Source organism: Sceloporus occidentalis, unplaced genomic scaffold (assembly GCF_023333645.1).
Source record: "Sceloporus occidentalis isolate IW3139 unplaced genomic scaffold, rSceOcc1.0.p SCAF_1, whole genome shotgun sequence".
Lineage (NCBI taxonomy): Eukaryota > Metazoa > Chordata > Lepidosauria > Squamata > Phrynosomatidae > Sceloporus > Sceloporus occidentalis.
The window spans coordinates 79986069-80130247 of NW_028316981.1; the positions used below are offsets into that span (position 1 = coordinate 79986069).

The 144179-nt window shown below is 41.7% G+C and overlaps 1 protein-coding gene across 2 annotated transcripts; it reads right to left on the reverse strand.

Annotated features, from left to right (window-relative positions):
• Positions 1-2939: 2939 nt before the first annotated feature.
• NSD1 (nuclear receptor binding SET domain protein 1) lies at positions 2940-114840 on the reverse strand. 2 transcript variants are annotated; one of them, XM_089527198.1, is made up of 24 exons: positions 114629-114840; positions 112922-113889; positions 73965-74100; positions 73395-73567; positions 66428-68060; positions 60294-60415; positions 54371-54710; positions 47774-47880; positions 44435-44510; positions 41244-41362; positions 38930-39073; positions 37311-37434; positions 36999-37199; positions 36646-36825; positions 34828-34984; positions 34290-34495; positions 29388-29500; positions 27989-28258; positions 16853-16969; positions 16578-16719; positions 15284-15390; positions 14549-14750; positions 10867-11058; positions 2941-7397 (listed from the first exon to the last, which is right to left on the reverse strand). In XM_089527198.1, exons 2-24 carry the CDS (start codon positions 113867-113869, stop codon positions 7324-7326), a joined length of 5883 nt encoding a protein of 1960 aa, XP_089383324.1. In that variant the 5' UTR covers positions 113870-113889; positions 114629-114840; the 3' UTR covers positions 2941-7323. The 2 variants fall into 2 exon arrangements, with proteins under 2 accessions (XP_089383317.1, XP_089383324.1); XM_089527191.1 differs by having other exon boundaries at positions 2940-11058.
• Between the last annotated feature and the right edge of the window lie 29339 nt (positions 114841-144179).

Consider the following 144179-nt stretch of genomic DNA (forward strand, 5'->3'; position numbering starts at 1 on the left):
TTTGCAATATTCTCCTGCTAATACCTCCAGTTCCCATAATCTTTGTTCCAGACTTTTGCATCTTTGACCTCAAGCAACCACAGAAGCTTCCTTCTTTTTGTCACAGGAGACTGCTAGCTCATTGCAGCTCACACAAAACTTTCTGAACATTTAACACCACAATTTGTGTGAGGCTAGGAAACACTGCAGTGCCACACATGATAAAAGGGCCCAGTTAAAACACAAGTCTGTAATCTTCCAATCCTCACTGATTTCATAATGTGGATATAGGGGTAACCACACTCCAATTTAACCATGGCTGGAAGAAGCAGTTTGTCACTCCCTTGAAAATGCTGAAAGAATGAGTTGGCTGGCAGTCCAGGCATGAGTGAGCTATAATACAAAAAGAAAAGGGGCACACTCTGGAAATGAGTGGAGCCACTGCTAGGTCCAATCTTTCCATGACCAGCACATCCTGGTTGTAGCCTGTGTTGTTTATAGAGCAGAATGAGCATTCGTAAAAACAACAACCATATTCCAGTGGTTCAATTCCTTTTTCTGCTAGCTACAAATGCATGTAAAGTATTTTTCAAAGCAAGTTTACTTAAGATCTGTGCAGACTGGTCATTAAGGCTGGCCTGGGGGCAGAGTCAGGGTGTGGTGTCCACATGACGCACGACCCAACCCCATGGTGGTGTGATTCTGCTCGCCACACCACATGGCGCGTGGCCTCACGGCGCTCCTCTAGTGCTGTTTAGATGACGTAGCACCAAAGGAGTGTTGGAAAGCTACAGTGCGGCAGCTACGGTGCCCTTTCCATGGCGCAAAAAAGGAACCACCTTTTGTTGCTGTTTTGCACCGCGGAAAGGCCAGATCAGAACCCCAGCATGGGGTTGCTGATCTGCCTCTAAAAGGGGTGGTCTGCACAGCCCCATAGATGTCAAATCCCACTTAGGTCAAAGGATTCCCTAATCAGTGCACTCAGGATTTCAGTCTCCAGTCCAATTCTCTTACCTGGCATAGTGAGGTAAGTGTACATAAGTACGCATGCAGTTGCTCTGCACCTCTGCCCTTTTTGCATATATTTATTAATTTTCAAAAAAATATAAAACAATTGTACATATATGTATTTTGTCTTTAAATCATACTGATTTTTTTATCATACATTGATAAACGTAAGACTAATAGAGACATTTTATGAGCCTAATACTTCCTGAAAATCTCCCTATGACTCCTGTTTAATCTTACAAATCTTACAAATTCATGTAAATCATGCACCACAGATCTCCTCTTTTAACCAGATCCTGTGACATTGGCAAAGCTAGTACTGGACATAAATGGTAACATCTGGCATCAGATGGAAAGCATACTCCAAAATGATGTTCTGTGCCAAAAAAATTGGCAACCCATGAGTAAGAGACCTTTAAAAAACCTCTTATTAACAGCCCTGCTCAGATCTTGCAAACTCAGAGCCGTGGCTTCCTTGACTTAATTAATCCATCTGTGATGCAGTCTAATAAGCATCATCATTTTTTCCAATGTGTCTTTCCCAACGACCCCTATTGACTTCCACTGTACTGGGCATTTTCATCTTTTCCAGTGATGCTTTTTAGCTATTGTCTTTTTGACATTCCACGGTCTCTAAAACTCTCCTCCAGGATCACATTTCAAATTAGTGGAGTCTCTTTGTTAGCTTTTTTCACTAGACAGCTTTTATCTCCATATGAAGACATCACAAACATTATGGCATGGGTGACTACGACTCATGTATATATATATATATATATATATATATATATATATATATATATATCAAATGCACCACCCCCCCAAAAAAAACCCCCTCAAACCTGCAACAGGATTTTAAAAATAGTTGAGACTTTGTTCAATGTTGGTGGAAGAGAAAGCCTCACCAGTGTACTTGTGCAGGATCACACACTATAGCTGATTACACTATGACCCCTACTTGTAAAATGAGGGCTTCAATACCCAGTGTCATTGGTGAGTGCTGAGAACATAAATTGTTTTGGTCTATTGCAAGAATAGTAGGCACCATATGATCCTGCCCATTTATTTGTCCACTTGCTTCATTTATATCCTGTCTTTCTTCTCCAAAGGAGGAATCCAAGGCAGCTTACAATTTATAACAAATACCATATAGATAAAGCACATACCAAAGAGTATTATTTAAAAATAAAGCTATGAATAATATTAAAAACAATTTGTGTCCCCAGTTACTGTCAAACTCCAATTCCCTTTGGTCCCAGCCAACATAACCTAAGTTCTCAATCAGATGAGTTTTAGTCTCCAACGTGACCAAACGTCTCAGATGAGTTTTAGTCCAGCTCCTCAAGGGTCATCATATGAGGAGTGAGAGCTTCTGCCTGCCTCATCTTCTGTTGGTACCCTTTCTCCAACTGCCTTAACAGGTGAGCCCAACTGAAATAAAGTGGCTGGTGAGAAACAACCACCATGAAGCAAGTGGCAAGCAAGTGGCTCAGAAAGTTTAGCTCACCTCACCCATCTCACTCAAAGTGCGTGCCCCATTTTTTGTTCTGTGTGGTAAAACACAAGCAGAAAGCAAACAATGAATCTTCATTGTGGATGCTGCATTTACATTTAAACATCTAACTTTGGTTCTGATTTTAGAGACCAAGGCCCCATACAGACAGGCCAAAATAAAGCTGCTTTGGGTCACTTTGGAGGTATGCTGTTTAAATGATGCATGCTTCCTAAGAGGCCAAAGGCTGGACCAAAGCTGCACTCCAATATTTAGAACTGGACCATGGCTTTAGTGTGGTTTGCGGACTCTTAGGACGCATGCATCATTTAAACAGCATACCTCCAAAGTGACCCGAAGCAGCTTTCTTTTGGCCTGTCTTTATGGGGCCCAAGATATACGACAAGGGGACTGCTCATGGAGTTCATTTGCCATGCATAAAGGGTTTATGAAATTTGATTTCAGAAAGGCACTAAAGAGGTCCCCCTACACAAAGGCATGAAAATCCATCTCTTGCAAGACAGCCTATGGCAGACACCCAAATCTGGATTCAACACAGTGAATTTAAGGCCTCTATTTTACTTTGTACCAACTATAGAGCTTCCTGCTCATTTTTCCCCAGTTGAAATACTAATAGGAACATGGCCTGCCCTGATTCAATGAGACAACAGACACAGTTAAGAGTAAAGTTAAACTTTACTTTACAGTAATTGCTTTCTTTTATATACAAAGAATTACAGTACATATTCTGGGAACACTTGGGTAGGGCAACCTTTTTTCCATTACCAAACCAGTTTCACATACACAGTTAAATGTGTAAAGGGAACAAAAAAAAAGTAATCCAAGATCCAGAACTCTTCCTCTTCTATCAATGTGGATATTGTAAACATTTCCCCTGCTGCTCACACAGTACATACTCTGTTGATTTTTTTTTTCTTTATCCATGCAGAAACACAGCAATTAGGCACTGGAGAGTCATTGCCAACAGGAATTTTGTCTAGGCCTTTTTGTGCAACAGCTCTACTCAGTCACAACCCTCACTGAAAAACTCTAGATCAGCAACCAGTACGCTTGAGAAGGATGAATGGATATAGATCACTTAGAGAAATGTAAGCTTCCTCTTCTAATGCTCCTTAGCACTGGGTCAGTGCTAATGTCCTCACCTGCCCCCTCTCCCTTTCATGTTGTATTTTCCATTCTAAAGGAGTGAGAAATGTTCTCCAATTCAAGCCCTTCTCCTAACATTCTGAAAACACACTGAGGGAGATCACTACCTTCCTACAGAGGTGCTCTTCTCCAAAGTATTATAGACTTCACAAATTTAAAAGCATCACACCATACAATATTTTGGTGAAATGTGATATACTTTTCAGACATACTCCTCTAGTCATCTCCTTTCTTTTTGCTTAAATGGGAGCAGGGCAGGCCCAAGATACTTTGCTGCCTGAGGTAGAGCAACAAATGGCATCCCACATACACCCAAGTCAAGGTGCACAGCATCCAAAGCCAGCCAAGTTGTTCTGGCACATGAGGCAGAAAACCCTGGCAGTAAAAAAATAACAACAAAACAAGCCTAATAATAGTAATAATAATAAACAACTACTCATTTCAGTGAGAAACTGAATCTGCTGCCCCCTGACATCTGTTCACTTTGTCCAATGGCAGGACTGGCCCTGAGCAAGGAGACTGTTCTTTGTGATGCTGCTCAAGAAGTGGTCAAGAGAACCAGAAGGGAGCACAACTGCCTTCCCTCCACAGAGTGCTTGTACAAATGCCAGCTTTTATTTGTTAGAACCATAGGCACTTCCAAGATTCTGCTCAGTGCAACTAGATAACCCCTATGTGTAAGCAAGCACAGGCCATAAAAGAGAATGGTGGCTTAGGTATGTATATGTGAGCACATGCTTTCTAAGAGTGCAATGGAAACTCCCTTCCTTTCTGAAAATGATTGGAAATTTAAGAGATGAAAGTAGGGCCACTATTAAATGAATTTAGTCTTTTTTCTATTTATTTCTGTAGTTAAAAAGTGAACTCTGAAATTCTTGAAATGGGAAACTATGCTAAGACAATGTGATGCAACAATCTGTAAAATGTTATTGTATGCAACCAGCATCGCCACGGAATTGCATCTTACAGACAAGGAAGTCATCAACACTGTGGCTGACATCCTGTTGGTGAATTATTACTTTTTTGGTCATTGCAGAGGTTAGAATTCACTACTGACTACACAACAAGGCTTTGCTCCCCCTCCACCTTTTCTCAGTTGCAACTTCCTGCATTTCCTGGTTGGTGAAGAGCAGTTGGAACAGTAAACAGGTGCTCAAATGGTCTTCCATAGTTAGACACAGGACAATTACATCATATGCAGGGACTTCCAGAGGTCCCTAAAGAATTCTATGCCTGTGTGTCCTGCTACAGAAAAATAGCTGGTTGCTTGTATGCTCCCCTCCCCCCTGACAGGAAATGGCTGATTTTCAGGGGTGGGATGCAGCTGAGAAATGGTGGCTTTGTGGGTTGGTCAAGAGATCAACATATCATTAGCGATATCTCCTGATGTAGGATCACCATCAAAAATATGTCATATACTCAACAGCTTGGTACTAAATTCTTATTAGTAATGTTTGTTAGTAGCTTACAGATTAGCCCCCAAACTTCTGGCTCACCTCAAGAGTTCATGGACATTACCTGGCTCTGTTACACCCAGGGCTACTTATCTTCCATAAGTCTGTGCGCATACTGTAAAATGTAGAATGTGGCTCTGGACACAGCATTCAATATTCTGAGTTTCTCAATGTTCAGTTGTTGTTTTTACGTTCATAGGATTGCAAGACGGAGGAGCACCTCCTGGTTGAATTTTAGATGTTCAGGGTTAAAGAGAGCTACTGAGCCAAACTTTCAAGAGTTGCAAATTCCTCTTCCCTTTCCATAATTAATGGAACAAGAGAAACAGGATAAGTTACAAAATCAGCAGATCTGTGCAAAACTATTTATTTGCATGATTCTCAGGTCACACAATCCAGCTATTCTTACCAGAGAATCTGGCCTATCTTGGCATAGACTTCCATGGTCAGAAAGAACAAAGCTCTATACGGTACCACTCTAGGAGTGGAGCACCCCATTTTCTGCTCAAAATACAGAAACGTATGTATGAAAATATTTGCACACAAGAAGTTTATCAGTGCAATCACAATCCTAGCAAAGTACCATATAAGCAATAACAGCATATACCAAAATGCCAAAACCACATCCAAGGCAAAACCAAATTGTATTACTGGTAGCCCAGCTCTTAGCTATGACCATTCTAATTCAGGCTAGAGAAAAAGCAAACAACAGAAACACATTCTCTTCAAATTCTATCTATGCCATGTTTCTACCCCACGTTCCTGTGGCTAGCCAATGACACTCAGGAGCACAAGAGTACTACAGTCCTCAGATTCTGCTTGGCCAACAGTCCTCCTGATGACACAGGAGTTCTGCCACATGTAAGCAAACAACCCTTCTCATTTCCCAAAGGAAACAATTTCTGGCTTGTGCTGACCAAAGTTCAAGGGGTGTCTTCTTTTTCTCTGCAACACTTCTTGCCTTTGTCCGTTGTAGTTTTCCTTGGTTACCTTAATGAACTAGACATTTCCTTCTGTACTTGGCAAGATGATTTCTGTCTTAAAGTTGTGGAAAAGGATGGGATGGGGAAAGTCTAGGCCAGATACAGCCCCCCTCTGGGCTTCTCATAAGGGCTGCGACTACAATGTTTTAATGTACACAGTCCTTACATAAATGTCTGTGATCTTTTCTGCTTCAGATGCTTAGTCAGATCTAGGGGCATCTTATTCCCATGAAGTAAGTCCTTCAGGGAGTGAGTAGTAGGCTATAAAATTCAACCTGTATAGAGGCTCTCAAGGGAAAATATAAGGATACAGCAAGTTGCCAAGCAATCTGTCTGAAATGTCATGCAAATAAAAAAAAAAAAACTAAACTTACTTCAAACAGGATTTTCTAGCCCAAGATTCAGAATGTGCTGCACCATGAATCCCCTCATTAGTGTTGCATACTTGCTCCCTAGAACCTGCTCTTCTGAGAAGTCATTCAAAATGAAAATTCTTTGTTTTAAAGATTTAAAAGCCTCCACCAAAAATATTCACAGTTTATTATTTTTCCATGAAACAAATAGCTAGTTAAAACACGACATTGCAAGAACAGAGTTCGACAAAGCAGTGCAGGAATCTTTCTTGTTACAGGTACAGCTTGCTGAGGGAGGCTGGCACAAAGGAAGTCCTAAACACACAATCTACATGACAAAGTCCAGCTCATGGGAAGGCCTAAATATGTAAAATTTAGAGCTTTCCCCCCCACACGAGTAATACTTAATATGCTGAGCCTCATGACTGGGTTGGCTGGCTTGCTTAAAAAGATGGGGTTTTTTCCCATTTAAAAATGTTTTAGTAAAATGCCCTTGGCTTAGTGTTTCTGTTTCAATCATTCAGAAGAATTGTCCTGTTTCCCTTTGTTCAGGAGTCACGCAGAAACAAAACATGTTTGCATTTCCCCATTTTCAGCAACGATTAGTGCTTGGCTTGCAGGTCTTCCAGGAAAACCAATGTTAAGCACTAAGATTCCATTCGCCACATGCTGTGCAAAGTCACTAGCTGCACTTGGAGAGGGTGAAATGGTTGAGAGGAGAAGATGAGATGCACAACTGTGTAGGGAATGCTGCGTAGTGCCGAGCAGGTACCGTCATTGTGGAAAGCCAACATCAGAAAAAGTAACAGATCAGAATCTGAAATGCCACTGTATGGTACAAACTGCAATACTGGTAAATTTCCTACAGAACCTGAGTTACCCCAGTGTTATCTGTTCCAAGGTGAGAGGATCTGAGTTGGGATAGGACTAGAACTCCTGCTCTGCGCAGAAACCTGGAAATCTAAAAAGGACAAAACGGGAGCTGGTAAAAAAATTAAGTTCTGCTTAAAGCTGCGTGAATCCAATTGCCCAGACAAGTAAGAACATAAAAGGAAGCAAACATTAGCCATGAGTGTGGATGGAGGTGATGGTAAAACTGCTTCCTGATATCCTAGTGTTGAACTGAAATAACCATGTGAAGTACCTGCATGGCGGGTTGCCTCTTTCCTACATCCAAGATCAGCAGAAACACAGGCTTAGATAGTAACTTTTCTGATCCCCAGCTACAGTACTACAGTGAACCATGCCAATCTTAATGTTTGTCTGAACATAACACTTCTGCCTGATCAAGTAACACTACATGTTTCCAACAGGTTTACCAACCTGGCGACCTACCAGGTATAGAATGCTGCACTGACTGAAAAATGGAGTTGTAGGAAAAGAACAGAGATTTCAACCAGATGCTGGAGCCCTTCACATTCCAGTGTGAGAACTATAACATTAACTATCACTGAAGAGACTCTTCAGTGTAGCCCACTTAAATTCAAGTCTCTTTCAGCATTATATATGTATGTATATTCATGTATGTATGTTATATGAGATATGTATTAAGCCAGAACCTAGTGAGGGTAAGATTAATAAGATTTTTTCCATCATGGGTTACATGAATTCTCAAATGGGCTACTGTTCTGTTCCACCTTCTGAATTAGGCTATATTTTAGTCTAGAGCTTGAAAGGGTTACCTTTTTGGACTGCAACAGTGGCCATGATAGTTGAGAGGTTCTGGAAATTGCACTCCAAAAGAGAAACATTTCCAAATTCTGCTTCAGCAGAGGAATACACCAAAGATGACCACAAACAATTCTAAGCATGTTTGCTGTGCAAGAGGGCAAAATCAGTTTCATTTGTCTGCAATAACTAATAATTATGGCTGCAGAGACAAAAGGATAGTGAACAGCCATGATGCACTGTAGAACCCAGAGGAGAGTTTTATTCATTTTTCTATTCTGCAGTTGCTCTCAGTGGTCAAAATTCTGTTGAAGTGGGAGCTCTGGCTACATTGCACTGAAGATGTTAATTCCCAAGCAAGCACACTGCTAGATGGTAAGTTTAAACTTCTTTTCACTAAACCTCCAACTTGTCAGATCTATGGGGGAACCTCAGGTGTTCCCAGTAGAGTGAACTGCTCTGCCTGGCAGAACTGACATCTCAACAAACTTCAAGTATTTTTCTTCTTCCAAAAAGCACCTGTATCTGATAAGCTTTGACCTGGCAGTATATCTTCAAGCAAAACATTCCTAAACAGAACTGTGAGGAAAGAAAATTAGGGAGAAAAAACAGTCAAATCCCTTCCTTTCACTTCTCCCAATAACAGGCATATGTAAGGTGCCAGTGCAAAATGGCTGACTAACATCTAGTGGGAACAGATGGAAGGAAACCTATTTTTTTTGGAACTATGGAGGGATACAGTCTAGGAAATACATTATTAATGCAAGCCTGTCACTCAGACATGCAGAATTAGTAACTTGATTATATCAATGGAATCAGAGATGATATCCACAGTGGATTCCTATATTTCAGCTTTATTGTTTGCAAAAGGAAGAAGGAATAGACCATCTACATTCTTGCTCCTTGGCTGGGTGTTACTGAGATTTGGTAAATGTACCTGTATATGTTTGATGGGATGCTGTTGAAGGTTAAGGATCTGGGGAGGTGGTTTTTTAAAAAAACAAAACAATAAACAAAAACAAAATACCCTTCCCCATACAATTAAAAAACAAAACGGAACAGAACAAATACGTTGACCCGTCTGGCCTCAAACTGGCTTCACTTAGGTTTTGACTCAGTAGGTTCGTGGCCAGGAGAGTCCTGGTTCAGTACTAGCACCACATTTTGTTCAGACAAAGGCAAAACGTCCTGCCCCACAGGTGTTTGTGCTTTCCCAGCGAGCCAAGAGATCTGCTCAAATGTCTGAATGTTTCTGGGCAGCCATGAAGCTTGTCCGGAAGGCAGTGGAGCTTCCCTTCCAGGCCAAGGGGGTTGTTCAAATGTGCACAATCTTTCTGTTGACCAAAATGTCTGCTCCGTGGAGGGTGCAGATGCCCCTTGGCCTGAACAAAGACTGTGCTCAGGAGACTGCAGTTTCTCAGCTGTCCAAAGTGATTGCTCCATGGATGGCAGCACTTTTGCACTAAGCCAAGGGGTCTTTTCATGGATTTGCAAGTTCTCTAAGGGGCAAGTTGTCTGTCCCATGTATGGAGAAAATTTCCCTGCAGGCCTACAAGACTGCTCCTCAGACACAGGTGTCCGTTCTTTCTGCTGAGTATTCTGCTCCAGTGTCCCAGAGCCTCTTTCTTTTGGTTGAGCATTCTGGTCAACAGGCCTTAGGGCCTTCTCTGAAAGCAAGGGTCTTGGATTTAATGGGGCAGGAAGCCTGTCAGACAGCTGAGACCTCAGGCATGTAGTAGTAGAATCCTTCTCTGATGGAACAGACCGAGCATCCATCGTAGTAGAAAGCCTGTTGGGTGTCTGAGGCCGAGTTCCCACAGAAGTGACTGACTTTTCTGTTGGTTTAGACCTCAGAGCTATGGGGGCAACTGGCTTGACCAGTAGCTGAGATTTGGGGCTCAGTGAAGTAAAATGTTTGCCTGAGCCCTGAGGTAGTGAGCCAACAGGAATGGCCCTATCCAGTGGCTGAGGCCTCAAAGACTCAGGTGCTACCACCTTGTCTAACATATGGACCTTTGGTATTTCTGTGGCAGCTGATTTGTCTAACATTGGTGATGTGGGTCTGTCTGCAGGGAGTGACACATCTGACCCCTCAGGCCCTGGGACTTCCACTGTACAATTTTTGTCTGTTGTCTGAGGTCCTGATGCCTCTGCAGCAGATGGCTCATCCTGAGATCCTGATGCCTCTCTGGTAGATGGATGTTCTGAGGGCTGTAATTCCTCAGTGGAGGCTAACTTTTCTGAGGACTGATGATTCTGGGCAACAGTGGAGGCTACTTTTTCAGACGGCTGTAACCTCAGGGCCACAGTGGAGGGTGATTTTTCTGAGGGGTGCAGCCTAAGGGCCAAAGCAGAGAGTGGCTTGTCTGATGACTGCAACCTAAGGGCAAGGGCTGAGGATAATTTGTCTGAGGGTTTTAACCTCAAGGCCAGAGTGGAGGACAATTTGTCTGAGGGCTTTAAACTCAGGGCCAGGGTGGAGGGTAGTTTGTCTGATGGCTGTAGCCTCAATGCCACTGTGGAGGGTGGTTTATCTGAGGACTGTAGCTTCACTGCGACAGAGGAAGGAGGCTTCTCTGAGGACTTTAGTCTCAGAGCCAAAGAAGAGGAAGGTGATTTATCTGAGGGTTGCAGCCTCAGGGCCACGGTCAGAGGTAACCTCTCTGATGGCTGTGATTTCGGGCCTGTAGCTGCAGGCTGCTGGTCTGATGGCTGAGTATTTTGACAGCCAGCTGTTGATTCTGTGGAAGGCGCATACTCACGAATCTCTCCCGGCTCTAGAGGGTTAGGTCCACAGGGATCATGTTCTGTGCATGACAGGCGTCCGTCCAATTTAGAGATGAACAGCATTCCTTCTCGATGTTGCTTGCAGAAAGATCTGGGACACATCTCACAGAATGAAGCTGCTTCTTTACTGCACACATCACACTGATGCCAAGGACACTCCCATTTCCCTGCAGAAAGGGAAAAAAAGACAACTTGAAAGAGGTTGGACAGGGCACTAAGATGCCCTTACTAAAGCAAAGCTGTTCAGGGAATATCTGCTAAATCATTCTCAAGTAAGTAGACATCTAGCTGTTAGTATAAAAGTGTTGGGTGTCTTCAAGTCATTTCTGACTTATGGTAATCCTAAAGTGACAATGTATAGGGTTTTCTGAGTCTGAGAATGTGTGACTTACCCACTGGGTTACTATGGCTGAATGGGAATTCAAACCTTGGTCACAGTCAAATGGTCAAACCACTATACCACGCTGGCTATGTGCAGTATTTATCTAAAACAACTTTGGTTCCAATCAGTTCTAATCCCTTCCAATAAACTTAGTTTTAGTTCAAGCTATGAAAATAGTGCAAATTCAGATTAAATTTTCAAACTCAGTTCATATATTCTAAACAATTTAATCTAACTTCTAAACAAAATAGTCTGTAATTTCCTTAGCATTTTGGCTTTTCCTGAGGTGTTAAAAACATAGTTTTTAATAGCTAATATTATATTGTGAAACAAAACTACAGTTCTGAACTAAGAAGGAGAAGTGTTTTATAAGGAGAAAACATTGTTCTGGAAAACATGGAATGGCCTTATTGTACTAACAAACAAAGCTGGGAATCTATATTTAGGGAAAAGGCAAGGATCCCTAAGCATATATAAGGGAAGGATCGCCAAAAGCACATGAGCAGAGCCTTGCAGGATAACATTTTGAGGCTCTGCATTAGGGATAGGCACACACCCATGGTTGGCAGACCAACTTCAGCCTTTCCAGGCTCCTCCTAGTAAACTGAACTGTTCCTCCAGCAGGTAACTGGAAATGACATTCCAGCTGGCTGCAGTGTCACTTCTGGCCACTTTTTGGCTGCTTCAGGTGCTGTTTTTGGCTGTTTCATGGTGAGACTGAAACATTATATAGGGTCAAAACAACACGCCCTTTCATTGTCTTTTTTGCCCTCCTCCTCTCCCCCAAATTGGTATGAGAAAACATTTCTTCAGTGTTTTTTTTTACAGGGTTCAGGATAGTTCAGCATTGGTTTCAAGGGCTGCGCTGGCCCACTTCAAGGGTTGCATGCATCCCACAGGCTACACAATATCAATGCCTTATCCAGATTAATTTTACACATGAATATCTGACCTCAAAAGGAATCAATTAGAATACTATGGCCTGGTACAGACTACTGGAAAGCGGCAGTCTGGGGCCGATTTTAGGGCTTGGGAATGCAGAATGTCTGCATGCTCCCAAGCCCTACCGCGCACCGCTGGCGCCATCATGGCGAGGCCCCGTCCACATGGGGACCGTCATGATAATGCAGGCATGGTGCAGCACCTAAACATTGCCACGTCGTGTATGTGACATCAGTATACACAAGTGCGCCAATGGTGCAACAATGGCGCCCAGCACGTGGACTAAAAAGAACCCGCGGGTTCTTTTTAGTCCTGATGGAGGCTGCACCGTTTGGGTGGTGCAGCCTCCTTGCAGCATAAATACAGGTGGCTACAGACCACCCTTTCAGGGTCATCTGTTGAGCCCCTAAGATTCAAAAAGCTATGAGAGATGGTCTAAGGGCGAAACTCCATTTTCCTTAATGTCATCTCTATCACCTTGAGGTAAACACTCAGAGATTCTCTTGTTCTCATTGGTTTCTTAATGCCATTGTTCATAATAATTAATTTCATAGGTTGACCTTTTCTGTCATCCTGGTTCATTCTAAAAGCACATACTTTCAATAGCAACTGTATATCCATACAACATAGTCACCTCGTATCCAAAGAGACACTTAGTGGGGAATTATAAAAACCTGGGTATTAGCTGGATGGGAAGCAGCATACCTCAAACCTTTACTATTTAGTCAAAAGGAAAAGTGTGAAGCCAAGGGCCCTTTACTTGTCCCATTTTCATCTTCCCTTGGGTCCCTTATCAGAAGAAAGTTGGAGTATAAATTCAATCACACTATTGTAGTGGCAGAATTTTCCTGTTATAATAGAAAGCTATAGAAAAATGGAGTTGCCTTTGTTAGTCAGAGAAACAGTTTTTTTAAAATGAGGCTTGGAAACTAGAGAAAATTAGAGAAAAGGCATGGTGAGTGCATTGTGACCTGGCACCAGCAGAACAAGACATAACATACACAGTTCAAGATAAGGAGACATTGCTGATGTTCAGAAGGAAGGCTGCTGAATTCCTGAAGGAGGGGTGAAAGGTGGAAACTGCAGTTTTAATATATGCATATATCTCTGTGTCTTGATTGTAAGAATTCTGTATGTTTAAATTGTAATTAGCCAATGAGATGTGATGAAGGAGCTTTTTTGTGTAATTGACTATAAAATTAGGCCATTTTGTCTTGTTCTGGGCCTCAGCTTTTGGAACTTGAATTCCTCTGAGTTCATGTTTCCTTTGTCGACAACTGGAAAATAAATTTATGGATTTTCAGATTACTACGTCCTCTGCTAATTCTTTGCTCTGCCAAACCTAAAACTTTGCGTCTCCTGAAATTTCTATCAATCCATAAATAAAGGCATTTCTTTCCAAAGTTAGGCCCTGTTCAGACCGGCCATTAAGACCGACATAGGGGAGGAGTTAGGGTGACGCATCCCCATGACGACTGCTACGACTCTGTCCAGGGCGTCATGATGCTGCATGCCGCTCCACATAGCGTGCTGTGTCATGGGGCTCCTCCAGCGCTGCATCCATATGATACAGCACCAAAAGAGTACTGCCAACCCGCAACAATGCAGTTATGGTGCCCTTTCCTGGGTGCAAAAAGGAACAGCTTTTTTCAGCTCCTTTTTGCACCCTGTAAAGGCCAATTGAGGTTGTGGCATGTGGTTGTGAAGCCCTGATCTGGCTGAAAAATGGGCGGCTCCATGCCGCCCCTTTGGGGCTGTTTGAACAGCCCCTAAATTGTGAAGAGAGAGGCTACATTTCTAGAAGGTCATCCCAAGGTTTAAGCAACAAGCCAAAATATAGCTAGGTGGAAAAAATATCTAACAAAAACAATAAAGATTAAAGATAGTGATGGGTGGGTTGACATGTATGTGACAGAATGTACTTCTACTTTTAAAAGAGGAGCCCTGGTGGCACAGTGGTTAAATGCCTGTACTGCAGCCACTCACTCACAAACCATAAGGTTGCGAGTTCAATACCAGCAAAAGGGCTCAAGCTCAACTCAGGCTTGCATCCTTCTGAGGTCGCTAAAATGAGCACCCAGATTGTTGGGAGCAATTAGCTTACACTTTGTTTTGCGGACTTGTAGTCTGCAGTCTTGGTCCTTCGTGGACGACAAGCGGGGAGGGATAAAATGGTGCATACATCCAAGGCATGCGTGCAGTGCCATATGCAGAAGTGCACGGACATTATAACAAATGGCAACTTGAACATTTGCATTTTTCCGGATGGGGGGGATGTGTGTGTCCAGACTGGATCCCCTGCGAATCAGTAGGGACGTCTGTATATTACTGACCTGCAGGTCGCCTGGTCAAATTGAGACAGTCAGCATGATACACTTTGGGACAGCCTGGTCTCTTGCAGGAAACCAGCTGTCCTCCATCCCCACAGCTGAAACATTCATCTTCTCGCTCCTTCATGATTCCTGCTTGTGACTTGCGTTTCCCATATCGTCTCCTGAACTTCTTAGATTTATCTTCTGATGCAGGGGGCTGATTCTGGAGAGAAATCAATTACAATGAATAACTGTTTGGAGGGAAACACTCCCCATACCTCTCTTTGAACAACATTTTTAATTGACCTAAGGAAGTACCATGAGGACAATGGATAATGGCCACCTCAATTCCTTGAGGGTAGAAAGCAGCCAAATCCTGACTAAGCCAATGTATTTAGATTTTATTTTCCTATTGTGAACAAACCTAAAAAGGGAGAGGTCTCCTCTGCTATGAATTGCACTTCTATTGCTGATCTAACAAAACTAGATTTGTGTTGGCTTACAGGAGGCATTAAGGTATAACAACATCTGACCTGAGCAGATGTGAACCCTTTCTTCCAGTTTTTGCATTTCCACTGGTTTAAAGAATCAGGCTAGGCAATATCTTAAAAGGGTGATACTTTTATCAACAGCAGCAACTTCCCCAGCATCAGTGATAAAAGATGGGTGCACTAAACTGAAAAACCTCCAGTATCATAAAGAAATATGTGAGGACACTGCAGCTAAAGGAAGAAATCCAAAGAGGGATTATTATACCTTTGGTCGTACACCAAGGAAGCCACTGCAATTTGGAGCACCACATTTGCAAACTGTCTTCCCATTCCCCAAACATTCCAGGTTATAGTTGAATGTTAGCTCGGTTCCTGGTAATCAGAGAAATCAATCAGACCCATCTGGATTGCAACAGACCTTTAAGCATGAAGTTCAGCTTTTAGTAAAGGAATTAAACATTTAAAACTAGCAAAAATTATTTAAAAGTATTGAGGGAAACTTGCTGCATTTATTTTCCATGGACTTGATATCCCATCTGAATCTACTCCTCAATGAAAGGCAAAGTGGTAACATTAATAAAATTAAAATAAGGGAAATTAAATTAAAACATAGCATAGATGGAGAACCCATTGACAGAAAGAAAGAGAAGCATTTAACCAGTTCAAAACCCTTAAAAAGCAACCCAGCTTAAAATACCAACAGCCTGTTAGAATAAAGCAGCCACTGACAGCCAGAGGAACAAGAGGAGACTAACTTAACTTCCCTTTGCAAGGAGATCCAGAGCCTGGGAATGGCCACTAGGAAAATCCTCTCTCATGTCCTCACCACATGTGTCTCCAATAGTAGTAAGACTGAGAAAATGGCCTCCCCCTGAAAACTTTAACATCCAGCAAGGCTCAGATGGAACAATATGGTCTTTCAGATAGCCTGGTTTCAGGAAATAACATTTTGAATTGTACCTGTTAACAGACAAAGAAGTTCTGTGCTCCCTGTAATCAGCTCTAGGCAACATTCTAGCTACAGCATTCTGGCCTTGCTGTTGTTTCTGAACACTTTTTAAAAGTAGCCCCATAAAACTCAGAGGCAGGCGAGCACCAATGGCTCATGACTTACTGTATTTTCATGACCTTGTTCTCTAAAGACCTCTTTGCAGAAGGTGAATTTCCAAACGCAGGATGACATTTCCTACACTGTCAATCTATAGTATAATTTTCCAAATGTGGCAAACACCATGTTGCTGAGGATTGAAGAAAGCTGCTGCCAGATACAGCTCCCTGCTTCATGTACAAACGTGGTAAGAACTCAGACATGCATTTGTCACATGTTTTGAAGTACATGAGGAATTAAGTCATGTTCATGTTAATAAATTACTCCTTCGCAAGAATCAATATCTTCTATGAATAGCTGTATTAGTGAATTTTGGATACATTACAGGCTTTTATACTTCTTCTCTTCAGTGTGCTTCTTACCAATGTCTGTTTACCAGGCTTCATCAACCAATATAACCTTCTATTACTTTCAAGCACATGAGAACAAAGCACCTAAGAGCACTACTTACCAGCCTTAATATTTGTAAGGGCAAAAAGGCCAACCCGGGTATCTCCATTCACTGACCACTTCTGTGTCTCACAGTTTGGCTGGCAGCAATGATTCATAAATCGAGCATAATTACCCTTTGGTCCAGCATCAATGATTCGATCCTAAAACCAAAGGAAAGAACTTCTTTTCAATTACAAGTAGACATTCACACACACATACACACACACACTCACATACACAAGAAACAACCATACCTCACTTGAGATACAGAAAACAGAAACCTTTTTCACATACCTTGTCTAAAGTTAGCATGTAAAAGTTAGTGATATCATGCTCTTGAGCATAGCGGATTCTGGCTCGGCATTCCTCCTCATCTATCAGTTCTCCCACATACTCATTCACAAATTCACCCTGAAAATGTGTGGATGGGAAGAGGTGAAACAAGTACTTTGAATACAAAGCTATCAGCACAAATAGTTTTGTGGGGAAGGAGGACAGAGAGAGCTACACCATAAAAATAAATATTATCATTCATAACTGAGAGATACATTTTTGATGAAAGCCAACAGCTTAAGTAGTCTCTGGAGAAAGAGTATGTGGACGCATTCGCTTAATTTTATGTGCAGAATTACTATTCAACGATAATTTAGTGATAAAATTATTGTCATTGTCTCAGATGAGTTATAATAATAATAATAATAATAATAAAAATTTACTTTTATACCGCTATTCCAGCGATCACAGCGGTGTACATCAAAGAGTAAGACAATTAAAACATCAGCGTGACAATAATACAAAGTTAACAATTAAGAACAGTAAAAACCAACAACACCCTATACAAATGGCTGTGTAGAATGGAATACACAAAAACATTGCCAAGGGGAAGAATGACCACAAGGCTCACGGGGGGGGGAAAGCCTGGCGGAACAAAAAAGTCTTCAAGTTCTTCTTGAAAGCATTGAGGGAGGTGGAAGTATGGAGCTCATTGGGGAGGGAGTTCCAGAGCTGAGGGGCTGAAATAGAGAAAGCCCTCTGAGCTGATACATATCGAGCGTCTGGAACTCTTAAAAGATGTCTTTCACCCGAACTGAGAGTGCAGGGCGGATTGTATGGGGAGAGGCGGTCCTCCAAGTACCCTGGGCCCAAGCCATTTAGGGCTTTATAGGTGATAACCAACACCTTGTATTCGGCCCGGAAGCGAATAGGCAGCCAATGGAGATCTTTTAGGACTGGTGTTATATGGCTGGCCCTGGAACATCCAGTAACCAGCCGAGCAGCCATATTCTGCACTAATTGAAGCTTCCGGGTTTGGTACAAGGGTTGCCCCATGTAAAGCACATTACAGAAATCTAATCGAGAGGTTACCAGAGCATGTACAACAGTTTCAAGGTCCCCCCGGCCAAGGAAGGGTCGCAGTTGGCGTATCAGCCGAAGCTGATAACAGGTGCTCGTGACCGCCACATCCACCTGAGCAGTAAGGTGAAGCCACGAGTCCAGAAGCACCCCCAAACTGCGAACAGAGTCCTTCACAGGGAGCGTGACCCCATTTAGGACAGGTGGAAAAATTTCCTTACCCGGGCCAGGAGAGCCAATCACCAGTACTTCTGTTTTCTCTGGATTCAGGCTGAGTCTGTTTTCCCTCATCCAGCCCATTACCGACTCCAAGCAAGCATTAAGAGGAGAGATGCCATCCCTAGTTACTGCATCAGTCGGAGACACAGAGAAAACTATTTGGGTGTCATCAGCGTACTGATAACACTGCGCCCCGTGTCTCCGGATGATCTCTCCCAGTGGCTTCATGTAAATGTTAAATAGCATAGGGGACAAAATCGCTCCCTGAGGGACCCCAGATGTCAGGGCCCTCCTATCGGAGCAACAGTCCCCCAGCTCCACCATCTGGAATCTGCCCGAGAGGTAGGAACGGAACCACTGCAAAGCAGAGCCCCCAATACCCAACTCCCTCAGGCGACCCAGGAGGACACCATGGTCGATGGTATCGAAGGCCGCTGAGATGTCCAAGAGCACTAACAGGGACACGCTCCCCCTGTCCATACCCAGACGGAGATCATCAACTAAGGCGACCATAGCAGTCTCAACTCCATAGCCCGCCTGGAAGCCAGTTTGAAATGGGTCCAGATAATCCGTCTCATCCAAGATCCCTTGAAGCTGAAAAGCAACTGCCCTCTCAATCACCTTCCCTAAAAATGGCAGCAGCGAGACAGGCTGATAATTGCTCCGAATTAGGGGGTCAAGGGAGGGCTTTTTCAACAAAGGTTTAACAATGGCCGTCTTCAAAGTTGATGGAAACTGCCCATCCTTGAAGGATGTATTAATAATAATACAGTGCAACATATTAGTCACAACCATTCCCCCTTGAGCTGTCAGCCATGAAGGACAGGGATGGAGAGAGCAAGTCGTCTTCCTAACACTTTGAAGAATCTTGTCCACATCCTCAGTACAGACAGACTCACAGTGATCCAGTTTAACCAAGTCCATGGAGGCTCTGGACACCTCTTCTCTAGATTCTGAACTAATAATGGAGTCGAGATCAACCCTTATCCGAGAGATTTTATCCGCGAAGAAGTTGTTAAACTCGTCACAGCAGGCTTTCGATGGTTCCAAAATAGGGTTCAGGGGAGGAGGGAGTTGAGTAAGCTCCCTCACTACCCTGAACAGCTCTGCCGGACGCGACTCCGCGGACGCGATACGCGCAGAAAAGAACGAGTTCTTCGCTGCAATTATCGCCACCCCGTAGTTCTTCAAAAGAGAGTCCAGGAGTGTCTTGTCGGCTAAGGCCTGATGTCTCCACCATTTGCGCTCTAGTTGTCGCAAAACCCGCTTCCTGGCCCGAAGATCTTCCGTATACCAAGGCCATTTTTGGAAGCAGGTCTGAGAGGACGCTTGGGAGCGATACTGTATATAGCCCTGGAGAGATCAATATCCCAGATGTTAGTCAGGGCATCAACAGAATCGCAGTCAGTTCCAACCATAAACCCCTCTAGGGCTTCTTGGAACCTTTTGGGTTCCATCAGCCTTCGAGGGTGGACCATCCGAATAGGTCTGCCACCCCCGGGAGGGATCCGGGTAGAAGCCTTGATATTAGCCTCGACCAGGAAATGGTCCGTCCATGACAAGGGAGAGACATTAGAAACCTCTGCCCACGGCGTCTCCATATCCATACAGAAGAAAACATCAAGTGTATTACCAGCTGAATGTGTAGGTCCTGAGACTAATTGGGACAGGCCCATGGCTGTCATGGTAGCCATGAACTCCCGAGCCGCACCAGTTGGATCACGACTGGTCTCGAAAGGGATGTTGAGTCCCCCAAGATTAAAAGTCTAGGGGACTCCAACACCAGTTCCGAGACCAGCCGTGTCAGCTCGGTCAGGGAGTCTGTTAGCACACGGGTGGCCGGTAGACCAACAAAATCCCCAAACTGTCCTTGTCCTTCAGGGTCAGGTAAATACACTCAATGTAATCTGTCTGACGTAAATGGTTCCTGGTCAAGGAAAGGGTGTTCTTATGGATCAAGGCAACACCCCCCCCCTCGCCTACCTAACCTGCACTGATCCTTAACTGAGTACCCAGCTGGGAGGGCCTGAGTCCACACTGCTTCGCTTTCAGGCCCAAGCCAGGTCTCAGTAATGCATGCCAGGTCACAACACTTTTCCTCCAACAAATCATACAAGATATGAATCTTGTTCTTTACAGACCTGGCATTGCACAGGAGCAGAGACAGGGTTTGTGGTACAGTTGGACTGACCCACAGATCTTTTTGGCTAGGAGAGAGGATGGAAGGAGGGATAGATATTACGCATCGATCCCGCCTTCCCTTCCGAAATGACTCCACTCTCCTAACGCTATATCTCCCCCTGCCCCATACTACTCTAATAGGAGCTCCATACAACACAGAACAATCCACCATCCCCTCGCCCAGCTGTCCACCATCCATGGCCCAATAATCCCCACAGAGCAATGTAACAAAGCTGCAGCAGAGGAAGACAACCCTACACGTCATTCCTCTGCTGCGCACACAGCAAATCAGGACCTGCCTCAAGCCCGCCTGCGATGGTGCGCAGGTGCGCAGGTGCGAACAAAGTCTGTTGGCTGCCAAGTCCCTGGACAAATGCGCAGCTGCGCAAGTTCTTCGCTACCCAAGAAGCAGCCCGGCAACAGCAGCAAACAACGGCGTCCCTCAGGGCCTTGGAGGGGGCAGGACGAGAAGGTTTACCCACAGGTAGGCTTTATGGCGTGCCCCTCTCACCGGCACGCCCCTCCCCACCTTCCCCTCAGGTGTTTCTGGTCCCTCGGTTAGCCGGAATGCTGCGAACAAAGTCCGTTGGCTGCCGAGTCCCTGGACAAATGCGCAGCTGCGCAAGTTCTTCGCTGCCCAAGGAGCAGCCCGGCAACAGCAGCAAACAACGGCGTCCAGTTAATTAGAGCACTTCTCTACAAAAGATTCAGCTGGTGCAGCATACAAGCAAAAGGGTGACACTCTCTATTTGAGGGGGCTGGGCAGTCTGTACCTATCACCAACTCTGCAATGGCTATACTAATGACTTATTTCCTCCCAAGCTCCAAGTTCTGGTCTTAATATTATCCGACAGTGTCCATTTGTTTCATCTGTATATTTGCTTAGAAGTACACTCAAAACCACAAGGTTGCGAGTTCAAGACCAGCAAAAGGGCCCAAGCTCGACTCAGGCTTGCATTCTTCCGAGGTTGCTAAAATGAGTACCCAGACTGTTGGGGGCAAATTAGCTTACTTGCTAATTAGCTTACTTGATGTTCACCGCTATGATCTTTGGAATAGCGGTATATAAATAAAACAAATTATTATTATTATTACACTCCAGCTTTTGAATATGTTTATTCGTACCATTTTATGAACTTATTTTAGCCGTAAGATCAGCATCACAGGCTATTGCTTTCTAGGTTTCCATTCAGAAGTTGGGTCCTGTGGGACACTTTCAGTGCTGGTCAATCATCTATAGAACTCCCTCCTCTAAGAAATCTAGCAAATCAAGCACCTGAGATATATAACTTAAATAAATAATAAAACTTTTATTTATATCCCGCTCTTCTACCATAAGGCAATCAGAGTGTCTTACAGTATAAAAACATCCGATACAAAACACAATATATCATAACCCCCTCTCTTAAAAAAGAATTAAACATATTACTATTAAAATCACTCTATTAAATAAACTGTTAAAACCAATAACAACAGACGAGTAGTGGCATAATATAAAATATGCAGCATATGTGGGGGTTCTTTCATGCTGCTGAAAGAGATCCATCTTAATAGCTTTTTTGAAGCTATCCAGTTTGGTGATTTGATGGATCTCATCTGGCAAATTGTTCCACAATCTGGGAGTGGTTGCGGAGAATGTCCTATGGGAGGTTGTAGCCAGTTTGGCCTTTTTTGGCTGCAATAAATTCCTCCCAGAGGACCTGAGAGTGTAGGGTGGATTATATGGAAGTAGGCGATCCTTTAGATAGGTTGGACCCAAGCCATGTAGGGCTTTAAAGGTGATAACCAACACCTTGTACTGTGCCTGGAAGCCAATAGGCAGCCAGTGGAGTGACTTTAAGATGGGTGTTATGTGGTCACTCTTAGATTTTCCGGTGACCAGCCTGGCTGCCATATTTTGAATGAATGAATGAATGAAGGTTTATTTATATACCGCCGTTCCAATGATCACGGCGGTTAACAATAATAACAAAAACAATAACAATACATTATATAACATAGGAACCCCCCAAGATAAAACCATACAACATCATAAAAGCCATCATTCATTCCTAACTTAAAACCAATAAAAACATCAATAAAACCCCCTAGCTAAAACACGATCAGACATCATTACAGGAGCAGATCACAATTCAAGACATGGTAGGGAAAGCTTGCCGAAACAAATGGGTCTTCAAATTCTTCTTAAAGGACTCAAGGGAGAGGGCTGAGCGGAGCTCGATAGGGAGAGAGTTCCAGTACTGCGGGGCAGCGACCGAAAAAGCCCTCTGCGCAGTTATTACAAATCTCGTCACAGGAACTCGCAGAAGTTGTCTCCCTCCTGACCTGAGAGTGCGGGGCGGATTATATGGGGAGAGGCGGTCCTCCAAGTACTCTGGGCCCAAGCCATTTAGGGCTTTATAGGTCGTGACCAACACCTTGTATTGCGCCCGGAAGCGAATAGGCAGCCAATGCAGATCTTTCAAGATAGATGTTATGTGGCTGACCCTGGAAGAACCAGTGACCAGCCTGGCTGCCATATTCTGAACCAACTGAAGCTTCCGGGTTTGGTACAAGGGTTGCCCCATGTAGAGCGCATTACAGAAATCAAGTCGAGAGGTTACCAGCGCATGTACCACTGTTTCAAGGCTCCCCCGGTCCAGGTAGGGTCGCAGCTGGCGTATCAGCCGAAGCTGGTAGCAGGTGCCCTTAACTGTCGCATCCACCTGAGGAGTCAAGTGAAGCGACGAGTCAAGAAGCACCCCCAAGCTGCGAACTGTGTCCTTCACGGGGAGCGTGACCCCGTTCAGGACAGGTGGACAAACCTCCTTCCCGGGACCAGGGGAACCTATCACTAGTACTTCCGTTTTGTACTAATTGAAGCTTCCGACCTAAGCACAAGGGTAGCCCCATGTAGAGTGCATTACAGAAATCAAGTTGTGAGGTTACCAGAGCATGTACTACAGTTTCAAGGTCCCTTACTTTCAGGAAAGGGCGCAGCTGGCCTATCAGCTGAAGCTGATAACAGGCACTGCTGACCGTTGCATTCACTTGATTTGTCATGTGAAGTGATGGATCTAGGAGCAACCCCCAGACTGCGAACACAGTCCTTTGAGGAGAGCATGACCCCATCCAGGACTGGAGGTTGCAACCCAATACCTGGTTTGGGGGCCCCTACTGTAAGTACCTCTGTTTTGTCTGGATTCAACTTGAGTTTGTTTTTCCTTATCCAATCCATTATTGCTTCAGGACACTGACTGAGAGGAGAAATACCATCTGTTGTCTGAGTTGCTGACCGGGACATGGAGAAATATATTTGGGTGTCATCAGCATACTGATAACACCCCGCCCCATGTCTACGGATGATTTCTCCTAGTGGCTTCATATATATACTCATCCCTCCATATTTGCGAATTTGATATTTGCGGATTTGATTATTCACGGATTTGATTAATATATTCTCTCTAGGAATATCTAGGTCCTCCAGTGCAACTCCTATGGTCAAGTTTAACTAAAAGTTGCACTGAAAGACCCAGAGATTCCTAGAGAGAATACTCTACTAGGAATTTGTAGCTCCTCCAGTGCAGTTCTATGGTCAGTGTCTGTTGGATGTTGACCACAGAGAAGCACTGGAGGACCTAGAGATTCCTAGAGAGGTGTCCTCAGGTAAAAACATGGTGTTTTTGTTATTTGCAGTTTTTCCATATTCACGGGGGTCTTGTGCCCCTAACCCTAGTGAATACGGAGGGACAAGTGTATACTGAATAGCATTGGGGACAGGATGGTACCTTGAGGGATGCCACATTTAAGCTCCACTTTTGAGGAGTGGCAGTCCCCGAGCATCACCCTCTGGAATCTGCCTGAGAGGAAGGACCGAAACCATTGCAATGCAGTGCCTCCAATTCCTAACTCTCAGGCGTTCCAAGAGGATGTTGTGGTCTATCGTGTCAAAAGCTGTTGAGAAGACCAGAAGCACCAACAGGGTCACGCTTCCTCTGTCGATGAAATGAAATTCTTTATTATGGTCAAAGACCAGCATCAATATAAGATATAATATAGGAAAATAAAATAATACACATAAAAAGATTGCTTGGGATAAAAATCTGCCAACTAAAAATGTAAATAATTTGTTTCTGTAACCTTTAAGATTGCTTCAATTAAAATAAAATAAACCTTTATGGGCTTCCGCCCTTAAGAAATAATAAAAGTAGATTAGCGATATCAGATTTTTACCAGACATGCAGTACCAGACATGACACAATATTATGTATTTAACTTTGATCAGTTGTTCTTTTCCTACAAGTGATTGCTAATGCAGAAAATTATGCCACTTTATAAGTTATATTTGAGTTCCAGTCTGTCGATGCGTAGACAAAGGTCATCAGCTAGAGCAACCATGGCAGTCTCCACCCCATATCCTGTCCTGAAGCACGTTTGAAATGGATCCAGATAATCGGTTTCTGCCAAGTTGACTTGGAGTTGAAGGGCCACAGCCCTCTCGATCACCTTCTCAAAAATGGCAGATGGGAAACAGGCCTATAGTTTTTCATATCCAGGAGGTCCAGGGAAGGTTTTTTTCAGGAGCAGCCTAATGACCACCTCCTTTAAACAAGCTGGAACACAACCTTCCCTAAAGGATGCATTGTTGACACTTCTGAGAATTGTCATCAAGGCATCACCCCCCCGGACGGCCAACCATGATAGGCAGGGATCAAGGAGGCATGTCATCTTCTTCACCTTTCCAAGGATCTTGTCCACGTCATCAGTATTCACAAGCTCGAATTGATCCAGTTTAATCTCAATAACGGGTTAAGTATACGCCTCATCAGTTGATTCTTTTGTAATCCCAGCGTCCAAGTCGGCTCTTATCTGAGAGATTTTATCTGCGAAGTAGTTGTTAAAAGCATCACAGAAGGCTGTTGTTGGGTTAAGTAAAGGGTTCTGCACAGGTGAAACCTGTGTCAGTTCCCTCACCACCCTAAACAGCTTTGCTGGACGGGACTCCGCAGATACGATACATGCAAAGGAGAATGATATCCGCACAGCATGTATTGCCTTTCTATAGGAACAAAGAAATTTCCTATGGCGAGTTCTGCCAGATAAGTCGAATGTTGTGCCAGACATGCTCAGTTGTCGTCCAACCCGCTTCATTTTCCTCAGATCTTCCGCATACCATAGTTGGCTGTTAGAAGCAGGTTGGAAAATACGCTTGGGAGCAACTGTGTTGATAGCCTTGACAAGATCGGTATTCCAGGTATTGACCAAAACTTTGACAGAATCACCACTGTTACTAACCAAAGAACCCTCTAAGGCTTTCTGGAATCCAGCTGGTTTCATTAACCTTCAAGGATGGACCATTCCAATGGGTCCTCCACACAATCCCCCCAACAGGGCGGACTATGGCTCTTAGTTCAGCCTTGACCAGGAGATGATCCGTCCACGATAGTGCAGTGGTACTAATTCTCTCTGCCCACAGATATTCCTGCTCCGTACTGAAGACTGCATCAAGGGTATGACCCGTGCAATGCGTTGGCCTGATGACCAATTGGGATAGGCCCATGCCTGTCATGGATTCCATGAACTCCCGAGCCGCACCTGTTAAACTGGTCTTGAGTGGGATGTTGAAGTCACCCAGAATTAGAAGTCTGGGTGACTCCAACAGCAACTCCGTGACCAGCTGCATCAGCCTGGATAGGGAGTCTGTTCAGCAACGGGGTGGACGGCATACCAACAGAATCCCTATAATATCCCTGGTCTTCAGGCTTAGGTACATATATTCGAAGTAGTCTGTTTTCCGGATTGGTATCCTGGTCAAGGTGAGATTATCTTTGTAGACCAGAGCCACTCCGCCCCCTCGCCCACTTTCCCTTACCTGCTCACTAATGGAGTACTCGGCTGGGAGAGCTTGATTCCAAGTGATGGCACTATCATCCCCCAGCCAGGTTTCGGTAAAACAAGCCAGGTCGGCTTTCTCATCCACAAGGAGATAGTGGATGATGTGAGTTTTATTCTTTTAAGAATCACATCATCCACAATCTCCTTGTGGATGAGGAAGCCGACCTGGCTTGTTTTCAGAGACCTGGTTGGGGGATGATAGCGCCATCACTTGGAATCAAGCTCTCCCAGCCAGGTACTCTGTTAGTGAGCAGATAAGGGAAAGTGAGCGAGGAGGTGGAGTGGCTCTGGTACTGTAAACTTGTACTGTAAAGGGTAAAGTAAAGGCTAACATTTTCTTTCATTTAATAATCAACTCAATCTGAATTACAGTATGTCCACGTCATACACGGACACGCCATATGTGGCTTTCAGCTTACACTGAAAGCCATGTGCAGGGAAAAGCAACAGCATGTGTGCCTATGGCACGTGCACTGCGCCGCACCATGTGCATGAGCCCCATTGTTTTCAATGGGGCTCGAGCATTCACATAATTTCCCTTACGTGGGCTGGTGGTGTGGTGGTCCACAACGGATCCCCTGCATAAGGTAATGGGGCGGGGGTGGGGCTTGAAAAATAATTTAAGTGACAGTTTTGATGTAGGAACATGTGGTTATCAGCAATGGTCCACCACAGTTCTTTGTGTCTCTTTCTTAAAATGCAGGATGTGTGTGATAAACCCTGGTTCTTCAAGGATTTTGAGGAGGATGAAAACATGTACTATTAATCTTCAAACATCTGGACACATATTGATCTTATTGAGTTCTTGTTAAAAATTTTCAAGGTTCAACTGACACAGGATCCAATTGCTATATGAGTGGAAAGAGACTACCATTTACAATGCCAATAGGAAAAAAACTCTTATCACAAGTCTATGTATATACAGTGGACCCTTGTTATAAGCTGGGGGTAGGTTCCAAGATCCCCCATGTATAACAAAAAAGTCTCATTAAATATAATGACATAGCAAAATGGCGTCCCTTATAAAAATGGAAAATCAAGGTTTGATATTTGAAATTTATACTTTTTTGGAACATTTTCAAACTGTGAATGCTTGAATCTCTGTATAAAAATCTGCGTATAAGAAGGGCCGACTGTACCACAGGAAAGTTGGTTTATGCATTTTCTTTATATATATCTGGTGATTAAATGTGCATAAATCTCAATTATGGATGTTAAAACGCTTTTGATGTTGCAGAGCGCATGAGGCAATACGTCAACGTTTGGCACCAGAATTTCCACCTTCATGACTGTAGTCAGCAGCTTGTGAGCTGGAGAAACACCTCTCCCTTCCTCAATGAGCAAAGAGACACTGTAAATTTCTCTAGATGAGGCTTTTATTCTCAGAAGTTCCACTGTGTACAACAATATATACATCGACACCATCCACCATCCACACTAGTAACAACCCACTCGGAGTAAAATGCTTGTCACTACTCTAGCAAAGACTCCGTGAGGCCTACTAGGCCTTGCCTCTCCCTCTGGCGCCACAAAGGATCCAGCTACTGTGCCTGAGGGACTTCTCAGACTGGCAGCATCCTACAGGACTTTACAGCACTTGCTGACTATCTTTTTGATACCGCTTCCTGTTTAAATGCCTAATCATTATGGCTCCCAGTAATCCTTTAATGCCTGGTTCCTATTAAAACCCACATTGTATATTTTCCTTGTGACTCTATATCCCAACAATGGAATATGTGAGGAGTGGACCATTAAATACTTATTCTTGGGAGAGGTGTATTAAGATAGCAAAGCAGACCATACCTTTTTAATGTCTCTTTTGGCTTGCAAACCCCAGCCTCGTGCAAGAGTACGGAAGATTTCTACTTCAGGATACTGCCTCTTGGTAAAACACTGGTTTTGGCAGCGTTCCCCAGCTGGACAGACAGCAGGATGACACTCATAGAGCAGCATGCGATTGATACACTCTGAGTCTAGACCACAGGGGTTCTCATCTGTTGGCTTGCAGTTGCAGCGAGGTATTTCAGACAAGTCTGCTGTGAAGATCTGCACTTTGCCTATAGGTCGGTTTACCTTTAAATACAATACAAGTGAATCAGTTAGTCTAAGCAATCAATTGGTTTCAGTGAGACCATCGAGAAATTTCTGAAATCCCACCTATGTACACAGAAATTAAGAAACAACTTTTACTACATTAATGGATAAGAAAACCCTGTTGGAATTGATCAATGTTTCACCTGTATGCATACCACAACATCTATACTATTTACAGGAGCTTCAGCTCTTCTGCTATCACCACCACTATACAGAGTTAATGTGATCCTAGATCACATACAGCTGTAGTGGCTCTCACCCTCTTTGGGTGATGCAAAGAGATGATAGAAATAACATGCATCTTTACTGAGCCTTGAGGCTGCCTTTCTCTGAAAAACAATTTATGTACCACTGCTATGAGTCAGCACTGAGCTGAATTTAATATAGCCAACAGCTGATCTATCAGGAAGAGCAATGCAAACAGTTTGGGAATCCACTTGGATGGATCACTTAAATGCCACATTGGAATGGATAAAATATTCCACTGTATAGATTATAAGTGTTGGAACTTCAGCCATGTGGTTATGTACTGAAATATAAAAAAGAAATGGGCAAATGGAGTGAATAAACATGGTTAATTATCAAAGACATAGCCATGTTAGTCTGGATCTGTATGCAAAGGGATCAAGCAGTATATTGTAGTTGTATTTTAATTATTTTCATAGAATGTACGCCATAGGCAGGTTTATTTTATCTATTTTAATTGATGTACAGCACTGTGCAATTTTACAGCGTTATCTAAATAAAGCTTAATAATAATAATAATAATAATAATAATAATAATAATAATAATATATCTGAGACTAACTGAAAGGAAGAAAAAAGTTGGTAGCATAAGCTTTCATAGGCTTAAGTCTGTATCTGAAGAAGTACAAATGTAAGTCTATGAAAGTTTCTGCTAGCAACTTCTTTTTTTCTATCAATCTTGCAGCACCTTTGATTAATTAATCATGCAAAGGGATCTTGTAGCAAAAGATCCCGTTGCATGATTAATTAGTGGGATTGGTGCTTTAGCTAAAGCCAAGGCTAGTGGAGAGCATATGATTTCACAACTCACTGTCTTAACCAAGTTAACAGACCGCCATTGGATGTCACCTTGCATTCTCACCTTAATATGTTTGTAAGGAGGGGGCTTTTTATCATTCTTTTTGTCCTCCTGCAGCTGTCTCAGTTCCTTCTGTGCCTTTAGCTCTTCAAATCTCACAGCAGCTTCCTGCAGGGCTAAGTTAAGAACATGTTCACATTATAATGTTACAGAAATTCAGCTATTTGCATACACCTCACTAGTGACTGTAGTATTGTGGTCAGCACACATTTGCATAAAGGATTTTATGTGAAGCTGGATATTTGTGGGCAGAAAGGGCAACAGCAGCCAGGAGGGGGACAAATCCTAACCATACAGAATGTCACCTTTTTGCCCCTACCAAATCTGCATTCCCAACACAGACAATGGAAAAGGGCTAGAAGAGGGAGGTTTGGTAAATGGCACATGTTACATGGCTTCAAGAGAGGTATACAACTGTATGAACTGTTTTAATGGGTTCACTTATATCATTTTTTAAAGGAACAAATGTTAGCTACTTTATAATATTGTTATGCATAAAATGGAACAATCCATACTTTGTTGTTAGCTGCCTTCAAATGCACTTCAATTTATGATGACCCTATGAATAACATAACATCCTTGATTGTGTCTATCCATCAGGAATACAGTCTTCCTCTTTTCATACTGGTTTCTATCTTATCAAGAATTATCATCTTTTCTAGGGAGTCATCTCTTCTTATGATATGGCGAAAGTACAACAGTCTCAGTTTAGTTATCTTGGCTTCTATGGAGACCTCAGATTTGATTTGATCTAGGACCCATAGACATGTCTTTTCTCTAGCACCACATTTCAAATGAGGTGACTGTCTTCCTATCTGCTTTCTTTCGCTGTACAGCTTTCATAACCATACATAGAAATGAGAGGTACAGTGGCATTGACAATCCAATCTTTATATTAAATGATATATTTTTACATTTCAGGATCTTGTAGTTTCTTCATAGATGCCTTTCCAAGTACTAGTTTTCTTCTGATTTCTTGACTGCAGTGACTGAACCAAGGTATAGAAATCTTTTAGCTATTTTAATATCTTCATCACCTACTTTAAAGTTATGTAAGTATACTCAGCCCTACAGATTCCTTATCCATGGATTCAACCATCCATAGTTGGAAAATATTCAAAATATACTGTATTTTCTGGCGTATAAGACTACTTTTTAACCCAGGAAAATCTTCTCAAAAGTCAGGGGTCGTCTTATACACCAGGTGTTGTCTTATAGGGCATGTGCTGAAATTTCCAAGCCAGACTGGGAGAATCTGCAGTCGCCACATATGGTGGAGGGAGTTAAAAAACGGCCATGGTTGCATCCCCACCATATGCAGTGACCATATGAAAGCAGCAAGGGAGGCACTGTACAAGTAGGGTAAAAGAAAATCCACTCACTAGGATTCGTGGAAAGAAATGACTTAACGCGGTCCTGATGATGAGGTGAGGGGGTGTCTCACCGAGAAGGTGTAAGTGAAGGTCGGAGCAAGCTGCAGGCGTTCAGAACACCTGAGGTATGGGAAAAGAGCTGTGTTTGCACTACCGCTCTGATAGTCTTGGAGACAGGGAGGGCTGGGCAGGCAGGGAGAGCTGACCAATCCAACCAGGCTTTGTATACAACAAGTTTTCCTGCTAAGTACCTGCATGTCATAATCATTTGAATGAAAATTACCATATTGAAATCAAATCTTACATTTATTAAATTTTTATTTGGTGTGCATTGGAAGAGGGGTAGTCTTATACGGCAAGTATATCCCAAACTCTATATTTTAACTAGAAAAGTTGGGGGTCATCTTATGCACTGGAAAATAAAAAGCAAACCTTGATTTTGCCATTTCATATAAGGGACATCATTGAGCATTCACAGATTTTGGTATTCATGGGTGGTCCTGGAACCAAATCCCAGCAGATAGTAAGGGACCACTGTAATCTGTGGTCATTATTTTTAGATTCTTAAGATTCACCTGTAAATATGCCTTTGCACTTTCTTCCTTGACTTTGTTCAATAATTGTTCCACTGATTTTCTTTTGAAGTTCTTTGGTACACTTGATTATCCAGAATATGTTTGCAATTTGAGTCCTAATGTCTCTTCTTTTCCTGTATCCAACTTGGTCATCTGAAATTTCTTGCTCCATATATGGTAAATCTTTGTTGTAGAATTTTGAGCATTACTTTGCTTGTATGGAAAATTAAAGTGATGGTTCTGTGAATACTGCAATCCCTGGTTTCCCCTTTCTTGCAGACTGGAATGTATATTGAATGTTTCCAATCTTAAGGTCATCATTTTGTTTTCCATATTTGTTGACAGATTTTAGTTAGAACTAGAGTAGATTTCATCTCTGTAGACTGAAGCAGCACTGTTTGTAGGCCATCTGTTCCTGGTGATTTATTTCTTCCAAGGCTCTGAGTGCACTTCACTTTCTACTGGAGGTTCATCTTCATATGGTTCTTTTTCCAATTAATCAATCAGTCCTTTCATTTCTTACACACACACACACACAGAGTTCCTCGGTGTATTATTTTTGTTGTCTTTTTATTTTTACTTGGTCATGTTATGTGTTCCCCTGCTGGTCTTAGAGCACCCCCACTCTTGGTTTAAATTTACCTTTGATTTCTCAGATCTAGCAGAATAAGTCACTTGTTATTCTTTTATTTCTTATCAACTTCTATTTTTTAGCTGTGATTATTATAGTAATTCTCCTTATGGCTGTGCACAAGTCATTGAACAGTTGCATTCAGGGTTCTCATATTAATTTTTGCTTCTCTTCTGTCTTTGACTGCTTGAAGAGTTTCATCTGTCATCCAAAGAGACTTATCTTTCATTTTGGCTAAATATAGTATGTTTCTGCATTCCTTTAAGATAATGTCCCTGGCTTTAGTCCAGGGTTCATCTGGTTCCTGGTCAATCAGTCTTAATAATCCCAATCTCTCTTTTATATTGTCTTTAAATTCTATGGGGATGTTCTTCAGGTTGTATTTGGGCATGTTGGTTGGTTTAGTGCTCTTCTTTACCTTTACTCTAACTTCTGTTATTAGTAGTTAATGGCCTGTGCCAAAATCTACTCCTCATCTTGCTTTTGCTGAAAGAATGAAGCTCTTCCATCTTTTACTTCCAATTATGGAGTCTATTTGATTTCTATATTAACCATCAGGCAATATCCAAGTATGCAGTTGCTTCTTGGGTCGTTTGAAGAATGTGTTTGCAATGAGCAAATGTTTGGCCTCACAAAATTTCTAGGCCAAATTTTCCTACATTTGATTCTGTTCCATTTGCTATTTTTGCATTCCTGTCACCTATGATTAACAAGTCCTGCTTTCATGTATGATCAGTTTTCCCTGGACCCCTCCACAGAATCTTTAAATTTCTTCTTGTTTTGGCTCCATGGTTGGTGTAAGACTTTGGATTATGCTTGTATTAATGGGTTTTCCCTGACATCTTATTGACATAATTCTATCTGACATTGCATATTCTTGGGAGTGCTTTTGCTACATCACTCCTCACTATAAATGCCACCACATTTCAAAAAGATTTTCATTTCCTGAGTAAAACATAGTGTAATTGACTCGAAATGTCCCATTCCTATCTGTTCTACCTCATTCACACTGAGTATTGAAATGTTGACACAGGTTGGGTCTCCCTTATCCAAAAACACTTGAGACCAAAAGTGTTTTAGATTTTGTTGGGTTCTCTCCCCCCCCCCCCCCCCCAGATTTTGGAATATTTACATACATAACGAGATACCTTGGGACCCAAGTTCAACATGAAATTCATTTACGTTTCATATACACTTTATAGCCAGAAGTTAATTTTATACATAATATATTTTAAAGCAATACATTCAATCAGCTCAGATATTATACCAAATACACCAAACAGGCAGTCAGGCAAATCAAAGCATAGGGCTTTGATTTGTCTCTAGGTCCAGGGGCCTCTGAAGGTGGAGAAACAACTGTAATGAGTGTCTGAACATTTAGCAAAAGCCATGGTTTGCAAACTCATTTCAGACCATTTTCAGTTCTTGTTTGCCTGCCAATCACACATCATGGTGTTATTTTGGATCTCATGCCAAACCACAGTAACACTGTTATCAGTCACACGTCAGTCTAGTATCTGAAATATATCCGAATAAAATGTAACCCACCTCCAATTACCAAAACAAACAACTGTGAAGAAATAAGGGATAAATTAAACCCTCAAATAGAGAAGCCAGTAAAATTTCTAAAATACCCCACTGAAAAATGAGCAGTAGTAAAGAATGAATAAAATTTCCAAACTCAAGGTCAGAAAACTCAGACCCTGGAACAAAAAAGCCAGTGAAAGTTTCTAAAAGGGTAACAATACCGCACTAAGAATTATATAAATGTGAAAAAATCAAGACATAAAATGATATAAAACACTAGAGGCCAGACGCGTTTTGACAACTGTCTTCCTCAGTGGCCTGCAATTATTTAAAATATAATATATCTATTAAACACAATGTGTCTGCACTCAACTCAGTCTAGTATCTGGACACATCCACTTTCTCTCTAATAATCTGCTTTCCTAAAGTATGTTTTGGTTGTGATTTGATTTTCTTATGGTGAAAAGGAAGCAAGGGATAATTCTATTTTGAACTAAATCAAAACCAGATAAAATGCTATAGTGTTTTTTATTTACTAATTCATTCAGCCGTTAAGTTATGCATTCAATTATATTCTGTTTTTCTCTCAATATGGGACCCATCTTGGGAGAATATTCATGATAGTAATTTATCTTGAAGCCAAACTTACTACAGAACTCTAATGAGGCCTACTGCTCAAGTATAGCAATACCAAAACTTTTAAAAAGTATACCAACACCAAAATGTTTTGTACACAGGTTCAAAGCATGCACTGTTCCTTAATGGAGCTAGTTTGTTACCGCAGAAGGAAATGTGTTACCTTTCTTGTAAATGCCATCAACTCCCTTTGCCATTTTGTCTTTGCTGCTCACGTCTCCTTCCATATAGGGAAAGACTCGTGCCTGATGGGTCCAAAGGTAATCATTTGATCCAAAAAAGAGCACAGGGAATTCACCAATGACATGCTTCATTTTCTGGATGTTGATAGGAATGGCCCTAGGGTGGCAAATCTCAGCTGGCCACCACCTGGTGATCAAGAAAGCCAGGAAAAAGTCAGAAGTAGCTAATACACAATGTCTGTTTCCTAAATTCACTCCTCTGGAAGTTCACCACATCTGTGGGTGACAACATAATCATGACATAACAACACATTGCAGTGGTAGAAGACCTTATGTGCTCCCCCTACCAGTGTGAGGAAACAGCAGCGATGACAAGAAGCACTCATGTAAAGAAATGGATGTCCATATAATTTCAAACAGACATTACCACAGCAAAAATGTGCAGAATCAAACTTTCCCAAAAAACAATGACTGAAACTTAAAAGTAAAAATAAAGAATTTGCATTCCTTCATGCTCACCTGTAACGCCCCACTTTCACCCAGACCACTTCTTTATAGTGTGGCTTCTTTCCAGCCTTGCAGTCATTGCAGTACCAGCTCCCCTCAGGCATGTCAATGTTCAGGCACTCCCGGTGGAACGCCGCAGGGCAAGATTCACAACATAACAGGCTTCCACCTGTGAGCAAACAAGGCAGGTGTTGCAAACACAGAGCAAGGAGCACCAATTCTCATCCCCCTTTGTTCCATGAAAGTGAACTGTATCTTCATTATTTTATTTATATTCTGGATTTCTCCCAACATGGGTCCTAACGCAACTTACATCAAATTAAAACAAAGTACAGTTAGAAGTTTACTAATGCAAAAGTTTAAAAAGCAATTAACTACAGTTCAGTTCAAAGCACAAAGTTGTAACAGTTTAAAATATATTGAAGACATAGTAAATAATATAAAAGCTCTGCATGCCACATGAGTTAAGAGCCAAGGTCCTGCATAAATAAAAAGTTCTTTGTCCACCAGCAGAAAGGTATCACCTAGGGGGGGCAGTGAATCTGCCATGGGAGGGAGTTCCAGAGCCTGGGAGCAGCCACCAAGAAGGCTCCCTCTTCCTATCACCAAGCCTGTTTGTGATAGTGGTGGGAGTGAGAAAAGGTCTTAAAACTCTGTCAGGCTCATATAGGAAGATATGAGTTCCACTCTTTTTGCTCAGGATGGGACATGGGCCTTAGCACTAAGTTACATATGCTAAACCTTATTTTTAGAGGCTCTGAGTCTGTCTAAGCCAGTGTAATATGTCATTGCTGAGCATAACCATACCTATTTGCATAGTGTCACACCTATAGAAGTAACTTGGAAACTTACTTTTAATAAGAATGAACAACAACAACATGCTGAAGCCATTCATAACTGAGTCCCAGGGCAATATCCTTCTAGTGCTTCATTATGAATGGCCTCAGTATTTCATTATTGCAAGCAACTTTCCAAGCTCTGCTTATATGCTCGAACATTTGTTTCTTCCAATCTGCATTCTGAGTGGCTTTTAAAAGAAGTTAAACAAATTCATGGAAGATTAAGGCTATGAGTGGCTACTTGTCATGGTGTCTTTATATTACAGTGAGTAGCATGTTACTCAGTATGAAATCCAAGCCTTGAAGTATTATGGCTTTCACATCTTCATTGTGAGTATTCCAGAAACCCTTGGAAGGACACTGTAGAAACAGGGTGCTAGATGGGGTATGTCTTTTATCTGAAACTGCAAGGCTCCTCTTAATTTTCCATTACTCTATCAACTAATGAAGAAGAAATATGTAGGACAAGTACTTTTTAAAAAAATAAAGAATGCTCTAAAATACTGTAATCTTGTTTTCTCCCAGCATCGTAATTCCATTTATCAGGGATCCCAAAATCTTTAAATTGAACTGCTAGGAACTACAATCTCTTCTTTATGTTAGTCAATGAAAGTCAGTGTGGTATAGTCACTCAGGTAACAAATATCTGAGCTATACTATAATGTGTAGTGGTTGGCTTTACAACAGCATTCACTTGTACGCTTCAAGTATGGACAAGTCCTAAGATATTTTTGCTCCGAGCTTGGAAAAGTTATTTTTGGGTCTATGATTTGCAGAATCCACTCCCAGTCAGCATGCCAGCAGCCGGGAGCTGTAGGCCAGAGAGGCCATTTTTCCAAGCTCTACCTTTGCTGTTGTTTTTCTTGTAGTCCCCACAAGCTCTAACTTTTCTACATCAGCCTGCTTTCTTCAGGGCTGTTATCCATTACTCATACTCATCCAGTAGTATGGCATTGCCTACTACACACAGACTCTGCACAGAATATATTACCTTCTGAACAGACGAAGCACCAGCTGACATTTACATGTTCATGGTTTCTGCAGCCCCTTCGAGGGGTAAAATGATTAGGGCAGATCATGCTATTGGAAGCAAGGATCACTGTCCCAGCAGCGAGGCAGAAATCATTGGAGTGGTATGCAACAGGACATCGAACACAACGCATCAAGCGGCCTAGGAGGAAAACAAATTAGAATTGTTATGAAAAGTCAGTTACATAGACTCAAGTTTTAATGAGAGGTCAACTCCACTTTTAAAATATCCAGAACAAATTCCAGACAAGATTGGTAAAGCTGAACTGGATGCAGAAAGTTAACTTCCATTATATGCATATGAAATGATCTTACCTCTAGATGCAGAGACATTTGTTGGATTAGCTGCATGACAAGTCATACATATGTGCAGGGAGCATCGGAAGCCCTTATTCTGCATGACTGTGGGGGGATACTTCTGTATACACTCTTGATGATAGTATTTCCCACATAAGGGAAGCAAGCAACGCTTCACATTTTCTCCACTGCTCTTGCATACAAAGCATGTGTGGAGTCCTAAAAGAGAGAGTAGTAAATTAGCAGAAAATAACAAAGAAAGTACGAGGGGGAGGGGGGAGCAAGCACATTGCCAGTGTGGGCTTTACACCCTGCATCCCAGTACAGTACCTGTGGAACACTCGGTGCAGATAAACTTTCCTTTGGGCATTTCTGAGAGTCCAAGGCACTCCAGGTGGAAAGCACCACAGCACTGAGCTTCACATAGCAACAATTCACCTGGCTTTTCACAGATCTGTGGGGGGAAATCCAACAGTGCATTATTGTTAAAACACTTTTGATGTTGCTACGCAGTGTGTGAGGCAACACATCAACGTTTGGCACCAGATTTTCCACCTTCGTGACTGTAGTCAGCAGCTTGTGAGCTGGAGAAACACCTCTCCCTTTCTCAATCAGCAAAGAGACACTGTAAACTTCTCTCAGATGAGGCTTTTCTTCTTAGAAGAAGTTCCACTGTGTACAACAATATATACACTGACACCATCCACACTAGTAACAACCTACTCTGAGTAAAATGCTTGTCACTACTCCAGCAAGAGCTCCGTGAGGCCTATTAGGCCTTGCCTCTCCCTCTGGCGCCACAAAGGATCAAGCCACTGTGCCTGAGGGACTTCTCAGACTGACAGCATCCTACAGGACTTTACAGCACTTGTTGAATATCTTTTTGATGCCTGTTTAAATGCCTAATCATTATGGCTCATAGTAACCCTTTTATGCCTTGTTACTATTAAAACCCATGTTGTAAATTTTCCTTGGGACTCTATATCCCAACAATTATCACAGTCTGGAAGTGATTTATTTTGCCCTACCCTTCAGCTAAAAACCATCTCAGAGAAGCTTACACACCATTAATTTGACGATTTCCTGCCCTCAGGCTTACAGTCTAAATAAGCTATAAAATGTAAGGAAAAGTGATCCTTTCAGAGGAGCAGATCAAGTCCAGCAGATGCTGGCTGTTCTTCTCTCCCTCAGAGGCCAGGGCAATGGCAGACAGAACACGGAGGGAGGGCCTCTCACCAGCCACTGGGCCAAGGCATGATGGAAATGCACCTGACTGCTTTTCAGTCCCTCAGGGGCCACAGCTGTGACAGCTGGAACATTAAAGCAATGATGACAACAAAAAATCCCCACTTGCACAGAAAACCCCCATCAAAACATTTCCCACAGAGATTCCTTTGAAAAAATGTTTTTCTACAACCTGGAAAAGTTACTTTTTGGAAATGCAACTTACAAGAATATCCCAGACAGTATGGCCACTGATGGGGAGGATCCTGGAACTTGCATTGCACAAAATAACTTTTCTAATTTTGCTTTTCTCCCAAGAATGTAGATAAATTTATGTGCAGCTCAAATTATAACATTTATGGTTTATTCATGCCTTTTCGGGATTGCCATCCATGCCTCCCCTGCAAGTCACCTTTTAGAACTGTAATTCCTACAAGACCATCCCATTCCCACTTCCTGTCAAGCTAAAAAGTATGCAGAATGACACACGTAACAACTAATGCAGACAGAAAATGTTTACATCCATGCTAACAAAAACTGAAGAGTCCCGTTGATGCAAGTTTTATTTCAGGATAAAAGAGGAAGACAACCCAAAAGATCATTGCTCTACAAAGAATTGGGGTACATTATTTCCTGTGAAGATAATCCATCCACAGGTACTCTAGCTGTTTTGGGGCATCTTCTCATATCATCGACATGCAGAACAAAGTATCTCAGATACCCACCTGACACACATTTTCCTTCAAGGCGGCCCCTCCTCCTCGCTCCCCCTGTATCTTTCTTGAAGAAGGCACTCCATGGTAATTTTCAGACCCTTCGTCGGTAATCTCCTTGGGGCTTCCAGTTGTTCCCCGAGCTGCCCTGTTCCCCTTTAAAAGGGGAAAAATGAAAATATTGGATGATCAGATTCTATTTGCAATCTACCCCCTTTCCTGGGCTGCAGTCAGTCTGGCTACAAAGCACTGAGATATTCTGCCAACCTGCTTGCTGAGCTGAACGTAACGCCTCTAACCCTAATCACAATGCCTGAAGAAGGTGTTCATGCTGTGGTGCTAACTCTCCTCACAGTGTTCCACTTTAAGGTTTTGCTGAGGGAAAGAAACATTCTGAACTTTAATACAGTACAGGAAATATGACTGTTTTGCTGTTGTATAACAGTAAACCTTAGTTAAAACAGTTATATTGGAGATTCTCATAATCATCAAAAGGCCACCTTGGGATCTTGACACACAATGTAAATCCAATGCCAATAAGCACAAAATAACTTTCCTATATTTTAATCTTCTGTATTGTTTTGGAACAGGCTGGTTCATTTGTACCAGCACTTTGATCTGACCCACAGAGAAAAAAGAGCAGATTATAAACATGACCACATAATAAATACCTCAAATCTTGATTTACAGCAGATATGGGCAAATGTTTGTGGAGCAAGACCCAGACTCTTCCTTACAGCAGATACTTTCACAGCAAACTTAAATATTTTCATTTTCCACTGCAACCCTCTCAAAATGGTGAATGGAAACAACATCCCTTCACTTTCTTTTGCCATTTTAAGAGGGACTGCAGAGGAAAACAGAAGTATCTGGGGCTAGCATAAGGTTCTAGATTGCTTTTGCGGGGGTGGGGTGGGATTATTTTCATGTGTTTTCATGCATTTAGGAGGCTTTAGTCTGAGGCAGGAACTACCCAAAAATTTGTTGTTGTTGTTTAAAAACAAGGGCCACAAACATAGGGTCCAGAAGTGGTCCACAGGCAGCACTATGACTGCTTTTAACTTACAGTCTATAGTTCTTTGCAAAATTCACCACTAATTTAGCATAAATTATACACTGTGTTTACCCTCCTGTTTGTACTAAATCTTGCAAAGAAAAGTTGTGCACTCCCACTTCCAAATAACCACTGAGCACCATCCAGGAACACCCAAGAAGAAGTACTGCCAACACAACAGAGCAGAAAAGTGACCTCATTGGGTTTTTTTAATTTAAAAAATCAGCCCACACTCCTGGGAAAACTATATACTGTATATTATAGTTTACGAGCCCACTAGAGCACTGAGACCATCAAGAGATGCCGTTCTCTCCATCCCACCAACCTCTCAGTTTTGTTTGGTGGGAACAAGAGAAAAGAACTTCTCCTTGGCTGCTCCCAGGCTCTGGAACTCCCTCCCTAGAGAGGCCAGGATGGTGCCATCCCTGGACTCCTTTCGGAGGTAGATAAAAACATTCTTATGCCACTAGTTCAAACTGACATGGACTTTAAATGCTATGCAGGGTTTGTATAGAGTTTTTAATATATTTTAAATGTTAATGTGTAATGTTTTTAACTTTTTAAAATTGTTTGTTTTTTAAGGTTTGTACCTATATTTTAATCCTCTGTATTGTTTTTAACTTGCACTGTTTAAATTTTGTTGGCCACCTTCAGTCCCTATACCAAGAAAAAGGCAGAAAATAAATAAATAAATAAATAAGATGTTCAAAATGTCTGATTTTCAGCCTAAGCCCAACATTGTGGTGGTACTGTGGCATCAATGTGATGTAATTTCTTTCCCTTCTTTTCCAGCACTTAGGGCTGCAAAAAAATAGACTCCAGATGATTTTCTGGAATGCATTGGGAAAGGATGATCTCACACACACACACGCACACACACACTTCTGTTACATTTACTTTTCTGCCAGCAGAAGTCCAGTACTGGATCTTCTTCCTTCTTTTCCACATTAGAATGGAATACGACCCATTTCTTATAAGATATCCTTTCAAGTCTGTCAAATAAAATTCAGCATACTAAGGTCTAAAACTGTTTCTGACACTGCCCCAATAATATCCTAATAATGAGGCTTATACCAGTTTTTTTTTTAAAGAAAGAGACCAGTTGGGAGTGAGACTGGACAAAATTCTCCAATGTCTGCTGTGACGTCTCTTTTAAACTTTTGTTGTTGCTACTGCAACACTATCAACTATTTCTGATCTTCTCAAAAGAATGTCAGCCAAGTTTATCAAATATGATACAATTTAAAAAACAACAACCAAGTGTAGCAGTACCTCAGAGCTGGGTCTTTCTCTCACTAAACGTACACGCTTTTCTTTTTTATATGGTGCTGCAGCAAAGGTGCGCCGCTGACGCCTTCGCCTTCTCTGTTTCACAGGAATCTTTTCAGGAGCTGCAACAGGAAAAGTATGTTCCATGACAGTTCTGAAATCTCTGGCCCTCAGACTTAAAACACCAGAAGCCAACACTTTTCATCTTGTATCAAGGTATCTATAGTCAACTTTATTTCTTTTTTCTACTTAGAGAAAATGGCAGCAAACCTCTCACCAGAAAGTAAAACATACATAATAAAAATTCATATTGTTTTCATTTTATTTGTACCCAAGGAAAAAGACTTTTTTGTCTTATTATCTTATGAATACTGACAGCTGGAAGAAAATATCACTGTATTTAAGAACAGGATAGATCTTGGTATCTCTATGAATGTCACATAGCAAAAGAGCTGATGTCTAAGAAACCACCTACAAGTTTATCATCCTCATGATCATGAAGAAAAACGTGGACAGCATCAGCTGAAAATTCATAAAGTCAAGTCAAAGGAGATGCCTGGGATTTAATAATAAATAAATAAAAACTTTATTTATATACCGCCCTTCGAAACATCAGGGCGGTTAACAACAATAACAACATACATCCAATATAGATTAAAAACAATGCAATTAAAACAATAAAAGAACTTGTGCCAAATCACAAACTACTAACAGAGGGGGGGGGGGAGAGGGGGCTCTCAGGGCAAAGAATCAGGGGTAAGCCTGCTTGAAGAAGAACGTTTTCAGCCCCTTCTTAAATTGGACCAGGGAGGTTGCTGAACGGAGCTCAATGGGCAGCGAGTTCCAGAGGGTAGGGGCCGAGGTGGAAAAGGCCCTTCTGGTGGTATTAACTAATCTAGCCTCCGGAACTCTTAACAAGTGCTGCCCGGTGGATCTGAGTGTGCGGGGAGGATTGTACGGAGAGAGGCGGTCCTTTAAGTACTCTGGGCCCAAGCCATTTAGGGCTTTATAGGTTATAACCAACACCTTGTATTGCGCCCGGAAGCGAATAGGCAGCCAATGTAGGTCTTTTAAGACCGGTGTTATATGACTGGTCCTAGGTATGTTAGTGACCAGTCTTGCTGCCATATTTTGCACTAATTGCAGCTTCCGGGTATGAACAGTAATTTGTTCCTCTCCTTCTGATAACCAGTCTTTTGGCCAGATCCATCCCTCAGATTTTTAGATTTGGGAATGCTCTTGAATCCATCATTACCTTTGGAACTGCAGGTAATATTGTTGGCCAACATGTTGTTCTTTTAAAATGGGTTCAATCTAATGAGATAAAGGCTTGATCCGCACTGCAGAATTAATGCAGTTTTACACAGCTTTTAATGATGGGAAGCAATGCTATGGAATTCTGGGAACTATAGTTTTGTGAGACCTTGGAGTTTATCGCATCACGTTCCGAGAACATTTTTGGAACCCGATTGGAATGGAACACTTTCAACTTTACCGCATGTTTCTGTCCCCATCGGGTTCCCATCACGTTCTACATACCCCTCAAAGCGTTCCATATGTGTTCCTCGGAGGGAACGGATGAGAAAGTGATCCAAGCTTGTGGAAACATTTTTAAAATGGTCCAAGAAATGTCAGAGCGGTAATGTAATCCGTTCTTACTTCCGTCCCCATGTTCTGCCTTGTTGTGATTGGCTGAAAGGACTTCCCTCCCTGCATTCTGTTTCCCAAGCCTTAGCCTGGCCCTGGATGGGGCTCCGCGATCGCAGAGTCCTCCAAAGAGGCTGTCTCCCAGGCCCCAGCGAGGCCTTGGACAAGGTTTAAAAATGCAGGACCTTTTTTTTTAAATTTCTTGGCCAGGAATTTTTTTTAAAGTCCTACATTTTAAAACCTTGTCCTACATTTTTCCCAGTTTGGAGGTCCCCAGGGATGGCAACCCTATGTTTATGTATATGTATAACATTTATATATATATATATATGTGTGTGTGTGTGTGTGTGTGTAAAAGTATACATACAATATATATACAATATACATATTTTAAATATGCAATATATACAAAATATATGTTATATATAATATAAATATATTACACACAATATATACATATATATGCATATATATATATATACACACACACACACACAACAATTTTTGTATATATAGATTGCTGACTATATGTGTATGTGTGTGTGTGTGTGTGTGTGTCTATATGTATGTGTGTATATAAAAAGATTAGGTTGTGTTTGCACAAATATCTCCCTGTAAAAGCCTTTTGTTCTGTGTATGTGGTACTCATGAACAAGAATACACTGTTACAAATACGCATGCGCAAATACTGAAACGTTCTCATACTTATCACGCTTCCTATAAGGACAAATGCGGTAAATTGTATTCCTGTAACGTTCTCGGAACGTTTTACATTTTGGAATGCGTTAATATCTGTTCCCATAACGTTACCTCTTGAAACGTTTTGGGAACAGAATAGAAACGTTTCAGGCACTGATGCGATAAACTTCATTTAGTCTTCTCTGTTAGAGAGCTCTGGTGCCACAACAAACTATAATTCCCAGAGGTCCATAGCACTAAGCCATGGAAGTTAAAATTCTGTGAAACTGGATTACTTCTTCAGTATGGATGCAGCCAGATACAGCTCCTTCACTTTAATTTGGACCAAGATAATCAAAGATATGTTTCATATAAACTTATTTCATAGAATCACAGAATTACAAGTATCACAAGAGCCATTTATTCCAACCCTCTACCTTGTAGGTATAGGCCCGGTACATACATACCTGTCAGGGTAGCTGGAGGTGTCTGGTTTCCCCCCGGAGGGACACTGTAGCAGCCAGTGTCCCTCTGCCCCAAAAAGAACCTGGAAAAACCGAGTTCTTTTTCTGATGCTGCACGGACGTCAGGATGTAAGTGATGCACAGTGACGTCTATACGCTGCATGTCACTTACGGCAAGATGGTGGCCCCCGTATGGATGGGACGCCGCCATGATGCTGCCGCCGTCACGTGCTAGTTTTCCGAGTGTGCAGATGCTGCGTGCTCAGGAACCCTAGTATCAGTGGTGGCACACTGCTTTTGGCCCATCTGTCCCGGGCCATAATCATACTTAGCAGTAAAACTGCCTACTAACTCACTTCCATGGTAGCTGTCTGCTTTATTCTAAAGAACAAATGTGCTACCTACCTTCAGCAGCATCCAGAAGCTGAGTGGTGGAGTAAAATTCAGACATTTCAATATCCAAAGGACCAGCCTCAGAACACTGAAGATAAGCAACACAGACACTTTACCAAGCAAATTCACATACCTAAAAGGAGGTTCATTTCCCTGAGCTAATCTCAACTGCAATTCTATCTCAGTATATTTTAAAAAAATAATAATTACAGGTTACACCTCAAATTACCATACTTGGAAGGACAGGAAGGAAGCAACTAATACCTTGCCCACTGGGTGGCAATAAGTCTGGGAATAATCATATAATAATTAAAGAATCTTGCTTTACAGCTGAAGCAGACAAAAACATAACTTTAATAAACAGTAAAATACTAATAAACTGGGAGGGGGGCGTTCATTGAATTTAATGTATTTAATGCCTTAAATATATTTAAAAACATAAAATATACTGAAGACAGCACTAAACAAAAAAGCAATCAAGCCGCAGAATGGGGCTGAGCAAATCAGACATTCCGAATGTTTCAGAACTGCAGCTTTCATGATTCCTAATCACTGGATATATATTTTCAGGGTCAATGAGAGTTGCGGTTCAACATAACTGGAGGACCACAATAGCCCACTCCTGCTCTAGTGTGTAGATTCAGGAAAATACTTTGGGATTAAGATATCTCAAGGACCATGTCCTTCTGTATTCTTGGCTCAGTCAGGTCCTTTGACATCTGGGCCCCAAAGACAGCCTCCTCTTACTTGAAGTGCAACAGATAAGAATGCAAGGCCATATGGCACCAAGCTCAAGAAATATACTTCCTTAAAGAGATCTATATACAGGGCACCTGCATTATATATTATATGCAGGCGCAACATGCGGCTTTCAGCATATGTTGAAAGCCGCGCTGGGAAAATGCTTGGTGCACAACAGAAGGGGTAATGGCTCATGCACCACACCACGCTGCGAGCACGAGGCCCATTCTTTTGGGCTAAAGCATATGTGGAATTCCCCTTATGTGGGAGGATCTGGAACTGATCTCTTGCGTAAGGGACGGGCCCACAGTATCTATATCATCTTATCCTTGTTTTGGGAAAACAATCAAAATGTATTGTCAAGTCGAAGGCTTTCATGGCTGGCATCCAGGTCCAAACACCTGGACAATTTCAAGAGGAAAGAGGAAACCCTTAAAGTAACAAGGTTTGGCTACCAGTCCTGAAAAATAGCAAGATGAAGACTCAACAAATGCAAATGAGAAATTTCCCAGGGTCAGGGGTTTCCCAGTAGGCAATGAGCACTAATCAAGTAGACACTAATCCTCTTTTGCATACCCTCCTACCCTGAGGCCTGCCATTAGCAAACGAACAATACACATGCAAATCATTCCTGCCCTCCCAGGTCACACAGTATATATTTATACCCAACTCCTTTCCAGGCAAGCATTCTCTGAGGATCCCAGCCACTGAAGCTGGCGAAACGTCAGAAATAAACTCTTCTAGAACATGGCCACATAGCCTGAAAAACCCTAGCCATGAAAGCCTTCGACTTCACAAATCAAAATGTAACTTTTAAAAAAAAAGACTTTGGTCTTTTCATGCTATGAACTTTTGGGCTATTTTATCTCTTGCTTTTATTATACAATTTTTACATTATCTGATTTTTACTGTTCAATGTTTATCAATGGTTTTAATTTTTATTAGAAGTTGTGAGTCATCTTAAGGGTCACTGAAAAGGAGGCAAAATTTCTGGAAATAATTTTTCTCTTAAATCCTGGGGCTGCTGCTGCTATTATTTATGTTGTTGTTATTGTTATTATTACAGTTTTGGTGACCAAATAAGAAAAAAAAAAAACAGTTTTGTATGTCACAGGCTTTCTACTCTACATAATGAACCAAACCATTATCAAGTTGTGTATGTTTTAACGAAAGTCCAAATGGGAAATTGATATATCAAGTTCTGTATTACTTTGCATGGACTGATTAGTTACCATGCCTTCATCAAATAAATGCTGTCATTAATTTCTTGTAGTTGTAGCTATTTTACACTCAGAGGCATACCACATCTTCATATTCTAGATCAGTGATTTCCAAAGTGGATGGTAAACGCCCCTCCCTCCAAAGGGTGCTGGAAAGATCTAGGTGAGGGGAAAGGGGGCAGCAGGGGGGCCTTCAGTCAAAGTATTGGTGTGCAAGAAAATAAAAGTGGAACCAGCAGCTTTTGGAACCATAGTGGGGATGAGGGTTGTATGAAACTCCTTTTCAAGGTTCCGTAAAACCACAATGCATTTTGTATGATGGCAAGACCCACTCTTTGCCTGCCTGTGTGAGCTCAGTCTCATAGCTGCATCTTTCACTGATGGGGCAGTGGCGGCTGGGAAACTCTTGCGAGGCTTGGGCACAGGACATTATTTCAGAGCAGTGCCATTTTGAGACTGACTGGAACAAGGATTTAGAACATGTGGCAGTGGAGGAGAAGTGGAGGAAAAAAGGAACTTTCATATTTGGGAACACACTGATCCTTAGTGAGCTTTGCTGGTGCTTGGCTGGCAGGTTGGAGCTGCTCTGCCAGTCCTGTTTTATTTCATTGGATAGGCGGAGAGAAGATGTAAGAGGAGAAACAATGTTTGTATATGGGGGAGGGGGGGAGAACATTTGATGCTGTGTGGGAAATATGTGTTTGTGGGGAAGGAAAAGAAGTAGTATCTGGGCTTAATTCTTGGGAAAAGTCCTTCACCTTGAAATGGCTCCCATAGTTAAAATCTCTCCCGTTCCCCATCCACACCAGGCTCCAGTGTAGAGCAAGTGGCATCTGTAAACCCTCTCCACTCCAGTGAAGAAGGATTGAGAGTCCTCCCTCACCGGAGAGAAGCTTCTCCCTTTGCACCTTGTCATCTTGGGAGCAGGTACCACGCGGCTGGTTGAGCAGTGACCGAAAGGCCTCTTGCCCACACGTGTTTGCTGGAGAGGTGGCATGGGTGAGAGGGTTTTTGGTTGCTGGTCAGCCAGCTGCTTGGTTGCTGCTCCCAGGGTGAGCAGGTGCAAAGGGAGCAGTGACCAAGCAGCCAGTTGAGCAGCAACTGAGGAGCCTCTCACCCAGATCGGCCTTTGCCGCAAGGGCAGCATGGCAAGAGGCTTCTGTCGCTGGTTAGTCTGATGCTGAGCCTGCTGCTCCAAAGATCACTGGATGCAAAAGGAGCAGGGACTGAGACAGATTGTTCTGAATTTGCAGTAGAACTGTAGACCTAATATCAAGAAATATACATGAGAGGGGGGTGCTAGGGTTGTTGCCCAAGAGGAAAGTGGGTGGTAGTGTGGGAACCACTATTCTAGACAGATAAAATTTTGAAGCTGAAGAAAGGAACCCACCTTCTTTATGGAACTCCATTCTCTCTTTGGTATATATGTAGTATCTAAATCATTGGATTCCAAGATCTTTTTTGTTGGTTTCCTCCGGCGCTTGTTCCCAAAGTTCCCTGCAATAAAGTTGCATGTGTGGTATTTTCTTCACTGGATACAAGCTACTCTTTTACCAGTATCAAATGACAACCTGAATACTGATAGTGACATTATTTGTTACATTTGCGCTTCCCAAAGTCATCTACAACCTGACAATATAGGCTATGCCTTATGAAAGGCCCTTGCTTTCTGTAGATTTACAGTGCATGTAACTTCACATACAATCTCAGCCTTTGGATAGTAAATGTCTCAGTCTGTTTGCCCAGCATCCACATGCTAATTGTCTTAAATAGTGACTGCAACCCATACACAATTTGCCACAAAACCTGGCATATACTTTGGCAGTTCTGAATTGGTCACCATGATGTATCAATATTAAAACAACAATAACCTAACAGGGGCTATCACCATTGGGTTGCCAACTTCCTTGGCATTCAATATAGCATCTTGGGGACAGCATGCTAGCAGTGGGCACACCAAAGTCCTGGCAGGCTTAGCCAAGGCCAGCATACCCATAAACCCTACTGAACATGTACTCACTCTTTCACACACAGTCTTCACCTAGAGAAAATGGGGGAGAGAGGGGGGCAGGTTATGTCACCTCCTTTTTGTAGGGAAGTGAATGGGGGAGAGAGTGGTACTTAGTTTGTATATGTTATGTACTGTTTGGGTATTTTATTTATTTGCTTATATAAATCGTTTATGTATTATGTATTTTTATATAATTTTGTAAACCGCTTTGATCTTTTTGGAAAGGCGGTATATTATTATTATTATTATTATTATTATTATTATTATTACTTTCCTTACTTGTGCACTTATATCTTTCTGAGGATCCCTCCATCCTGGTGAGGGACTCATTTCTTAGCCCCATCATGTCAGCAGAAGGGGAAATGTGTGATTTAGGGAGAGAGGGCAGCACACAAGGTTTACTTCTTCCCCATCCCAATCATGATCAACAAGCCTGCCAATTTGACTGTGTACAATTTAGTTATGGAATTCTTAAACACATACACACACACACACCACTGAACATTTATCATGAAATGCTGATAAACAGCTGAACCAAAATAAAGAAGTATATCTCTACCTTATACACTGCTTGCCTTGCAAAATGGGTATGTGGACTAATATTGGAGAACCTATTAATTTAAGAGTGGGAGGAGTGAAATGTGAAAGACTTATGAGCAACGCTCTTGAACAAATTAAATGCTGATGTGACCTGGCATGCTGGTTTGTTGTTGTTGTTAAATGTCCTTGAGCCAAACTCAACTTATGGCAACCCTGTGGTTGAGACATTTCCATGACCCTCTGTCATCCACTGCTCTTTTTAGGTCCTGTAAATTCAGGTCCCTGGCCTTCCAGATTTGAGTCTATCCATCTGGCATGAGGTCTTCCTCTCTTTCTGTTACCTTCTACGTTTCCTAGTATTGTTGACTTTTCTACTGAGTCATGCCTTCTCATCATGTGGCACAGTTTGAGAGCCTCAGTTTGATCATCTTGGTTTCCAGGGACAGTTCAGGCTTGATCTGTTCAAGGACCCATTTCTTTGTTGTTTTGGTTGACCATGGTAGCATTCTTCTCCAACACATCTCTAGTGAGTTGATTTTCTTCTTATCTGCTTTCTTCACTGTCCACTCTCACATGTGCATATGGTGATGGAGAATTAATGGCTTGGATGATTCCAACTTTAGCACTCAGTTGTACAGTGTGCCCGCGCTATACACGGCTTTGAGCTTACACACTGAAGCTGCGGGGAGTGCGCGGTGCGCAAGGGGTGGTGTGTCCAAGATGAATGGGGTGAGCACCTGCGGTGCGTGCGCGCCACCACGCACACAAACCCCATTCAAGTGAATTGGGCTACAGCATTGGCAGAATTCGCCTTACACTGAAGAGGGGTCCGGAACGGATCCCCTGCATAAGGCAAGGGTCCACTGTATATCTTTACTTTTTTGGTTCTTGTCTTGTTCTTTTATAGCTGCCTTCCCATTCCTAGTCGTCTTCTGATTCCTTGACTGTTGCCTAAATTATTTTTGTTTTGTTCTGTTTTGTTCAGGAGTAAGCCTGCCTTTGAACTTTCTTCTTTGACCTTCCTTAGTAATTGTTCCAAGTCTGTGATGTTTTCTGCTAGTAGTATGTATGATGCTCTTTCTTCCACTCCTCCTTCTAATTCTAAACCTACTCTTTATATGATATTTTTTCTGTAGAAGTTGAGTATGTAGGATGATAGAATGCCTGACTTCTTTACCAACTAGAAACCATTCTGTTTCTCCATATTCTGTTCTAACATAGTCTTGTTCTAAGTACAGAATTCTTATCAGGACTATCCAATATAGTGACACTCCAATACAGTGAGCCCTTCCCTTATGCGAGGGATCTGTTCCAGACCTCTCCCCCCCCCCCCCACATAAGGGAAATAATGTGTATGCTGGAGCCCCATTAGAAATAATGGGACTTCTGCCTGCAACGCGGAGCACACACCCCATTACTTCTTCCGGGGCGTGCCAGGGCTTTTTCTGGCATGGCTTTCAGCGTACACTGAAAGCTGGTTATGTTGCACCCATGTATGATGCAGCCGCACTGTATAGTAAGAGCCATCCATTACTTTTTGTGATCTATGCAGCCAAATGCTTTGCTATAGTCCATAAAGCACATGCTGGTTTTTTTCCTGGAATTCCTTGGTGTGGTCCGTTAAACCATCATATGTTTACAGTGTGGTCCCTAGTGCCTCTTCCTTTCCTGAATTCCACTTGCACCTCTGGGATCTCTCTCTCCATGTATGACTGACTGGAGTCTATGTTACAAAATTTTGAGCATAATTTTGCTTGCATGGAAAATTAATGCTACGGTATTATGTGTCTCCTTTTTTGTGGATGGAGATCTATATTGATCATTTCCAGCCTGTTGGTCATCTTTTTGTTTTCCATATTTCTTGGTATAATGAAAAAATTGACTATCCAGAAAGTAGATCTTGGAAAATGTCTGGCACACAAAAGATGTTAAGGTATGCTAGTTGTGACTAAGTTGTGACTGGATGAGAGTGTAGTAAACTGGCAGGTGTAGTCCATGATGCACTAGCAATCAGTCATGTAATTAGCTAATTAGTCCAGGTGATTGTGTTAGCCAATTAGCAAAGTATAACTGCACTGCAATGTCTGTTGAACTGTTGGGATTTTCTGTACATGTTCTCCATGCTGTTGGGAGCTTTCTGTACATGCTCTCCATACAGCTTGGTAGCACTCTGAATGAGCTCTCCATTGCTGTTGTGACCTTGCTGGCAATACTGCTCTCCATACTGCTGCAATGGTAATGTTATAATGACATGCTGCTGAACTAGGAGGTTTTTTTTTACTGTGCTTCAATTTTTGCTGTTATGTATTGTTCCATTTGTACTGTTTTGTTTTTTGCTTCTGTTTCATGACTTCTTCTGAGTAAAGCTATTTTTTAAAAAACATCTCCAAAACTCTGCTGTTGTCTTTTCGCCTCAATACACACCCCAACAAAAGAGAGTGAATACATACCTAAACATACAGGCACATAACAGCAAGAAAACTATACAGATTAATATACAAAGACTTTTTTTAGCACCTGAGACTGACTGAGAGAACGAAGTTGGTGGCATAAGCTTTCATACCATTAAGTCTACTTCCATCAGATGCATGGAGTGAGGTGCCTAGGAACAGACCTTTATACCTATGAATGAGCAGGTTGTATATGTGATAAAATGGGCAACAGAACCCTCATGAGGCTATTAATTAGCATGTGCAGTATATTAATTAGTATGTGCAGTATACCCAGTATACTAGGGTAATAATTAATATGTACAGTATGCCAGGAAACTATTTTCTCTGTTCAATCTACTCTTGATGGATTGGAGTTTGTGGATATACAGTGCGCCCGTGTTATACGCGACTTGGAGCCACTGCAGGCACAAGCCCCATTCAAACATATTTTCCCTTACGTGGAGGGGTCCAGAATGCATCCCCCATGTAAGAAAAGGGAGGACTGTATTCCAATTCTGCTGTTTATCTTTTCAATCTTCCTTTAGTTGTTTGTTGTTGTTCAAGGCCTGCTGTTCTGAGGTTCAAGATGGAATGTCCAAGAAGAGAAGTGTTCTGCAATTGCCTTTTGTGCATTCCACGTTTATTTTATGGGTATGTCTTATTTTCGGGGAAACAGGGTAGGTATAAGTCTTATCTTATTGATTTCTTTTTTACTTCATATGGTGGGTATTGTGGCTTGAGGAAAGCTTGTTGTAATTCCATGTGTTTGGCACCTCCATCATGTGGGTCTGAGCACTTGCAATATTTTGTAAACTGTGAATTTGGTGATGTATTCAGGGTGGAAACCAGTCATGTAAGTACATGTACCAGACAGTGGGTTTGCAATATAGTGTGGTGTTTAGATGTCTGTTGTCTGTATGTATGGTGGTGCCCAGAAAGTGAACTTGTTCTGTGGGTAGTCCCAGGCTGAGACTGATGGTAGGGTGTAAATTGTTGAAATTTTGGTGAAATGTGTTGAGTGTCCTCTCCATAAGTTTAACTAATGAAGATATCATCAATGTATCTCAGGTAGAGATTTTTGGGTGCCTGAGCTAAGGAAGCATTGTTCCAGTTCAACCATTACGATGTTGGCATACTGTGGTGCCATATGCCTGCTCAAGGGAGTATCATTGATCTGAAGATATATATGTTATTACCAAAATGGAAATAGTTGTGTGAGGGCAAAGTGGCAAATCTTGGTGGCTAGGTCAGCTATGGTCCCATCTGGAATTATATTCCTGACAGATTTTAGTCCATCCTTGTGTGGAATATTGGTATACAAGGATTCCACATCCATAATGACTAAGAAGGTGTTCACTGGGAGGCTGTGGATAGACCATAATTTCTGCAGGAAGTCAATAGTGTCCTTTAGAAAGCTACGAGTTTTGGTGGGATTGTCCATATATCCAGATGCACTGAAGGTGAGTATTCCACTCCTTGAGACAAGGAGACTGCCCAGGGATTACCTGTATATGTACTTTGGATAATAGAATGTGCCTCATTGAGAAGTGTTAATTTGGATTTGTTTCTGCACCTTCAGGGAAATTCCCTGAATAGTCTGTGTAACTCCTTCCAGTATTCATCTGTGAAATCATTAGATGGGATTTTGTAAAATATAGTACTGGACAGTTGCTTCTCAGCCTACTGCATGTAGTCAGATTTGTCCATGACTACAGCTCCTCCTTTGTCATCCTCTTTGATGACAGCAGGATTAGCACTTAATTCTGGGCAATATTGCTGCCCTCTCAAGAGCTCTTGGTGATAGGCCTTTACTAGCCTACAGACAGGCTCCCAATCTCAAACAGTTACTTACCTACAGAAGGACACACAATGCAGATGGGGAGATGTGTACAAGATTGTGCCACAAACCCAGATGCCAACACTGCCCACATATTTGCTCAGGAAATGTCACCACAGGACCTAACCACATCACCCTTAGCAGAGGTACTCTCACCTGCTCATCCTCTAATGTGATATATGTCATCCTTTGCCAAGAATACCATTCAGCACTCTACATTGGGTTTACAGGCCAATCTCTGTGCCACAGGATAAAGGGACATAAATCAGACATTAGGAGTGGAAATATACAAAAACCAGTTTCAGAACTTTTCAGTCTTGCTGGATAATCCATCTCTGACTTCAGAATAGCATTCCTTAAAAAAAAAAACTACGAAGGAAGATTGGGAAACTAAAGAACTGAATTGGAGTAAATCCACAAACAATACACCAGGAGTGGGTTGAACAGAGACAATGGTTTCCTGGCATACAAGACATATTATAACGCTAGTCAACACTCCAGGCTCATAAGGTGTCTCTTGCTCATTTATCACACCTCCTTTCTAGTTGCCAGCCAGATGAAGCAGATGGGTGGCTTGGACCAGCTGCTGGCTACTCCAGCCATAATTGCCCTGTGATCTGCAGGGAACCGCGGCAATCAGACGGCCTGCTCTGAAAATGGGCCCCAATCATGGTCCCAAATGGGCTGCTGGCAAGGAGTGGACTATTGCCACTCCTTTTGCCAGCAGCCTCAGACCACTTTATCCAGGCTCAGAAGGTTTTCCACTCACATCAGGGGTATGCGTCATCTACACGCCATACCCCTAAATAAGCTGGAAGCCACACCTTTTCACTACCTACCATTCATCTGGTTATTACTCACCTGGACTTTAGGCAATCGAAATTTCCTCCCACCCTCAGCTCCCAATGATCATAATTAAAACTGAACTTTTCAACTCATTGCCATGACCACGAGTTTTGCATTTCTGTTGCTATTCACACACACAAACTGCTCATTCACAGGTATGAAGGTCTGTCCCTAGGGACTTTCTCCATGCACCTGATGAAGCAGATAGTCTATGAAATCTCTATGTCTTTGAATTATGTATATGTTAAGTTAAATATGCATAATATGCAGACAAATGTCTGCAGTGATTTCAAATAACAGTGCAAATAATATTTTTCTTACCTGACTTCCTCAACTTTTCAACTGCCTGTGAATGAAGAACAGGAGGAAGAAGAGGAGGACCAGCAGCACTAGCTTCTTCTTCTTCTTCTTTTTCCAAAGCATTTGGTGAAGACAATGTCAAAACTGGCATTTCAGATCTTGGTTCCATAGAATGGGAATCAGGTTCATCTGAGAGTGAACGTTCAGCCTCCAGGACTGGAGGAGACTCTTTAGATGAAGAAGCAGATGGTGAAGAAGCAGATGAAAGTGAATCCAAAGACTTTTTGTCTAGACGTTTACTAGGAGCCTGCTTGCCAGTGCTGCCCTTCCGTTTGGTTTCAGACTTCTCTAGAGAACTTGCCTATTAGCAGCCAGACACACAACAGAAAATGCTTAAAATACTGGTCAAATTTGTGTGGACAAAGAACACTAATCATTAATATAAATAACCATTTAGAGACAGAGAAAATTTCTTGGGCAATTAAAAATCCAGGGAAATAAAATTTAGCAACCTTGGCTCTGCTAAGAAAAAAAAAAATTAAGCAGATGCCCACACTAGCATTTTCATTGTTATAAATACAGGGTAGAAATGAAAGTTACATAGCATATAGTGCTACCACTAAAACTGGCACACTTATTTCTAGTTTCTCTTTCTCCACAAATAGGCAATATCCAGGGGATCTAGATAATAAGACATATGTTTCTCTAACTTCACTCCTCATTATTAGGCACCATTGGATAGCATTAGTCTTTAGGAATTTGACTAATCCTTTTTCAAAAAGCTGAATCAGAGAAATACCTATTCATTTTCAGTCTAGGGAAAGTCTTCTGTTTCTAACTGTGTTTCTGAGTGCCAAGGTAAACACAAAATTGTACTGCTGACATTTTATAATACTGATGCAAATCCAAAGCAACCCCAATTTCTCATTCTGGAAACAAGATGCATTAAAACTCTATTTATCTACCTCCTCTGAAAACACAAATAACCTATACATAATATTTAGAGCAAGGATGGACAACTTACAGTTCTCCAGAGGTTGTCACAATTCATATCAACACTAGTTGGTATGGCTAGCAGTGAGAGCTAATGACAGTTACAGTCCAAGGTGCCCAAACCTAATTTTGGTCTGAATTCAGAAAGTGGCATACACAGTAGGTGCTGAAGATAGAGTGCAAAGAACTCGGTATTGTGCAATAGATGAATGCAGCAACAAATTCAGAAGCAAAGCACTGTGGATCATGTCATCGCACAGCTGGTATATTCAGGATGCAATGGCAGTCGCACAACCCACATGAAATGACTACAGGATGTTCTGCTCTGTGCCCCTGCCCTTTGGCTCTTGTAGCCATTGTACATTATGGTCTGGTTGCTGCACAATTCTAGCATTTGCCCACATGTGTTGCTCTATGCTGTTATTCTGCATCAGGGCTGTATAGTGCTGTAATGGCATATGTCCACATAACAGTTCTTTATGATACACCAAGAGCCTACTGAACTCAGCCTTACAGTAAGGTCTGTGAAAATCCAATTTCATCTGTTTCCTCACTGTTAGTACTTCCTCTTCAGTTGCAATAAACCTGTTTTCTGCATAATAACTTCAGTGTGGGCACTGAAGAAATACATCTCCAATAATTTGGGAAATATTTAATGGATATTTTGTTATCATTTATTATTTAGTCAAAAAAATTATTTCCACCCCATTCAAAGTGGGGTGGAGATAATCCCTTTTCACTTTTACAGAAATAAATACTGGCAGAACATTAGCAAAAACAAATACCTCTCTATTCATTTATCAAAGAAATGACCAAAAATGTTTCCCAGAATTCTAATTTGATACCCCAATGCATCACAAGGATCTTTCTAGCATGGCAGTTAAATATGATGGTAAACAAGAAATATAAGCAAGCTCTGCTATAGCTCTCAATGCTTTTCTAGCTCTTCAGGTGTTTCAGATCTATTCATGTGGAGCAAACAAACTCTGACCCAGAATTCAAAATTCTGCCAGGGAACTTGGTATTTTATAACAGTTGGCCCTTCTCATACACAGAATTTTTTATACATGGATTCAAGCATCCACAGTTTGAAAATATTTTAAAAAAAGTATAAATTTGAAATATCAAAACTTGATTTTCCATTTTTTATAAGGGACACCATTTTGCTATACCATTATATTTAATGGGACTTGAGCATACACGGATTTTGTTATCCACGGGGGATCTTGGAACCAAACCCCAGCGTATAACAAGGGTCCACTGTACTTACCGTATATATTTGTTTATAAGTCGACCTCATGTATAAGTCAAAGGCAGGTTATGTGGGCAAAATCATACATTTTGATATGATTCGTGGATAAGTCGAGGGTCAAACTCGGGAATATAATAAAGGATCTAAACGGAGGGGGGAAAACACCACTTTGCTCCCTCCTTCTCCCTCTCTGGACCTCTTCCAAGGGTCACAGTCTGGGCATGCAAAATATGGACACAGACCTCCAATTTCCTTCCCTTTCCCACAACTTTCCCCAAGGATGATGGCTTGCAAAAAACAGGGACACAGACCTCCAATTTCCCTCTTTTCCCCAAGGCTGACGGCTTGCAAAAAGGAGGACACAGGCCCAGGGTCAGCTCATCCATATAGCCAAACTAGGCAGCTGCCTAGGGCGGCAAAATTTAGAGGCGGCCCGGCAGCTTTTTTGTATTTTTTGTGTGTAATTAAACAATATTAAAGTGAAAACTCATTACAGCAAGTGACGTAAAAGCAAGTTACCATATGACCATTTCTTTGTACAATGGACAAAACATAAATGTGAGCCCCCCTGTGTCCGTGGTACGGTCACATATACATCATCCGCCTTCCGCATGTGCCTTGAATGTAATCTCAAGGTCAACAACCCCCTCGAAGAGACAACAGCTGAAAAGCTGAATGAATTTAAAACAGCACTAAAGACATCTCTCTTCTAGCAGGCTTACCCAGTTAATTTTAAATCATGACTTTTTAATTTGTATATGTGTTCTTATCAAAATATTTTAATGGTTTGATAGTACTGTATTTTAACTGTGGGTTTATGTGTTTTTAATTCTGTTTTGTATTTTAACGTGCTGTACCCCACCTCGAGCCTTGAGGAGAGGCAGCAATAAAATTTATTACTGCTATTACTACTTCTTTTCATCTATTTATTTTATGAGGTGTTTGGCTTCTCTTAACCATAGTCTCTAGCATGCCCTCTTTCTTAAAAAGCTGAGCCTTTTTTTGAACTGATGTAGTGCAAAAATCTGGAGCCATGGTGGCGCAGTAGTTTAATGCTGGTATTGCAGACAAAAAGTTGTGAGTTTAATCCTGCAGGGCTCTAGGTTGACTTAGCCTTTCATCCTTTTGTAGGTTGTTAAAATGAGTACCCAGCTTGTTGGGGGCAATTGGCTAATACCATGTAAACCACTTAGAGGGTCCTTAGCACTATAAAGTGGTATAGAATTATAAGTGCTATTGCTATCTGCAGTAGAAGGGAAAATCAGCAACCTTACTCGGCATTATAATGAGAAACTGTTGTTTTTTGTGACATTCTTTTTTTAATGTTTTATTCATAAAAATTACAAACGCATAAATATCGACAAACCAAAATGACAGTTCTAAGAATAACCCCATAATCTAGAATCTTGTGCAGTTACTCTCCCCTGGTATCAGTATGGTCTGATGACTAAAGGATGGTAGATTTCACATCATGAACTGCTCTTATGTTACACACACATACATTCACTTGCATATCACAATATCCAAAGATGGCCAAGTTATATTGTAATTCGGTGCACAGAAAATCCCCAAACATCTTGACACCTAAATCCAGCTGTCTGGCAGCTATCTCACCACACCTAACAACAGGGCCAGTTTGGGCTCCACCAGATGCTACAAAGGCTATTATAAACAGGATGTCAAAGTATTCCTCTCACTACTTCTACACATCAGCTAATATTCATACTAAATGATACCTCTGAACAGGGAAATTCCATTTAGCTATCATGGATAATAAGACTGACTCTCCTTAATGAATTTGGCTACATCTTTTTCAAAGGTGCCTAGTTGGGGAGAGAACTGTTTTTCCCCCCTTGAAGATGACTGTTCCTGTTTAGGTGAGTGAATCCCGACCTAGACACTCATAACACTACTCTGCCATTTTAATCTGACATTTTTCGTTAATACACAAATTAAAGGAATCTGATCTGTGGAAGCTCAACTTTCACTCTACAAGCAAAAATAATTGAAACCATGTGCGTCCAGCCCCACTGAAAAATCCCACACAAAAGGACACACACACATGCAGGACAGGGCATCTTCCTCTCCTCACTCTTAATTTCTTGAATAAAACAGTTGGTGGGGGGTGTAAATGGGTTGGGGATTGCTAAGTGTGAATTTTCACATGACAATGTAAGGTTCTTTTTGGAAGAGAGGTGAGCAATAAATTGCGCCTTTATGTTAAGTCACAGAAATTCTTGAATATATGTTTTCAAGAGTGGGACTTCAGGTATTTTGTGGATCCCAGGATTTACTTGCCCACACATAATCCTGAGGGGCAGGGAAATGTTGTTGGAGAGCTAAGAGAAAGAGTCACCCACACAGCTTTGCAGGCACCAAGTTTCATAGCTTACAGACTGAATATGCAACTACCACACACATATATCCAGAGCAAGCCCCCCTGAATACAGTGGAACTTACTTCTGTGTAACCATAGGATTGCACAGTAACGGGGTCATGTTTCCATCAGATTTCTTTCATCCTCATTCCATGTAGCAAACCATGGGGATATTTCCTAATGGGCTAAACCTTTGAGTTCAAAGCATAATTAACAAATTGCTTCTGCCCCTACCCCCTTTCTTCACTCCTTTGTGGTAGATGAGTCCTTGTCCTCTTCTTAAGACAGCCCAATACCCACAAGTCCCTGGCTTGTTACCCTGTAAGTGGTACTGAAATAAATATTCTCAGCAACAAGCTAAGACAGCAGGAAGATCTCTTTGTTGAAGCTATGAAGGACAGGAAAAGAGGAACACCTCAGTGGAAATGCTATTGGATCAGACCATTCTTTGAAAAAAGGTGGGCTGTGTGACCCAGTCAGGTGATCTGCAAACCACCAGAATCTAGAACATGCAGCTGTGCTTGTCAGAATTCCTGCTGCAGCACTGTTATCATGCAAGATAATAGGGTGTGTGAAAGCCAGAACAATAACTAGTAGCTGGCAAGAAAGGGCAAAGCACTCCTTACCTCTGAGAAAGAACATGGCCAATCAGATTAGGTTGTTAAGCATCAGCCAAGGAGAAAAAGGAACTTCTGAGAGCCATGCATTGAGCTCCAGAAAGTGACATCACAGCACTAGTGAAAAAGGGACCAGTTCCTTAAGAGTCTTGGCAGCAGTACACACCTGCTCCCTCACCCAAGGAGAATCCTGATCCATTTTTTTAATGTGAAAAAAAAATTAAAATTGGGAAAAATCCTACTTACCATATATACTCGACTATAGGTCAACCTCATGTATAAGTCAAGGGCAAGTTTGGGGGGCAAAATTATGGATTTTGATATTACCCAAGGATAAGTCGAGGGTAAAACTTAGGGGTATGCAACAAAAGATCAAAACAATGAGGCAAAGGAAAATTATGCCAAATAACCTACAAAATTTCAGCATATAATGTTTGTGGTCACACTAAAGGCTGGATGGATGAGGGCAGAGAGAGGATCAGTGCTTCCAGGACAGATTATATTTTTGTCTTTCACCAGCGGATGATTCCTTTTTTGATAAGAATTAGAGTACAGTACTTATATTGACCCATAGATAAGTTGACTCAAGTTTTTGAGGTCAGTTTTTTGACTAAAATTTCTAGACTTATACATGAGTAAATACAGTAGACCATGTTTTCCTAGTTTTTCTCAAGTCCAGTTCAACTGTGCAGTGGTGACACCCACCTTTCGAAATAGTTCCCGGCTCCTCCTTTTTTTCTTAGGTGCAAATATATGATCATATTCTTCTGCATATTCCAGAAGCCGCTTACTAGGCTTTCTAAGGCGTTTCTTCTCAGAATGTGCAACTAAGAAAAACAAGAAACAGCTTCATGGTTAGTTTTCACAGAACAGAAAAAGTTCTAGGATAAAATCCTTTGTTATGTCTGCTATGATATAGCTCAACAATGGATTTATTAATAACATTTTAGAATTTTCACCAGTTTTAAGGTTTTCTTATGCTACTTATGTAAGAGTAGCCCTTTACTGGGATGAGGTTCAAACAGTCTTCTGTAAACACTGAACATCGCATCCTGCATTCTTCAGCAGAAATCCATGCAACTATCTTAATTCATACAAGCACCACAGTTCCCACCTCACAAAGGAGATGAATTCATTTTCTCCTCATAGCCACTCAGTTCTAGAAAGCAAGGGAATTGTAAACCGTTGCTTACTAAGGGGGAAATAAACATCAATTTTGCGTATCAAATACTGTTAAACAACCAGTGATACATTTCCTCCAATTATAATCCTTTGGTTTTATTGAATCTGGCAGAGTTGTCCTATTTCCTAACAAATTTTTAAGGATGTAAAAATAATTAATGTGTTAAAATACAGGGTTGTCTTTGGCATTAAGTGGTATTATGTATGGCATTCTGCCATATCAGTGGAGAAATGGTCATGAAGAAAAAGGTTACAGGCTTTGTTTTCATGTCCCACACATGTGGCTTGTGTGCTTTCCAAATATGCACATACATATATTACAATGGTTTGGATTCAGAGTGTTTTTTCCATGTGTGTAAGAGACTGATATTCTGCTGGGAAGAATATGGAAGCAGCACATTTTAATCAATTTCCCTTTCAGCCCCCACAGCACCTCCCACATTGTTCCAGACAATCCCTCAACCCTTCAGGGAAGATTGTAGGGTGCATGAAGGACTTCAGATGGAAGTAGCAGTATTCCTTCTCTCCTCCTTCCAGCAGCATCTGCAACCAAGCTCTGGAAACAAGCCAATATACCAAACAAAGTATTGTAATTTAGTAAGGCAGTATATCAAATCTGATACATTTCTTCAAAGTATCACTGTAGTCTCTCCACCAAAACAAAACAAGACATGGAAAATCCAATACATACAAGAGATAATTTACTAAAATGAAGGCAGAACACCTAATCCATATACATTTCAGGCATGAAATGTCTCTTCAGGGAAGAATTAAAAACATTACTCTGTTTAAATAATCATATGAAACACTTGCTCCTACTACATGCCTTTTTGTCATCTGTGAACTGACATGTATGCATCCATTCTAAAACCAAAACTAAACATGTCCTCTATAGCTACTGGATGTCTACTCTTTTTTTATTAGAATGTTTTAGGCAAGTCAATTACAGATATGTAAGCAAGAAATAACAATGAATTCCGAGCTGGCAACTGAAAGTTCATGGGGCAACATCATGCCATTGTTCAGACTTGATTCCACCTCCCAGGCTTGTTTCCTAGGAAGGAAGGAAGAGACAAAGCTACAGAGTTTCTGATTCTTTTTGTACCCTAGCCTCTGCCATAAGAATAGATGAGAACAGGGCAGAATAAGAAAGAAATCCATTGTCACGCTTGAAGAAATTGGTCAGAAACCAAGATTGTTTCCACTCTAGCATTTTCCTTCCCCTAACCATCGCAACTCAAAAAGTTTTGGGCTTAGGAAACTGGCTATCCCTCACCTATCTCAGATTCCTGGGGTGACACAGAAAATGTCTGTCTTGGTTTTGACTATAGTACCAGTGTCAACATTACCTTGATATCTAACTATATCCTTCATTTCTGATATTTTTAATCTATGTCTCATGCACTTTGTTGGGCTAAGTTGGTAATTATCTTGAATTTTTAACATTCTTTCCTGACACTGGAGTTACTGTGACTGCTTGGTTTCTGTTTATAATAATATGAAAGGTAAGAGAAAGCAGGATTAATGTGGTTATTTTAATCATGGCAAAACTTTTGGACTCTACTTATTTGCATAAGCATAATATTTGGATTATAATAGCTTTTTCACATCTGAAGAACTATAGCTTGCATTGAGCAGCAAATGAGCAAGCAAATGGTAACACATGTGAATTCAATACATATGAATCCTAGTCCAGAAAAATCTATTTGGGTCCACTATAAATGTTGTATTTACATGAAAATATGCAATAGGAAATTATTTCTCTAATAAACCTGTGACCCTGAAGGGGCCTCCCCTTCTTCAGTCAGATTGGGGCCATGGCTATACAGCACCCCTTTGGCACGGAGCAATGGATGCAAGCTACAGAAAAGATATTCCACTTCAACATTAGGAGGAACATCCTGACAGTAAGGGCTGTTTGACAGTGGAACAAACTCCCTCGGAGTGTAATGGAGTCTCCTTCCTTGGAGGTCTTTAAACAGAGGCTGGATGGCCAACTGTCGGGGATGCTTTGATTTAGATTTCCTGCATGGCAGGGGGTTGGACTGGATGTCCCTTGCTGTCTCTTCCAACTCTATGATTCTACAGTGTCATGTAGACATGGCGCCGGAGGAGCGCTGTGATGCCACACACCATGTGGTGCAGGGCACGCATATTGGAGACACTATACCCCGACTTCGCCCCCAGCCAGCCTTTCAGGCTAGTGTCTACAGACTCTCAGTCAGGTATGAAGATATAGACATGGTGTACAGCACTACAACCTAAAGCAGTGATTCTCAAACTTTGCCCTTTAGGAGATTTTGGACTTCAGCTCCCAGAAACCTCAGCCACATTGGCCAATAGTCTGGGATTCTGGGAGCTAAATAAAGAACACATAAAGGATCAGTAACAGAAAGTGTGGTCACAGGCAACTGTTGAAAGAGAAGGTACTGACAACTCAAAACAACAGGCAAAAATACAGGAAAGGCCCTAAACGATGTACCCCCCCCAAAAAAAAATCACAGGAAGTAACTTTGAAAAAATACAGGAAGTATCTGGTTTAGATGCATTGGCCTAGTAGAAACATATGAAGCGACTTGATGCAATTAAGAGGCCTTTTCCTCACATTCAGTAGGTGAAGTGGCAACTAAGTGCCTGACTTTTCAACTCTAAATTGGAGGAGGGTACTAGCAAAAATTAACACAACAGGAAGAAGCACTATCTCCCTAACATGACAATTTTCCTTGGGAGTAGAAAGTTTTTTTCATGAGGGTGCAGTTTATCATGGGAGCCTCCAACCCCTACCTCAGTGTGAAATTCTGAGGAACCTATGGATAGGAACTTAACTGCAGGCATCCTAACATATGAGGCAGAGGCTTGGGTGCCTGCTGCTGAACTCCCATCCTGAAGCTCTTCAATACTTCACACTTCACAAATTGCCCAGGAAGGGAGACCTTCCATGCATGTGTGGTTGATTGCACTCGGCACTTTGGACTCTAATCAGAAAAACACAAAACTGTCTATTTTCCAAAGCAACCTTCCAGCCTCTTACACATTTCACAAGTGGCTGTCAATTTGTCTGTCAAAAACAGCAGAGATAGTTAGTGTTAGCCAAGCCTCTCCCTTCTACAAGGCAGTGAATTTTGCCACCCAAAATGCAGTCTGTGGAAAGCATAATTCAAATTTTATGGGAGTAACTTCCTGCATCCTAAATTGTCTTAATCATGTGTTCAATTTGATGTACCAGTTATTTCCCATTAGGAAAAAACCAATTGACTTTTTAACTACTACTGAACTCTATTTATTGTTCAGCTTGCAGTTTTGCACACAAACCTTAAATGATATTAAATTCTCAATAAGGAAAAACAAACTGTACAATTACAGATTTCAGGTGAAGGAAAATTGTAGAATTATGAGTTGGAAGAGACTACAAGGGCCAACCCCCTGCTAGTCAAGGAGACACAATCAAGGCACTCCTAACAGATGATGGCCACCCAGCCTCTGTTTAAAAAATTGCCAATGAAGGAGACTTTGCTATCCTTTGGGGCTTGTACAAAAAGCGTTTGAGAAGACTTGTCACCCATCCCATTCCCCATTATACTAGTTATTTACATAAAATACTTTTTCACATATAGGATCATTCAAAATTACATTCCATCACCTGCAGGATGAAGTACTACAGCACATCTCCACTGTCAACCACCTCCTTGTGATTGCAGTGCATAAACCAAGCTCTATGCTGTTGCCATTGAGTTTACTGGGATTTACATTAACTAGCTGTGTTTTGAGCACTACAGCATTAAGCACTCAAAAATTCCCTTTTCGTAAGTCTCCTATAATGCTGAATAGCAAACATTACAGACCTTCATGCTAGACTTGGCCCCATCATGGTTAAATGTACAAACAAAGTTTCTGCAGTAGGTTAAGAGACACCAAGCATATGAATTTTCAAACCAACACTAGTTTTAATGGACTTCTTGTTTTGTCATTAAAGAATAGAAAAGTAAGGCTAAATTAAGCTTGGGACAAAAGCTAGGGCACAAACCATAATTTCAATTAGACAAACTAAGATTTTTCTTCTCTACAATGTGAGGCTGAGATTTTTCTCTCCCTAAATTTCTGTCTTGAGATGCTCTTGTTAAAATTGACCTGCTATTTGTATCTTGACAACAACTAAAGCTTCTAAGGCCTAGTTCTCACCACCAATAGATGAGACAATGAAAGTATATATGAAATGTATTACTTCACATTGCAGCTGCAAACTCACACCACCTTAAGTCAGTGGTTCCCAACCTTGCTAATGCCGCAACCCTTTAATACAGTTCCTCATGTTGTTGCGACCCCCAACCATACAATTATTTTCATTGCTACATGCAAACATGTGTTTTCCGATGGTTTTAGGCGACCACTGTGAAAGGGTCGTTCGACCCCCAAAGGGGTCCCGACCCACAGGTTGGGAACCACTGCCTTAAGTGAATGTTCCTTCATAACAGTACATAATGTTAATACCCTGCACATCAGAATCTAGATGTCACGAAGCAGAGTTCTAATTCAGCGTTCTTCTCCATGTGTCAGTTTCCTTTTGGTTTTTAATGTTGAGTCCCAAACTGCAATCTGACAAGGTATCACAACCCAGGGAACTTTTACTTTATATAAAGGTAAAGATAAAGATAAAGGTAAAGGTTTCCCCTTTGACAAGGTTGTCAGGTCATGTCCAACTGTAGGGGAAGTGCTCATCTCCATTAGTAAGCCGAAGAGTCAGCATTGTGAAAGATGACTCTATGATCATGTGCCCAGCATGACTGCACAGAATGCTGTTACCTTCCCACCAAAGTGTTAACTTTTTAACTCCTTGAGCTTTTACATGCTTTCGAACTGCTAGATTGAAAGAAGCTGGGATTAGTGACAGTAGCTCACTCCATCATGTGGCACTTGGGCCTCAAACTGCCAACCTGTTGATCTTGAAATCAATTTAAACTGTTTAACTCCAACTCAATACAGACCCTACCTTTGTACCATGTATCACACACAGTGAAAAGCCCAATAAAATGTATTAGTGATGCCTACAATTCTTGCCTTGTAAGATTTCTTTAAGCATATCTGAAAGAACATGGACTCAACACTTTGTTTTAATCAGTAGAGGAAAGGGGTGTGTAGCTGTTCTGCTTCTCTATTTCTACTCTATTTCTACAGTACCAGCTTTAGTACTGATTTGGATAAAATGCTGCCATATCTTTTGGGGTGCTATGTTCAGTCCTGAAGCCAACTCTAGACACCCTCCATTTTCAAAGGAGGTGCAACTCTCTCAATTTTAATTAGATTGTGACTTCACTCTTAAATGAACTAAACTGCCACTGAATACATTTTCATAGTCTCTACCAGGTGAGTGTCCCATCAGCTCCCAAGAAATTTTCCTTACAATATCTTATTTTGCATTGTCTAGCAGGCTAGCAACTGAGACTTGGACAGCTCTATGCTCTGCTGTACTTGAATAACTGGTTTAGTTTTTCACCCTTTAATGCTGCATTAGCTACTAGAGTGCATAGCTGCTTCAGATTTGGACAGCTGGACTCTACAGTACAATTTGTAACAGAAATAGCAGTATTTGTGAGTTCCTTTTTTATTAGCATCAAGTTTAATCAATTTGGTTGTGATACTTTGTGAAAAAGAGAACTGACCTTCTTTGGGTTTCAGACACTCTGGTTCTTGAACTTTATCTTGTTTTTTTTCTAATTTAGGAGCAGTTCCTGTTGTAGGCAAAGATGTCAAATCACTTGGAGTGTTATTTCCAGAATGACCACCGCTGTTAGAACTCCTGTAAGAGACTATGTTCTGAGTAGTCATGATCTGCTTCTCTTTTGTCTTACTATCATGCATATCTTTCAACATCATTAATAAGGTGCTGAACTTATAATCAGGCTCCATAGGCAAATGATTCTGCCCAGGGACAGATGAAAAGAGTAAGGGCACTGTGGTCTTAGGTGGCTCACTATCTTTAGCTTCATCATTCATGGACCTATATGACAGCTCCTTCAGTTCTGAAAGCACATGTTTCACAACTGCTGTCTCTATTTCAGCAGAATCATGGGAATTTTCATGTGCGCTGTTCAATGGCTTGGGGCCTTCTAGCTTCCCACTTTTGGTAGATACCTCTAAGTGAGACCCAGGACAACCTTTGGTAGCATTAAAGTAGCTTTCAGAGCTACATTCATCTTCCTTAAGAAATGATTCTGCCCTGGCAGTAGTCCCTTTATGTTTGCATTTGATATTTCTGAACTGAAGCTGTTTTGTATCTGCTTGACTTGTGGACCCCTTACTTTGGAGTGTAGTATGCTTATCTGCAAGGGTAAGAGTGTTGTTCCGGTAAGCCGAGGCCAGCTCCTCTGCAAAGGATGGCTCATGAAATCCCACTCTTCCTGCTTCCACATACACATTCCTATCCAGAGACCCTTGGAACAGTTTGCGACTTCTATTGCCGGTTTTTGAGACACATGCAGAACGTTTAATATTTCTTTGCCCTGAAGACAGTTCCTTTCTTCTTTTATTTGTAGAAGCACCATTTTTCAGGACACTATATGTAGATGCTGCTGCTATGCTTTGGTCAAGGGAGACTAGACTGTAGGTACCATCATCTGATGAATCAGAATCTGTCTGTTTTCTCTCAACTCCAGCATCTGTTGCAGAATAATGCAGCTGTAGCTTTGAACTGCACATTATGCCTGCTTGGTTCTTCTTTTTCTTCACACTTGCTTTGGATTTCTCCTGCCGACTGTCTTTATGAGAGAGCCCATGCTCTGGTTTCTTAGATTTATTTTCAAATTGTCTTTCTCCAAAAGAAGAGAGCAAATAATTTTCCACAGTGCCTTTGGATCCCATCAGGCTCTTTGCTATTCTGCAAAGTTCATGAGATGCCTGCTTATCTGGTAGATCTGTAACAATCATGTCTTTAGCTTTGCTCACTGGCACTTTCCCACCATTTTCTCTCTTGGATGTCTCCAGCTTGTTGTTACTTTTTCTTACTCTGTTCCTCTTCCTGGTGTCAGAACTCTTCTTTATTCGTGATTTAGTGAACATTTTCCCCTCATCATGGGTGAAATGTTTGGAATCCAATGCAAATGATTTCAAACATCCATTTAGTTGTTTGTTCTGTTCATTTAACAAGACTTTTTCATGAGATCCCATTAAACGCACTTCCTTCTCACTGTTCATTTTGCTAGAAGTCTGGATACATTTTTGAGTACCATTCTGCTTTAGATATTCATTTGTAAGACCAACACTAATCTCCCATTTAGCCATGAATCTCTTAGGAACCTTAAGGTAAAAGAAAGGACAAAAAGAAATTACAAATAAAATATGTGTAATATGCAAATGAATCCTATCACAAAGGTAGATTAGTGTACATTCCTTAGCAAACTGTAAAATCTCAGTAATTAAAGAACGCAGCTGCAAGTTGGCTGCATGGCCACCCAAAGAGTACAACAAATTCCAACAATGGATGAAAGGACAGGTTGCTTGCATTTATCTGTACACTCATCCCTCCACATTTGTGGCTTTGACTCTTTCACATTTAATTATTTATGGATTTTATTAATATGTTCTCTCTAGGAATATCAAGGTCCTCCAGGGCAACTCTAGGGTCAACTTTAACAGAAAGTCTCACTGAAGGATCTAGAGATTCCGAGAGAGAACATGCCATTAGCTCCTCTGGTGCATTTCTGGCAATGTCTGGCAGATGTTGACCACATAGTTGCACTGGAGGACCTAGAGATTCCTAAAGAGGTGTTCTCTCAGATAAAAACATTGTGTTTTTGCTATTTGTGGTTTTTCTACATTCACGGGGGTCCTGTGCCCCAAAACCCAGCGAATGAGGAGGGACGAGTGTATCTCTGCATCTACAGACTTGGGTTAGCATCTATATAGCTCCTTTTCAAAACATTCTAAAACTGAATTTCTGGTTAGGAAAATCCACCCCAACTATAATTGCATGGGATTACTGTGTGGTTTCCGTCTTTTCAATCAGGTCCCAGGGAAGGTACTTAGTCAACCTGGGCCTCTACAGTGGGAGAGGAGACTGGTTGTGTGGATGCACAAATGATCACTCAAAGAAATATAGCTAAGGTTAAGCAGCCTGTCTTCCTTCATTCTATTGACTATGCACCACACACATGAAATAGCAAGGTAAAGGAACTTAATGGAGGTTTAATACTGTACCATGACAAAATCACAGAATTGGAAGGGACCACATGGGCCACCTAATCCAATCCTCTGCCATAAGCAACTAAAGTAATCCTGAGAGATGTCCATCCAATCTGTTTAAAGACCTCCAAAGATGCATAGTCCACCACGCTCTGAGGCAATCTGCCTTGGAGTTGCCTTCTTTCAAGGTCTTTAAACAGGGGTTGGATGGCTATCTCTCAGGAGTGCTTTAGTTGTGCGTTCCTCCATGAGAGAGTTGGACTAGATGACCCAACTGTATCATTCAAACGCAGTTTGGGAGTACTCCTGGACTCGTCTCTACAGCTGTCATCTCAGGTGGAGGCAATGGCTAGGAGTCCTTGGTACCAACTTTGGTTGATACGCCAACTGCGTCCCAACCTGGCCCAGAGGGACCTTGAAGCATAGTACACACACTGGTAATCTCTCGTCTTGATTTCTGTAACGCACTCTACATGGGGGTACCTTTGTATCAAGTTCAGAAGCTTCAACTGATCTAAAATGCTGCAGCTAGATTGGTCATAGGAACATCAAGATCTGACCATATTACTCATAGAATCATAGAATTGTAGAGCTGGAAGAGACCGCAGGGGCCATCCAGTCCAACCCCCTGCCATGCAGGAAATCCCCGACAGATGGCCATCCAGCCTCTGCTTAAAGACCTCCAAGGAGGGAGATTCCACTACACTCTGAGGGAGTGTGTTCCACTGTCAGACAGCCCTTACTGTCAGGAAGTTCTTCCTAATGTTGAGGTGGAATCTCTTTTGCTGTAGCTTGCATCCATTGTTCCGGGTCCTAGTCTCTGGAGCAACAGAAAACAAGCTTGCTCCCTCCTCAATATGACATCCCTTCAAATATTTAAACAAGGCTTATCATATCACCTCTTAACCTTCTCTTCTCCAGGCTAAACATCCCCAGCTCCCTAAGTTGGTCCTCGTAGGGCATGGCTTTCAGACCCTTCACCATTTTTAGTCGCTCTCCTTTGGACACGCTCCAGTTTCTCAATGTCCTTTTTGAATTGTGGTGCCCAGAACTGGACACAATATTCCAGGTGGGGCCTGACCAGAGCAGAATACAGTGGCACTATTACTTCTCTTGATCTAGACACTATACTTCTATTGATGCAGCCTAAAATTGCATTGGCCTTTTTAGCTGCTGTATCGCACTTTTGACTCATGTTCAACTTGTGGTCTACTTGGACTCCCAGATCCCTTTCACATGTAGTTTCATTCAGCCAGGTGTCACCCTTCCTATATCTGTGCATTTCATTTTTCCACCCGAAGTGCAGTACCTTACATTTCTCTATGTTGAATTTCATTTTGTTAGCTTTGGCCCAGTTTTCTAGTCTATTCAGGTCATCTTGAATTTTGATCCTGTCCTCTGGGGTATTAGCTACTCCCCCTAGTTTGGTGTCATCTGCAAATTTGATAAGTATGCCCCTAATTCTGTCGTCCCAAGTCATTGATAAAGATGTTGAATAGCACTGGGCCCAGGACAGAGCCCTGGGGGACCCCACTGGTCACTTCTCTCCAGGATGAAAAGGAGCCATTGTTGAGCACCCTTTGGGTTCGGCCAGTCAACCAATTACAAATCCATGTAACAGTTGCCTTGTCTAGCCCACATTTTACAAGCTTCTCATGGGGAACTTTGTCAAAGGCCTTACTGAAATCAAGATATACTACATCCACAGCATTCCCTTCATCTAACAAGCTGGTAATTTTATCAAAAAAAGAGATCAGGTTTGTCTGGCAAGACTTCTTTCTCTGAAACCCGTGTTGACTTTTTGTGATTATGGCATTGTTTTCTAGATGTTCACAGACTCTCTGTTTAATGATCTGCTCTAGTATAGATGTCAGAATAACTGGATGATAATTGTTGGGGTCCTCTTTTTTTCCCCTTTTTGAAGATGGGGACAACGTTTGCCCTCCTCCAGTCTGCTAGGACTTCTCCTGTTCTCCAGGAGTTCTCAAAGATTATTGCCAATAGCTCAGATATTACATTTGACAGCTCTTTGAATACCCTTGGATGTAGCTCATCTGGTCCTGGAGACTTAAATTCATTTAGATTAACAAGGTATTCCTCTACTATTTCTTTACTTATTCTGTGCTGAAATTCCCCTATTCTGTCCTCTGCTCCATTATCCTCATTGTTTCTTCATTGGCTGCCAATCAGCTTCTGGGCACAATACAAAGTGTTGGTTATTGCCTTTAAAGCCCTACATGGCTTGGGCCCAAGTTACCTAAGGGAACATCTCTCCCTACACAATCCACCCTGCACTGTTAGCACATCAGGGAAGAAACTATTGGAACATATGAAAACTAGACTAACTACAGCTTCCCATAAAGTGTTTACAGCTGCGGCCCCTAGTTATGGAACAACTTATTGGAAGAGATCTGTCTCATTACCTCCTTAGAAGCCTTTAAAAAGGCAGTTAAGACGGATCTCTTCTGGAGGGCCTATCCACCTGACCTTTTCTAGCTGATTTTATGGAACATTCCCACTCTAACTTGATAGCACAGAAAATTGATGACGATTTGACCTTTTTAGTGATTGGTAGTAATATTGCTGTTGTTTTACAGACTGTATTTTTAGATAATATTGTATTTTGTATTGTATTGTGGTTTTTATTCTTTGCTGTAATCCCGCCTCGATCCGCAGGGAGAGGAGGGAAATACAAATAAAATTTATTATTATTATTATTATTATTATTATTATTATTATTATTATGTCCAACTATAAAATGGACTACATTATTCTTCCAACTGTATGATTTTTCAGTTCTATGACAGAAATACTGAAGTCCAACTGAATGCTCTTTCCCTGAAGACACTGAGACTCAAGCATGCTAGTGAGATTATAATCTGCAGGAGTTCAGCTCTAGAATGTCTGTGATGCAGAAAAAACATAACAAAAAAACAGAGCAGAATCTTTATGATGATAGTCTTTAGGGTTAGGCTAGACTCAAAAGAAATTGGATATTTTATAAAAGCAATTTGCAGCTGAGATATTAAAATGGAAATAGGAATTTAAAATAACCTTGGATGCTGGCATCTACAAAAATTAAAGCAATCTTCCATCCCTGCCCCCTCACCCTTCAGGTGAACAAATTTTCTTCCATAAATAACATGTTGTTTGCTTGTTAAAATATAATGACCAGCTGTTATTTCAGTTGATTCTCCAATCACAGGTAGATATGTGGACAAGCCAAGAAATAAGAAATTCTTTTACTAACAAGCGCAATGTCCCAAATCCAATTAATTATTCTTAGGACTTTAATAATAATAATAATAATAATAATAATAATAATAATAATAATAATAATCCACCTCTCCCTGGAGGATTGGGGTGGGTTACAATCAAAAAGAAAACATGGTAAAATAATAACACAATCCCTAACCCACAATTTAAAATACAACAGCATAAAAATCAGTTATTAAAATCGCATTTAAAATTATATTAAAATTTAATCCCCATTACAATGAGGCAATTTAAGGGAGAGTCAAGGAGGCACAGTTGTGGGACAGTGGAGAGGGCCCATGAATCAGTCTGGGAATGCCCAACCGGAAGAGATCTGTCTTGATAGCTTTTCAAAGTTTAGGAGCGGCTGATGAAAAGGTCCTCTGGGGAACAATAGCAAGTCTGGTCTTCTTGGTCTGTAGTAAATTTGTCCCAGAGGATCTGAGTGTGCGGGATGGATTGTATGGAAGGAGACATTCCTTTAAGTAAGCTTGACCTAAGCCATGTAGGGCTTTAAAGGTGATTACCAACACCTTGTACTGTGCCTGGAAACTAATAGGCAGCCAATATAAAGATTTCAGAACTGGAGTTATATGGTCTCCTTTTGATTTTCTGGTGACCAACCTGGCTGCCATATTTTGGATTAATTGAAGCTTCCGAGTCAGTTACAAGGGTAGCCCCATGTAGAGCACATTGCAGAAGTCCAGTCGAGATGTTACCACAGCGTGTACTACTGTTTCTAGGTCACCTGATGCCAAGTAGAGTCGTAGTTGGCATATCAGTTGAAGCTGATAACAAGCGCTCCTCGCCATCGCATCTATCTGACCTGTCAACTGAAGGACGAGTCCAGGAGCACTCCAAAACTACTAACACAGTCCTTTAGGGGAAGTGTGACCCCGTCTAGGAACGGTTTCGGGGTTCCTATAGCAAGTACCTCCGTCTTATCTGGATTCAACTTTAAGTCAGTTTTCCCTCATCCAGACCATTACCGCCTTAAGACATTCATTGAGAGGAGAGATTTAAAATGGCATGAGCACAATCTAAGCAAAACTACATGTTTTGGTATCTTGCTGATTTCAGCAGGAGAATTATGCATGTGTTTAAAGTTCTTTTGAGTTGATTCTGTCTTATTCTTCTATTTTTGACTTGGACAGGATAACCTAGGAACAAAATATTTAAGAACAAGAACTGTACCTTGTGCCTGTGGTCCTCCTCTTTTTGCTTCTTTTTTCGTCGAAGGAAAGGCAGTTCTTCAAACTGATGTCTTCCTTCAAAGACTACAATAGCTTTTCCTACAACCCAGGCCCTTTCAGATGGGTCCCCCAAGGCTTCCACATAGTACTGCCGATATGGTCTGCGACTGGAAACTATTAAAACAAGATTAACATGATTAGCATTTAGATATCAAAGTATAGGAACAGAAGTACCGTACATTCAACTTGCACTCAAAAGATAAATGTACTTTGAATTGAATATTAACAAGTAGCACACACTTACAAAACTGATAATTTAAAAAACAATCCTAAGCACACTACCAAAAAAAGAAAAGAAAAATGAACAATCTCCAGTCATTTCAATAGGATGTAATTCACGTCTTTAGGACTGAGTTATTCCTATTATGACTCTTGCTATTCCTATTATGACTTTTCCCTTGTAAATGACTATTCAGGTTAACACATCCTTAACACAGATCATTTGCAAAAGACAACTATCATCAACACAGAACACTAATTTTCTTATCACAAAATGCAATTCATATATTACCTTTCATTTTTGAATGAGTATCTAGGATGGGATCATGACAAATTTTACAGGGCCACCATGGACGTCGGTTGAACTTCGCCCATACAAGATCTCCAGCTTCATACTTTACTGGAGTAGGTTTCTTCTTGATTTGACCCTTTGAAATAAAAGAAGAAACTAAATTGAGACACATGAACCTCTAATGGACATAGCAAGAGCTACTCAGACTGCAAGACACAACTGGCTTAGCTCAAAGACTGAAAGGTGGGAATAATTAGAATGATTACGTAAGTTAATGGACATTGTGGAATTGGATAAATTAACTAATTATATATGGTGAAATTCAGAAGAAACCTTTTTACAAAGATGGAAACCTTTTACAGTCCACATACAAAAATAAGGGGGGCATTACTATTATGGGATTTGATGTCTAGGGAGTAAATTAAAATTTATCAAACTTTACAAAGAAAAGCTGATACACAATAGACAATTAGTGAAGAGTAAATAATGATAGGACAATGAAGGGAGGAGGAACTAGAATATAGATTAAGTGGCGATTAGAGAAAAGAGGGATGTCTTTTTTTTAAAGTGGGGGTAGGGGTAGGAGATGTAGTATATGTCATTAAGATTCACCTTTTCTCTGTTTTTGTTTTTAATGTCAAGTCTATGTATGTATGTGTTTACTTTGAAAAATATTAAAATAAAGAAATAAATATTAAAGGTGGGAATGAGAACTGAAGAATTCACTTGTATTTTTTGTTTGTTTGTTCTGATGTTTTAAAGTCAATTTGTACTTCCTTTGGAAACTCAGAAAGACATCAATATTAAGATTTTCACTCATTTTAAAAAATAAACCAAGGCAGATAAACTACTTATTCTTCTAACCTGTTAGTAAACTTACTATCTTTCTATGTGAAGACCTAGATCTTCTTTACCAAATCAAAAAATAGCCATGTGCAAAGTATCCCTACTATACCCCACTGAAATAAACTGAACACTACAACCACTTCCATAAAAGAAGAACAGTTTTGTAGTTCATCATACAAAGTATATACTTACTGAAATTCCCTATTTAAGGATGCAGGGTCCCAATATTTTTGGTAACTGAACACTTCTGAACACTCAGGCTGAAATACTATGCACTTTTGCCTGAGAATACATCTTATTTTCCATGTAAACATGTTTACGAGTGCCCTGCATGTATCCATATTTCACTCCAGCAAGGTAGAGACATAAGGTGTACCACATACTTTTTTGCAAGGTGTTCACAAATTATGGCTGTGCTCAGCAGCAAAACATTATTTCTATCAGCCAGCTATGAAATTTAGTCCTATCAAGATAGCGCTACATTATTATATTAATTTTTTTTAAAGGCGACCTCTACCTTGAGTCGGCTTGTGTTTGTCCACTTACCGAATGATTAATCTTTTTGAGTTATCATTTATTTCTCTATATTCTATTTACAATTTGTTCTCATTAATTTTATACCATATATCTTCCCTTTCACTTCTCTACTATTAACATATCCATAACTCCTCTTTAAGGTCAAAAGATTTTTCACAATAACTTATTACCGGATTCCATTCTTGTTTCCAATCCTCCTCTGGTCTGTTATTTAATAATCTCGTAAGCCTGTCCATTTCTTTCATTTCTTGTATTTTGAATCTCCAATTTTCTATACTCAGGGTTTTATTACTCTTCCAATTTTGTGCGATAATTAGTCTCGCTGCTGTTATCAAATATAGGAGCACTCTCCAGTACTTCTTTTCTGTTACTTTATCAATATCGGTCAACATATTCAACAAATATAATTCCAGTGAGAAATCAATCTTACAACTAAAAATCGTTTGTATTTCTAAATGGATTTGGTGCCAAAATTCACTAATCTTTTTACATGCCCACCACATATGAAATAATGACCCCTCTTCTTCTTCTTTTTTTTTTTTTTTTTTTTTTTGCATCTCCAACATTTTAATTCGCTTAATTTATAAATTCTTTTGATCTTTACCGGAGTAAGGTACCACCTGTTTGTAATTTTGAAGTAATTTTCTTTTAAGGCTTGCGAGGCGGTAAACCTATTCGTTTTTATCCAGGATTTTTGCCACGCTTCATATGCAATTGGGCGTCCAAAATCTTGCGCCCAGCGCACCATGTTGCTTTTTATAACTTCTTCCTCCAAGACTCTTTTCAAAAGTACATTGTAAAATTTACTTATCTTCTTTTTCTCGTTTTTCCACCATATTACGTCTAATTCATTTATTACCGTGTCAATCCCGTATTCCTTGTCATCTTTCTTGTATTTTGCTTTTATTTGTGCGTATTCTAACCAATCTATTTTAACACCTTCTTCTGCCAATTCCTTCCACTCCTTTAATCTTATCTTCCCCTTACTCTCTATTTTAATCAAGTCATTATACGTCAGCCATTTTTCCTTTTGGTTCCATATATATCTACAAGCCTCTTGACTTGATATCCACATTGGCAATTTCCTATAAAACATTATCTTTACTTTCACCCACGTATCGAAAAGTGCTTTCCTAATGGGATGATCTAAGAAACCCTTTATTATTTTTTGATCCTTACAAAACAAATATAAATGCCAACCATGTTTTAAGTCGTTTCCTTCAAGATTCAAAAGATCTCTATTGTCTAGCTTTACCCAATCCTGAATCCAACATAATTTAGCAGCCCATATATATAATTTTATATCTGGTAATGCATTTCCCCCTCTATCCTTACTATCCTTTAATACGTTCCACTTCACTCTTGCTTTCCTTCCACTCCAAACAAACTTTTTTAATTCTTTGTCCCAGCTTTTTATTATTTCTTCTTTACAGATGATTGGCAAATTGTAAAATAAAAATAAAAGTTTGGGGAGCACTGCCATTTTAATAAGAGCAATTCTCCCTAGGATCGATAGATTCAGTTTGTTCCATTTAATAAGATCATGTCTTACTTCTTCCCATTTTTCTTTATAATTATTTTCATATAATTTCAGATTGTTATTCGCTAACCATATTCCTAAGTATTTTACCCTCTTGGCAGTTTTACAACCTGTTTTTCCCCCCAATCTTTCTTCTTCTTCTTCTTTTAATTTTTCAACACAGGCATTGGCCAAGGAAGTATCCTGGCTTTACACAACTTGACCCCCCCCCCTTTTATTTTAAAGTGAAATTAACTCTGTTACTTCTGAATGGTTGTTCTTTTCTTTCCAATTATGTTTTTCCTTCATACAATAATGTATGTTCAAGCATTGCATTTGAATATTATATTCAAATGTTTTAAAAACCATTTGTATTGCTGTTTTTGGTACAACTACATAATATGGACTATGTATAGAGTATGGGCACCAAGATACTTATACTTCTTTTCTGTCAAGGGAGATATTATTACAAAAATATAAGAATGACCAAGGAGTTTGGTGACACCTTAAAAACGACACTTCATTTGTAGCATGAGTGTTCATAGGCTACAGTGTATTCTTCAAATAGATATTTCCCCCCTCAATCTGGATCACTAAAACTCTGTGAGCAGAATTTTTGAACAACTACATTGAGATCTGTTTACTTTTATTATAATTCATGATAGAAACCAACATCTTCCCAAGTAATCTTCATTTAAGGTTCTTAGGTTATCATGGGCATTGCTCTACTCTTAAAACCTAATAACAAAATCCAAAATTTGGCAAGAGACAAGAAACCAATTTACAGAGGTGGCCAGAGTATGTTAACACTCCCATAATCCTCAAAGACTGTATTTTAAAAGCAGGTAAAGGTGGAGATGACAGGGGAAAATTACCTCTACTCAAGTTATGCAGTACTTCGTAACTTTCAATTGTTCCTACTTACACTTTGATTTTAGATACTAATCCAACACATTCTTCTTCAGGAATAAGATCTACTGTGTTTAATACTCAATAAATTAATATAGATTCAAGTTGCAGAATTTGTTGAGCATTTGTTTATTAAAGTTTGTCCTTCAACCAGCCAAAATGTGTCCTTTAGATATTAGTTAGAAAGAGCAATAATTAATGGTAGCCTGAAGTAGGAATTTCATGAGAGAAAAAAATATGACTTTTGAACTAAAGAAATCCAGGAAATATTGTTTTCTACATTCTCTCCTTCCTGACATTTCTCAGTGGTTGCAGGCCTACAGATGGTCGAGCTCCATATAGTCCCATGGGCTGGTTTTTCAAACTAGAATCCCTTCTTTGGCTAGTAAACTAACACAGCTTAGACCTGAACAGGCAGGAAAGCTTTGGCCCTACAGAATGTTCGGCCATCTTTTCAATTAATGGCTTACTCGTGTATGGGAAATGTGTAGCTCTCAAGATGCTGTTAAACTGCAACTTTCAGCAACCCTCATCACTGGCTATGTTGGGTGTTACGTTCCCAACAGTTGGAGGGTCAAAGTTTCCCCAGTTCTGCCATATGAAGTGACAGGCCTAAGATTCTTGTATCACAGGGTTGGACAACTATGGCCATCTAAGATGTTTCGGTCCAGAACTTCCATCAGCCTTAGTGGCACTGCCAAAGGCAAACTGCTATAGGAAGCTGTGGCATGACAATGATGGGAGAGTTAGAAAGCCCACTCATACTCTATAGCCCACAATAACTAAATTGGATCACATCCCTCTTGCATACCTGCAGCTGTGCACCTAGCTTCTTTCAGTTTTGTTAAGCTTTAAGCACACCAAGACATTTTGCCTTCGCTGAGATTTTAAGAAGAAAGATTCTTGTGTGATTCCACCACCATAACCTACTCTCATCCAGGGACATAGCTAGGATTTTAGGAAGGGGGAGTCCAGACTAAGTGCCACCATTATAATGGGGCTTGAGTGCCGTGGCGCAGCAGCACACACCATTCATTTTTCTAATGGAAGGGGGGGTCTGGACCCCAAGAACCCCCCCCCCCCTTGGCTACGTCCCTGTCTCATCCCCACATCCCACTGTATGTAATGAGACTTGAGCATTCACAGATTTTGGTATCGAGGGAGGGATGGTGGTCCTCGAAGTAAGCTCCAGTGGATACTGAGGACTCATTTGTATATTCTCACTTCACCTCTGGTTTTCCTTATCACGCAACTCCAAAAATGGGAGGGTTGCACAGATGTGTTCTCCTTCTCCCTCCAGAACAACTCTCAATTCCCCAAGATTAAAGTGCAAGAGGCTTCTGCCAGAAAATAAAAATTATCAGCTCTTGTAGGTATCAAGAGTGTTCTCCTCGCAATTCTAGACATGATTCTGCTACATAGAATTATGATCGCGAAACCTCTACATTTAAAAACTAAGTTCTCCTTTAAAAATGACATAGTTTGAAGACACTCCTTAAAAATAATAACCCTACAAATAAATCCAAGTCTTTTCAAATGAGAAAGAAAGAGCTGCAAACATATTTTTGTTGTTGTTAGCTGCCTTTGAGTTGACCTCAACTCATGGTGAACCTGTGAATGAGACATCTCCAAGCCTACTACTCTCCACCTCTCTGCTCAGGTCTTGTAGGCTGAGGCCTGTGGTCTCCCTGATTGAGTCTCTTTATCTGGCATGCAGTCTTCTCTTTCTACTGCCCTCTACCTTCCCCAGCATCACTGTCTTTTCTAATGAGTCTTGGCTTCTCATGATATGGCCAAAGTACTACAGCCTCAATTTAGTCATCTTGGTTTTCAGAGAGAATTCAGGCTTAATTTATTCTGGGACCCAATTGTTTGTCTTTTTGGCCATCCACAGTATCCTCAGTAGTCTTCTCCAGCACCACATCTTGAATGAATTAATTTTCTTCTTGTCTGCTTTCTTCACTGTCCTGCTCTCACATCCGTAAGTGGTAACAGGGAATACAGTGCACTCGCTCCATACACGGGCACACCATACGCAACTTCCTGTTTATGTGAAAGCTGTGTCACCATGAAATGAACGGCATGTGTGCTGCCACGAGCCCAAGCCCCATTACACTGAATGGGTCTCAAGCTTACGTGGGATTTGCCTTACGGGATTTGCCTTACAGGCAGGGGGAGCCAGAACGGATCCCCCGCATAAGGCAAGGCTCCACTGTCCAATGGCTTGGACAATTCTGACTTTAGTGTTCAGCTGTCTAACTTTACACTTTAGGATTTTAGCTTTTATTCCCATTCCTAACATTCTTTTGATTTCTTTTCTGCAGTCTATATTTTGATCAATGTTTAATCCACAGTATGAGAAATCTTTAATGAAAATAATAAAAATAATTGTTTTATTTTTATCTTGCTTTTTACCAAGCAATCAAAGCGATGTACAACAGACTATTTTGATTTTCTGGTTATCTAGGTTGAATTTATCCTCCATGGCAAATCCTCCATGGCAATTTATTTTGTTTTCTTTATGTTTAACCTTTGCACTTTCTTTACTTTCTTTAAGTTATTGTTCCAAGTCTATGATGCTTTCCACTAGTAGGATGGCGTCATCTGCATATCTTAGATTGTTGATGTTCCCTCTTACTATCTTAACTCTTCCTTCTTACATGTCTAAACCTGCTCTACATATGATATTTTCTGCACATAGATTGAAGAGACATTAGTGCGTTCCAGACGGGCCCTATTGGTCGCCGTCATTATGTGCGAGGGGCAGCACTTCCTGACACGCCGTGCCCCTCGCACATAATGAGGGTGTCAAAATGGTGGTGCCCTATACAGATGGGCACCGCCATTTTGATGTGACAGACACCTAGCGTCCGCACGTCTCGGTGCCCTTGTGATGCCGCAAGAGCACCACTGGCACCTTGCGACGTCACAACGGCGCAGTAAGAAGAACCCGCTTTTTGCGGGTACTTCTTGCTGTGCTGAGGAACCGCACGGTTTGTCCGCTGCAGTCCTTCACACAGCAAACACAGGTGCCGGCAGACCGCCCTTTTGGGCGATCTGTAAAGCACCATAGTGATAAAATGCAGCCTTGCCAATCTCTTTGCCAACTGGGAATCCAATACACACTCACTTTCTTTGCAGGATTTCAGATTTCAGTTCCAGTGGAATAAGTCAGCACAGTCCCACATCAAAAACTAAAAGCATTCCAGGAAATTTGTTGCATCTTATCTTGCTAGAAGGACAGTCATTATTTAGAGTACAAAAGCATTAATAATTGTGGAAGGAAAAATGATGATAAATCACATTCATAGCTATTAATATATTTTTAAAAAGTGTCTTTTTAAAAATCATTTTCTAATTTGGTTTTACTTGTCATTAGGTGTGTACAAGGGCCTAAATATCTTAAAGGCATCAGATCCCATCTGATTTTGGATGCTAAGCAGTGTCAGCCCTGGTTGGTACTTGGATGGGAGACTGTCAACGAAGGTCAAGTGCTGTAGGCTATATTTCAGAGGAAGAAACTGGCAAAACAACTTCTGAGTATTCCTTGCCTAAGAAAACTCTCACATATGTGTTCAGATGGCAGCTGTAGGCATTTAAAGATACTTATCAAATAAGTATTTTGGTAATATCACTTCAAAATATTCAATATTTTAAATTGTCAATAGAAAAAAAATTATTTGGCTAAAGTAACCACTGCTCAGTTCAAACATCACACCAAGCCATGGTTAATGATGGCTTGCTGTAATGCATTTCCATACAGTGGTTTCCAATCAGCCAGTAAATCAGAATCAGAGGCTATTGTTTGAATGTAATTGTTTTAGCATGACGTTTGAACTGAAAACACACACACACACATAGCAGCTCTGATCCCAGAGCCAGTGGCACCACACAAACGGAAATGCTTGATAGAAGGAAAAGTAGCTCTGGATCATAGTTGGTTGTGTCTTCTGAACTGAGTCCCATTCTGCTTCGCAATAAAGCTTCCACAAGTATTTTCATAAACAATACACAAAGCCATGTATGAAGGCATGTCCTTTCTTCAGCAGCTTCCTTAAATGTAAAATTCTAATACCTAAAAGTTAAAAGAGCAGAACTTACAGAATACAGAATTCATTCAACTACTAAATAATAATTCTTTTAATATGTTCAGGACAAATAAGCTCCTATTTATAGTTGCTAAAATTATTTTTAAAAATTAAAATTATCATAATCTTAACTTTCCAAATTCTACACTGACCCTAACAAAATTTTATTGTTCCATGCTGAACAGTTGAATGGAACAGTATGATCCCGATGTGGCGTGGAAGGCCCTTAACTCATCTCTGCCTATTGTTTCTCTTCAGGCAGAAGAAAACACATCTGAGAATTTGTTGGAGAAAAGCAACTAGGGGAAAGAGTTAAGAAGAAAAACTTCCTGTCTGCTGCTTCTCCTTTCCAAGCCATGCTCTCCACATATTGTTTTTCTGCTGTTTCAGAGAGCCACAAATTCCCAGGCACTGATTTGCTATTGAATCCTAACTTGACTGTAATTTAAAAGAAGTTACAAAATGGGAAACTGTAAGCTCAAACTGAATTATTAGCACCAGGACAAATACAAGTTCTTAATTTTAATTTTCCACTACACAAAACAAGAGAGAGCAAGAGAAAGATTACAGTAGTGGGCACAATATATATTTACAGTTTGAAAGACTTAACTCTCCATAAAATTAATTTAGAAATCAAACATGATTTAAATGGAAGATAATTGTAGAAACAGTCTAATTTTAAAAGTAAATTCTATCATAAATCTACAACACTGGTTCTCCAAACATTGATCATAATTTAACAAAATTATGATTCACAGTTTTAGACTAAAACAATACTGGAAAATGTATGGCTTAAGGTACAATCCTGTATTCAAACTGCACCCAGCTGAAGAACTATGGCAGTTGACAGAAGCCAAGGTAGCCAAGTGGAATACAAGATACACTGGCACTGTAACAGATACACCACTAGCATGCCTTGCTAGTGGACCTCTTCTGCTGGTGAAGACACACCAGCAGAACAATTAAACTCAGTGGAGTTCAGGCAGCAAAGGGCAAACACCCACACTACATCGTTTAATCCTGCAAGGCCATGCTCCTGTCAATAGTGGAACTGTACTTGACAACTGATTCAGTGCCAGTAACTCCCATTCCAGTAACTCCCAGTATGTAAACCAACTCTACATCAACCACCATCTTGCCGATGTTGCGACAACTGCATAACATATGGTACAATTCAGCATTCAATGAAAGTATGCCACCAGTATATAAACTCCTCACAAGAAGACTACAGGACAGGTGATAGACTGACTGGTTATACCTCTCTGGGCTCAGAATGTGTTTACTTAGTTTGTTACTTATTTACTTCTATCCTGCCTTTCTCCTAGTTGAGAATTGAAGCCATCTCATAAATGTTAAAAAAAAAGGAACTCACAAGGTGGAAGATTGAAACAGGGAGGAAAGGCACTTAGTACATTCAGCCTGTCTCCAGTACAGTGCAGAAACTTGAGACCATTACTAGTACAGTGCGCCCACATCATACGCAGGCCAGAAAAAAGCCTCATGTGCCCCAGAAGAAGTAATGGGGCGCATGACCGCAGCGTGGTGGGCAAGAGTCCCATTACTTCCAATGGGGCTCGAGCTTACACGTTTTTTTCTTTTACGCGTGGGGGGGGGTCTGGAACAGATCCCCCACATAAAGAAAGGGTGCACTATACTTGCCTCTCTAGAACACTAATACCAAGGAGGCTGAGCAATGTCATTTTGCTTCCTGTTTCCCCATCAGAAGCATGATAAAGCCTGCTTCAGGAATACTGTGATGGATAGGTACCGTACTTGATGGTGAGAGATTTAGGCTGCACCCACACTGCAGAAATAATCCAGTTTGATACCAATTTAACTGCCATGGCTCAATGCTATGGAATTCTGAAAACTGTAGTTTTGTGAAACACTTAGCCTTCTCTGTCAGAGAGCTCTGGTGCCACAAAAAACTGCAATTCCCAGAATCCCATAGCACTGAGCCATGGCAGTTAAAGTGGTGTGAAATGAGATTATTTCTGCAGTGCGAATGCAGTCTGAATAATACTAAAACAGTATAAGGGCAATCATTATCTCCCTAGGTGAAAGATATGGAAGGGACAGAGAGGACATTGAGTTGAGAGTTGGAAGGAAGGGTACCATGAGAGAGAAAGGTGAACCTGGCAACCAATACTTCAAGATTAATTATAGAGAATCCAACGTTGCCCTTGTGGAGTAGAGATTTATTATGTACTGCACGTAATGTCATAGGCTCTATCTTGTTCTCTGCTTAGTTCTAAGCTAACTGCAATAGGTTAGTTTACTGCTAATTGTTTAATGCAAAATGGTATGAACTGATTGCTATCCTTATTTTACTGTACTTTACACAACATGCCATTTCAGGAATTCACTGGAAATCTGGAGTGTTGTGAATGAGCCACATACTAATAAATGCTGTCCAACTGGTCCAGCCAGCAACAGGAGGAGCCAAACAAACTAAGGAACCTGGCTCTGAAACTGGCTTACTGTAGTGTCTGGGAACAAACTCTACATTTCTTTTGTGGTCTACCATGTGGGGACAAACTTGAGAAGGGAAGCTGCCCAATGCTAAAAAACTCAATGAACTCGATGGTTGGTTTAGCTCCCAGTGAGGAGCATTTCAACCAACCCATTCATGAGACTTGGCTTGGCATGTGATGAAAATGAACCCACTGATGCTGTGGTTATTTATAATTGTTCCCATTGTGGGTTGCTGCTGTTGCTTTGTTACAATTATTGCTGCTTATCTGATATGATGGAAGTCTGCTCTGGGTACTCATTTTGAAAAGTGAGAGGCATAGATGATGCTCCTCAGTAGGTATCCTTGGAGGCAGCATCAACCTTCCCACTCTAATCCAAATAATTGGGGGTGAGCACCCCACACAGATTAGCAAAGAAAAGGGGGGGGGCAGCTGCAACTGCCTTCTGCCACCCCACCCCACCCTCCCATCCATCTCTTTGCCATAGATGAGCATCATGTCCTGGATGAAATATACATTGGCCTCTCTCTTTACCACCATGCACTCCCCCAGCCTCCAACAATGGGAAGTAGTTTTCCCCACATACTCATCCCTCCACACAGTATTAAGATTTCTGCCAGGCAAAAGCTAGGCATTCCACTGAAACTACTGCTACTCATGAACACTCTTGACTACAGCCGGGATGCATGGAGCAGATGCAAGGAGCACAACAAGTGCCACACTCACAACCCACTTGACTGTAACTTATAAGGGGACTTATGCTCACAGTGAATAGCAGTGCAGGGTGGAAGGCTGCAATATGAGCACCAGCTGAGAATGCAAGTAGCAATCATTCCTCTCTCCCTTTTGTCCCCTTACAAACACTTGCTGTGTATGGGGAATATGTGCAGCAGCTGTTAATACATATTATTCCCACCCCCAACTACTTCCTCCAGATCCAGGCTCCATCTCACTCTCTGATCTGTGCAGGCCACAAGAGAGATCCACTATATCTGCTTATCCAGAGGATACAGAGCAACTGTCCCACAGCATTAGAGTCTTGTTGGGGTGACCATTTGGTAGTGGCACACATTTTTCCTTTCAGGATCTGCTTCATCCTGTGTGTTGTGTGCCTTCAAGTCGTTTCTAACTTATGGTGACCCTAAAGTGACCCTATAATGAGGTTTTCTTGACCAAACATGTTCAGAGAGGGGCTGCCATTACATTCATCTGAGGCTATGTGTGTGAGACATACCCAAGTGGCTGAGTGGGGGATTTGAACTCTGGTCCCCAGAGTCACACTCAAACCACTACAACATGCTGGCTCTTCTGCTTCATCATAGATATTGAATTGAGGATATGACTTTCAAAATGTGTGTTGTTCCTCCCCAAGTGGCAGCCAGAAATTCTTACACCTACTATAGTATAATCTAGTACAGCCATTGGTAGCAGGATGGGACTTTGAAGGGAGCATGAACTGAACCTGATATACTGTCTAGAGCAGTGTGGCCTCCACCATCTGGGCAACCAAGTACCACACTGTTTTGAAGTGGCAGATCTTTCTAGGTACACAAGTGGGATGAGTACTGCTGCCACACTGCATATAAACTGGTCCAGAATCCCTTACCAAGCATGCATAAAATGCAAAAAGATGAAAACACATCTATAAGTTTGGCCACCAAAATGGCAGTCATAAGAAAGGTGGAGGCTGGTAAAACAAAGAATTGTCCCTGGATACATTTTGAAAGAAGCCTTCAAGTGGTCTCTAGAGGGTTGAAAACATTTCTATAGTCCATGGAATCAACTATCCATGACTTGAAAATAGTCCAAAAATATATAAATTCCAAAAATCAAACCTTGATTTTGTTCTTTTATATAAGGGACACAATTTTACTATGCCACTGTATATAACGGTACTTGAGCATGCACAGATTTTTGGTATTCACATGTGATCCTAGAATCAAATAGCAAAGGATACAAATATTTCTTTTACATGTGCATACCGGCAAATTTGGATTTTAAAAAAAATTGCTGAAACTGAACTGAACTAAAATCATTAAACTGCACAGTGACCTATTCATATTCTCGTGTTGTTTCTGCCTGTGGTACCAAAGTTTCTGTTTAAAAAAGCAATGCTCAGGATCACATCTACTTAGTTAACTCGGGGCCAAGATAGACCGCCAGAAAATGGTGGTCTGCAGGTGCCCATTTTAATTCCGGAGGGACGCCGCAGCCGCTAAATCACGCAACGCCCCTCTGGAGTAAAAAGAACCTGGTTCTTCCAGGTTTTTTTTTTGCAGCGCCTGGGTTATGTCATGAGTGCACCATTGGTGCACTCGGGACGTCAGCGACGTGCAGCAACATGCAGATGCTATGCATCCTTTACATCAAGATGGCGGCACCCGTATGCATGGGATGCCGCCATTACACACTAGGGTTCTGGACCGTAGTACTACTGCTACCGCCATGCTGCTTTTAACCAATCTGTTTCAGGCCTCAGATACACTTATATATAGGACTCCTCTATTGGCTAATATTTAAACTTCCTCTCCTCGTTTTCAGTACCTAGAAGAACATAAAAAAGAACTATATTTTTATTGTTCTGCAGAAAATGCCCACTTCTAAAGAATACTGGGAAGAATAATGTCAATTGTACCAAACATTACCATAATACTGACAATTTAATATGTTAAGTATGGTGGCACTTTCCTGTGAATGCTTATGCAATATATTAACTATAACTACTTTATTTTAACAAAAACATTTCTAAAAGTTGCCGAACAGGGGGAAGAAAGACTCTTCAATACCTCATCACTCATAACATCTGTACACTTAATTACATGACAAACAATTATCTAGAACAGCCTTTCAGTATTATAATGTGTTTATAGGAACTAGCAAAGTTATGGAATTTAAGAAAACATATACACCATTATCTATCATATTTACAGAATCCTATTCTCTTACCCTATTAACCAGTGATGTAGGTTTTCTAGAAAAAGTAGAAAAGGAAAATTTATCAATGTTATAATAATATCATCTGACGTAGTATGTTTTGTTGAAATATTATATTCAAACACATCCAAAGCTTTATGTGAAATTAATTTACTGGAATATAATCTAATAATCTAAGTGTGGCATGTGGTTTGTGTGTTGGGACTATACTACAGTTCATAGAATCATAGAGTTGGAAGAGACCACAAGGGCCATCCAGTCCAACCCCCTGCCATGCAGGAACTCACAATCAAAGCATCCCCAACATAGCTCTGAAGACCAAGATTCAAATTCCTGCTCAAATCCCCTGAAATCTATTGGGTGGCCTTGAGGAAGTCACACTCTTTCAGCCTCAGAGGAAGGCAATGGAAAACTTCTTCTGAACAAACATTGCCAAGAAAACCCAGTGATAGGTTCACCTTAGGGTCTTTATAAGTCAGAAATGACTTGAAGGCACACCACCACCACAACCACCACAAAGAAGATAATAGCATAAACTTGCCTTTTATTTAACAAAAGTGACAATATCTGAAAGAAATCTATTCATTTTAGGTCCCATACCTATAAAGAGTTGTATCTAATATCAATAGTGCAACTTTCTTTCACTGAGGTATAACTATAGTTCCTTCACGTTCACTCATTCACTCTCTCCACTATTCATCAGCTCCATTTCCAGTTGAGAAAAAATGATTTAGTACAACTAGTGGAACATTTTATTTCATTACGGATGTATGTGAGTCTGTGGGCACAATCAACTTGTACTTGTGAATGACAGAGAGGCAAGAGATTTTGTGAAATAAAAATAAGCTTAGCAGCGCATTCGTTTCTCAGTCTATTCCTCTGTGCACTAGAATCTGTCAATGTTTCTTTCCTTATAATAATTAGAACTTTATATCCTATATTCAGGCAATATAACTTCATTGACTGCAGTGCAAAAGCCCAGAAAACTATAGAAATGCAGAAATTTTTCCACTAAAAAGTGTAACACCAGAAAATTTTCCGCCCATATCTCTGATACAAACACATATTCATGTCAATGTCCAGCATATGCAAACAGGTGTCATTCTAATTTTGTAATTCAGAAATGTCTCACTGAGAGATACATAAAACATATTAGTCAAAGGATTAGATACACAAGAACCCAACCATATTTGATAAATACTGAGGCTAACTATAAAGTGGTCCTTCTGAAACAGCTAAATATCAATACTAATAATTACTGAACATTTCTGATAATAACTACTTAAACAGGGTTTTAGTCCCACTGGTATCACTGGAAGTAGCACAAAAGATTATATCTGCATAAATTAACAGTTTGGGATACTGTCTACTGGGAATATAACTTTTGTAGTTTCTGTGTCTCATTAAAAACTGTGATTTTCCTTGCTCATTAAGAAAGAAATGAAAAAGATCATCACTTTAAATGGCCATAGCCTCATCTCTTCTCTCCAAGATTTTCCCTTTTCTTACATAGAAGGGAAAGAGTGTGTGTGTGTGTGTGTGTGTGTGTTAAAAAACAAAGCTATAGCCATTCAACACAGTAGTAACAGAATTTCCATAGAGCTTTGGATTATTATTCAGTTCCATCTTCTACACACATCAGGTTGGAACTATTGTCAGTCTTATGTGGGAAGAAGGGGTTTCTTCTGTCTGAAGCAGTGGGGATCCCATAAGGAAATTCCATTACTAGATCAGAGACATGGATCTTAGGTCCAAAACACATTGCAGAAAGCTTGAGGCCAGTTTAACTTCCCTGGCTCAATGCTAAGGAATTCTGGGAACTGTAGTTTTTTTGTTAGACATTCAGCTTTCTCTGTCAGAGAGTTCTGGTGTCACAACAAACTATAATTCCCAGGATTCCCTAGGACTGAGCCAGGGCAGTCAAAGTGGTCTCAAACTGCATTATTTCTGCAGTGTTATTTTGGATTGTAGTCAATTCTGTCCCCCAGCATCCCCCAACCCCCCTTTGAAATATGCTTCAGGGAACCCCTGAGAACAGTGAAGGCCATTGTTAGGAGTTTCTTTGCTTTCCACTAGTGGAAATCTCTTGTGAGCGGAATTTCACTCAAGGGAACACTCTTGCTGATGAAGCATGAATTAGGTAGGGTCCAAACATCTAACTGTTCAGCGATTTGTGCACAGGGTCAAAGAGAACTATTATAAATATCAATGCAGATAAACAGATGATGACAACAAAAAAGGAGGAACAAGAGACCTCTTCCAAGGTCTGAGAAATCAAAAAGAAATTTAAACCAAAAGTAGGGATGCCATACAGCCATCTGGGGAACACCTTCCATGACCAATTACAAATAAAAACTCTATGGAAACAATACACTGAAGAACTATATAAAAGACATTGAAGGATGTCAGATGCATTCAAAGAATTTTAGAATGTGAAGTGGAAGCTGCATTCAAGTCAGGTGGGAGAAGTAAATCACCAGTAACAGATGGCATACCAATAGATTTGCTTCATATTACAGAGACAGAATGTACTCTAGCTCTAGCTAAAATCTGTCAGGAAATACAGAAAACAAAATAACAAACCAGAGTGGAAATGCTCTATATACAGTGGGCCCTTGGTATCCACTGGAGTTTGGTTGCAGGATACTCCATGAATATCATAATAGATGCTCATATTCCATTATATATAATGATGTTGTAAAATGGTGTCACCTATATAAAATGGCAAAGTCAAGATTTGCTTTTTGGAAAAAAAATTTTGAAGCCTTGGATGGTTTAAAACATGGAAATAGATTATGTGGAAATGGCAGGCTGACTGTACATTCCAGTCCCCAAGAAAAGGGACACCAAGGATTGCATTAATCACAGGATCATTGCATAAATCTCCCTTGCAAGCAAAGTAATGTTCAAAATTCTTGAGACTTTTAACATATATGGAGTAAGAAATACCAGATGTCCAAACTGTGTTCAGGAAAAAAAGGAGATCATATTCTGAATATGTTAAATAATGGAGTGCACCAAAAACTTTCAAAAGAAAATTAGCTTGTAATTTGTGTATCATGACAAAGCCTTTGATTGTGTAGATTACGAAAAGGTATGTAACACTCTTAAAGAAATAGGTGTTCCACAACATTTGATTATTCTGATGCATAACCTTTACTCAGGACAAGAGGCTTCTGTCAGGACAGAATTCAGAGTAATGGAATATTTTCCAATTAGCAAGGGTGGCAAGCAAGGATGCATTTTATCACCAGATCTGTCTAACCCACACACTGAACTTATCATTGCAGGAACAAACACCTTAACATATGCAAATGACACTATACTACTAACAGAAAATAGGGAAGGCTGATTACTAGATAAAATCAAAGAATGTGCAAAAGCAAGTGTAATAATAATAATAATAATAATAATAATAATAATAATAATAATAATTTATATACCGCCCTATGGGAAACCAATCCGGGCGGTTGACAACAGTAAAATATAAAATACAACAATTAAAAACACTTTATCCCTCCCACCCTTAAGACAGTATTAAACAGTATAACATATTAAAAACACAATATCAAAGCATAAAAACAACAATTAAAAACTAAAACCCCTGATATCCCTCTGTTGATCCTCAACCATCACTAAGATGGGGCCACGGGAGGAATGAGGGAATCAGGGAACCTGGGCCGGGATGGTTAATCTGGAAAGGCCTGCCGGAAGAGATCTGTCTTGACAGCTTTTTTAAAGCTGTCTAATGATGTCAACTGACGGATCTCATCTGGCAGGTCGTTCCAGAGTTTGGGGGCGACAGCAGAGAATGCCCTCTGGGAGGTCGCCGCAAGCCTAGATTTTAGAGGCTGCAGTAAGTTCTTCCCAGAGGTTTCGGGGCCACTACCATGAGCACCTCCGTCTTGTCTGGATTCAGTTTCAATCTGTTTTTCCTCATCCAGCCCATTACCGCCTGAAGACATTCATTGAGAGAAGAGATGCCATCAGAATTCGAGGCCGACGAACGAGACACGGAGAAATAGATTTGGGTGTCATCAGCGTACTGATAACACCCAGCACCATGACTCCGTATTATCTCACCCAGCGGCTTCATATAGATGTTAAATAACATTGGGGACAAAATAGCCCCCTGAGGAACCCCACAAGTGAGGTACCTCTTACTGGAGCTACAGTCCCCAAGTAGCACCCTCTGAGACCTGCCTGAGAGGAAGGACCAGAACCACTGCAAAGCAGTGCCCCCGATACCTAACCCCCTCAGGCGGTCTAAGAGGATGCCGTGATCTATAGTATCGAAAGCCGCTGAGAGGTCTAAGAGCAAAAGCAGGTGTACAGCTGAATATTAAGAAAACTAAAATTATGAACACAGATGATTTACGTATCTTTAAAGGAGACAAAGAAGACACTGAAACAGTTCAAGATTTTCTACACCTAGCTTCAGTCATCAATCAAAACACAGACTGCAATCAAGAAATCAGATGACTACGACCTGAAAGGGCAGCTATAAAGGAGCTAGACAAGTTAGGATTGTTCATGATTGGCCATATTTCCAGTTTCCATATATGGTTGTGAAAGCTCAACAGTGGAGAAAGCTAAGAAGACAAATCAGTGGGTCCTACAGCAAAACAAGTCTGAACTCTCCATGAAAGCCAAGATAACTAAACTTAGACTGTCACACTTTGGCCATTTTATTAGAAGACATGACCCACTAGAAAAGACAACAATAGCCTGAAACAGACAGGCTGAACTGACCAGTGTGAGGCTGCTTCAGCACGTTCACACCAGGACTGTGGCAACCACTGCACCCAAGTCCCAAATCAGGCCGCTGCCATGGTCCTGAACCAGGTTGCCAGAAGGAGCAGATTCTATCCAGTCCTTCTTGGCTCAGTTCTTTCCAGATGACATGGGCTCAGTGCAGCTTCCAATGCATTCAGGGTGTGCGTCATCTGAACACTTTGTCCCAAACGCAACCAGAATTTGAGTCATTTGGTCAGTGCCTTTTGGGCCATAGCTCGGTTAAGGTAGAACACAGCAGGAAAAGATGGAGACTGCATTCCAGATGGATAGACTCAGTCAAGGAAGCCATGTCCCTCAATCTGCAAGACCTGAGCAGAGCAGTAGATAGTGTGACTTGGAAAGTCTTTTGTTCATAGGGTCACCATAAGTCTAAGTCAGCTTGATGGCAATTAACAACAAATAACACATTTAATAAAATACAACAGCTAAGTATCATGTAATAATGTTGCAGCCATTTAAAACAAATTATCAATGTTAACACAACAGCTTTTGTTCACTGTGGCTCTGAAACATGATGACCTCTCACTGGTAACAATGAGGGGGGGAAAGGTCACACACAAGGTTAACACAAAGCCCTTACTAATTTGAGCATAATCAAGAGTTCAAGGCACAATACAAACAGGACACAGTACTTGTTAAAGGAGTTCCCTTAGGACAAGGGTGGGCACCTGGGACCCTCCAGATGTTTTTTTGCTCTACCCCTCCCATTAGCCCCAGCCATCACAGCTACCATGTTACCATTCAGTCAGTCTAATTATTTATTTATTTGAAATATTTCTATGCCATCTCTGCAGGCAAAGTTTCCCCAAAATAGTTAGAAAACTAAAAACTTAAAACAGTCTTATACACAACACAGGTAGTTAAAGCATCACAAAACATTTAAACCAGCTACCTTGCCTTATTGGGTTGGGCCAATAGGATTTGTCTTCCAGAGTATATAGAGGGCACCAGCCCTAAGAGGGCAGGGCTAGATATGCCAGTATTCTAACAAGTAAAAGACAGCTGTGTTTCTTCCTGTGAATTGTATCATACATATATATCAAATAAATATATTCTCATCAAGAGCAGACTAACATTACAAGGATATTTCCTTTTAATGCAATTCAGTAACTATTGCAGCATTATTGTTTAATCTGCATTATTTTTGTTGTCTGCCTTCAAATCATTTTCAGCTTATAGTAACTCTATCATGGGGTCCTCAAGGCAAGATTCATTCAGTGGTTTGCCATTGCCTTCCCCTGAGGCAGGGAGCCTGTGACTTGCCCAAGGTCACCCAGTAGGTTTCATGGCCAAGCTGGAAATCGAACCCTGGTCTCCGGAGTTTGTAGTTTGTATGAGGCTAGGTAAAGCATATTTCAGTGTCTGGTAACTTTATTTCTACAGCACCTTCAAATACACATCATCTAAATACCCTAGAAATACCAGATACCATCTGATTTTGACAGCTAAGCAGTATCAGCCCTGGTTAGCACTTGGATGGGAGACCACCAACCAGGTGCTGTAAGCTATATTTCAGAGGAAGGAACTGGAAAAATCACCTCTGAGTATATGTTCCCTGAGAAAACGCTATGAAATCCAGGGAGTCACCATAAGTTGACAAGTGATTTAAAAGCATATAAACACTGTGACAGGTTCATCTTAGTCTCACATAGTTGGTAACAAACTGAAGACACATAACAACAAACAGACACATATTTTCAATGCAGCAAAGTCCTCTTTTCCAAAACTGAAATAAATGGTATGCTGAATTGTTGTCACTTTTTTGATGCAACACTTTACTGATTTCAAAAAGAAAAGAGAAACTCCAAAATATAGAACTTTGTATTAACTCATCTTTAAGTCTACACAGAACACAGGAAAAATTGAAAAACAAAAAAATTGTTTGTATAATAGCTTCATCAGAGGTGCTTTCCTTATACCACATGCATATTTCTATGCTGAAATAGTAAATAACACAGGGGTCATACAAACAGCCCCAAAGGGGCAGCATGGAACCGCCTGTTTCAGTCAGATCTGGGGCCATGGCAACTGCATGTCACAACCCCGATCTGGCCTTTCCAGGATGCAAAAGGGAGCTGCAAAAAGCAGCTCCTTTTTGCGCCCTGGAAAGGGTGCCACAGGCGCGTTACAGGCCACCGAAAAGCGGCGGCCTGAACTCGCCCCTTTCCCCGCTGGATCGGGGCCTCAGCGGCCAGAGCAGCAGCCACTGAGGCCCCGATCCGCCGCTTTCCAGGCTGCAGGGAAGCGGCAAAAGGCCACTCCCCCATGGCCTGGAAAGGGGTGCCCTTGGGGTTTCAAGCCCCAAGGACACCCCGCAGCGGCGGGGAGGAGAAAGTGGCCACTTGGCCCCTTTCTCCTCTGCGTCACTGGCACAGCCATCTAAAGGCTGCGCCCAGTGACGCAAAGTTGGAAGGAGCTCCGAAACGGAGCTCCTTCCGGGGCTGCGGAAAGGGCGCACTAGGCGCCCTCGCGCAGCCCCACTATGTCACAACCGCACCGCCTCGTTTGGAGGCGGTGCGGTTGTGATATAGTCATGGCGGCAGCCATGTGGAATGGCCGCCACCATTTTCTATGTGCAGAGCGCGTATTAGGGTTAGGGGCGTCCGGAAAGGATGCCCTTTTCTAACCCTAGTGCGCACTCATCGCGTACTAGGGTACCCGTTTGTAACAGGCCATAGTCACATTGCTGAGGCTTGGAGGTGCTCCTTCGGTGCTGCATTATATGGATGCAGCACCGCAGAAGCGCCATGAAGTTGCACACCATGTCTAGTGGTGCATGGCATCATGGTGCCCAGGGGGGTGGAGTTGGGCCATGCGTCTTGTGGGCGTGACGTCCAACTCTGCCCCAGGCCGGCCTTAATAGCCAGTCTGAACAAGGCCAAAAAAAGTTATTATGATTTTCAATTTTCTCTCTCTGGTTTACAATCCTCCTCCCATAATTTGACTGAAGTCCTCAAGTAATAGTCTGCTGGTGCTTTAAAACTTCACTAAGCTAAGTGAACTACCTAGCATAGCATTTCCAGTTCTGACAAGCTGTGGCACAGTCAAGTCCTCTCTCTCTGCAGCTGAAACAAAATGGAGACCATGTAAAGTCAAAGGCTTTCATGGCTGGCATCCATAGTTTTTTGTGGGTTTTTTGGGCTATGTGGCCATGTTCTAGAAGAGTTTATTCGAGAATTTTCTGAAGATGCCAGCCACAGTTTCTGGCAAAACATCAGGAATAAACTCTTCTAAAACATGGCTACATAGCCCAAAACCCCCACAAAAATCTATATAAAAAGGAGACAACATTCAGCACCACCGGCTTTGCTTCAATCTAAAGCCAAGACAGGGTAACGTATTGCTCTCCAGATGTTGCTGGATTTTTAGCATTTTTCTCCCCCAGAATCCCTTCCCATTGGGTACACTGGCTAAGGATAATGGGATACATACTCATGGAACCTTTTGAGGACCACACAATCCCCATCCCAGCTCTGCATGTAACTGCACCCATTGCTAAATCAATGATACATAGGGAGTCACTAGCTACACAAGAAGCTTGAGAGGTGCAAATGTTAAGAGTACAACCAATTATATGAAAACTTGTGTGTGTGATCAAGGGAACAATTTATGCTCTAGCAACAGCACATGGGCTCACTACCTTAGAATATATTCATACAGTATGCCCGCATCATATGTGGGAGCGTCATACATGGCTTCCAGCATGCACTGGAAGCTGGGCCAGAAAAAAGCCTCCTGCGTCCCGAAAGGAGTAATGGGGCATGCGCCCGTGGTGCACAGCCCACAACGTGCCGCGAGCATGAGCCCCATTGCTTCTTATGGGGCTTGAGCTTACGCACTTTTTCTCTTATTCTGGGGGCCCCCACATAAGAGAAGGGCCCACTGTATCTGCACAAATTTCACAGGGTAGCAAATGGAGTACTGTATTTTTGTCCAACAGAGACACAATATTCATCCCCAGGGAAGACATATAGAGAGAAGAAAAGTATCCATGAAAGAACTGTTCTGAAACAGAAATCTATAAATACAACAATAAAGTTTTTTTTCTTCCCAGTCTTTCAGAAAATATGTAGGATTCATTTTAAGAACAGCCTTTCCACCCCACCCACCGCTGTCTTCCTATCCTATACAAGAATTTCTCTAGTAAGTGGTACTTCTAAAAAATGCTTCTTTCTTGGAAAATTTAAAATAGTAACAGCTGTATTGATCCCATTAAATAGGGGATAGAAAGCCAAAGAACTTTATTTTATATTTAAAATAGCAGAGGGATTGAATCTAGATCCATGCAAACACAACTGCCCTAAAGAAAATGGCCTCCCTCCGTTACTCCTTTTCAGGGCAACCCTTTCACTTTCAGACTTAAAAAAAGGCTAAATAAGTTCAGGAAGGGATGAATCAGCATGAGTATTCGAGCACTGGACTACAACTCTGGAGACCAGGGTTCGATTCCATATTTGGCCATGGAAACCCACACTGGGTGGTCTCAGGCAAGTCACACACTCTCAGACCGAGAAAACCCTATGACAGGTTTGCCATAAGTCAGAAACCACTCAAAAGCACACAAAAACATTCAGCGGATAGTACAGTACTGAAATGGGGGGAGCTGTGATGTGTGAGAAAAGGAGATGGACCATAAGACGGGCTGTACAAGTAGAGATCCTCTATTCACATGGGTTGGGCAACTTGCAACCCTCTAGATATTGTTAGACTTCAGCTCCTATCATTACAGCCAGCATATCCAATGATGATGGATGACTAGAGTTGACTCTGACATATGGAGCGTCAGCCACCAATTGATTGTTCACCCTGAGTAGGCTATTCCTGGATCTAACTGTTGGCTTTTGAACTTAAGAATCTCCATCAATTCTCTTTCATTCTTTTTTCAAGAACAGTTTGAGTTTTCATCAAAACCTGCATCCAGAATTTTAGATGTTCCAACTGAAGGATATAATTTTTGTTTGTTCTGTATAAAATTGCCAACAGAGCTCTCAGAGAGTCCTTCAAACACATGTATCATGATGTGGTGTATAGAAGTTACACCTGGATTTCTTCTTTCCAGCAATTAGGAAGGAGGCAGGTATGCCAGTGATAAAACATTGAATCTGAAGAAAATGCAAAGTCTTTCAGACTTCAGCATCTTAATTAATTTAGAACTGGGAATAAAGGGGAAAGGGACTTCACAAACAGCAAGAAAGGAAGGTTTGAATTAAACCATGTCTGCATTTGCAAAAAGATCTTAATATTTTCCTTTCCAAGGATACCATAAGATGTAAAATTGCCATTTGGAATACAAATCAATGTACTGAAATCAATGTGTGTGTACCTTTAAAAAAATTAAACATCATTTATAGTACTGATAATCATCATATCATTACTAAAATTCATTAATAATTAGTAAAAACAGAAATATTACCTTGATACCATAACGGTAACTTTAAAATTTGTCATTTCAATATCTTCTCAAAACAGATGTTATATCATTCTTCACCTTCCAGTAAAAACACTGAAGAATGAATTGCTTCATTATGAATAAAAATGAACACCATCTCCCTATTTTCACCAACTGTCATATTAATATATTCTTGTCATAAAAGATATATTAAAAACTGCTACTTTTAAAGGACTAGGAACAGACTGTATCTTTCTCACTGGTCTTGCACATGAGTATTTGTCTTGTTTTTAGTAACTGCATATCAACCTCTCTGTAAGGCTTCTTACTGAAGACCTTGGTAACAATGTTTAAAATACATAAAATTTTATCATTTTGGAATGCATTCTCCCTCAACAAGAACAAACAAGAGCCATAGGAAAGATAAAAAAATTTCCAGGAGGACATTCAAGATAGAAAGTGCAAGATAGACATTATGCCTTGAGAAAAGAACAGTAATAAAAACAAGAAAACACAACACAGAGATCATGACTATAGGTTATTCCAAACTGGGCAAATAAGTCAGGAGTTTGTGATATTTGTTGCTGGAGCACTCTCTCTCACGTGTTCTCTCTCTCAATAGCCAATGTTTCTGTTCTGCTAGACTATTTTCCAGCAATTACTGGCTCCAGCTGCAATGTTTTATTCCCATATTCAAGTGGGTTTTCTTTTAATGCTAAGACATTATCAGAACAAGGAAGTCTCCTTCTATTTGTTCCTTTTTTAAAAAGCTTTTTTCCCCTTAGTGTCTATGCGCTGTCATAGTGCATGAATGCAGTGACACCTTTGCACTAAAACATTTAACAAAACAAAACAAAAATTAAGGAGAAAATCTGTCCTCAAACCACACCTGTCTTTTTTTAAAAAAAAAACCAGAACAAAACCTTGAAAGTTCCCTACTGCAGATCCAAGAAACCACTACAAACAGCGCCCCCCCCCCTCAAAAAAAAGAATGGAATAAATTGATGTGGAGGCAAAAACAACCAGCAAAACCTGGCAAAACACAAGGGGTTTTACTGCAAGAGGAACTCATGATTCTTTCAATCAAGTTGGATGAGCCCTATATATCTTTGCTTCTTTGGATTACAAGCAGCAAAGTCTTTCAGGCAGCACCTGAAGGGCCATTATTACAAAACCTCTGGCCAAAGTGGCACAGGTATGCCACTTGTGCCTTTAAATCATTTCACACTTAAGTAAACCCAAAGGTGGACATATCATGGCATTATCTGGGGCTGAAAGTGTGAGACTCACCTAAGGTCACCCAGTGGGTTTCCATGGCTGAACAGAGAATCAAACCCAAATCTCCAGAATCATAGTCCAGAGCTCAAACCACTATATCACACTGGCTCTCAGTATAGGTAGCAGCAAAGGTCAAATGGGCACTGGACATTGTCATGATGGGCAGGTGGCAACAAAAGTCATCCATCGAGACAGAAAGCTCCCCTGACAGCTTCCAAGCTACTCAGATGTTAGCAAAGAACCTTTTTCTGTCAATGGAGACTATTTTCTGTGACCACCACCCAGACTCCAGCTAGGAACTATGACAGAAAATGTTTTTTGCTGTCATAATAGACCATTACAACAGAATAAGTCATTCAACAGGATTTCAGCAAACCTAGGTGAATATAGAGTTTGGAAAAGTTATTTTTTGAAAAAGTGGTGTGCAGCCGTGTCAATTACACTGGGGCCATGGCAAATGCATGCACCTGGCCCCGATCCAGGCTGCTGCCACAATCCTAAACCAGACCACTGGAAGGAGTAGATCATATCTGCTCCTTCTTGGCCTGGTTCTTCCTGGGTGGCCACTTCCAGCTGCATTTTGGGGGGAGGAGTGTCATCCGAATGCTACACCCCGAATGCGGCCAGAATCTGTGTCATTTGGCCTGTGTGTTTCGGGCCTAAAGCTCTCAGACATTTCCATCAATCATGGTGCCTGGGAGGTTCTGGTGGATGTAGTCCCAAAAAAGTAACTTTCCTTAACCTTGGATAAATCACACAGAGACATCTATCAAGTACAGTTCAGAGCAAAAGGATATTCCTATCAAATCCATCAATTAAATTTTGACACAGACAAGATTGCAGCTGAAGGACTATGTCAGCTATGGCTGTGTTCAAAGTAGCTCAGTAGTACCTTTATTAAGAATACACAAATAAACAGGCACACACACACATTAAAGTGCATAAAGTTCTCAGTTATATTAAGATAACACACACACCACACACATTCTAAAAAATACAGTATCATTGCTCTTAAACCTGTTGTCCCAACATAGGGAAAGCACAATCAAGTTAGATGTAGTGCATCTCACTGGCACTTAATCCCAGTTTTCTCTTACTTCTGAAGATAGGCAGATAAGAGTTACCTGCTGTAATTGACTCAGTACAGGGAAAGGAAACACTCTTAGAGCAGATTATTTTTTCTTTCTTTCTCCTACCTAGACAGTTTCTCCTCTTTCTCCCCAATGCACCCATTTCATTCTATGTAACAAAACAAGCTACCAGGGAATGAAGTTCTGGGATAACAATCAGCCCATATGATCTTGCTCTCTGTTTTGTTTAAAGCAAAATTGTTAAGTTTTAATAATAATAATAATAATAATAATAATAATAATGATATAGATTTATTTGGATCCCACCCAATCATGGGGAATCTGGGTGGCTAACAGCAGAAAGAAAATACTGTAAAGAAAATACAATAAGATACAAATAATCCCTTCCCAAGATTTCTTATCTCCTTTTGTGCTATATAATGTAGAGAAAATACTAGGATATCAAGATGTGCTGGGAATAACAGAGATAGGTGAACAATGAGGTGATCACAGGAAAGAATGGCTTTGAAGAAGGGCAAAGTGGACTGAGAAGATGGAAAGCTGGAGTAAATGGGATGAGGAGAAGGAACAGGATGTGCTTAAGGCACAAAATGGCAGTGTTAGACTGATAAACAAGGTCAATCAAGTAGCAGCAGGTAGTGTGGCGTAGTAGTTGGAGTGTTTGACTATGATTTGAGTGTTTGACTATGACAGATAGTTTGACTATGATTTTGGAGAGCATGGTTTGATTCCCAGCTTGGCCATGGAACCCACTCAGTGACCCTGGGCAAGTCACACTCTCCCAACCTCAGGAAAAGGCAATAGCAATCTTCTTCTGAACATATCTTGGTGAGAAAACTCCATTATAGCCTTAGGGTTGCCATAAGACAAAAACAACTTGAAAGAACACAACAAGAACAAAGTATCACTTGCCATTAGCAGTTAAGCAAAACTGTTACTGTTATTCCACCTATCACCCATGAAGACAATGGCCTGTTACAGACTGCCAAAATAAAGCTGCTTTGGGTCTCTTTGGAGGTATGCTATTTAAATGATGCCTGGGTCCTAAGAGTCCGGAGGTCGTGCCAAAGCCACACTCCATTCCTAAGCACCGGAGTGCAGCTTTGGTGCAGCTTCCGGATTCTTAGGGTGCATGCATCATTTAAACAACATACCTCCAAAGAGACCTGAAGCAGCTTTATTTTGGCAGTCTGTAACAGGCCTATGTACCTTACTGTGTTGCAGCTACTGTTGCAAGTAGTAGAAGAAATACAAGAGGGGACATTTTTCAGCTACTTATAGAGCAAATGCTAGAAGAAAAACAAATACACCATGAGCAAGCAATGCCAGACTATAATGAAATCAATGACTTCTGAAGAGGAAAACAGTTTGAGTCTCCTTTATCCAAAATGTCTGAAGTATTTTGGGGTTTTCCCCCCACATTTTGGAAGATCTGCATAGACATAATGAGATATCTTAGAGACGGGATCCAAGTCTAAACACAACTCATTTATGTTTCATTTACATACACATAGCCTGATGGCAATTTTACACAATATTTTTTAATAATTTTGTGCCTGAAACAAAGTTTGTGTACATTAAACCATCAGAAAGCAAAGGTGTCACTATCTCAGCCACCCATGAAAAAGTTTTGGATTCTGGAGCACTTTGGATTTCAGAATTTCAGAGAAGAGAGACTCAACCTGTACAAGTACTGAATCGAAGGATGAAAATGGGACCTCAGCAAGTGATACATTTTGCACTAGCTGAATGACACTATTGAATACTTTTTATTCATCTATACTGTCATCCCTCCCTATTCACGGACTTGGAGTCCCTGGTCCATTTGCAGAAGGCAAATGGGGAGGGACAAAATGCAGCGCACGTCTGAAATCAATGGCGGCTTGAATATCAGCACTTTTCTGGATTCGCAAGGGGTGTGTGTCCAGAACAGATTCCCCGTGAATCGGGAGGGACGACTGTACTTTCTGGGAGGGCGGAGAGATACACTTGCAAAAACAAAAAGATACAGCAGCAAATAATAATTCCAGCTCAAAAATAATTGGTATGTTCAGGAAAGAGAAATCCAATTGATTTTTAAAATACTTACTTTATTGTTGTAGTTTCTTAATGTATTGTTGCAACCTTCTGAGCATGCATGTGTGTGTGTTTTTGTTGCTCAAAAAGTGATATGAAATTCTAATACACTATGAGAAAAAATTAACACAACTAAGACATTATCATCAGCTTTAGAAAATCTGCAGTAAGGTCAAATTTGGATCTACAAAAAAGAAAAAAAAAAAACCAAAATGTTATATTGAAGCAGTAATATATATAGGATGTTCTTCTTTTTAAAAAAGCTTTTGCAAATGTATTCTCTCAGTAACTACATAGTTTCCTACTACAATCAAAGGATATCTTACTACATTTATTGGTCCATTATTTAGAAAACTAGCAAATTACATATACTATGCAATACTAAGGATTTTTTTCCAAATGTGTAAATTTTACAACTGCAAGAAATAAAGTTTGAACTCAAAATCCACATCAAGTCTCATAATCTATTAATCTAGAGTTCAGCAAACAGAATTTACAATCTGTTAGTGTGTGACCCTGTCATACGTCACAATAATCTATATATGGAATCACAACCCATAAAATTAGAAACCTCAGTTCAGATTTTAAAAGTGAAAGCAAAAATAAAAAACTATATCCTACTCTGTCCACTTGTCTCCAGCACTAGAGAATTACAGTGCGCTCGCGTCATATGCAGGCATGATTTACGCGGCTTTCAGCATATACTGAAAGCCACACTGGAAGAAGGTTAGGCATGCCCCGAAAGGGGCAACTGCATGCACACCCATGGCATGTGTGCCGTGCTACAGGCACAAGCCCCATTCTTTTTAATATTGCTCGAGCATACGCAGAATTCCCCTTATGCCGGGGGGGGGGGATCGGGTCCAGAATGGATCCCCTGTGTAAGGGAAGGGTCCACTGTACTTTTAATAACAATGAACCATCTCAGAGCATGATCCTATCACTGCTCAGTTGCAGGAGGCCTAACTATGTCATTACATTTGTTAAGTAATTTTCCAACCTCTCAACAGAACAGAATTTCACATGCTTACTGACAACCACAAATGCTATCCAAATCTACCCCAGACAGTTAACAGAATTTCCGGAGCAGATCTAGGGGGCATTCAGGGAGGAAAAGAGAAAGGAAGCAGCACACTTCATGTGCTGAAGTACCCTTACTTAACAGTGAATGGAACCTAAATGCGTGTGTGGATGCACACACACTGTTAACTCATGTTTGCAAAGGGAACTTGCAGTGCCTTTGAGACTAACTGAAAGATAGAAGTTGGTACCATGAGCTGCTGTAGACTTGAGCCTGCTTCCTGAGGTGCATGTGGCAGAATGGAAAGCCCAGGGACAAACCTATATAGCAGTCTCTGTGGGAGAATGTCCATAGGAATGAAAAACTTTGTGGGTGTAGAAATAAGATGGATTCAAGTCTACAAAAGCTCATGATTGCAACTTTTATCTTTTAGTTAGTCTCAAAGGTGCTACAAGATTCCTTTGCATACTGATGTTCCCTACTAACACAGCTATGTCTTTGAATTCTGTCAACTCGCGGTGACTTCATGAGTTTCATAGGGTTTTCTATACCAAGACTAAAAATAAAGCATGTTTTCCCCCTTTAACGAAAAGCAGCAATATGACACAAATGTTTATCTAACTGAAGTGGAAAAAATACAGTGGAACTGTTTGACCAAATACATATTTGATACTCATTTAGATTACATATCTGTTGCTTTCCCTATTTTTTTAATGAAATATCTTCAAAATAAAACAAAGAGAGTCACATACAGGACTCCATATGGTTTAGGAGCCAAGATATGTGAAAGACTAGCTTCTCCCATATTAGACTGTCCAAACTATAAGGTTCATTAGTGAAGGCCCTGTTACATGTCCTACCAACCCAGGAGACTAGGCTGGAAGGTACACATGACAGGCCATTCTTTCTCACAGCACTCTGGCTATGCAACTTCCCAGTGGTGTAGACTCAAGTCAACTGATTCAGACTTAAGTCGGACTCAAATAACTTGACTTGTAAGTTGACAAAAATGACACACTGACAACTTGACTTGAAACATGCATATTTTTACTGATGACATTCACTTTGAGCAGCAGTCAAGACCTGCCCTCAAAGTGTGGGGAACACTTCTTGAAAGGGAATAATAGCTGCATAAGCTAATGGACTTGAGGCAGAAGCATCCTTCACAAACATCTGAAAAACTTTAGAAGGCTCCTCTGATGTGACGCAAGGACAGGCTGTCAAGCATACCTCAATCTCTGCCTCAGGCCCATCAATCTCTTTGAGAAATGCACCCTTCTTCCCCCCCCCCCCCCCCATTAAAAGTTGGCTCCCAGACTTGAGACTTGACTTTAAAGTAGCAAGAATTTGAGACTCAACTTCAGACTTAAAGATAGAGACTTGAGATTTGACTCAACACCTGGACTAAAAGTTTTGAATACATCACTGGGACTTCCAGCCAAAAGAGAAAGCCAGGCTGGTTCTATCCCTTTTGAGTATCAGGTGGACAGTGAAGACTGTACTATTTCAGTTGGCCTTAGGATCTTAAAAATAGGAGTTTCTGTGCTGGCTGTCTTTAAAACTGCTTTCAGAACTATTTTTAAGATAAACTTTTTGAGTGCTTAAATTAGTTACTTACTGTATGTTTAAATGTGCTATTGCCTATTGTCTATTACCTCAGAGGTCCAGCAAGCTGAAAGGTGATAAATAAATGCCTTAAATAAATAAATATGACAGAAATCAGACTGCTCTCTCTTTTAAATATGGTCATTATCAATTTTCGGAAGAAAAGTCTGAGGTTTTGTAACACTGCCAACATTCTCTAAGACGTTTCATAAATAAAAAGAATTCTCAAGTACTCAGATTTTTTCCTAATTACATTAATTTGATAATGAAAACAGTCACACATTTCTGAGCAGTGATGTTTACAGCCATACCAAAGCTAATTTAAAGTACATCATGACCAACAAGTAAAATATCCATCACAACTATAACATAAAGAATATCTATTACTGCTGAATACTGTGTGGTAGTGTCAGTAATGATTTATCTATCATCACAGGATGTTGATATGAAAAGGAGAAAGTCACAAGAAAAGACATGGTATTTCACTGCTTCTGTTTGCTTACTGTGTACAATTACCATTTAATACAGTTCTAGCACGAAACTAAAGGGTGAAATAGAACGCCCAGAAGGGGTGGCTGGAAGCTGCCCCTGAGAAAGTCGGATTGGGGCAGCGGCAACCACATACCATGGCCCCAGTCCCCCTTTTTGCACTGGCAAAAAGCCGGTCTTTGCCGCCCCAGCTTTACAGCACTCCTGAGGAATGCAGCATCTAAAAGGCATGCCGCCGGAGCACCCAGAAGCTGGCCCACATGGGGACAACTGGGTGGCATGAAGCCAGCTTCTGGGCATCTTCAGAGCATACTGAATCAAAACATTGTGCTTTGAAGCTGCTTGGACGGTGGCACAAAGTGGCAGTCTGTTTCACCCCAAAGTTTGCTTTTAAGCATCATTATTCTTAAGAGAATTGAACCAAGTATAATTAACCTTATTTGGCATGAAACAACATTTATTGAGATCCTACACCACCAAATTGATTACAAATGTGTAACTAGGTACCGTCTCCTGCAATGGGGTGTGAGCATACACCGGGATGGGCGGGTCCAGAACGGTATTCAGAAGGGATACATACACTGCTGCAGCTACATGCTCGATATAACCACTGAATAGTTTCCAGGTTGACAACCTGGTGAGATAGGCGGTATCCCTTATTGCTGTGTGTCTTCAAGTCATTTCCAACTTATGGCAACACTAAGGAGAACCTATCATGGGGGTTTCTTGGCAAGATTTGCTCAGGGGAAGTTTGTCATTCCCTTCCCCTGAGAACATTGTCCAACATCACCCAGTGGATTTCATGACCGAAGTGGGAATTAAACCCTAGTCTCCAGAGTCATAGTCCAACACTCAAATCACTATGCCACACTGGCTCCCTTAGAGAACCATATTTGGCTCACTAAGTAGAAAGGTGACAATCCAGATACTAAAAGTGCACTGTACTTTACTGTGCCAAAAAGAAACATTTTCTTACAACTAAAGTGAAGTTCAGGAAAGATGAGTAGACCCTTACCTGCATATTGATATTATAACCTATGAACCTCTCCAACTTGAAAATATAACTCTTTTCCTTCTACTTCGTAATGCATCTTTTAAAAAAATAATGTAAATTTAATACTTTTAAAAACTACATTTACAACATTTCAGGTTCAATTCTTCATACTGCTGTGTAGAGCTGAGAAAGATCTCTATTTCAAACCCTGGATACTTTCAGCTAGCCAACTATATTGGTTGGGAAAGAGAGGATCTGTAATCAAATACCTCTGGAAGACACCAACTTTCTCCCAATATAGGGACTCAAGGCAGTGATTTAAATAAGGGGTGAGAAACTGTGATGCACCCAGGGGCCAGTTTGCTGCTCCTGGGGTCCTCTGAGGGCTGTACATACTGCCAAAGATAATCCCAAAAGAAAATGAACAAAACCAGTAGTAGCCACAAGTCTACTACTAGCTTTGAAAATCTGCAATTTTTTAATGTTAAAACCCTACTATCTGCTTAAAAGGTGTAGGTTTCCACATGAGCCCTGTTTAAAGATTTGAAGGGATGTCATATCGAGGAGGGAGCAAGCTTGTTTTCTGCTGCTCCAGAGAACAGGACCCAAAGCAATGGATGCAAGCTCCAGGAAAAGAGATTCCATCTCAACATAAGAAGGAACTTCCTGACAGTAAGGGCTGTTCGACAGTGGAATACACTCCTTCCTTGGAGTGTGGTGGAGTTTCCTTTCTTAGAGGTCTTTAAACAGAGGCTGGATGGCCATCTGTCAGGTATGCTTTGACTGGGAGTTCCTGCATGGCAGGGGATTAGACTGGATGGCCCTTGTGGTCTCTTGCAACTCTATGATTCTATTATTTTGGACGTCAAGGATAAAGGTCACTATAGGGTGTCAAAGTGTTTTTTAAAAAAACAACCTTGGAAGGCTACATATAGCCCCAGATATTTACTTTGAAAAACCTTTCATTTAAATCAAGGTAAAGGCACCAGATCCATTCTGATCTTTGAGGTTAAGCAGGGTTATCCCTGGTTAGTATTTGGATAGGAGACCACCAACTAATACCAAGTGCTGTAGGCTATATTTCAGGGGAAGGAACTGGCAAAACCCCTTCTGAGTATTCCTTGCCTAGGAAAACCCTATGAAATTGATGAAAATGTTGGATTTCAACACGCAACTTAAATGCATGTGCGCGCACGCACACACACGCGCGCGCACGCACACACACACACACACACAGAGCCAACCAAGAAAAAAAAATACATTTTATTATCTGGTTTAAATCAACTCTCCCACTGAGACTTCATACATTTTGTAAAGAACAGTGCAGACTAAGTGATTAATCCCACCACTGTAAATTTCACTGCAGAAGTAATCCAGTTTGAGATCACTTTCACTGCCCTGGCTCAGTGCTAGTGAATCCTGGGAATTGTAATTTGTTGTGGCATCAGAGCTCTCTGATAGAGAATGCTAAAAGTCTCACAAAACTACACTCCTCAGAATTCCCTAGCATTCAGCCAGATCAGTGAAAGTGGTCTCAAACTGGATTATTTCTGCAGTGTGTTTTGGACCCAGGTAATTTTGCTATTTACCTATGAAGGCATGTCTGTGTGTGTGTGACTTCAAGTCACCTGTCAATTTATGGTGACCCCATGAGTTTCATAGGGTTTTCTGAGGCCAGGTTTACATAATTCACATAATTACATCGAAGTGACGTTTTTCACTAACTTTAGAAAAGTATATATGCATTTAATATATGACCTCAATTTTATTTACTATGGCCTGTTACAAACTGACAAAAGAAAGCTGCTCTGGGTCTTTTTGGAGGTATGCTGTTTAAATGATGCATGAGTCCTAAGAATCCGGAAGCTGCACCAAAGCTGCACTCCAGTGCTTAGGAATGGAGTGTGGCTTTGGTGCGACCTCCGGACTCTTAGGACCCATGCATCATTTGAATAGCATACCTCCAAAGAGATCCCAAGCAGCTTTATTTTGGCAGTCTGTAACAGGCCTATATAACCTCAGTCCTAATGGCGGGTTATAGACTGCCGCTTTGAGGCGGTCTGCCGCCGCCACCGTTTGCTCCGTGCGGGAGCTGCAGCAGCCACACCGCACGGCTCCTGTGCGGAGCAAAAAAGGAGCTCCAAAATGGAGCTCCTTCTTGCGGCGCCTCTGTGATGTCACGAGGCGCCGCTGGCGCATTCGCGACGTCATAGGCGCCGCGACACATCTGGCTGCTATGCATCCAATACGTAAACATGGCGGCCCCCATGTGGAAGGGGCGCCGCCATGTTGTACATATGGAATACGTACTAGGGTTAGGGGGGTGCGGAAGCACCACCCCTTCCTAACCCTAATATGTATTCCATATGTATTTTTTGGCGGTCTGTAACCCGCCAATATATGTCAAAAGAATGGGTAATCAGAGGCAGTATAGTTGATTTTCATACAATGAAATTAAAATTTCTTAGTTTGTTTATCAAGTAAATATTAATAATCTGAGCAAAGCAAATTGCAGAGATTAGGTAGTTAAATACAGAAACCAGAGTATACAAGACAGCTCAAGTGGGCTCAGTGAAATAAGAATCTTTCTAGCAACATGCATGATAGCATTTCCTAGCCCAAGGACTGGATGTAGTAACCTGCAATTATATTCCAGCCCCTGATCCCTGACATCAAGCCCATTAACAACACTATAGAGAATTAAATAATGTCATACTAAATGATGAACCTAAAAGAAAAAAAAAAGGAATTGCTATGGTTCTTAGTTGCACAGACCAACAGCATTTAATGCAATGCATTTTCCAGAGGGCCAATAAATCAATTTTGAGCTTAATGGCAGTATTCAGATATCACAAAAGAACCTGAGTTGCTGTGAATAGCAAGCTTAAAGGTTTCTATCTCCCTCCTTTATTTCCTCCTCCACATGTGAAAGGAAGAGGCACAAAACTTCTGTTTGCAGCCTGGAACAAACTAGGATTCTGAAATTTCTCAAGTATTGACTACTTTATATACCCCATGCTCCTTTAATAACAATGTTGCCAATTTCCGGGGAGTTCTCCGGAATCCAGGGAATTTAATTAATTTCTTTCCAGGGATTTTGAATGAATAATAATAATAAATATTGGGGAATTCTGGGGATTTTGGTAAAACATTCCAAGGAATATCTTCAAGGCTTGTTGGCAACACTGCTTAATGAACCATAGTTTAATCAAGGATTGCTATTTATTATGGTTGTATTTACCATAGTTTTCCATTCCGTCCAATGAAATGGAAAACCATAGCATGTCCTAAATTACAAAAAGAAACTTCATATCTCCTCCCTGTCAGAAAGGAAGAAGGAAACACACAAACCCAAGGGCCACTGCAACATATTCTTGTCACAATAAACTATGGTTTCTTATCATGCCTGAATGCTGCCAACATTCTGATCATATTTTGTCCTTAACTACCAAGACATAAACAAGCATTATGCTTATAGCCACAGCTGCATCATGAATTTATATCCACAGCTCCTTCATTATTTGTATACACAAACTGGGAAATCTTCAATTAATCTTCAATTAGTCTTCTATTCTGTCCAAATTAGGATGCTGAAATACTAACCCATGCAGTGAAATTATGAATATGCTAACCATACCGTTAAAATTCTTGAGACACTGTAACTTGCTAAAGTCTTGATTTCAGCCACACTATGGGAACAGCAGCAATCAATTACACAAGTTACTTTGAGAGAAATTGTTGAAATTTATAAAATTCCCGAGACTTAAACAAGTCCAATCCAAGGTTTTTTCCCCTGAAACCTTCCACAGTACTAATTCTTAAAACGGGGATAAACATTTTGTCCACTTGAGATGCTGCTGAACTGTTAACTTCCTTTACTCTTATCCAGAGTAACCAAATCAAAGGGAGAATGGGCACTACAGTCTAACAAATGGAAAGCCACACTTTCCCCAGCGTGCTTTAAAACATTCAGTTTCTTGCCATGGAATCTACTACTACTGCAAGACCTGTACTATGAAACATAGTGAACAAATAATAATAATAATAATAATAATAATAATAATAGTATGTTTCTGATTTTCTGATGTGATTTTTTTTAAGTCTTAGAAAGAAAATCTAGTTTTGGAACCAGTTTCCAAAAAGGTATTTTCCATAGATAACTATGTTTTTGCATCCTATTTTCTAGCATATTTACTTTTTAAAAAAATGTATGACATGATCACGAGAATTCTGCACAAATCACAAAAAATGATACTTTAAATAGGAATTAAATACTAGCCCTATAAAAGACATTTACAGTGGTTAAATTTCAGCTGTAATGCCAAAAAACAAAACAAAAACCAGCGCACATTTTAGAAGATTGAATCCAGTTTAGAAATAAGAAATGTTTGGACATGAATACAGGTCTGCACAGAACTGTGACACAACTACCCTGATCCTTCTACTGCTTGTCCTTTTGGCCTCATTTTTTAAAACACACACACAAATACTAGTTTTAACAGAAATGCTTACAAAAGTGGCAGATGGCAAGTGGTTAAAGAGGCCTTGTACTGTTCATGCAAAGGAGGAAATGCCCCTTCCAAGATAATAATGCTCACACTGACTGGAGCAGGCATGGTACAAAAAGGACAGGTGCCTTGTTCCAGGACAATCCATTTTAACCCACATGGAAACTTAATCAATGTAATTAATCAGCCAGATTTAAATAAAATTTCTTTAACCTGGTGACACTTTTGATTTTTTAAAAAACAACAAATGCCTTTTTGTAATTTCTTCTGATTATATTAGAAACACAAAATAACCATTTCATAGAAGATAGGACATGGGATCTGGATCACAAAAATTAATGCTATCATGAATGTATTGGCCTACAGGCTGCTTTAACTCTGCTTTGGTTTTGCTCAACACGCCAACAGGACTTCTCTTCTAGAATTAGTAGCTATGAGAATACCAGATAAGAGCAATTTAGTAGAGCCAATAGTTTGCATAAGAAGCCTTCTACCAAAGCCAGATAAATTTTAATATAATTGCATAAAACAGTAAGAATCTTACCATAAAAATGAACGAACAACTGTTCAATCTGGCCTTTAAAATGGTTTTGATGCTGATTATTGTAATTGTTTTGTTGGCTTTATTGTTCAGGGTTTTTTTAGTTATGAGAATTAGCCACCTTGAGTACTTTTTTAATTGGGAACACAGGTTTACCATGTAATAAATACAATTTACACCCACACAATCGTCTATGTGTATGTGTACATAATACTAAAGGGTCTAACTGGGTTTCCTTATGGAAATAATTGCACATAGTATTCCTATTCCCGTCAGCCCCATTATCATCAGTGGGGCTTATAACTCAACCAGAACTCAAAAAAGTTACTTTTGGAGTACAAACCCCAGAATCCCCATGCCAACATGGCTGAGGCATTGTAGGAGCTATAGTTCAAATAGCAGGGGTTTTTTCCTGAGCTCTGCTTCCCTACAGCTCTATAGGGTTACAACTATATGCTCTACTTATTTACTAAGTTACTCCTGAAGTAAATCTACTGATTTAAAATCAAGGTGTCCCTGCCACTACTACTCAAAGCCAACGTATACCTTGCAGTCATTTAACACACTGCAGCCACACATTTGAAATGCTATACTGCGTTCATGAATTAATCTGCAAAACAAAAAGCAACGTGAAGCTTCAAACCTATCACCTGGATTTTCACATGATTTTCCCCCCCTACTAGTCTCATTTTCCTAGTAGATTTTTTTCTAATTAAGAGTCATTTCACAAAAGACCTAGTGAGGCACATGACCTACAGATACACATTTGGAAAGAGGAAATTAAAACTTGTTTACTGCACCGCATTGTTTTACTCCATGTGTAAAATATAACACAAGTGTGTTATGAATATGTATTGAGAAGCCACAACTGGAAGGAACTGTCTCAAGTATGCAACAAGTGAGAAGTCATAGATAACTGGTGCAAGTTTTCTCAGGCCTGTTACAGACAGCCAAAATAAAGCTGCTTCGAGTCACAGTGGAGGTATGGTGTTTCAACGATGCATGCGTCCTAAGAGTCCAGAAGCCACACCAAAGCCACGCTCCAGTCCTGAAGGGCTGGAGCGTGGCTTTGGCGCGACTTCTGGACTCTTAGGACGCATGCATCATTGAAACACCATACCTCCAATGTGCCTCGAAGCAGCTTTATTTTGGCTGTCTGTAACAGGCCTCAGTTACCTTGTAGCTGAAATATGACATAGTAAACAGTCCTATTGATCTTGCACATCCAGAAATCTAGAAGCAGTTTCTTTTCTTTCCTTTTTTTTTTAGCACAAACCATAATTTGTTCTATTTTTATTTTAAATAATTTCTACTCAGAATTTGCTTAAAGTTAGTGAAGAGAATATTTTACGTCCCAATAACAGCTTGGATTTTCATCAGGCTTAAGTTTCTAAACACTCCCATTTTAACAAATAATCTAAACTTGAAGGCAAAGATTTTGTGAGCGCTCTGTTTTTTTAACTAGTGTATATATAAAGTTATCATAATTAAATGTATGCTGGTATAGTTGTCGGCAACATGGGGGAAAGAAGAAGAAGAAAAATCCAACTCACTTCATCTCCTACAAAAAAAGGGTAAGGTTTTCATTCTGCCCTCTGGACTGCATGAATCCAGGCAGAATGGCTAGAGAAGCTTTTGTTTTTAAAGGGAAACTGTCATACTTTCCAACCTAAATTAACCTCACTTCCGACTTGCAAAGTGAAACATACCCAAGGGACCAGAGCAACCTGTTGGCTCCTCCCACCGTCTTCCCTCCCTTGCATGCCTCTCCACACCAGTAAAGAGACCAACCCCTGTAGCAAACTTATTTCCCCACATATCAATCTGGAGATAGCCTAATGGGCAACCCAAGACTGCTTACAGCTGGCAATCCTGTTGGTAGTGGTGCGGATTTGGTCGTGATTGAAGTTTCCAGCCTTTCTATCAAGCTTCCTAGTGTGGGAGCCCTCTGCTTCGGAGCCACTTTATCAGATGCCTTGGCCATGCTGCGTTGCTTGTCCTTTTTCTGCTCTGCCTCTACATACACCGGGTACATGCCTGCTTTCTCACATCTGCCTCTGAAGGCAGGCTCTTTGCAAGAGTTACTACTCTGCATTCGCTGGGGGAGGGCAGGGCTGGATAGCAGGGCAGAGGCTGCCTCATTGTGCCTGATCTTGACAGGGGCCTCCTGCATCATCCATCCAGGCCTCCCTCTCTCAGACCCGGCCACCTTCTTGCTGCAGATGGCTCTCTTCTTTTCCACCACCAACTTCATGTCCTTCCCCGGATGTCCTGCTGCCGCAGAGAGGAGGAAAGGTGCCTGGGGGTCCATCTCCTTCCCTTCATCCGAGCAAAGATCCAGGGTGTCAAAATCCAGGAGCCGAGCGGAGTCCCGCTGGGTATTGAAATGGTCTCCCTCCTCCTCCTCCGCCAGCTCCAGCTCTGGGCTGGAGTCGCTCCCTTCCAGTTCCTGCAAACAATCAGAGCCATCATCTTTTGAGCCATTCAGATATTCGGCATTGATCATGGAGGCCAGGTCCTGCAGCCTGCGCAGGGGGATGTAGCGAGGGGAAGGAGGAGGGCCTACTGCTGCTGCTGCTGCCCCGGATCCTGCTCCTGCGGGGGGCAAAGGCTGCAGGCTGCGCCCTCGGAGTCCCTCCGGGGGGATCCTACGGCTCTGGCCCTCCTCCCCCCCGAGGAACGGGCCGGGCCCTCTTTCTTCCTCCTCCTCCTCCTCTTCCTCCTGCTCCAACTCCGGTGCCTCTAACGCCAAAGGGCGGGCGAAGGGGGGCAGGCAGCCCCTCCTGCTCACTTCGCAGGCCTGATCCATCCTCTACGGCGGGCATCAACCTGTGAAGCAAGCACAGCAACAATGGGGTCAGGCAAACCCTCCAGGGCCTTGTTCTCCAAAATGGCAGCCACTTCTGCTCCTCCTCCTCCTCCGCGGCGGCGGCGGCAGTAGCAGCAGAGGCCCTGCAAACGCTTCCAGTTCCTGAGCCTTACAGCCAGCCGGGTGGGGTTTGGGGTTTTTTTTGGAGGGGAGAGGTCTCCTCCCCTTCCAAGGAAGGCTGCCTCTTGGTCGCCCCAGCCTAAGGCTGCCTCCTCCTGCTCCTCCACAATAGCGCAGCATCCATCCCGCTGTTGCCTGCTGGGAAAGGAGCAAGAGCAGGCCTGGCCTGGCTGCCCTGGCTCGCCTCTTCCTCTCTTGCCGTCCCCCTTCCCCAGCTCTGGTCTCTCCTGGCCTCGCCTTTCTGGCTCCTAAGCGGCAGCTGCTCTGCTCAAGAGCCAGCAAAGGCTTCTGGACCTTCTTGCATTTCTTCTCTGCCCCCTCCTCCTCCTCCTCCTCTGCCACCGCCCGGCTTCTGCGCTACTAGGCCCGAGACACCGGTTGGCAAAGCTACCCTCTCACCCTCATGCCAAAGGCCCAGAAGACAAGGAGGAGAAGGAAGAGAAGATGGTGGTGGTTTGCAGAGGTCCTTTTGCAAAGGGCCTGATGGTGGAACCTAAAGCCAACCTTTAGCAGGCAGGGCCTTTTTTTTTAATTGGGGAAACAAAACCAAACAAAAAAGTCTGGCCTGCAAGTCATTACCTGCCCCCTCCCTGTCCGACTTGGCCCGCCTTGCAGCCGGTGGTTAAAAAAAGGGCCAAAGTGGTGGAGAGCCGACTTGAGCTCCTCCGGGGCCTTCCTTTCCAGCTTCGTCTCCCAGCTTCCCTCTTCGCCTGGTTGCTCGCGCCTTGCCTTCGCCCACGCGCGCGCACGATGCAAGGGGGCGCGCGCACATATGCGCGCGCCCTCGTGCCTGGGGGGGGCTGGTACGCGCGCTCCCTGACTCTTGGGGTTCATCAACCGCCTCTGCTGCTACTGCTGCTGCAAAGGCCACCGCCAGTGCTGCAAATGCTATGCTGTCCAATCAGAGCGCTTGCCTGGCCGTCCTTCTGCTCCCCCCCCCCAGCTTTGGGCAACTAAGGCCCCCCTGGTCCCCACTTCCATGTGCCAGCTGCCCCTCATCCTTCAGGCCCAGGGGGACGGATGGCTAGTGTGGCCCAGGCCTCCCTCTCCAGGGTGACCAGGTTTTTCCCAACTGCAAAGGAAGAACCGGGCACCTCAAAATGGAGGGCCTTCCAGGAGGGAAAAAAAATGTAAAGCCATGACCAAAGCTCATATGGAGACGTCACATGCTCAAAATGGAGGACGTTTTGGAATGCCTCCTGAGCAGAAGGTGGAAATGGAGGGCACGTCTTGGAAAAAGGGAAAGCAAAGGAGGGCATGATCAAAATAGAAGCTAAAAACACTCCTCTCTCTCTCTCTCTCTCTCTCTCTCTCTATATATATATATATATATATATATATATATTGCTGCTTCCTCGTCCTGCTCAAAATGGAAGGCATGTTGGAACTCCTCCTGAGCAGAAGGTGGAAATGGAGGGACATGGCCAAAATAAAAGCTAAAAAAACCCCAGAAACACTGATAGACGTAGGAATGCATTCTTCTCAGTCATGCTCAGAACGGAGGCCGTTTGGGAACAAAGTGACCAGAAGGCCCTGGGAACTGGGGGGGGGGGGGGGAGTCCTGGCCCCTCCCGCCCCACAGCACATGGCGCCGCTGTCGCCGCCGCGCTCCTCTGCCTTTCCCCGCGCTGGACACCAGCAGCCTCCCCAGCCTCCCTCGAGTCGCAGCAGCCCCTCAAAACATGTCGCTCCGTACCAAGACACCTCGGCAGGGCTCCGCTTGCGAGGCCAGGCCTGTCCAGGGCTCTCTGGCCAAGCGCTGCAAGCCAGCCAGCCAGCCAGCCAGAGAGCAAGAGCGAGCCAAGATGGTGGCTGTGGGGCTCGCCCACCCAACCATCCACCCTCCGACTCGCCGCTGGGCAGCCGCCGCTGCCTTCCTCCTCCTCCTCCTCCTCCTTGCCAGCCCCGTCTGAGAGGAGGGAGACCCCACCAGACGCCCCCCGTCACCAGCAGGCAACTGGGCCCAGGGGCTTTCTCCCCAGCTCTTACTGGGTGCAAACATGTAGTAGGGTGGTAGTGGTGGTGATGATGGATGGCCGACATGGCAGAGGGAAACTGGGCAGGTTTATTGGAAAGGAGAGCAAAGCAGGCCGCCCCCACCTTCCCGCCTAAACTGGGGTGGAATGGAGTGGGGTGGTCAGCCTGTTCCCTCGCCTCCCAGCCCACAGTGGGGTGCCCTAAGGAAGAAAGCCCCCGTCCCCTCTCCTTCTTTCCCCCTTCTTTCTGCCCCCACTGTCTCCGCCGACTCAGGGGGAAAGGGGGGCCACAGCGACGTCTCCAAGGACAAATGGCTCCTCGCTGGCCCCCACTGCCTCCTGAAGGACAGCCACCTCTTTCTCTTGTCTAGGGACAGGAGAGTAGTGGGCCCGGGCTCCCCAAAGCAGGACCAGGCCGCTCCCAGAGACCCTCCAAGTCGGAGGGAATCCCTTCCCCTTTTTGTCAGGGAGAGTTTCATAAGCGACACAGAGAGAGAGAGCTGCCTTCTCTCTCTCCCCCTTTTGAGTTTTTATTTGTCAGCCTTCTCCTCCTCCTCCTCCTCCTCCTGGGCGAATGTGGGCGCGAAGGTGCCTGCCTCTGCGCCAGGGGAGCCGACTGGGAGGAACCAGAGTGTAGCCTCAGAAGAGGAGGGTCGCCAAGCCCCTCTCTCCGGGGCTGCTTCTCCTCTCCCCAGCCTCCCTGCCGCCCCTTTGGCAGCTCCTCCGCGGAAGCCTTCCCAGGCTTGACATCGGTCAGGAGCGGCCTTCGCTCCTGTTTCGCCTGGCTCGCCCCCGGCCTCCCCCCACCGACGCAGCCTGCCTCGCAAAGCGGCCATTAGAGCAGCCCCTTCAGCCCAGCCCGACCTACAAGGACCCCCACAAGGATGCCCCTTCGTCCCCTTTATGGAGCAACAAAGCCTCCCTTCTGCAAGCCTGGCATGCGGGTCCTGAGACCGGGGGAAGGGGGGGCACTGGTTCGTCTTTCTACCTTGAAATCCTGGGCAGTCCGCCCTCTGTATGGAGCTTGCTGAGAGACCCAGGAGACCCCCCCCCCCGGTCGATCCTGGGTCTCTCAGCAAGCTCCATACAGAGGGCGGACTGCCCAGGATTTCAAGGTAGAAAGACGAACCAGTGCCCCCCCCCCCCCGGTCTATATATGGAATATATATATATTCCAAAATGTCCTCATCCTCTGCAAAACGCTTCATGGGCTGCATGCACACTGCTCACAACAAACTCCAACTCCCAGAATTCCATAGCCTTGAGCCAGACAAAGAGTTAAAGTGGTGCCAAACTGGGTTATTTCTCTAGTGTGGATGCAGCCGAAGTCAGCGCCACTTTATAGCGTCCCCTTTTGTTGGGGGATAGGGTTTCCGTTTAATATGGAAGAGATTTCCTGGCAGAGAAAACTGCCCTGCTGGATGGAGGAGTTGGCCATGCAAAATCAAGGCAGGTGGGCAGCATGGGTGCCCTGAAGTGTTGCCAGCCACCTCTGGGACCAGGCAGGTTGAAGCACTCATGGGGAACCTGGCACAGGGGGAAAGTGCGCCTAGGCTCCTTGTGCCACAGACTTTCTAAACAAGCCTGGGCAAGTCACTTCTGTTCTGGCTTAGTTTTCGAAACTGCAGTACTGCATAACAGTAGCAGTTGTTGTAGGCCTCTGAGTCATTTTTGACTTATGGCAATACTCAGGGAAACCTATCGTAGGACCTTCCTTAGCAAGTTTCTTCAGAGGGGGGTTGCCATTGCCATCGTCTGAGCTGAGAGAGTGTGACTTGCCCAAGGGCACCAGAACAGAATGCAGAACTTTGCTGTGATGAGATCTAGAGAGGAAGCTCAACCTGATCTAAGTACTTTCCAAATGTGTTGGGCCACAAGTCTCATTGGCCCCATCCAGGATAATGGGAGTTCTAATCTAGCAAAGCGTGGTGCAGTGGTTTGTGTGTCAGCCTATGACTCTGGAGACCAGGGTTCAAATCCTGGCTTGGTCATGGAAAAACCACTGGGTGACCTTGGGCAGGGGAAGGCAATGGCAAACCCCTCTGAAGAAATCTTGCCAAGAAAACCTTGTGATAGTGTCGCCATAAATCAGAAATGACTTGAAGGCACACAACAGCAATCCAGCAAATCTGGAGAATGCCAGGTTGAAGAAAGCTGCCTTCTCACATTTGTCATCACAGAGACTCCTTGCCTTAAGGCACAAGGTGGACAATTCCTGGACTTCCATATATTGTTGGACTGTACCCTTTGTCATTCCTCACCAATGGGTATGCTGGCTGAGTTGAGCACTCATAAAACATACTTTTTGGTAACTCTGAATTCCCCCATTGGCCATACTGGCTGGAAGATTCTTGGAAGTTGTAGTTCAAAAAATTGTTTCATCCAACTGTGTAGCCTTGATGGGAGCACCAGTCAATCAGCATCTGGAAACCCCAGTTCCTGCTTGGATAAGGAAATAACTATGGGCACCTCTAAGCAGAGCAGGCAATAATGGGGGTCTAATTGAGAGATGAACTTGTGGGACCTTGTGTTGGGCTCTCATCAGTCAATAACCAGATGACAGAAGCTGTAGTCAAGCTTCCAGAAGGCCACAGATTACCTGTCCCTAGTCTAAAAGAACTGATTTACACATAAAGCAGCTGGATATGTTGATCACAGTGATTCCTTGGCAAGTGTTCCTGTTTTCCTTACCAGGGATCTAAATACAGTAGAAGAAGATGGGAGTTATGGGAACAGAATACAGGTTTATGGAAATTGCAGCTGAACATAGCTGGAGGGCACCAGTTGAGGAAGGCTGATTGCCCCCTAAAGTGACCTGGGCCTCCTCAGTTCCTTTGGCCATGGGCCTCCTAGTGAGTACTGAAGGTAATTGGGATTTGTCAATGTGCAGCTACACACTTACTAGTTCTAAAATGGGAAAACAGAAATGCCCCCTCGTCCAGTTAAAATCTTATTGGAAATACAAACCTACTCTTCTGTTGGTAGGCCCCAATAATTTGACCCAATTGCAGTAAAGAAGTTCATGCTTCGTAGTGACACCCAAGATGACCCTGCTTGTGCCCACTCAGTGAGCATGATCAAGTTGAGAGCATGATCAAGTCTGCTATCACCTTGCCACTGTTGCCTTCTTGGTGCATCCGACTCAGAGTCTGGGAAATCACTTGTTAAAATGATTAGTTACAGTTACAGTATTTTTCTCCACCAGCCACACAGTTGCTGATATAGTTACACCCTCTTAAAAATAACTACTTTCTCATTTCTTGAAAGTAACTAAAATGAGTATCTTTTAGTTACATTTTGAAAAGCTCTGGAGGCTACATACCACTAGCCTGTGATACAAAATGCATTGTTCTGGCCTCTTGATGTCTGAACACACACAAGTCAGCAAGAGCAGCAGCACGGGCTTCCATTTCAACCATATGGCATTCCTTTTCAAACATTTAGTGAGATACAGTTAAACTGCCTCTCTCTCTCTCTCTCTCTCTCTCTCTCTCTCTCTCCCCCCTCTCTCTTTCTCTGTTGTTAGTTTACAATTGTACTGTACAACTGTTTTTCCTTAGCTATTGTGAAATGAACTGATTTAAAATAATTTGTTTGTAACCAGCTATTACCAAAGACTGATTGGACTACAGCTCCTATCATCTTACAGCCAGTAGGAGGGCATCAGGCTGGCAAAGACTGGCTTCTGGCTTCTCAGAAATTAGTTGGGCCTACCCAGATCCCTTAGCTATAAGGGTATGGTAGTTCAATACAGTACTAATTGGTGCTTCTATTTGTATTTGCATTTGTCTTGATCTAGCTGTGCACCTAATTTTTATATTTTTAACAAAGTGAGATAGGATTGTGGCCAGTATTTTGTCCTATTTCTCCTGCTTCTATGACTGGCTGTGTGATTTCCTCCTTAGCACTGTGGTATGGGTTTCTTTTGCCCCCTTTCTTTTTTCTTCCCTAGGTTCAATTGTTATTGTTGTAGTTGTGTGCGTTCAAGTCATTTCCTCTTTATGGAGTCCTTAAGGTGACCTGGCAAGATTTGTTTGCCGGGGGGGGGGGGGGGGGTGTGTCTTTGCTTTTCCCTTCCTGTGAGTAGCCCTTGGTATCCACTGGGGTTTGGTTCCAGGACTACCTGTGGTTACCAAAATCTGTGGATGCTCAAATCCCATTATATACAATTGGGTAGTGAAATTGTGTCTCTCATATAAAATGGTAAATCAAGCTTTGCTTTTTCGAATATATATATAATGTATTCTATATATATATATATATATATATATATATATATTGTATAATAATATATATATAATGTTTTCAAGCTGTGGATGCTTGAATCCATGGATAAAAAAATCCGTGAATATGGAGGGCCAACTGTATGGATTGCCCAAGGTCACCCAGTGGGTTTTTATGACCAAACCAGTATTCAAACCTTGGTCTCCCAGTGTTCTAGTTCAACACCCAAATCACTATCAAACTGGCTCGATATTGCTTGTTTAATCCCTCTTCTCTCAGCCTTCTGCCTCTTGTTTCTAGGGAGACCTAGAAACTGTGATACATGCACTGGTAACCTCACGACTTGACATCTGTAATGCACTCTACATGGAACTACCCTTTTGCCTAGTTCGGAAACTACAATTAGTTCAAAACATGGCAGCCAGGCTGGTCACTGGGACAGTTAGAAGTGACTGTATAACTCCCATCTTAAAATCTCTTCACTGGCTAGCTATTAGTTTTTGGGTGCAGTACATGGTGTTGGTTAGGACCTTTAAAGCCCTTCATGACTTGAGTCCAACCTTTTTGTGGGATCACCTCCTTCCATATAATCCATCCCACACACTCAGGTCCTCTGGGGAAAATCTGTTACAACCAATAAAAACCAGGTTGGCCACAGTTACCCAGAGGACCTTTTCATTTGCTGCTCCCAAATTATGGAATGGCCTGTCAGAAGAGATCCAAAATATTACCAATCTTGACATCTTTAAAAAAGCTGTCAAGATGGATCGCTTCCAACAGGTCTTCCCTGAATAATCCACCTGGTCTCCTAAGGATATGATTATATAGGAAGTCCAGTCTGCCCATCTCCTCACTGGACTGTGTTGACAGTTGACTGTTGACTGTTGACTTCTTTATTTTTAAGGGTATTCTATTAAGGTGTTGTGTTGGGAGGGAGATCAATGGGTATTTTATCATTTATGATGTATTTTATACTGTTTTTATCGTATTGTAAGCTGCCTTGAACCAGAGGGAGAGGCAGGATAAAAATCATCATCATCATCGTCGTCATCATCATCATCATCATCATCATCATCATCATCGACATTCTTTGGACTTAACTATTTACTTTGTCCTTTCTCCAGCCTACTTGCCTTCCTCCTGTCCTGTTGTGCAGTTAAGTTTTGAAGAGCACACCCTCATCATGTTCAGGGGAGGTTCTTTAGTCAGTCCCATCACCCACACAGGCATGTCTAGTTGGAACATGCAAGAAAGCCTTCTGAGTGGCTGTTCCCAGCCTCTGGAACCTCCTCCTTGGGAAGGCTAAAATGGCTGCCTCCTTGCTGGCCTTCTATTAGCAGATGAATACCTTTTTATTCCAACAGGCACTCAATCATTTTACAAGGAAAGTGCTCTTATTAGTATGTTATGGTGTGCAGTTTTTAATGGATATATTTTAAGTAGTTTTGAACTCTATAGATGGTTTAATTGCATTTTTTAAAATAGTTTTTTTTCTATCTTTCTGTATGTCTGTGTTTTTGCTTGTATTTCTTCTTATTTTATAAACCACCTTGAGTCCCAGTTCTATTGAAAACTCTGGATACAAACAACAAACATAGTACGAATATCAAAGACAATACACTACAAATCTAGCTGCTGCTACACTGCAGAATTAATGCAGTTTGACACTGCTTCAACTGTCATGGCTTCATGCTATATAATCCTGGGATTTGGAGCTTGTTATGCCATCAGAGCTTTCTGACAGAGAAGGCTAAATAGCTCACAAAAGTACAAACCCCAGAATTCCATAGTATTGAGCAAAGGTAGTTAAAGCAGTGTCAAACTGCATAAATTCTGTAGTGTAGATGAGACCATGTGAGCCCTGGCTCCACCACACAATTCTTCTGATTCCCTCCTGCCAAGGCCTCCAACTCACTTCCCTTCCCTTCTAGGTGAATCTTACAGTTCTCACAATTACACTTACAATTTAGATAGGGCTTTCAGTTCTTCCACCCTCCAGACATTTCACTTCTGTCTAGTCATAGTCCCTGCCTCCCCTGCTTCATGGCCTGTGGGATCAGCCCAAACTGACCTTTCACTTGCCTTACAGAAACTACTGATAACATTCGAAAGGTGTCAGCTTCACCCAATGAGTTAGAGTGAACATTTATCCCATAGCATTACAGCAGCTCCTCTGATAGCTGGGTTCCAGTAAATAGATTGTGGCAAATCAGATGTGGGATATAAAACATTGTAATTGTAAAAAAAAAAAAAAAAAAAAACAGTTTAGGAATTAGTTTTTAAAACGTTCAATAATCCTGAGGTAATGAAGTGAAGCAACTCAGGAACAGTTCTGTGACCTCCTGCTCCCTTTGTTTCAATGTTCTGCCTGTAAAATTACTAGAGTACTTTTATGCTGTGACTTTGTTAATTGTCAAGGAATTAGGAGCTGATCTCACAGAGCCAGTGTGCACCAACATTGGGCCCAGGCTGCCCTGGGGTTATTTTAGCTTGTAAAGACAAGCGCATGCTAGGCGGCATTTATCCTATGACCTCCCTCAGAAGCAAGACCTTTAAAATAATTTGGAGATAAATCAGGATATAAACTCTTCTTATATTTTTATTATTATTTATTATTTATTTTATTTATTTTATTTATATGCTGCCTTTTTCCCCAGAGGGACCCAAGGTGGCTCACAGAAATAACTTTTAAAATATCAGTAGAATTCAAAAGAATTAAAATCATCTACACACAATATAAAATCACATAAAAATATACAAAAGTTAAAAACTAAAAACCCACCTGCGCCATAAAAACCACCCTGCTATGCATTATATACTAAATGCCTGTCTGCATATCAATGTTTTTACTTGCCGGTGAAAGGCCAGCAGGGAGAGGGCCAGTCTAACCTCCCGAGGAAGGGAGTTCCAGAAGGTGGGAGCAGCCACCAAGAGGGCTCTCTCCTATGTCTTCACCAAGCGCGCCTCTGATCTTGGTGGGACTGAGAGAAAGCCTTCTCCTGAAGATCTTAGGGCTCTAGTAGGTTTGTGTGGGGAGATACAATCTCTATATACCAGTTCCCATCTTCCATAAGTGGTTTAATGGTACAGAAAGATACCCTTGGTTGTAGGGGTGGATATACACACAAGAAACCTAGCATGGTTAAGAGGGTACAAAACAAAATGAACAGCTTCATTTATATACAGCTTCATACTGAACTAACAGCTTACAGTTGTAAACAGCAGTTTACAACTGTAAGCTAATTGCCCCCAACAATCTGGATACTCATTTTAGCGACCTCAGAAGAATGCAAGCCTGAGTCGAGCTTGAGCCCTTTTGCTGGTATTAAACTCCCAACCTTATGGTTTGTGAGTGAGTGGCTGCAGTACAGGCATTTAACCACTGTACCACCAGCAGGGACGTAGCCAGGATTTTGGGAAGGGGGGATCCAGACTAAGTGCCACCATTATAATGGGGCTTGGGTGCGGCGGAGCAGCAGCACACACCATTCATTTTTCTAATGGAAGGGGGGGTCCGGACCCCAAGAACCCCCCCCCCTTGGCTACGTCCCTGCCACCAGGGGTCCTTCCTTCATAAAATTCTTCAGTGATGATTTGTCAATAGGTCTGCATCTCTTTTTGTGTTCTTTATCTCTCACACTGCACAACTGTAACTACCGTATATACTCAACTATAAGTCGAGAAATTTATGCCCCAAACTGATCCTAAAATCCTGGGCCAATTTATATGCAGGTCAATAATAAGCAAGCCTCATGCCCCACTCTTGGTGTCTTGAGGCACGTGTTTTTCTGTGTGTGTGTATGAAAGAGGTTCCCAGTCCAATTTGCAAGCGAAAAAACTATTTAACACCACTTCCTTCCCTCTCCAGTCCGTTTTGCAAGCTTCCTCTTCCCATGGAAGAAACATCTCATTTAACTCCACTTGCTTCCCTCACCAGTCCGATTTGCAAGCCTTTTCTTCCCATGGAAAAGACATCTCATTTAATACTACTTGCTTCCCTCCCCAGTCCGATTTGCAATCTTCCTCTTCTGAAGTGTGGAAAAAACACTTCATTTACAACTCAAGAGAAGGAGATCTATATTAATTTGTATTATTATGCATTCCAGCTAAGCCAACTCTCCCAATTAATTAAGGAGGTAGATTCTGCTCACTATGTACCTATGGAGATGGATCTGAACAGTAAGGCCAGACTGAAATTGCTTTTTTTCTCTTAAAACAAGCAGTGTTTTAAAGGAATTAAAAAAAAAAGTTTCTTTATAACTCTCTCCTTATTTGGAAACAATGGATCTGTATATTGGCCCCAAGGCCATCTCTTATCTGACCATTCTTACTGAACCCTAATTTTTATGACATAGACAAAATAAGCCAACTTAAAGGATGGAAGAAGGGTGGTATTTACAGAGTTGCTGATTTATTTACACATGGGGAAATAAAAAATGCAGAAACCTTAACAAATCATCTGGAACAGATCAGCCACAATTGGATGCAAATATGACAAGTATGGCCTTTTGCAAGACATACAATGTCAAAGGAAAACTGCCCTCACCCCATGACCTTTTATGAAACACTTTGCATGGAAAAGGGGTGTGGTCGCAAAGGAGAGACAGCTGTCATTTAAAAAAATTAATACAATTCGTTTATGGCAGCAATCAATCAGCCAGGATAATGTGGCAATCAGGCCTGAATTTAGATATCTCTGATGGGAACGCATTTGGACGTCACCTACATATAAATCAAGATCAGCATTATCAAAAAAGGCAACTCTAAAATTAATATATAAATACTACCTAACTCCTGTAAGATTATCTCAGATAATAAAGAATGCCTCACCAAAATGCTGGAGAGGCTGTGACACTGTTGGCTCTTTTGAGCACATGTAGCTGAAGTGCCCTAAAATCAAAAACTTTTGGAATGTTATACTAGTTCAAAAATTTTTCTTTTGTAAAACAAAATGTAACTTTTTGTCCAGGCCTTTTGTTGTTGTTCATTTACTGTAAAGAAAACAGCCAGTTAAAACACTGCAAGCTCATCTTTCTTATTACAGTAGCTAGGAATGTAATTACGAGAAAATTGAAACTGGGGAATATACAAGTAGCTGACTGGTGAACAAAAGTTTGGGATACTTGGTTAATGGAAAAACTTTCTGACACCTTCAGACTCTGTAATAATGGACAAAGGAAACCAAACACCCTTTTTTCAAGACTGGTCAATTCGAATTGACCGCATTAACAACTCCCCTAACATCGGACCTCTTGCCCACCAGATTATTGTTTGGAAGGACACTCTAACTCTGAACCCAGCAACCAGCAAAACTTGAGTGACAATTTTAGAATCTTTGGCCTGGTCCAGATGGGCAGGAAAGGACACCCCCGTCACATGCAAGGGGTGCCTCGGGGTGGCGTTTCCAGACACCCTGCAACCCTCGCCTGTGACAAGGGCGTCAAAATGGCGGCACCCGCATGGTGCCACACAGCACTTGCATAATGAGTGCGCCAGTGGAGCACTGTGGAGCACTTGTTACGCTGCCGCTGAGGCATAGAAAGAACCCGCTTTTTGTGGGTTCTTTTTCCGCAGGCAGGAAGCCTCGCCGTTTGGCAGCTGAGGCTTCCCTTCGGTGGAAAAACAGGCGCTGGCAGGCCACCCTTTTTGGGTGGTCTGTACCCCGCTTTAGTTACTGATACCCAGATTAATATTCTGCACAGCATTTGTATGACTCTACAAGGCCTTTTGTTATTTTTGTATTGTTTGTTTATATTATTGTTATAAAATATTCATTTTAAAGAAGAAAAAACACCTCAACCTTGCTTGCTTTCCTCTTTCCACTTGTCTAGGCCCTCCCTAGTCAGATTTGCAAGCCTTCTCTTCCCATGGAAAAAACACTTTATTTAACACCTTGTTTCCCTTGTCAATCTGATGTTAACACTTTTTCTCCAGCACCAAGGAATTGGTGTTAGGTGGTCAGGAAAAGTCCAGAGAAGGGGGGGATGGAAGTGATATTTCCCTCTTTCCAGCCTTCATTATAGCCCCCTATGTTTTATCCCTGACTTATCCATGGGTCATATCAAAATCCATGATTTTGACTCTGAAACCTCCCCTCGACTTATACATGAGGTTGACTTGTATTATTATTATTAACCTTTATTTATGAAGCGCTGTAAATTTACACAGCACTGTACATACAATCTTTTTAGTTAGATGGTTCCCTGCCCTCAGGCTTACAATCTAAAAAAAACATGACACAGAAGGAGAAGGGAGGGGTGGAGGGAAAGGGTAAGAGGTCCAGCAGTTCTTCTCTACCTCCATGGCCTAGACCAAGGCAGATGGACTGGAGGGAGGGCTTGGCTTCATAATGGATGGTTAATCTTCCAGGGAAAATACATACTCTCAAGTAGGATAATACATATACAGTACATAGCAATACAGGAAATGGTTCGATAAACAGGCACCAAAAGAACATCAAATAGTAAGCGACAATTATGCAATGCCTGGGAAGGCTTCTCTGAACAGGATGGTTTTCAACTCCGTTTTGAAGCTAGTTAAAGAAGTGATGGCTCTTGCTTGTGGGGGAAGAAGGTTCCAGGAGTGAGGGGCAGCAAGTGCAAAGGGGCGAATCCAGGATGGGGCAGAGGAAATCCTGGGCTGAGACAGTAGACCTTGACTACCAGAACGCAGGGCCCGAGTGGGAAGGTGAGGAGAAAGAAGGTCTGATAAGTAAGGAGGGGCCAGTCCATGGAGGGCTTTAAATGTCGACAGCAGGAGCTTATACGGTACTTTAATATTGCCGCATACCCTCCAACATTTCAGAGATCAAAACCAGTACACATGTGGCCAAACAACATCAGCGTGTTGTCAGACTGGCAAATATTAATGAGGGAGCACATACAAGCTTCCAATGAAGGGCCTATACGGACAAGCCAAAATAAAGCTGCTTTGGGTCACTTTGGAATATGCTATTTAAATGATGCATGCATTTTAAGAGTCCAGAAGCCACACCAAAGCCACGTTCCAGTCCTTAGGACATGCAGCATTTAAACAGCATATCTCCAAAGTGAACCAAAGCAGCTTTATTTTGGCCTGTCTGTATGGGGCCTAAGTTAACTGAATTAGAACTACTTTTTCATTTTGAACTTAGGTCCTGTATAGACGGGTCATCCCTTTCTCCCCCGGATCATTGCCACAGCAACCGCATGGGCTCGGCAATGATCCACTCCAAAACGGAGCTGCAAAATGCAGCTCCAATCCACGGCAATGCCAAGGCACCATTAGCGCCCTGGAGCGGCACAGTGACGTTTCTTGTGTGGCGCCCCATTTGGACATGGCACACAAGATATGTCATCAGTGCATGTGCCATGTGAATGCGCATGCACCAAAATGGCACCTGGAGAGTATGGAGCGTGTGGACGCGCCTCTCTCCTGAGCCCTAATTTCGACCCAGGATGGCGCTTTTTGCCCATCTGTATCAGGCCTTAGTTTATATGAATTGAAGTAGGCCAAAGTGGGAAGAGGAGAGAGAAATGGTGACATTTTAAAAGCAGCTGAAAAAGGTGGATGACAGAAGATTAATTGGGACTGTCTCTGTGAAATCGAGACAGTTGAAGGACATGACACCGTGCTGGCATGACACCGTGCACCACACCACACAGCAGGCAGTGTCACGGCACTCCTCTGGCACTGTATCCAGTAACACAGCACCAAAGGAGTACCAGAAAGCCGTGGTGCCGGCAGCTATGACACCCTTTCTACGGTGCATAAAGCAGCTCCTTTTTGCACCACGGAAAGGCCAGATTGGGTCTGCGGTGTGCAGTCATCACAGTCCCAATCTGCCAAATAAAGAGGCAGCTGCAGGCTACCCTTTAGGGGTGGTCTGTACAGCCCCGTACAGAGACTGCTTCTCAGCTGTGCTTGTACTCCATGAATTAATTTGTTTTATTTTTATTTTTATTAATTTTTATTTAATTTTTATTTAATTTTATTTAATTTGTTTTATTTTTATTTTTATTAATTTTATTTTTATTAATTTGTTTTATTGAAAGTTCTAAGGGGAAATTGCCTTCCAGTTCTTAACAGCTTTCAGTAGGTAGAGGGTTTGAATCCTGTTGTGTGAAGTCTAGGTAAGATTTTTTTTAATGTCTCATTCATTTCCTGGTTGAAAAAACACTTCTCTCCTTCACCAGATCAGTAGGGCAAAAAAGTGGCAAAATTGCCCCATGGCCTCCAAGTGGGGCCTCAAGCATGAGTTTAACCCCTGGTGAATTTTTTTTTCAGGCTGCCCAGCCTGGGCAAACCAGTAAAAATCTTTACTCAGAAAAGTTTGGTTCACAAGATGCATTTAGTTCCGAAACAGTCAGGCCATATGATGCAGTTTCCTGCTGCATTCAGGGCATAGCATTTAGATGAGGCATGCTCTGAATGCTGTGGGAAACTGCACCAACGCTGCATCTTCAGAAAAACCCGCTCCTTTTTGATGGTCTGGTTCAGGGCTGTGGCAGTGGCCTGGATCGGGGCCAGCCACATGTGGTCACCACAGCCACAGTGTGAAGTGCACACTGTGGTTTTTTCAGCCCATCTATTTCAGGCCTTACAAGCCATTATTAAGAACTGTGTGTTCAGTGAACATTAAATATATATTTTGTTAGGAATTACATTAAAATATAATTATATTCTGTGCTTAATATCTAATTAGTAGTTCTTTGGTTTATTAGGGTCTATAATGGGCTGATAACTGATTTTGTACATCATAATTATTTTCTGTGAAATTTACTGATTTTACAATGGATGACAAAAGCAATAAACAGTTACTGAGAAAGATAGTTAAAAATGCACATGCAACTTAGAGAAGTTATAAGTCCACATCTGTACTTCCAGGCCCTGTAATTTGTACTGGTTTCTCCTCCCCTTCCCTTTCAGAGCTGGTACATGGGGCCATATTTAATGATATCTTTACGTTTAAAAATATTTGGAGATACAGCAGGGGTGCAGCTGTCCAAGATCTTATGGGAGGCCAATACAGCCCCTAGGAAAAGTATCATCATCGCTATGAGGAAAAAGCACCCTTCAGTTTTCTGATGGAATTTTCTGTCCTGCTGGTGGACTTCCCAGAGCTTCTGCTTGGCCACTTTGGTAATCCAGCATGGGTCTATCAAAGACCACTTTTGCCTGGATCAGAGTATCATCAAAAGCAACAGGGAACAAGCTTTTCAGTGCCGGATCAAAGGTCAGGGATATCCAGATGGCTGAGAGCAAGCTACAACTCTGCAAACATGTATGTGACATGAGTCTTTGTCCTGTTAGAATAATAATAATAAAACCATTATGGCACAAGACTAGAAACCAAACTGTTATTGTGAATAAACATTTCAGCCTTGAGTAACTTAGAAATGATGTGACACATTTTTAGCCATTTTGAGAACCCATCCTTATCTGTCTAACATACATATAGACTATATGCCCCAAACCAGTTATGCAATATTTTTCAAAAGATGGTTACGCAACATAGAACGTATATACTTTGGCTGTGACTAAGGAAGAATTATGCAATCAAATGGCAGAATCTCAGAACTGAGCACTTACCTATTTTCTATCCTGAACTATGAGTGCTCCACAGAACTTAAAAAGGAAGACTCCAACAGTATCATTAAGATCATGTACTGTCATAAGGAAAGTATCACTGGAAAATGCTTCCTTTTATGAGAAGTCATCACGTCCAAGCTGTTACCTCTACAATTTCCCTGCACAGAGAAATTGTACCATTGTGTTGTGAACTCTGAAACAGAGTGTTACTTAGGCACACATTTGTTCATACTTTATGTTTCAGTCTGTGATTACTGCATTTAGAGTAACAAATAAATAAATAAATAATAAAATTAAATAATAAATAATAATAAAATTTATTTATATCCCGCATCTCTACAAAATGCAATCAGGGAGGCTAATAGAGCATGCTATTATATAAAACATAATAATTAATAGGGTTTTAAAAGCTGGTGGTTTCAATTCATAGAATGATTATAATCTTGAGCAATGCTGGAGGAGGCTTAAATGTGCACTATAGTTCATGACACATCTATAGACATAATGGTGATTATTTTCAGCACATATATGCACATGAAGAGGAAATTTGTTTTGAATGCTTAGTTTTTTTGTAGTGTTCTGGGAGCATGATTTACTTTATCTCAACCATGAAACACTGCAACAGTGAAACAAAAAAATTAAGGCCTGTATGAAACAAACTAAGGAGATGTATCATATGAGAAGGTACAATATATATTACAATAAACAAAATTTCGGTCCCTAATCAGGGCCAGGGCTATGACTGCACAGATGTAGTGACCATCTCAGTTAGTAGCTTTTGGGCGCACAAAAGGGAAGCAAATTATTAATGAAATACACTAATAATAGCGGATCCCATCTGATCTTGGAAGCTAAGAAGGTCAAGACTGGTTAGTACTTGCATGGGAGACCACCAATGAATGCCAGGTGCTGTATGCGATATTTCAGAGGAGGATCTGGCAAAACCACCTCTGATTATTTCTTGTCTAATAAAACCATATGAAATTAATGGGGTTGCCATAAATCGACAGGCGATTTGAGGGCACAGACACACTGGACTCTTTCAGAATGGCTGAAAGCCTCAGGATTTGGAAGGAGTTAGAGCTGTAATTATTGGGGTTTCCCCAATTAAAAAAAAAAATGATCTTCCTGCCCCAGCATTCTGTTTATGAATCTCTGGTACAAGTTATGTCTCCCTTATCCAAAATGGTTGGGCGTTTTGGATGTATTTTTTTTTTTTTTTTGGAATACAGTGTTTGCATATACATAATGAGATATCTCGGAGATGGGGCCCAAGTCTAAACAACATTCATTTGTGTTTTGTATGCACCTTATAAACATAACCTGAAGGTAATATTATGAATAAAAATAATTCATATATGAATTTCATGTTTAGACTTGAGTCCCATAATCTTATTATGTATATGCAAATATTCCAAACCCCCTCCCCATCTAAAATCTAAAACGCTTCTTGTATCAAGCATTTCAGATAAGGAAGACTCAACCTATACTAGAAATTTACAAACAAAATATTAGAAGCAGGAAGCTCATACAGGATAAATGTCAAATATCTATATCATTCCCTCATTACATTTCCAATTACCTGGCCGAGCATTTATTATTTTTTCCCCTTTCCATTTCTTTCAGAGTTAGAAGGGGAAAAATATTTTTAAATTAAATATGCAAAACAGGGACCATGGATACTGGAGGACAAGCATGCAGGAAGGTGGGAGGAAAAGAGCAGATTAAAAGAACTGTGTAGATTAGTGATTATTATTTATTATTAACCTTTATTTATGAAGCGCTGTAAATTTACACAGCGCTGTACATACAATCTTTTAGTTAGACGATTCCCTGCCCTCGGGCTTACAATCTAAAAAGACATGACACAGAAGGAGAAGGGAGTGGTGGAGGGAAAGGGTAAGAGGTCCAGCAGTTCCTCTCTACCTCCAAGGCCTGGACCAAGGCAGATGGACTGGAGGGAGGGGGAGGCTTCATAATGGATGGTTAATCATTTTCCAGGGAAAATACCTACTCTCAAGTAGGATAATACATATACAGTACATAGCAATACAGGAAAGGGTTCAATAAACAGGCACCACAAGAACATCAAATAGTGAGCGACAATTATGCAATGCCTGGGAACGCTTCTCTGAACAGGATGGTTTTCAACTCCGTTTTGAAGCTGGTTAAAGAAGTGATGGCTCTTGCTTGTGGGGGAAGAAGGTTCCAGGAGTGAGGGGCAGCAAGTGAAAAGGGGCGAATCCGGGATGGGGCAGAGGAAATCCTGGGTTGAGACAGCAGACCTTGACTACTAGAACGGAGGGCCCTAGTGGAAAGGTGAGGAGAAAGAACGTCTGATAAGTAGGGAGGGGCCAGTCCATGGAGGGCTTTAAACGTGGACAGCAGGAGCTTATACTGAATGCGGAAAGGGAGGGGGAGCCAGTGAAGGGATGCCAAGACAGGAGAGATGTGGTCAGAGCGGTGGGTGGAAGTGATAATGCGTGCAGCTGAATGCTGAACAGAGATTAAAGGACGGAGGTGAGAAAGAGGAAGCCCAGCCAGGAGGACATTACAGTAATCAAGTCGTGAGACCACTAGGGCATGGACCAGGATCTTGGCAGTAGAGGCGGAGAGATATGGTCGGATTTTGGCAATGTTGTATAAAAAGAATCTACAGGCCTTGGCTGTGGTCTGGATCTATGTTGTTGTTTTTGTTGTTGTTATGTGCCTTTAAGTTGATTCCAACTTATGATGACCCTAAGGCAAGCCTGTCATGGGGTTTTCTTGGCAGGTTTCTTCAAAGGGGATTTGCCATTGCTATCCTCTGAGGCTGACAGTGTGTGATTTGCCCAAGGTCACCCAGTGGGTTTCCATGGCCAAGCAGGGATTTTAACCCATTCCCCAGAGTCATAGTCCAACACTCAAATAACTACCATGCTGGTAGTGCTACACTCTGCAACAAGCCAGGACCACACATCCATCATGACTGAATGTGGGAGTGGAAACAACCATTACAAACCATGACATCCTCAGAGAGCTCTGGCATTTAATGGCACTACTAGAGAAAACCTTCATTTGTTCATTTGTTTTTAACTGCCAAGGTGGAGAGAAGAACTCATGGGATTTTCTGCTTCATGGACTACAACCGTGGTGACAAACTTGTTGCATGCCTCTGGCATGCAAAGCTATCTCTGGGGGCACACAGAGGCCACATCAAGTAGGGAGGGGCGTGTGCACTTGGCCCAGCTCCTTGTTGTGGCTTGGTTTGCCTCAGGAGAACCAGGCCCTAGCAAGGAGGGGCAGGGAGGCACGTGTGGCTGGCCCACTCCTTGCAGTAGCCCAGTTCTCCCATGGAAAACTGAGCCACAACAAGGAGGGGCGGTGTGGGCCCTTTTGGGTGGAAGCCCCACCCCTTCTGTGCAGACGTCCTGCCCCTTCCCGCCAGAAGGTTAGGTTCATCTTGCTATGCTATGGGATTCTGGGGACTGTAGTTTAGTGCGGTGTAATGAGGTGATCCATGGGATTTTCTTGGCAAGATTTCTTCAGAGGAGGTTTGCCATTGCCTTCCTCTGATGCTGAGAGAGTGTGACTTGCCCAGTGGTTTCATGGCTGAGCTGGGATTTGAGTCCTGGTCTCCAGAGTTGCATGCTCAAACCACTGGCTCTCTTTGTTCTTGTTCTTGTGCTATGCCTTCTGTGCTTTATTGTGCTTGTTGTTCTTGTTCTTGTGTGCCCCCAAGTTGTTTCCAACTTATGGGCCCAGAGCACCCTCCCTTCCTTCTGAGCGCTGGTTCCTGGTGACCCTAAGGTGAAACTATCATGGGGCAAGCTTCATCAGAGGGGGATTTTCATTGCCATCCTCTGAGGCTGAGAGAGCGTGACTTGTGTGTTTAGTGCCTTCAAGTTTTTTCTGACTTATGGAGACCCTCAGGTGAAACTATCATGGAGTTTTCTTGGCAAGTTTCATTGGAGGTGGGTTTGCTATTGCTAGCCTGAGACTGAGAGAGAGAGAGAGTGCTGTGGGTTTCCCCCTGGAAGTCCCACTCCCCAGAAGTCTTGCCCCCTGGCACGCAGTGACACCCAGTGCGAGAATGCCACTGAGTTTGGGCACTCGGTCTCTATAAAAGGTTCGCCATCATTGGACTATAACAACATGCAGCAAAATGAATTATTTTAATTTTGGAAGACGTAGGAGGGCATGCAACTATGTGATGACATAGTTTGATTTGGTTTGAGTCCATGAGATACATGTGCAACCTCATATTTGTACAGAAATTGAGAGCAGTAGAGGATATCTCGTTGAATACTGGCTATTCTGTTCTAAATGCAGGAGGGGGGGAGGGGAGTAAAAATGGGAGAAGATCTGATGAAATCCTCAAAAAAGGAGACACATCTCATGATACTAAAAAATATGGTATTTGCTCTGCCATTTTAAATGAGTTTTCAACATATAGTTGCTCTTAAGGCCTTCGTCAATGAGCTATTTAAAAACCACAAGAGAGCAACACATTACTGCATGATATCCAGTTATGTAAGATCTTCAGTATGTCTGCACATTGCTTATAACATGTACATACCAACTTTAAGTGAAAGCTACAGAAATCTACTGGTCCAGGAACTTCAAAACCACTTGAAGGGATAATGAAACCCTGTAAATAAAAGCTGATTAATAAAACAAAAAACACGGAGGGTAGAAAAATAGAGATAACAATTCAAGGACACAGAGGTTTATCTGGGCTAAAGGCCATGGGGCAATCTAATCATTTTGAATCATTTTATTAGAATTAGAACATTTTGAGAGGTTTTATTAGAATGGTAGATACTTTCCAATTCAAGCTCTCAAAATGTTAAAAAGATGTTAAGTTTATAAACTATTTTTATAAGATTATAAAAGATTTTTTTATAAGAGTAAAGGGCCAAAGATTTTATGGTCCACTCAGCCTCCTTTTTCTGCAGTACCCTCATATCAATAGAGATCATCCTTTCTAAAGGCTGTAGTAGAACATTGTTGCTTCCAGAAGTGGCTCACAAAGTACCTACTTTGTAATTTCTTATCTTGCAGAGGTGTTAACCTACAAACTTCTTAAGAAGTTATTTTCCCCCATAAATATTTTGGCATTTGCAAATAAAATACTATCCCTTAGCATCTCCAGATAAGCATTTTTTTTCTTTCTAAATGCAGTAGCCCTACTAGAAGAAAAAATAATTCCTACCCATAAAAAGTTTGTGAACGTGTGCATGGCAGCAGTTTGTCTTGTTCCAAGATAAACTTTAAATTGCCATCTTTAGACTTCAAAATTCTGATAATTCCCCCAGCTGGGAATTGTAGTCCAAAAATTAACTTTTCCTAATAAATATATAAATATACTGGATAACTGTAAAATGAGAGAGCTAGAAGTTTATCGCACCCATTCCGCCCCCCCCCCCCCGCATTATGGGCACAGGAAGGGGATGCTCATTTGTGCATGCGACCAAGAAAAAACTAATTTTATCGCACACCAAAGCATCCTCCAAAAGGCCCCATTCAGGCGCCCAGTGCCAGGTTGTCCCCGTTCAGAGCTGAGAAGCACCATTTTTGTCTGACGGAAAAGTTCTGTCAGGCAAAAATGGCGCTCCTCAGCACTGAACGGGAATGGCCTGGCGCTGGGTGCTGGAATGGGGCCTTTTGGAGGATGCTTTGCTGTGTGATAAAATCCGTTTTTCCTTGGTCACACGCGCACACAAGCATCCCCTTTCCGTGCTCATAACAAGGGTGAATGGGTGCGATAAACTTCCTAGTCAGATAGCAACAATATCAAATGTACAGATGGCAAATTTATCACACAAAATCCACTCCAGCACCACTATCGGATTACAGTAGTTAGATGTTCTCTGTATTGTCTTCCTATTTCCCCCAGATTTAATGTGTGGCCATTTTGCATGTATATGTCTTCAAGTTGCCTGTCAAGTTATGGCACACCATGAATTTCATAGGATTATCTTAATACTCAGAGGTGGTTTTGCCAGTTCCTTCTTCTGAAATATATCCTATACAGCATCTGGTATGTGTTGGTGGGTCTCCTATCCAAATACTAACTAGGGCAATACTGCTTAGCTTTCAAGATCAAATCTGGTGCCTTTAGGGTATATAGGCCACTGTATATATATTATCATTGAATAAAACTCAGTTGCATCATCATTATTCCTTATGAGCAACCTAAGTATTGTTTAGTCTTTTTAGGCCCCTGTACCTTTAATTAAAACACAAGCCCTGCCAGTTTATTTGTAGCTAAGACATTAACTATGAATAGCCCTTCCTAATTGCTCTAAGAACAGTTCTCTCCCTAAGGGAGGGGGGGACTTTAATTACTAACTTCCGCTCATTTGAAAACATTTTAATAGCAAAAGTATAAGAATATTCAAGTGAGAAAAATACAGGGAAACCAACAATGAAACAGAGCACAACACTGGAGGAAAAAAGAGGCTATTTCAATTATCCCTTGGCAATGATCATTAAAAGGAGTAAGAGTACATACAGGAAACTTTTAATTAATATTGAAAAGGAATTTCCAGAAAGCTACCCATGAGGTGTGGTGTAATGGTTTTAGCAGTGAACTGGGGCTCTGGAGACTAGGATTTGAAATCCAGCTCAAGCCATGGAAGCCCACTGGATGACCTGGGGCATGTCACACTCTTTCAGCCTCAGAGGAAGGAAAAAGCAAAAATCCTCTCTGAACAAATCTTGCCAAGAAAACTCTGTTATAGGCTTTCCTTAGCATAGCCATCACTTGGAATCAATTTGAAAGTACACAACAACAACAACAACAACATTCATGTGACAAAGAGAAAGTTGTTTTATACCAGCCAAATAACTGGCCCATCTAACTTAGTAATGTTGATGCTGTCTGACAGTGGCTCATTCAGGTTTCAGACAGAAATCTTTCCCAGTCCCACTGAAGATGTAAGTGGCTGAATGGGACGGAGCGGGGGGGGGGGGGGGGCTTTTGCATCCAACATATCTGCTTTATCATTAATCTCCAGCTCTCATTCAGTTGCAGTTTTAAAATAACTGCTCCTGTTTCTGTCAGAACTTTGCTGAACAGAACTCATTTGGGAATAAAGACTACAGCAGGATACTGGTTACATAGAACACATTGCTAGTTAGTACAGAACTGTATTAAGTGGATATAAAACTTCTGCTTTACTTCTGCTTTCAGTAGAGGTCTGAAAAGTGAGGCTTGAGCACTGTTAAGCAACCTGAGACGTCTTCTAGAGAATGGATTCAATTGTATGTGTATCAATAGTGCAGAAATAAAGCAGTTTAACATCACTTTAAGTGCCAGGATTCTGTTTTACAGATGCCTGGGATTTGTAGTCTGATTAGGCACCAGAGCTCTCTGACAGACCAGGCTGAATATTTCACCACACTACAAATCCCAGGATTCCACAGGATAGAGCCATTATAGTTAAAATGGTGTCAACTGCTTTATTTCTGCAGTCTGGATATACAGTATTCTGTTTCCTCAGCTATACCACTTCTGTTCAGACTTGGAAACATGTATGAATTCCACACACATCATGCCTAATGGCATCTCTTTTCTGACAATGTTTAATGGAGTAATATTGAAATATATGAATGCCCACCTGCAGACTGATACAGTACAGTCTTGTAAAGTATTATCACTTGATATAGATTTAGTTTCACCTTCAAAGAAACATGCTTAGACTCTAGCTCTAAACACTACATTCCTCTCCTCCCCTACCTAAAGTGTAGCTGTGCTTTCCTTAAAAGTTGTATAGAATGAGATTTTAGCTTTAATTTCCTAGAAGAGGAAAGGGGCACATTCCCTAAGGCATATCTACAGGGTTTAGCATTGCACGACTATGGACAAATATAACTATAAAGATGAATGTACAAACTTGGCTTTGCTATTTCTTGCTGATGAATAGGTTGGCACCCTTCTACCTTTGCTCTTTAAGAGTTTATTGTTGCTTGTAGTTTTAGTAAGAACAAACAGAACAATGTTGTTTCAGCCTGAAATACCATATTTTCCAGCATATAAGATGACTTTTTAACTCAAAAATTGCTTTAAAAGTCAGGGGTCGTCTTATACGCTGGGTTAAGCCCAGCCACAGAGGCCGCTAGAGAGCATTGTGGCCCAGTGCATTTGCCGCCGACCTCCTCTTACCTTCCAGGCCTCCCTGGTCCCTGGAAGCCAATGTGCCTAGCCTGCTTCCGGCTTCCAGGCCTCCGGAGGACCCTGGAAGCTGGCGCATGTGGGCACCAGGCCCCCTTAACTCAGCCTATAGTAGGCCAGGGTGCTGCCTGCATGCGAGGCAGGCTTTGCAGGCCTCAGGAGAGGCCTGGAAAACCGGCACACATAGCCGTTTTTTAAATGAAGAGGGGGTCGTCCTATACGGTGAGTATAGGCCAAACCCTATATTTTCATTTCAAAAGTTGGGGGTCGTCTTATATGCCCGGTTGTCTTGTATGCCGGAAAATACAGTAAATCAGAAGTTACATTCACTTGCACTGAGTAAGACACATTGTAGCTGGACCGTACTATTAAGGAGGGGGGAGTTAATAGTGTATGCAAGAGAAATAATAATATAGATTTTCCCATGGTATTTGGGAGATTTAACAGAACTAATGTGGTAGCAGGCCTAGGAGTACCTTCTTCTTGCTCTTGTCTGACTTATGGTGACCCTGTGGAAGAGTTTTGTTAGAAAGACTTTTTTCAGAGGAGGTTTGTCATTGTTTTCTTCTAATGCTTTGCCCAAGATCACCCAGAGGACCAAACTACTAAACTACCCTGATTCTAATGGATGTTTCATAGTTGTTCAAACCTTCACATTTAAACAAGTTAATACAAATCCACCACACTGTTCCTGTACTCTGAACCAGAGCTTTAAAACTTTTTTTTCTCTCACTACAATTCCTAGATGCCCCTAGCCAGTAATGGTGACCATACTGGATGGGAGAATCTGCTAATTACTGTATTCTGAATCTCCTCCAAAGAAAATTGGCTCTCTTGACTAGAGCTGCCATAAGTCAGGACCTCCAAACCGGGACAAATGTAGGACAAAATTTTCAAATGTAGGACACTTTTTTGTGTGTCCTACATTTGAAAAGAAGCCTCGCTGAGGGGAGGCTTCCTTCCCCACCTGGGCCCTGTTCTTGCCGGCGGAGCCCAAGCGGGGAAGGAATCCTCCCCTTAAGGAGGCTTCCTTCCCCGCCTGGGACCCATTCTCGCTGGTGGAGCCCAAGCGGGGAAGGAATTCTCCCCTTAGCCCGGGGGTGGGGGCAAACCAGGGCGGGACCATGCAGACCCGCCCCAAACGGGGAAAGTCCCACCCCCAGGCGGGATATGGCAAGCCTACTCTTGATAGATCTGAAGGAAAGGAGGGTGGCTGCAAAATTAAAAAAAGTGTAGCTCTTTACTGCACCTGGTTAAAAAAAAATCTCTAGTGCATGATTAGGTTCAATAAAATATTTCCTTTCCTTCTCCTATTGCATGATTTTTGAATGGACCACTCAGATTTATAAATTGACTGATTGACTTAATTTGTATACCACATTTTCATCAAATGGTACACAAGACACCTAATAGTAGCACTTAACAATAAAGTTTTAAAGAAGGATAAAAATTATTCAAGCCTTGTATCCTACCAGGGGCTTAACTTTTTAGATAATGAGTCTGTTCTAATTTCTGTGCTTACACCAGCCATATCAATAAGTACACACAAGTTATTAAGTGCACAAAACACGTTATGAGCCCACTGGGAGCTAGAAGAGGGAGAACAGAGAGAATCTTTCCTCTTACAGCAAGGTATTGCATTGCTAGGTCTGGGCACAACATAGGTCTAGGCACAACATTGATATAAGTATTCTTGTTTACCTATGGCATGGATGGGAAAACTTAAGGTTTGTAAAATCAATTTTTGTTGTATACCATCCAGCATTTCACTGATGAAAACCAAGACACATCTGACCAAGCAACACTAGAGTGAAGAAAGGTGAGATTAAGAAGGAAAAGCAGGAGGAGGAGAGAGAAACTGGGACATTTTGAAAGCAATGTGAAGTCGAAGGCTTTCATGGTGAGCATCCATAGTTTTTTGTGGGTTTTTCGGGCTATGAGGCCATGCTCTAGAAGAGTTTCTTCCTGACGTTTCACCAGCAGCTGTGGCTGGCATCTTCAGAGAATGCTGGCATGGAAGAGAGTGGGGTATATATACTGTTGGTTGAGGAGAAGTGATTTGCATGTTGATCTGTGCATTATTCTGTTGTTGAAATCCATAAACACCTGGACAACTTCAACAGGAAAGAAGAAACCCTTAAAGTGAACAAAGTCTGGCTACCAGTCCTGAAAAACACCAAAATCAAGACCCAGCCCATGCAAATGAAAACCACTCAGGGTGAGGGGGGTTTCCCAGCAGACAATGGATCATTAATTAAATAGACACCCTGAGGCCTTGCCATTCAACAGAACAACACACAGATCAACGTGCAAATCACTTCCCCTCAACCAACAGTATATATACTCCACTCTCTTCCATGCCAGCATTCTCTGAAGATGCCAGCCACAGCTGCTGGCAGAACATCAGGAAGAAATTCTTCTAGAACATGGCCTCATATCCTTAAAAACTCACAAAAAACTATTTTAAAAGAAGCTTTAAAAATGGGAGAACAGGAGTTAATTAGGGCTTTCCTACCAAATCAGGATAGTTGTAGAACATGTGGTTGTCTGGCTGTGTGTGTTTAACTAGAACCCCAAGGTGCACCAAGTGGGTAGAAAAGACAAACCCATGGAATAAAAAAAAATTGCTAGAGATCTGCCATTCAGTATCTATGGAGAGGGAAGCAAAGTGCAGTTTTGGGGCTTCATGCAGCCCCCAAGCCTGAGTTGGCAGCCATTGATCTCTCAATACAACCACTATTGCCATTATCCTGGCCAAAAAAGAAAAAGAAAGAAAACGCAAAGCAAAACAAAACAAAGGACAAAATTCTTCACTATTTAAACTGGCTGCATGACTCCACCCTGCACTGGTTAACATCACACAGTGCCTGTTATTTAGATCTGGAAGTGGACTTCTAGCCATTTCTAGCTTATTTTGGCTTCTGTTATTATGATTAGTAGTAGTAGGATTATTTTGACTTTCTGCCAAAACTTAGACTCAAGATGGCTTACAAATTTAGTCAAAATACAATAGCACAACATTAAAATTAATTCTATTGTTAACAACTTTTAACAACATTATGAACAGTTTAAATAATAAAAAGCAGTCAAGGATAGTCTGTGCAGTCCTCACAGGATTCCAGGGACAGAAAACTGATCCTCCAGGCCTGCTGGAGTTGGTCTAGCTCCACCCAATCTAGATCTATTTTCTCCCACCCTGGCTTATGTCTACCAGGTTAAATGATAAAATATAAGCCTGGCTAAAATGCAGGGCTATGGCCTGAGTGGCATCATTTTTCACTCTCATTTTCACCTCATATGGCTTCAGGTTTTAAAATATCTCGATTCTATGGACATATTGAATGTTCCTTGATAAAAATACATGTCCTGACCTTGAATAGGTGTGCACAAGATGTTTACAGTGGTCACTTTTAAATATAGCCAGAAATATTTGCATTGCCACCTTTGAAAAGTTGCAGTGGTTAGCAACATGGCTGCCACATTTCTATTTTCCCTGGCAGGGCTTTTATATATTTCAAACCCATCCTTCTCAGTGGCAAAAGGCCCTATCTCTGTATGCTGAGAAAAGCTGTAGCAGATTTTGAAGGTAGAGCAGTCTTGCCAAGGGAAAAGACTGGGGAAGGGCGAGAGATGACACTTCTATTTAGCACATCCTATTTCATTGTTTCCTATAATACTCTCAACATATTTCCTTGGGATTCACCTTGGAATCCAGAATAGAAGCCATCTTTAAAAACTGCACTGCTCAAAAGATAAGATGGTATTTTGGTCTCAAGCAGAAAGAAGCAAAGGAAACTGCACATCCTGGATTTTGCAACAGCTCCTTCTTGTGTCCTGTTCTTCAAAAATTGGAACACGCACCACACGATTTTTCAGCTCTTACTCCCTGGTACTAGTGCCCTCTAGTGCTTTAAAGCAAAAGAGCAACCTCTGGAGATCAATAAGGCTTCTGACCCTCCTGAATCCTGGTTTTGAGCAAAGGCATGGGCAGGGTGACCAGATGCCCTCCTTTTCCAGGAAATGTCCTACATTTCAACTTTCTCTCCAGGAGGAATTTCAAAATGCCCTTCATTTTGAGCATGTGTAAGAAGCATGTATTTACATTTATATTTATTTTTAGCTTTTATTTTGTGATGTCCTACATTTTTCTTCAATGTCCTATGTTTTTCAGTGCCCTATCCTCCTTTGTGGTTATGACAGCTGGCCACCCTTGGCATGTGAGCCTGACAAAGCCCAGCTCTGGGACTAAACCCTGCAAATCCTGTGATCGATTTAGATATTACCTTGGAATGACCTTCTAATCCTGTTCTAGAAGACTGGCTTTCCTTGACATAGTCCTCTCATGACAAGATATTTGAAAGTAAATCTCTCAGTTATACAAATCCATGGTGTAACATCTAGAATACTGGGTACAGTTCTGGATATTGCACCCAGAAAAGGATATCTTAAAGCTCGGAAAGGGGAAGAAAGGGGCAATCAAAAGGATCAAGGGACTGGATTAGGAGAAATTCCAATGTTTGGAGGTGCTTAGCTTTAAAAAAAAGTGAGTAAGGGGAGACAGGATATGTCTGGAGAGAACAGGTAAGATTCAGCTTTTCTCTCTCCCCTGTAATACTAGAACCTGGAGTCATTCACTGAAACTGATTGGTGGAGATTTGGGCCAGATAAAGGAAACTGCAGAACTCACTGGCATAAAATGTACTGATGACTGCTAAACTGGATTGCTTTAAGAGAGGACTGGATATATTAATGGAGGATAAGGCCATGAATGGCTACTAGTCAAGATGGCTATTTTGTCACTGCAGTACTGAAGCTATATATACCTTTGTGTGTCAGTTACTAGGGTGTGTGAGATGGTGGACTGAAAGTCGGACTGAGTAGGCCTTTGGTTTGATCCAACATGGATTTTCTTATAGGTGTTGAATGCATTTCTTGGGAGAAGACTCTACTTTATGTGCAGAAGGTCCCAGGCTCAATCCTGGCACATCCAGGTAGCAGGAAGGAAGAATTTGTTGAACCTTTAGCCAATCAGTATGTTATAGGCAAGGGCCTAGCAGTTTCATCCACACAGTAGAGAGAGTTTGGTGATTTATAAAGCAAGATAAAACCACTTTCTCCCATTATATTATCCGTCACACAAACTGAACTGGCCTGGAAGTGAAAGATTGCAATCTCCAGTATTTTACTTCCAGATACACTGACATAAGGAAGGTGGTGTGAAAGAAGATTAGAGGATAATAGTCTCAATCAATCAATCACTTTCCTTATACAGTTGCCCTTCTGTTTTCATGGGGGATCCATTCTGGACCTCCCTGCAAAAATAGAAAATCACCGATATTCAAGCCCCATTGGCTTGAATGGTGGCATGATGCACCCCATTTTGTCCCCCTCCATTGGCCACCCGCAAATGGGCAAGGGCTACAGAGTCCAAGCCGGTCCACACAGGGCCTTAATTTAAAAGCATAGATTAAAAATAGTACAGCACTAAAACACAAAGCCCATCAGTTCCTTAAATGTGTGCTGAAACTGAAAGATTCTTGCCTAACACCAAAAAGACAAGAAGGAGTGTGAAGATGGAGGGGGGCCTGAGAGAAGTGCATCCCCCAAAGAGCTTGGGTAGGCTTATATGGGATGATAAACCCCTGCAGCTAGCATGAACCCTTTATAGTTATTAACCAGAATTTTGAATTGTGCTCAGAAATGGACTGGAAGCAGGTGGTGCTAGTGTAACAAGAGAGTTTTAGATTCCCTGTAACCAGTAGTATTATCTTCTAGCAAAGTACTTCTCAAGTTAGCAATATCAAGTGCATTTCTATATTGTTTATCAGTGAATTCAGCACTCTCTAAGCGGTTTACAATGTGTAAGCTAACTGCCCCCAACAAGCTGGGTCCTCATTTTAGCGACCTATGAAAGGATGCAAGGCTGAGTAGATCTTGGAGCCCCTGTGATCAAATTCACAGCCTTGTAGCAGTGAGTGGCTGCAGAACAGGCATTTAACCACTGTGATGCCAGGGTTAAAAGCTATCTAATATAAGCGACTGGCAATCTGATCTTGGAAGCTAAGCAGGGTCAGTTTTATGGAAGCTTGTATTACAATCTTTTTCACTCGATTAGTTTTAAAGGTGCTACAAGATCTCTTTGCTTGTTGATAGTCCAGACTAACATGGCTATGGTCCAAAAGACACTGCAGAAATAATCAAG

What these genes read in the sequence shown, in the direction of transcription:
- NSD1 (XM_089527191.1), bottom strand. Translation starts at nt 113,869, where the DNA reads ATGGATCAGGCCTGCGAAGTGAGCAGGAGGGGCTGCCTGCCCCCCTTC. An exon ending in TGAAAAGTTGAGGAAGTCAG is followed by an intron (nt 47,881 to 54,370) that starts GTAAGAAAAATA and finishes ACTTTATTGCAG; the next exon opens with GGAACTTTGGGAACAAGCGC. An exon ending in ACATGCTAACTTTAGACAAG is followed by an intron (nt 16,720 to 16,852) that starts GTATGTGAAAAA and finishes CTTTGGTTTTAG; the next exon opens with GATCGAATCATTGATGCTGG.